This window comes from Leucopleurus acutus (assembly GCF_964270905.1).
Source record: "Leucopleurus acutus genome assembly, chromosome: 10".
Lineage (NCBI taxonomy): Eukaryota > Metazoa > Chordata > Mammalia > Artiodactyla > Delphinidae > Leucopleurus > Leucopleurus acutus.
The window spans coordinates 50,428,827-50,573,005 of NC_139153.1; positions in this window are offsets into that span (position 1 = coordinate 50,428,827).

Consider the following 144,179-nt stretch of genomic DNA (forward strand, 5'->3'; position numbering starts at 1 on the left):
TAAGTACAGATTTCCTCCACAAATGGATACTCAGTAACGTCTCTTAAAAAATTCAGAAAAAAAAAAAAAAAAACACCACGTCTCTTTCATTTAAAATTTCCTTACGTTTCTGGGTGTACTTCATTAGGAATACCCCCAAAGTTGACTTTCTTTCAATTCAATACATTAGGTCAGGTCACGAAGACCTGGAGTAATATCTATCAGTCCTTTCAAGTTCGCGGGTCTGGGTCTGTCTCACTGCTGTACATTCCTTCACTAACAGTGCAAACCCTCTGATTCCTGCTTAAGCCTGAGGATCTAATCTATAAACAATGAAACAAGTGACATCCCCTCATCCTTTCTTAAAACATCCAAACCAATCTATTTTTACAGCCAGGTCAGAACAATGAGGTAATGTTTTCTAGTGATTTTAGAAAAACTGATTTTAGAGCTCTCTTCTCTTGCTAGATTCATTGGGTAAATCTCTGATTATACAAATGGCCTTCTGTTGGGTATAGCTATTGGTTTTACCTGCAAAGTGTACAAATCATAAGTCTACCACAATTTTATTTGCAATCATTCCTAGTTCTTAAAGTCCCAAATTTTCCCCAGAATGATGCTAAGACTAAATTCTCTACACCATTTCTAGACAAATCTAGAAAAGAGCCTAGTTAACTTTCTTTGTAAAGAAGCATTGAGCCACAATCTTATCCCACGTGAGTTACCCTTAATAGATAATGAAATTCTAAATCATCCATGCCCACGTCTCTTTTCCAGGGTCCCTATTGTCCATCTAAGCTTCTAAAATGTCAAACCCTGCTGTCTGTGCAAAGGAGCATCTTTTGGAAAACATCTGGATTTTAGGGGTTCACAGATGGCCTTTCCTCACTGAACCATTGGCTTGGAGGTGCATATCTGAAAATGTGAGCATCAGGAAATAAATAAATGAATACTGAGCATTGGGATAAGTACTGCATCTTTAATTCTTACAACAAGCCCATTTTAGAGATGAGGAAGCTGAGGTTTGGAAAGCTTGAGAAACTTACTAGCAAGTTGCAGAGGGGAATCTGAACCCAGGTCTGGGAATCCATTATCCTTTTTTCTTAACTATTCTATTCCTGATAAGTTAGTTATGTGATAGAAGAACGATAACCTTCTAATCATTTCACTCATACTGTAGCATTAGTGCTTAGTTTAAAGGCTAAGAAAAAAAAAAGCATGACCAAAATTTATGGACAATGCAACATAAAATTGATTCACAAATATTATACCCCCCAAAATCATTAATAGACATTGAAAACTGGAAGAGATTTTAGAAATCATCTGCTGTAATCCTGTCGTTTTATGGGTAACTTCTAAAAGTAAGTTCTTTCTCAGTGTTTCAGGGCAAGAAATTTTAACATGATGCCAGGTTTTGGGACAATGTATCAAGATATCTCTCTGCTTCCAAATACCTAAATCTTTAACTTTATCTCTGCCAATGGAAAGAACTGCCTCCTTAAAAAAAAAAAAAAATCCTTCGGGTAACTTATAGATAAAATCTTTTACTCCTAAAGTTTCCCTACAGAACCGTATGTAATTCCACCTACCTCTAATCACAGGCATTATTTTTAATCTATTAAGGACATTTATAAAATTCTGAAACTATTTCAGTTTCCTTTTTCAAACGCACAATGTGGAATCTAACAACAAATTCAAAGAATAATTTGCTTTTAGAAAAACTTAACTTTTTAATTCTAAACAGATACATTGGTTTGACCTGATATGAACTTGAACTTTGCAGTTCATAATTACAATTAAATCTGTACCAGTTGCTTGCAGCTCTAGTAATATTGTAAATATATGATTTTATAAATCAACAAAGAAAACAAAATGGCTTATTCCAATTCCATACACATTTGTCATAATCAGCTGATCTTCTTTCTCTTGTTAGAGAACTTCCCAACTGATGGTTTTAGTTTGTGCTCTATTACCATCAACAGAACTTTTCCCCAGTAGCGGGGCTACTTCTTCCCTGTTTGTTTTCTGGAAACAGTAATGGTCTCCGCTCTCGAGGTACACTCCTTGTCAACTTTCTTAACGAGATTTACTGGTAGAAAAAGATTTTTCTCATTTGTCCAAATTAATTCATACTGCTTTATCATCCAAGATCTCACCCATCTATCATTTTGGAGTTTCCTTACACTCTCAACCATTCAATTCATTGTTCAAAATGTTCTAGTGCATTTCTCTCTCCCAAATGCCTACAAAATCCTATATAGCAAATTTCCCAAATACTTAGCATGAGACCTGACACATAGGAAACCCTCAATAAATATCTGAAAAACAAGAATGAAAAAATAAATGAATGAGTGGGACATCTGATGCAACAGACAAGTCTTGCTGACTCCCACACAAGAACCCAATCTCAGTTCAGCTCCCATGGAAGTTCCCCTACTTTGATACAGTGTGGTTCAGAAGATATTTTTCTGGCTTCCTGATGAAAATACCAGCTGTGTCAGAATCTCCTGCTATCCACATCTTCCTAAAGCCTGCCGTAGCCTCAAAGAAGAAAGAGAATATTCTCCTCATCTCTCTAAATTAAGGTACCAGGTTTTGTTTTGCTTTGGGAAGTCAGAAGGGTGAGTAGATGTTCATACAATCAGAACCACACTCAGCATATCTTAAAATGTAGAAGTTAAATTAAGAAAGCAAACTCACTCTACTCTTAATCGACTGGATCCCATCCTTTAGGACTAGATTGTTTTGAAAGATAGGAGCAAGACATTAATTCAGTTCCGGTGGTCCCAAGTGGATTAAACGGCTTGCCATTTAACTCTGGTTAATCCTATCATTGTTCCCACATAGCAGGGAGAGTAGGGCGACTCTCCATAAGGTAGGAAGAGGAGTTAGGAAACCCCAACTTGCCAGTATTCTCTTCTCCTCACTCCCTCACCCCTGCCTTTTAATCCATCACCGCCTACTTGCCCAGTTCTTGAGAGGAATGAATTTCTTCCCCACATCCTGGATCACCTTCACCAATGTTAATCTCTCCGAAGGCACATCTCCAGTAAACAGCAGTTGTCTCTAGCTCTGCGTGCCAGTGATTTGGAAACTGTTTGTGAACTTGCCTCATCTTCTCTCCCGAGACCATAACTGACTGTTAACTGTAATTTTCCTTCCATGTAGATGTAAAAGTGATCTAGGTACTCGGTTTAAACGCCTGAAGTTTTAGGGACTTTGCTATCCCCATAGAAGCCCGAGTCACTGCCTGAGATGTGAAGGAAATGCTTCTTTGTAACAGCCCAAATCATCTCTAGTGAAGTTATATCTCTACATATAAGGGCATCTCTTTGTTCTCTTTGTCAGAAAGACGAATGTCAGATCCACTTTGGCTGAAACTTTTGGGAAAAAGATCACAATTAAAACTTTAGAGCTGATTTTAAATCTTGAATATTAGATGCCATCAACAATATAAAGGTCAATTTTTAATTCAACAAGCTGATTAAATATCTGGCAGTGCAAGCAAGAACAGCTAAAGACAGCGAAAAAAATGCACAGGGAAATACACACAGGCCTTGCTTTCTGGCGCTTCACTGTATTGTGCTCTGCAGATATTGCTTTTTTTTTTTTTTTTTACAAATTGAAGGTTTGTGACACCACTGCATCAAGCAAGTCTATTGGTGCCATTTTTCCCAAGAGCATTTGTTCACTTCATGTCTCTGTGTCATATTTTGGTCATTCTCCTAGTATTTCAAGCCTTTTCTTTGTCATTATATTTGTTATAGTGAGATCTGAGATCAGTGATCTTTGATGTTACTATCGCAAAAAGATGACAGCTCGCTGAAGGCTCAGATGATGGCTAGCATTTTTTAGCAATAAAGTATTTTTAAATTAAGGTATGTACATTGGTTTCTTAAAGACATAATGCTATTGCACACTTAATAGTGTAAACATAACTTTTATATGCACTGGGAAAACAAAAAATTCATGTGATGTGCTTTATTGCAATAGTAACTTTATTGAGGTGGTCTGGAACTGAACCCGCAACATCTCTGAGGTTTGCCTGTATCCTTTTGAGATAAATTAGTTTTTTGCTTAATGTTAGTTAAATAGCTATTCTTTAAGCATATATTGTATGCTGACTCTAGATACACACACACGCTCTATAGATATACATATGTATATATCTATATAGCGTATACAGTATATGTAATCTGTCTGCCCTTTCCTTGTTTTTTTGTTTTACAGCTCATATTACAATACCAAAGGATTATAAATTTATTCTCAGGTACATTCTGAGAAATTTCACTGGATGACTTTCTGATGGTACTACCCCTCAGAAGAATGGCTGATATTTAATTATAATAAAAAATAAAATGTGGTTATTTGATGAATTTACTGCTTTGCATGGCTCACCCTCTGCACTGAACACGACTCATGGTTCTACATTTTCTGACGGGGGACTAACTGATTAAACCCCAATTACGAGAGAAGTCTTCCCCTCCCTCCTTTGACTATTTTCACACACGTGCCGAAATGATTCATTTCCGCAACATTAAGTGAAGATACTTGAAAATCAGAGGCCGTATCAGTTGCCCAAACAGCTCAGTCATGCTTGGAGACAGGAAACCAAAGCTGTCTGTAGGGGTCGCCAGAGAGCCCAGAAGCAAGCCCACAGCTCTGCTTCCCTTCACGTCTGGGAGGTCGTTGAAAAATGTTTCCACCTCTCATGCCAACCCAGAGCTGCCGCTCCTGCTCTCACCCATTAGCATAGGATGTAAAGATATTCTTTTTTTTTTTTTTTTTGGTACGTGGGCCTCTCACTGTTGTGGCCTCTCCCGTTGTGGAGCACAGGGTTCGGACGCGCAGGCTCAGCAGCCATGGCTCATGGGCCCAGCCGCTCCGCGGCATGTGGGATCCTCCCGGAACGGGGCACGAACCCGCAGGAGGACTCTCAACCACTGCACCACCAGGGAAGCCCTGTAAGGCTATTCTTTCATGGATTCATTTCAACCCCTTTCTATTCAATGATTACCACCCCTTTGGGATGGTAGAAATTACACAATTAAGATGTTTTAGAGAAATAATTCTTATCTGTTCATTTTCCAGACAACTCTGAATGGAGCCATCCCCTCTCCTACAGACTACAGAAGATAATGACCCTACTAAGCATCTTTATCCACATACAAGGCACACCTCCTAGATTAGTTACTACCTTTGCTTGGCCTTCAACATTTCATAGGCCCAGAGAGAGTAAAGCTAGTCTCCAACTCTAACCAGTAAAAATGTTTACAGGGTGGGAACAGAAGAGAACTGTACTCTATATTATTTTTAAAAATTCTTAAAAGGACGTTTTTCTCATTCATGTAATCAGGTTAAATCTCCCTCTAAACTTTTTTATATGAAAAGATGATGATTTCCTTTTGGTGAAAAACACCTATGTGGCAGGTACTTTGTTTCTGTTTCAGTCCTGCAAAGTCGGCCTTATCTGTCCTACCTTCTACATGAGAAAATAGAAGCAATGAGGAATTAACGAAATCACTGAAGTCACATAACTAGTCATTTGTTGCTACTGGACTGGTGTTACTGTGCTTTTTTACCTGCAGAAACTATGAAGCAGAGAGGGGTTGAGAGTCTTGGCCATAGACACACTTCTAGTTATTTACTCAGATCCAGAGGCCAAACTCCAGGATGGGTTGTTCAGGTGGTAAATTGCATATTTACGGATCTAAGTTTTGGAGAAGTGAGATCTGGGTGCACCACCACATTTTGACTTTGTTTTCCAGACCTTTTATTTTAATCCAGATTTTGTATGTTTCTCTGATCTGCAGAATTCCACGGAGGCCCGCATACCTCAGAAGTAAAGCCCTTCGTCACGGCACACAGCAGTCACCTGCTCCCTCTCTGATGAGCTCCAGTATTCTAGAGCATACATCCCTCGCTCACTTTTAACTGACATTGGATCGGAAGCACCACTGAGTTCAAAATATCTCTCTACTAGAGCTTTCCACATCACACTTGACAAATAACGTAGACATTGCAATCATCTGTGTAGTAAAATGATATCCCTTTTGGAGGGATGTTTACATTCTTGTCTTAAAATACGTATACTTTTTTTTCATATGTAAACTCTCACATTTAACTATATATACTCTCCCATCTCTTGATGCTGAAAGAAAACCCCACTAAAAACAAAGTCATGTGTAGTTCCGGATGAAGACAATAATTATAATAATAATTAAAGATAAAGGAGTCTAGTTGTTAAGGGTGCTTTATGGTGCTTAAGCAGATAGCAACAGCATGGACACGCATTATGATGGCGTGCTATATCATTTCATCTTTCCAAAACTCTGGTAGTGATTATGTGGAAATTTCAGGATTAGAGAACTACTTTAATCTTCACAAAGGAAGTATGTGCTGTGACCAAAGTTAAATAAGCACCAGAGTGAAAAAAAAAAATGACGAATCATTAATACCAGCTAGTTGGGATTTTGGAATCCATCTTTAGTGCTATGCCATTTGTTTGATAATTTCCTAAAGTTCTTACAATGCCAGCATATCTCAGTAAATTTAAAATAAAAAAATATAAAACTATGTAATTTAAAAGTGTTAGCTTGATCATTCCCATAAGCCAGATAAAAGAAACAGGATGACAGACATGACTGCAAAGTCCTGACAATTAATGAATCTGGCAGAGTTCAATAGCAATTTCAACACAATTTCAAAGCAACTGTGTGCTTCCTTGGCTCAAAGAGTGATCATCTGACTATAAACCTCAATCCCCTTTCTCTAAAAACAGAAAATAAATTGCCATATTTCCAACCAAAAGGTTTTCTGACACTAACATTTTTTTTTTAAAAAGTCATGTTTTAAAGAAACGGGTATTTGAAGCTTGTAAACAATGCTGAAATACTCATGTGACAGAATCTACTTATTTTCTAACAGCTCTTTGATGATTAAGTCAGATGACAGCAACACTGGGATTTCCATCGAAGTGGTATACATATGAACAAGCAAAATGCTAAGAAAGATCTGTCAATCCAGAGTATAGATATTTTCTTATTAATAAATATTTGAACTTCATGGGGGGATTTTAGCTGGTGGCTTTAGAAATGTATAAAAAAACTGCAAAAACAATTTGATAGCTTTTTATCTTCCTACTGAGTTTATGAGCAAAGAAAAGTTAAACAATTATACGTAGTCCCTGAAATTCAGTGAGCCATGCCCCTCCTTCATTCTCTTCTGACCCATGGCTGGATTCTTCTAGATCTATGCGAGAGTGATGAAATCACCTGAAAGCAACTCAAATGACGGAACAATCGGATGACAGCTGGGCCTTCTGATTTACATGTCAAGGCATATTATATTTGTACTTGAAGGATCGTGAAACTTTTAGAAATTGACGTTCCATTTTAATTCTCTGAAGATGTAGAAATAATTTACCTCAATTATGGGTGCTGATTTTCAATTTCAACCAGATCACAATATGTCAACATGCATTTTTTTTTCCTTTAAGGTGTGATTCTATGGATTAGATTGTTCTAACAGTGAGTACTGGATCTTGGCAACTGGAAGAAAATCTGCAAAATATAGGAGGATCATTCCTCTGGTTTCCATTTCCCTAGAGATGGTCTTCATTCTTATCTCAAGCATTTAGTGTATAATGAAGAAGCAAGCAATGATAATGCAAATGTAAAAGAATGCATATCCACTATTAAAAATTCCAGCACTACATCTTAGGTTGAGAAGTCACAGAGTTCTTTTGGAAGTCCCTATCACAAACACTGCTTTCCTATCTTGTGTGGGTATCAGGAAGTTTATCTGGGTTTATCTAGGTAGATTAGCTTTGTGAATATGTCGCAGTGAAAAAACCTGCAGAAAAAAGACTGTGTATTACATTATGTGATTCTGCGTGGAATCACATACTGCGTAACCACAGGATACCAAAGAAATCTCTACAAAATTTGCTGAAATATTTGAAATAAAACGTGACGTAACTGTTTTCCTATTAAAAAGCTTAAGTCCTCCTCTCAGTTGAAACCATGTTTTAGTTTTACTTATATTAAAACCAGTTTTTATTTACAGAAGTGGTTTTGTCAATAAAATCTTAATATTTTGTGTGTTACCCACAACACATTTCTAATGTAAGAACTGTTGTATAATTTTAAGGTACTGATAAATGTGACAAAGTGGTAAGAGGCCTGTTTTTTAAAGGGTAACGATTAGTGGAACCCTCTCCCCTTTACCTGGAGAAAATGAAATATTTTCTGTTGCTAGATAAAAGAAGCAATTGTAAATTATACTACTTTAAAAACGTTGTATGAACTTATGACTGAGGGATAATTATGAACTTGTGCCTTGAGTGAGATAATTTTGGATTAATTCCTTGGCATTTAAATAAGTCACAGATGCAAGTTTATCCTCATAGATATCACTTGGTTACAGAACTTAAAAAATCTTATATAACCTTTGGCATTGACATGTATATTAAGCGGGGGTTATAAAAAACTACCAGAAGAAATTTTCTTCAGAAAAGTATGTAGAGAAATTTAAAATGTTGATCTACTGTGGCCATAGACCGTGATTACCAGTCTTTCCACCTGGTGATACCAAAGTCTATGCTGGCAGCAAGAAAAGAACATAACATGATGCTAAGGACTCAGTTTGAAAGTAGAGTCAGTTTGGTAAACAGAAGTCAGTCCTTTTATTTTTCTGATATCCCCTCAACTGTCTCAATGTAATTATTTCAATTCGCTTTTTGGCTAACCTGCATAGCTATTTCCCAGGGCACAGATATGTCCCAGTAATTTTAGAGAAGGGTACCTTCAAAACGTTAGATGGGCATTTTATAACTTAGGAAAATATCACCAGACTACAGAGAATTCTGAAACCACAAGATAACACTGCTGCCAAACATTAAAAACTGCTGTATAAACTTGATACTCTGTCCCAAGCACTTTATTTTTTTATCAAGCATATGATATTAATGTATGCAATTTAAATACTTTGTATCAGCTCCCATCTCATCCTCAGAGAAATGAAACCGTTGTGATGTAAATAGAATAAATACTTTGAACATCCAGGGCCAAGTTTAATCCAAGACGAGTAAAATTAATTTAAATTATAAGACTCTGAGGCACTGAAAAAAATCACTTTATTAGCACTTGGCATAAATACACCTTAAAGGAAACTGACCCTCAGAAGCAAAGACCACCTGAGAAAAACAAATCCAGTCACAGACACATCTTGCTAATGTTCTGCTTATACCTTCAACAGCCCTTTAGCATTGACTTCTATCACTGCTTGAAATCATTTATCATGTTTAACTTTAAATGTTAGAATGAAAAATAAAAGAAAGCAAAGTCAGCAGAAATGTAAAGCCTCTAGAACCATCAATTTCCTAAAAAATAAAGATCCTTTGTCCAAAGAGAGGAAGCATGTATTTTATAAGTTAATCATCACTGACTTAAAATATGTTCAGAACTTTGCAGGTGACATAAGGCATTTTTAAGGAAACCAATTCCTATTCTGGTTAGAGATTCACAAATTTCTCAACAGGCTACCACTGTGTGGTACCAGTTAGGACGATGCCAGTACTTACCATTTGAAGAGATGGCTCGCGGTGTCGACCTCACCTTTAAGCCCCAGATTCTTTCCTAACCTTGTCACAAAGCAGATCTGAATTAAACTAACGTGTATACAAATGGTTCATTTGCAATTTCCAAACTTATGGACTTAAAACTGTCTCCCCATACTAATGAGAATTTTCAATCCTTTCCACTTCTGGCTACATGGTATACTGTGTCTTCAGTGGCTGACTCATTCTACACTCTACTCATGCAGCTTATCATTATCTTGTCCACAGACAAAATACACATTGAATTCAGATGAGAATGCCCACCGCCTTGAGAATCTTGAGAAAGGTAGCAGCACGGTGGTCCAAATAGCCTGACCACTAAGGGAAATATTACAGTCAAGACAGATTACTTTCTCCCTCTAAAAGTACAAACTGGAAAACAGAAGCAACAACAGCAAATTACAGTAACTCTTTGCAATGTATTTCCCTTTGGTATTTTTTTTTTTGATTATTTCTTGTAAAAATTGACAAGATCCAGGACAACTCTGTACATTGTTCTAACAGCTTCATTTAACAATAATTATATGACTCATTTCCCCACTTAATACAAACTTCTCACTTTCTCTTACGTTTATTACTTTTGAAACTGCTTAGGCATTTTTCTAGTTAGCTTTACTCTGTAGAAAGAAGTAACCCGACTGTAGTAGGTTGTTAATACGAAAATGAACAGCAGAGACCTTTCTGATTGAACATTCTCACTTTCTACCTCAAGACAGGTCTTCTGCATATATGCAAACGTTGCAGACAGATGGCTTTGCATGTTCTACACACTATAATATAAAGATATGTTCCCCCCTCATTATAAGATTCCAAAAATTACCAGTGCTGCCTCTGCTATCTACATTTTTAAAATATTTAACCTTCGGTAACATAATCTATTGTGCTTATCTCAAAGTAAGGAGAGAAAACAACTCAAATATTCTAACAAGTTCAACCAAAACTTCCTATTTCACTTCATTTTCACAATACTTGACCTAGACTCCAAGTTTATAAAAGAAAATGAAAAACAAAATCACAAGGCAGAGCTTCAAGTCATCAGCATCTTAGAAGGATGTTAGTTATTTTACACCTGGAACATTTTACAAGCTCCAAACTCTTCCCTAGTACAATATTTTAGGAATCTGAAATTATTTCTGCACTTCTTACCACCCAAGCACCTGACAGCTTGAATTAAAAATAGTATATATGCAGCAACTCCCTGGTTACTATCTCACTGAAGTTTTAAGGCACTCAAATTATGGAGTCTTCTTTCTAAGAATTACTGAAAAGGTTGATGAAAACACATATCAAACTATTCATGTGTAATTCTCCCACTAAAATCAATTGATTTCTGTTAGTGTGATATATTAGGACTAATGAAAATTACCATACCCAGTAGCCAGTCTGTACCTTTCCAAAGATCCCTCTCCAGTATCCATAACCATGCCCAGCTCTGTCTTCCATCCTGCTCCTTGTATCGCTGAGTGAGGTGCTCGCTCCTTCATTAAATAGCATTAAAAATAGACTGCACAGAACTCCCCAGTGGAGCATGCTCTAATGGGCTAATGCCACAGTTCTCAAGGTAACCACACTCAGCTGGTATCTAAGAGGGAAAGTCACTGGGAGATCAGCAATTTGCAAATCTAATAGAGCACACAAACCTGTCTCAGTCTGAGCTGAATATTGTAAAAGAGAAATCAGGGTAGAGTGAAATTAAGTCACTGAGAAGCTAAAGGACCATTTCTGGAGCTGCATAAGTTTCTTTAAATATGCCTCACCCAAACAAGTACTCCGTTGAACATTCATTCATCCACAGCAACTTAGTTACATGATTTATTGGACAACATCAAGCACGTCCAGTGAGGGGAAATTAAGACATCTCTGCATAGCAGTCTAAATGTCTTAAAATTGCATTTAAACCAAGTTACTTTAAACCAAGTAATAGTATTAATAAGCAAGGATAGAAATAGGTTAGCCTTTTGTATCTTTTGTGAGGAGGAAGTGTCTTCCTTAAAGAGTATTCTAAACTCCCTCTCTGGAAAATTGAAAAACGTTCTGTTAGTTGAAGTGATAAAAGGAAGTATAAGAATGTGGTAAGAAAGGAAATATAGGATCGAACACAAATACATACCTTAAAAATCCATATAAACCTGGGAAGAGTACATACTTAATTTCTCCTGTGCGATCCACATTAGGAGGCAGCAGAAGCAATTACAGTAGACCACTCGGCTACATAGCTAGAGCTCTAGGCTTCCAAATGACTGCCCTCTGCGAAAATGACATTAAAATCTTCTGAAGACATGCAAACCCTGTGGTGACACGGATCAAAGCAGTAGGTGCATTTATTTTAAAGTGTCAAAGGTTTCCTAACTTTTACCAAATGAAAAATGATTTCCTCTCATTTCAATTTCTCTGTTTTCTAAAAACAATCATAGCCATTTTGATCACCAAAGTGGATGAGAAAGAGGTGGGGATCATCTGGATTTACTCAGCATTTGAGTGAAATCTTGTCCAGATTCACTCCAACTCTGGGGATCGTCATTCGTGTCTGGGGAGGCTGAAGTGTCATACCAACAAACTTCAAAAAAATCAGAAATTAAAATGGATATCTGCACTCTGAACACATTACCATGAAAGTGATTCCTACCAGCCTTGCATCGTACTTCCTAGCCTCCCATCCCTCTAACTTTCAATTCCTTCTTTGTCTTTCCTTTCAGGCTTGGACTCTGTCCTTATCCTGTATCTTCGGAATACTGAACCCAAGCAGCTGACAGCAACCACATCTACTCCAGCTTGATTTCTATGCATAAAAATCCAGTGAGTCAATTTCTCTTCCTGGGAAACTTTCTAAACACCTGTCTCAGTCAACTCAGTTCTACCACCATATCTACAACCTCAGACGGAAGACGTTAATTTGGAGTCTGCAATGAAACACAGAATTCAACCATGTAAAAATATAACTGAACATCTCTTCCCCCTAAACCCCTTGGGACCTCAAGTCCCCTGAGGACAACAAACAGATGACAACTTTCTGCCCCTTGCACAGCTCTCTTCCAAATGAAATAAAAACACTCCAAACTTTCTACTGAGAAACCTGCATAAATCACTGTAGACTTCTCTGATGAAGAGACCTGCCCTTTTCAATTCTCTCCCAGCTTTCCATCTTTGCCTCATTCTGGGGAGGGGGAATCTACCCCTCCTCTGACAAAACATAAATACACCATACATATAAAACAACAGCTTTCTACAAACAGGAAGGAGAAATACAGACTAGAAAGGAAAGCACAGATATAAGGCAGAAAGAAAGAGAAAAAAGAAATCACAAAAGGCGTGCAACGTTCACGTCTGAAGACCTTAATTATATTACCTTGACCGAACAGTGGATATCCCCCCAGCGTCTCGGTGCCTTGATTGATCTGATTTAGTTTTTGGCTTTTATTAATATTATTGTTTCTCACGGATCGATTTGGCTGTATTTGTTTGGTTTGGCTTGGGTTATTAGTATTATTGTTATTATTGGTGGGTTTATTTAACTGCTAGTAAAAGGAGCCTTCTGCGGCGTCGGCGGGGCTCCTGGCAGGGCTGCGGCGGCCAGGACTGCGGCGACGGCGGTGGCTTCAGCCGGCGACCCCGCGGCCCCTGCTGCTCGTCGCTGCTCCGGATGCGCTCAGGGGGCGCCGCCGCCGCCTTCTCCGCCCTGCTGCCTGCGGAGAGCGAGCGTGCCCCCGCCTCCTGTCTGCCGGTCCGTCCCCGGGCACGTCTGTCTGTCTGGCCGTCTGTCGCTCAGCCTGGCGGCCCACCGCGGGCTTCTCGCCGTCCCGCGCTCAGCTCTCCGAGCTGCCCCTCGTGTCGGTCTGTCCCTCCGCGAATCTTGGTCCCACTAGCGAGGCAGGGTCCCTCTACCCGTCTTCTGTGCCCGCATCTCTGTCGCTCTGTCACTCGATGCCCCAGCCGCTTCCCTCGGACAGAGGAGAGGGCGTCTGGAGTAAGGGAGGACGAGGCTGCTTCTCCCTCTCCCTCCTCTCTCTCTCCTTCCCCTGACTCTCCCTCCCTCTCTCTGCGTGCCGGTCTCCGAGTCTCCAGCTGTCTAACTGCTCCCACCTGTCCGTCGCTCTGTCACTCTCAGTCTCCCCCCCGCCCCCCATCCCCCGAGCCAGCCGGCTCGGGTAGTCCCTGGGTCCCGCGCGCCCCTGCCCTCCCACACGCCCGGCTCCTCCCCGCAGCCCCGGCAGCGTCCGGTCCCCGCCTGGGCTGGCGGCAGCGCGCGGGTGGCATGTGGCGTGGCAGCTGCTCGGCTGGCAGACTCCAGTCCCCGACCCGCCACACCCGGGAGATGGCCGCGGCCGGGCGCCGGCGGGGGCCGGGCCTCGGCCACGGGGCGCGGCCGGAGTTGGCCGAGCTGGAGCTCGGGCACCTGCCCGGTGCGCTCGGAGCGCGTGGTGCCATCCGTCCCCCCAGCCGCTCTCCTCCGCCTGGCCCCGGGCTAGAGACAAAGCGCGTGAGCCACGCACAGGGCGTGAGCATCATTCATCAGAGAGAAAACTGGCACGCTGCCCCCTTCCCCTCCACCCTGCCTTCCCGCTCCCCGCCGGCCGGCCGGCGCGCATCCCTCCCCGCCCCGGGCCGAGACCCCCCGCGTACCTCTCCCGGGCGCCTCCCGACTCCGACTTGGCGGACACTTGGCCAAGCCTTGCCCACTCCCTTCCTCCGGGGCTCACTCTCCAGGCCAACTCTGCAGAGAATATCCCACAACAATAACACTTCACTCCACCCCAATCGAGCCGTAGCCTCAGAGCTCTCAGAGATTCGCGGCTTTGAGCAGGACCCCAAGTCCCGGCGTGCGACGCCAAGTGGACTCCCCGTGGGCGCCTGCCCAGCCCGTTGCCCACTCGGGCGCTGACTGAGAATCGCAGAGGTGCCCCAGAAACCCCGGCAGGCTAGGGCGTGGGGCAGGGCGCCGAGTTGACAACCCAAGAAATAAAAGCGCTGCATTTCCCGTTTGTTCTGGAGATGTGCTATTTTTATTATCTGTAATTCATTTTTTCCCATTGTTTCAAGGCGCACACTACCAAAAGGAAAAAAAAAAAAAAAAAAGGAATAGTGGAGGAATGGGAATACATTTCCGGAATACCGCCCACCCCTCCTGAGTGAATGTGGAGCCTACTTTTCCAACATTATAGGTCACCAGCCAAGATAGATCATTCTGGCGTTCTGCCCCCAGCTGAGAGCAAGGCATTTGATTCTAAGCTTCCTTGCTAGGCTGTTATTAACGGGAAGCAAAATTATACTTGTACATGCCTGCACGGAATTGCCAAAGCTCATTCTGACAGTATCCAGCAATTCAGCTTCTCAAATGTAGGCACTGAATAACTATGGATCTGGTGCAATGAATGCCCCATCCCACAATAAATTGGAGAAGAGAAAATCAACTTTTAACAGCTGCAATTAGTAACCCCATGAAGAGACAACAAATAACTAGTAATACACGTCAATAAATGTCCTTTTAGTTCCATTTATTGACACCCATTCCCGATGACAGACATCATAAACAGATTTATTAAGGGAGGCGCCTTCCACTTTTTATAGAAATGTAATTTCAACAGCAGTAGCCATGTTCATATATGCTAAGAGATTGATTAAAATATCAAACAGATGGTATGTGTGGTTCTAGCAAATGCTATGAAAAGAATTAGGATAAGGTTGTACTGGTCTTTGATGAATACATATTTCCCAAATATTGGAAATTGCCTCCCTTGGGGATCAGCCGTGCTGGAATAAGAGTAAATCTGTTGTATGAGGTTTCAGCAAATGAAGCCTAAAGAATTCAAGACCCTTCTGTTGATCTATTTTTTGAGACTTCGACTTAGTCCTCTCCAAAAACATTTTGACAGGCATTTCTCCCCTCCTTCCAGCCATATGGAATTCAAGGGAAAATTCATCAAAAGTATTTCTAATTCTCTTCCCTTCAACTCAAGTCATGTTCTAAAAAATCTACTTTCCTTGGGGGAAATTGTTGTGACAAGTTGTGCTGTCTTAAACTCACACGATTGGGACTGTGCGGAAGGAGGATCAGTGTACTTGATTTTCTTTTTGGACAGAACTACACCTAAGCAGCTCCTGAATGGGTGAATGGGTAATCTACTAAGAGGAAACCTGAAGAGCTTATTCTTAACACCAAGTCTTCTAGATCGAACTTCACTCTGGAAATACACACACACACACACACACACACACACACACACACACAGGAACTCGACTCTATAAACTGGATTAGAAATTATAACTATTGATCGGGGAAGGGGAATTCAAACAGCACTCTTAGTACATACTTCCGTGATTATGTAAAAGAAAAAGAATGTTTCAATATCTTATCAGTGTATAGACAAGCTTGATGGTGAAACTTAATGCAATTTCTCATAGAGTTTAACCTTTATTTAGAAAGGAAAGTGTGACAAAGAAGAATAATATTCATTTAATTCAGCTAAAGTTTTCTACCTTTTCTCATATGTAGTCAACAAATTAGGGACTAGAGGAGGTTCAAGTTTATTTGAGGCCATGCAGGTAATTAGAATTCAGCTTTCCAATTTTAACTTTTGCATCCCAATGTGGGCCTGAAATATACTTCTGGGAATATGAGGCAGGCAGTGAACAGTACGTGACTCTTCTAGGCATTTGGAAGGTGTTTGTATTTCCTTAAACAATCTGAAACAGTTACCATTCCTTAAGGCCCTTGGTCTGCTGTATATTAACTACCACTAAACTCACTAAATCTGTTGTCTACCTTAATTGGACTTCTGCATGACATCTATGATGCTGATGCCCATGCAGAGGTGTTTCTGCACTGAAATAATCCTGCCTTTAGGGGTGGGAAGTGGTGGTAATGGGGGAAAAAGGAAGTGCAACAGGGAAGAACAAAATCTGACTCCATATTAGATCTGTTTCTTTTACTTTAACCTTTGTATTCTATTTCTTTTGCTTTGAGTTACGAATGTTGCCTATAGCCTGGAATACACATGATAGTCTATTTTCAAGGCTCTGACCTTTAAGAGTATAACACTCTTCCATTCATATAGAGGTAAAAAGTTGCAGAACAGAGAACAACAATTTGTCTTGTTGGAGGTTTACAGGAGCATCCTGGCCTGACCTAGGCGGACAGCTGCAAGAACAGAGGATTCCTGCCCCAAGAAGTTTGTAACAACCAACCACACCTCCTCCCCTTTTTACTATAAAAGAAGCCTGCATTCTGAATGGGGTAAGATGGTTCTCTAGGACATTAGTCCACCCTCTTCTCGGTCTGCTGGTTTTCAGAATAAAGTCACTCACTATTCCTTGCCCCAAGAACTCATCTCCCGATTTACTGGCCTGTCGTGCGGCAAGCAGAAGCTGTGCTGTTAGCCTCTTGGTCTGGATGCTTTTGAATTTACTTGGCATTGTGTTTGAAATGAAAGGGCATACAGGTAACCAGGTAATGCCAGCTTGGGGAGTTGAGCTCACCTACACACTGGCAAACATCTAAGATTGTTGATAAGCTCCTTTACACATATTCCCTTAAGACACTAAATTAGTGCCCTTTAATGAAGCTTTCAAATTGGATTTTCAAAATAAGGCAAATTGCTAAAATAGCCCAGCTACCTTTATAAGCACCTTTTCAGCTGAAGCGAGAAGTAAATTTCCATGCTGTTGAACTTCCATCATTTCTCAACAATTAGGCTGCTAGGAGCTCCCCTTTAGGGCATTCTCCCCCATCACAACAAAGGCTCACAAACCCCCCAGAGAGACTTCTCATTTGCCCTATTTCCAACATAACAGTCTAGGGTCTATTAAATACGAGTCTTGGGTTTAAAGCCATACAGATATGCCTGGTACAGAAAGGCAGGGGAATAAGGGGTGGGGGGGGGGGAAGAGTAACATTTTAATCAGAAAAGTTTAGTTCCCCATTCTTAATTCGTGCTAAGCCAAAATAACTCTAAAACACATTTCAGAACATCAACAAAGAATGTTACATCACGTATGCATCTGAGCATGAAGAAATGTCACGATCAAAAACAAAGAGGACTTGGGAGACTAGAAACCAAATGTTCTGATGGCACAGATCCCTCTGGAGTCTGCTGTGTGCAGTACAAGAAAATGATCTCCATGAACCCTGATGTTCTCACAGGCAGACCAGAAATGAACACTGGCCAGCACACGCACACGGTGATGCTTTGCTGAGAGGGCAAACCCAGAAATTTCCTCAAAAAGGAATATGTGTAGTATTTTCATGGAGATGCATCTAAATCAGCGGAGGGACAACAAGAAGAAAAAGCTGAAGAGAGGTTTAGGAAACCTGTCATCTGAGCATCAAAAGACAAGAAAGGCTGTTGACTAAACTGCATATTTCTTTTTAGCATCTCTTGGGAAAGAAATACCAGCATTTAGACACAACCTTAGTATTTGGGGGTTTGGGCCCCTGGTCCCCCTGAGCACTGTGCATCTTCCTTCTCTGCATCCACTGCCCTGAGGGACCCGTGACATCTGCATAGCCGACGCCTGTGTTCCAGGCAGCAAGGCACTCAGATGCAGGGAATCTGACTGCAGAGCAGGCGTGTGTTCAGGCAAGACGTCTAGGGGCCTCTCTACCTGCCTAGGGTTAGCTCTGCCCTCTAGGACCTCCTTCAGCATGAAGTGTTCTCAACTTCCCACGGAACCCATGAAAGATGTTTTTGATTTTTAAAAACAGAGCCTAGAATTGAAAGCAGAAATGTAGCAGAAGCATCAGGGGCATATTTGGGAAGGATAGAGGAAAATGTTTCTCCCTGCAATGCAAGGAATGATACAGAGCATAATCTAGCATTTGCCAAAGCAAATGTGTAATCCTGTCTCTAGTTTTACATTCCTGGCCCTGAGATACAGCATTTTCTTCCGTAATGGACACCGCTCCCTTTTTCACGCAAAGGGAGACAAAAAAGGTTACCAAGTTATTCAGAACTGGAATAATATATTTGGCTTCTCCACAATGAGATAACATTAAAAGGTCTATGAATTAGCCACTAGAATAAAACAGCTACAATCCATCTCTAATGAAATATAGCACATTTGCATTTTTAACTGTTCTTCATAACTTAAAATGGTGTGTGTGTGTGTGTGTTTAAAAGGTAAAATATATTCACAGTGTTACTATCTCAAAACAGTACTATGATCTTACTGGAAACCCAGTTGTAGGCCAATATCCAGCATCTAAAGAACAATGTGCAGATTTATAATTCTACATGAATGTACAATTTGTTCTCCAAAGCTACTCTCCAAAGAATTTTTTTAATTTTGAAAAATAAATGCACGTTTGCAAAATCTATAGAGATTTATCATAAAAAACAAAATGAGGGTGGAAATCAAAATGAAAAAGGAACAAAATAAAATCTCCCAAAATACCACCACCTCAACAGCCATCACTTTCATGCTTAGCCAATTTCTGTGCATTTATATCCATAAATATACAGGTATATTTTGCATAAATGGATTGCAAAATGCATGTCACTTTATAATATGCTCCTTATTCTCTTCTTTAGAATAAGTCATGGGCATTATCTCCATGACACTGACTATATCAATATATTAATGACAGCAGAGTGGTGTATTAAATACAAAACATGGGTATTATGCAAAAGTGAAGGCTACTGGAGGGTGTGGTTTCCAAACTGGAGGATTATCCCATTAGTGTAAATCTTTAAATCTGAATTGCCCGTCAAACGTGCCTTTATTTTACATTTTGGCATAATACTAGATTTAAAGATGCTACATCAGCTTCAGAATATCTTTTGTTTTGATTACTAATCTTTATTAAAGAGCTGGTTGACCTTTGCCTCCTGGTATAAATTACATAGAATAAAAAAATAAATATACCATTACAAACCTACGAAATGTTGTTATGTGTGTATTTTTAATTGAATTGTCATAAGGCAAAATTTTCATTTTGGAAAGAGAAGTAAATAAAAATTCTGTGAATTTACTAATTATCTCCTTGCTTCAAGCTTTTCCCTTAACACAAACACTAAACACTTTTCTTTCTATTAAAAAATGGTAAATATTTGAGGAAACTGAGTGAACTCTTTCAGGCCAAGAATTTGCAGATGATTTGGTGGACTCTGCCCTCCTTCACTCCAGAAATACAGCAGATCCCTGGGAGCCATGAGCAAGCCTCCAAGCCATTGTTTTCATCCCCTTTTTTTTGCTTATCAATTTAACCATTTTAAGCACACAGGGCCAAAATCACTGATTTACATATATTTAATCACATATATTTACCCTTCAACTCTCAGGATGAGGGTACAGACACAGAGTCAGGAATAGTTAAGAAACCGGAAGCTTCTGTGGGAGAGAAATAATTTCTTATCTTTCAATCAGAGAAGAAATCACTCGTCTGATACAGATGACCAAAAACCACATGAAAAGACGCTCAACATCACTAATTATCAGAAAAATGCAAATCAAAACTACCATGAGGTATTACATCACACTGGTCAGAATGGCCATCTTCAAAATGTCTACAAACAATAAACGCTGGAGAGGGTGTGGAGAAAAGGGAATCTTCCTACACTGTTGGTGGGAATGTAAATTGGTACAACCACTATGGAGAACAGTATGGAAGCTCCTTGAAAACCTAAAAATTGAACTACCATATGATCCAGCAATCCTACTCCTGGGCATATATCTGGAGAAAACCATAATTAGAAAATATACATGCACCCCAATATTCACTGCAGCACTATTTACAATAGCCAAGATATGGAAGCATATCTAAATGTCCATTGACAGATGAATGGATAAAGAAGATGTGGTACATGTATGTAATGGAATATCACTCATTCATAAAAAAGAACAAAATAATGCCATTTGCAGCAACATGGATGGACCTAGAGACGATCATACTGAGTGAAGTAAGTCAGACAGAGAAAGACAAATATAACATGATATTACTCACATGCAGAGTCTAATTTTATAAAGGACACAAATGAACTTATTTACGAAACAGAAATAGACTTACAAATACCAAAAACAAACTTATAGTTACCAAAGGGGAAATGGCGGCGGGGGGGGTGGTGGTGGGATAAATCAGGAGCTTGGGATGAACATACACACACTACTATATATAAGATAGATAACAAACAAGGACCTACCATATAGCACAGGGAACTCTTCTCAACATTCTGTGACAAGCTGTATGAGAAAAGAATGAAAAAGAATGAATATATGTGTATGTATAACTGAATCACTTTGCTGTACGCCTGAAACTAACACAACATTGTAAATCAACTATACTCCAATAATATTAAAAAAAGAAAAAAATCACCAGTCTAACAATTCAGTTACTTCCACTTCATCACATGCAATTGTAACCCAGGGCTCACCACACCCACTTCTTTCCTTTAGAGGACAGCACACGCCCCAGCCTTTTGGCAGTCAGGCTTGGCCATGTGACAAATTCTCACTAACAATAAGTGAACAGAGTTGTACATATCACTTCCGGGCCGAGGCAGTAAGAAGCCTCTGCAAAATCCTCTGGGTTCTCCTTGGCCCCCACACAACCACAGAGGAGGTCAGATGCCCAGATAGTCCAGCTCCATGGTGATAGCCTGCATCAAACTGGGTCCCCGAGTGACTGTGTAGAGTAGACTGCAACAGTGACCCATGTCAGACAAACTAAGCAAGAAAAAAAAATTATGTTTTAGGCCACTGACTTCTGCAGATTTTTTGTTACCACAGTACAACCTAGATTCCCTGCTTTATAAAGCTAGTCGGTCTGTGAGAAAGTAACATGTTCTGAAGTAAACAGAGACCAAGAGTGGCTTGCAGGAGGCCAGGAGTTTGGTCCTGAATCAGCCATGAAATCAACTATGCGATTTCAATAAGTCATTTCCACCTTAAAGCATCATTTTTATTTTTAGATTTCCAAAATGAGGTGATAGCACTAAGTTTTCATCTAACCAGTATCACACTGTTCTAATTACTGATGGGTTATACTAAGGCTTGATGTGTCCTAGGCAAGATCCCATTCTTCTTTTTCTTCCCCCCACCCCAGCTTTTATTGAGGTATAATTGACAAACAAAATTGTAAGACATTCAAAGTGTACATGGTGGTGATTTGATATACATACACATGGTGAAAGGATTCTCATCATCTAGGTAACATACCCAATACCTCACATATTTATCTCTATTTTTTGTTGAGAATTCTTCTTTTTAATGATTATCCTGTCTATATTTTTGAACTTTACTTTCTGTCTTTCAGTTGAATACGGTCTTGGTCATAGCTACTCAATTCGGCCATAGTATGAAAGCAGCCACAGCAACATGTAAACAAATGGGCATAACTGGGTTCTAATAAAACTTTATTTATTCTTCAAAAAACAGGCAGATTTGGCTTGTAGAACATAGTTTGTGACCCCTGATTTGGTGGATGATAAAAATTTTATTGGAAATTACTGGGGAAATCATTGATTAGGTAATAAATTTTGTCTGGACAGGTTTTTTGGAATAAAACCTTAAATATGTATGGTATATGTTACACTAAAATAAAATTCCAGTTTGATTAAGTATTTAAATATAAATTTAAAAAACACAAACTACGATTTAAAAAAAACAGGTGGATACATAATCTTAGAATGTGGAAAGCTCTTTTAAAGTACGGAACTGACATTATTCATATTATGCCAGGCTATGCTTTGATGGAAGGAATAAACCTCCAAAATCCTTCTGGTTTTGTCCTAATAGACGTTTATTTTTTTTGCTTTTGCTACATATCTAATGTGGGTTTGTGCCAGGCTCTTTTCCACTTGGTCAAAAATGGAGGCCCTACAGTCTTGTGCTGCCATCTCCACAGTAGATACTATTGGAGACAGCTGAAGGATGTCATACCAGCTCTGAAATGGCACAGACATGACACACAGTACCCAGTTCTCCTCACAGTCCATTGCCCAGGACTAGTCACATGGACTAAAGGGGGCCTACAAAGGGGACTGGGGAATTGTCAGAGCAGAGACAGTCGGAAAGAAATATATCTAAGGTCTAATTTATTCATTTTACACCTGGGTATGAGGGATGTCTACTCTGGGTCCTGGGTGTTCAAGAGCCCAGGATTTTATAAGAACACACACACACACACACACTTATTAAGGAATACATGTGCCCCAATGACACTGGGATGAAGGACTTTGCATGGTAGAGCATAAGTCATAACTCTTAACTCTACTCCCATGACTAATCCCCTTGCAGGTCTCAGGTGTTGGGGGAAAACCCTTCTCCAGGACTTCGGCCTATGGCCTAGAGACAGAAGACACCTGTGTTTGACTACCTTGAAAATGCCTGGCATTGCTAAGTATGAAGACGGATGCTGCTTTGGAATGCAGGAGGAATCTGAGCAGTGGAAGCACTTAGGTAAGAGAAAAGACAAATTAATTAACATGTCAAATCTATCCTCTGGGGGTGAATTTAATGTTTTTTTTTTTTTAATATATTGAAATATGTTCCCTGTATTGCCAAGTGTCTGTTTTGTTGCTACTTGTGGTTTTCAATTAATTCCTCCTCAGATATTTACTTATGTATCACCATACTATTTGCAACAGTTGTATCTAGTGACTCTGGAACATGTTGCAATATTCAGCAAATTCAATTACTGTTAAATTTATAGTATATTAGGGTTTCCAGATAAAATACAGGACAGTCAGTTTAATTTGAATTTTAGATTAAAAAATGGGTAACTGTTTTAGAATAAGTATGCCTTAATGCAATATCTGGAACATACTTATACGAAAAACTATTGCTGTTTATCTGAGGTTCAAATTTAATGGGGTGTCTTGCATTTTTATTTGATAAAATTGGGCAATATGTCTGAAGGACAATACTGATTGTTTACACTGGCATCTAGATGGACATTAAAGGCTAGAATTGTGAACAGTTTTATATCTAAAGAGTAATGAATTTGATTTAAATAATTAAAAAATATAAATCCAAATTAATTTACTATATTTTGTTCAAATTAGTGATTTGATTTTTTCATTTTATTTTAACAAAAAATAATAAACAATCTAGAAGAAAAATAACATTCCTGAAAATCTATACTCTATATTTTTTATTGTTTATGCTTGTTTCATATTCAAACTGTCTGCACTTTGACTATATCTCTACTGTATATATATATATATTTATATTTATTATTTATTTATTTATTTTGCCTGCGTTGGGTCTTAGTTGCAGCACACGGGATCTTTGTTGCTGCATGTGGGATCTTCCGTTGGTGCATGCAGGCTTCTCCCTAGCTGTGGCGTGTGGGTTTTCTCTCTCTAGTTGTGGCGCGTGGGCTCCAGAATACGTGGCCTCTGTAGTTTGCAGCACACGGGCTCTCTCGTTGAGATGCGCGAGCTCAGTAGCTGTGGCGCGGGCTTAGTTGCCCTGTGGCATGTGGGATCTTAGTTCCCCATCCGGGATCAAACCCCTCTGCATTGGAAGGCGGGTTCTTTACCCCTGGACCATCAGGGAAGTCCCTCTACTTTATATTTTAACCTTTTCTATTACTATTGTCACCTGAACACAAATTAGGGGACAAACTTTATATAAAAACATAATTATTGATTTTACCTGAAGTGAAGGCAAGAAAAGCAAATAAGTGTACATTGATTTATATAGTATGTATGTCTTTATATTATCACTCATCCGAACATTGCTGAGCCATCAAACACCTAGACATGAACACTAATTAAATTCAGCTATCCTTGATATTTTTTGAATTTCAGACATATAAATATATAAATACCGTAATTTTCTATCCTAGTGATCACCATATATCTCTTTGTTCCCTTTCTTCCCACACATTTAGGAAACAAAACCAAAAACAATAACAAAACCCATTTACTTGCTTGTCATGGGAGACAATCCCAAATATCAACTAATCAACACACTTATTTCAAAGTCTAGGGTCTCTTAGTGATGTGTAGTAATTACTATATATCAGGTGCAGAAGAACTTTCGTAGAATATTACAGAAATTTGTGAATTAAAAGGCATTTCCTGGCACCCTATCAACCTACCCTCAAATGCAGAGATTGGACAAGGAGAGGATAACCACAGTAAACACTCCCAGTTGGAAAGTGGAGAAATGGGAAATACATATCAGCCACAGGTTTGTAGCAAATTTGAAATCCTCTGGGTAGACAGTCTTAAGGTCTTCCATTCTCTGTATACAGAGAAGTCTTTAAGTCTTGATTCTGTTCTTGGAAAGAAGCAACCTTGTCTTTGCTCTTCGAGTCTCTAGGCAATGCCTTCTGGCGGGGTGGTTCTTTTTCCATTATCCTCCTTGGCCCACCTAGAGGGTTGTGTGACTTTCTTATTCTGCCTCTTGCCTGCAGCAATTTGAGAGCCAAAGGGTCATTTTAAGTCTCAAGCTCTTGGCTTCTTTGGTAGTAACTATCTTTCACAACTTACTTGGCTTCTTATAGTTTGATACCAGTAAATTCTATGTGCTAACTACACTCATGGCGGTTTATTAAACTTTTCCTGTTCCTCCTCCTTGCTCCCCACACCTCTGGTTCTCTTTCCCTGTCTCTCTCTCTCTCTATGCTGCTTCTAAGAGGTTATCTACAATAACAGGTGTAAAGGCCAAACCCTTTGTTCAATCTTTTCCCTGAGGCACAATAACCCACTGAAAAAATTTTAACAATAAGTACGTAGGCTATACTCTTACTTTGATTTTTGCTTACATCATTTTCATCAATTGATCAGATTTACTGGGCATATTTCCATTCAAAACCTCTATATTTGCCATCTTAACTAGGGTTTAGATGCAGTATGCTTTTCCAACATTAGAACCCTTTGCTTTCCTTCATTTTTATTTGGAAACCAGCCAATTCTATCTGGAGTTAATCTCTTTCTTTTAACACTTTGCCAAGGCATCCAACAATATTCTACACACATTGCTAACATGTTCTGTCTTCATACTTTCCCCCTATGCCCTCATGTATGTAAGGAATGTGATTTGCTTCTTAGGTTACTGTAGGTAACAATTTCGTCAGACATTTTGCTCTTTCCAACTTCTTATATCAGGATTCTCACACCTGCTGCCTGATTGCTAAGCTAATGCCTCCTAGGGTAGGTTTTGGTTATAGTCTGTCTTCTGGTATAAATTTATTATTAGTCTTGGTAACACTGATTCCTGTGTTCAAAAAGTATTGGGTAATGCAATTCAACCCCACTTTTTATCTGATGAAGAAAATGAAACCCAAAGAGTTTATGTCAATCCATAACGATGTTAATTGTCAAGGTTTACAGTGCTGACATGACTATTCATGACTATTTCAATGACTATTTCAATCAGGTGTGATGTTGTATTTTGCACCCCATTCAAGGTGTTATTTTGAATAATGGAATATCAAAGTCTTAAAACTTTCCTATATACCATGAATTAGATGTCCCTAGTTTGTACACTGATCTCTTCATGGAAGCCTTCCTTAGCTGCCCCAAGCAGTTACTGTTTCCTCTTCCAAGTCTCCTTGGCACTTTATACAGAGCTTGTTACCTTTAACAATACACCACACTTCTACTTTTATTTTGAACTCTAAACTCCTTGAGGGAAGACTTTCTATCCTTTTTCTTTTTATTATCACTTAAAATACTGCTTAGGACCTTATAAGTAGCTGTGCATGTAGAAAAAATAAGGGAGAATGAACACTCTAAAAATCTGTATAAATTACCAGATTGGAGACAAAATGTTAGGATTGAGAATGCTGGGTTCCACATTTTAATCATTTTCTTCCCCATCCTTTAGCATTTCCATAGGCCCTGACATTTGTTAAATCAAGCCTTACTAAGGATCTGGCACACAGTTTTTAAATAAATAATTTATCATTTGAAAATTATTCACACATATTATAAAGAATTTAATGTTAAATAATCTTTATAACGTGTGCTCTCCTCGAAAAAAAGTACAGGTAGGTAGATAGAAACAAAACATTTTTCAGGGATTTTATAGTACATGCTACTTTTAATAATAATAATAAATTACTTGGATATAGAATGAGGAGAAATAGAAGCAAAACAAAATGATCTGTTAAATAACAGGTAAACATTTTACACTTTAAGTGATGGAATTGCCTAAAAATCCCCTAAGTATGTAAAGAATACTTTGAAAAACATTAACAGGTTGAGAGTAAAACATTTTGTTAGTCCCATGTTTCAATTCTGCTGGATTCCATGCTAAGAAAGATGAAATACTCAGTTTCGTACTCCTGTCTATGCATCTTCCCAATTTTCTTACTCAGCAAACATGAAGAACTGATTGTCAAATATGAGTCAAGAAAATGGATGGCCTTACTCAACACCAAGCTTTACTGATAATTTCAGTATGCAAGAATTGAGAGACCCAAGCAAAGTGAAGAGAGGTCCCAGAGACCATTAATAGTTCCTCAGATTCTTCCTTCTGAGAAGAGATCTTTGGACTAGAGTAATATAGGAGGCCTCTAATTGAAATTTGCTAGAGTCTTACCCAGTGGAAAACATTTTAGTCATGAGACATTTTCATTTGATATTATAGATTGTCATATAGCTTATATAATATTTCTTGGGAATTATGTTTCATAAATCCATTTGTACTAGTCTTGTTCATCATAGGCAATCCTAACCCATGGGTATTCTGTGAAGACAATTCCATAGATAAGAACCCTCCCTCCTACCAAATATCATTATTTACCAAGGGGTTTAGTTACCAAGATGTTTAAAAGAAGATTAGGTGAGGTCAACAGCTTTTATCCTTCCCCAAAAATATCCTCCCAATAATCACAGATCAGCTATTTTAACTTATTTCCAGCCAGTAACACTCTGTATTTCCATGGTCAGAGTATAAACTGTGTATATTCTGTCCTGTAACTATAATTGCAGAATTGTTTATTTTGATTCATCACTTGGCTGTCTGGATTTTGTCAAATAATTATTTTGAGAAGGTCTCAAGGATACTTTTTATCTTGAGATTTCCCATGTTAAACAGTGTTGGCCAACAGCTTTAGCTTGACAGATAAAGTATTAATCTGAGGCATCTCTCCAAACCTAGTAGGCATTGGTCAACTTTACTTTCTTACATTGACTAATAATGTTTAAAACAGGGAGGGCAAATAGGTTTTAACTGAAGGGCAAACTGTGATCAGTTGGTAGCAACTGACTTGAGCAGTATATTCCAAGGTAGCATCTGGACTCTGCAGGAAGGAAGACCTTGATCAATTAGTCAAGACTGGCAAAGGCCCAGGAGGGAAGAGAGAGGCATCAATACCTTGCGATTGCCAGGCCAGCTGGAAGTATCACCTTTTCTAAGGCTGATGGTATTTCTTTAGAAAATTTTTGAAAATAAAAATCCATTTGGATGGAAAGTAATCCATTTCTAATGATGGAATTTTGAAAATGCAAAGAGATTTTGCAATATCTTCACAAATATATAAAGCTGAAGTAGGAGAATTCATAGGAGAGACTTTGAAACCTTTTCCCTAAAAGAAGGGAAAAATAGTAAAGATATAAGAGTTAAGTGATACAAACAATAACTACGATCAAATAGCTCTCTAGAGCAGCTCATAATTTCCAAAGAAAAAATATGCATTCTTTACAAACCTAGGAAACATTATAAATACAGATTATATGCTAGGCAACAGGGAATTATCTCTAATTAAAAAATACATGCAGACAATCTATTTTCTAACCCTGATGAAACTGAATTATAAATCAATAATATATTAATGGCTAATGCCCTCCAAAACATGTTGAGAAATTAAATTTTATACTTTTAAATAATAAACTAGTTAAAATGCAGTAACAATATAGAAACTATTTAAAATAAATGACCTGTTTTTCAAGCCACTAGGAAGTAGCTAAAGCTGTGCTCAGAGGGGATTTCACAGCCCTACAAATAATGGATAGAGACTGATAGGTAGATAGAGAGATAATTACAAAAACAGTTGATGTGATTATCTAAATATCCAACTGTAAAACACAGAAAGACAATTGTAGTTAAACCAAAAATTAAAATAATATAAAAGTATAATGATTAAATTACTGTAATTTTAATTATAACAAAGATTATTTTTCCCGCACACAGCTCATTCTTTGAAAATCAGAAAATTCTCTAAGAAAATAAGGAACAATATACAAATAAACACTCTCAGGAAGTATAAGGGTAATTTTGCTTCAAATGTGAGGTTCCTTTTGTTTAATTCCAAAATAAGTTACGAACAACCTTCTACAAATAATTTTTAAGAGTTTGAAGAAATAAGATATCTTAAAGAAAAATGTAAGTTAAAAAAGACTCAAAAAGTAATTGAAAATTCTAAAAAAAAAATAAAAATATAAAAGCAAATACTGTATTCACTAATAGAAAAGAATCTCTAGCCCAACAATGTTTTCTATTGCCAAAGACCTCTAGGGTGAGCAGGATCTAGTCCTTTAGGGTTAGATCCTTAAAGGACTAACTTGCTTTTTTGTATTATGAGATCATATTTATATACTATTCATCTAATTTAAAATAAATAAAAATGTAATTTAAAAACAAGTAAGCAGGGACTTCCCTGGTGTTGCAGTGGTTAAGAATCTGCCTGGCAATGCAGGGGACATGGGTTTGATCCTTGGGCCAGGAAGATCCCACATGCCGTGGACCCACTAAGCCCATGTGCCACAATTACTGAGCCTGTACTCTAGAGCCCATGAGCCACAACTACTGAGCCCATGCACCACAACTACTGAAGCCCACGCGCCTAGAGCCCATGCTCCGCAACAAGAGAAGCCACCGCAATGAGAAGCCCGTGCACCGCAACAAAGCGTAGTCCCACTCGCCACAACTAGAAAAAGCCCGTGTGAGCAACGAAGACCCAAAAGCAGCCATCAATCAATCAATCAATCAATCAAACAAACAAAAAAACACAAGTAAGCAAACAGACAAAATTAAGTCAGTCCGTCTCTTGCTTCTGATTGTTCCTCCTTAGTTCCACTCTTATTATTATTATCATTACTTATTATTTAGACTCTTAAGTCAGGCTTCCTAAATCAAGACACAAGCCTGTTCTCTACATTTCCTCTTAGGTTTAAATGTTGTCATTTTATGACTCTTTTTTGTTCTTCTCTGATGTCTTTGATATTCATTTTAAATAGGTTTTTTCCTACATCAGAGCGCATACATGGGGGAAGTTCAGCAAGACACTGTTACTCAAACAATCTCTTTTGTCTCCTGGGGATGAACCTGAATGCAGGATGGCATCTCCTCAGGGTGGGATGGAGATGCTGATTGAAATTCTTCAGCTCCCCTGAATGATCCTGCTCAGTGCTGATGTTACGATGTGTGCTCATCATCTTTTCTTTAATCAACTCAGCTTTAGATTCAGTAATATTTTCTGAAACTCCTTTATGTGCTCAGAGCTGTGCTCCTGCCTAAACAGGCTGACTAGTTCCCCTCAGAGCCTCACAGAAACCTCTTAGGCAACTACCATACCACCTCCCTTTGCAGATTCAAAACTGTCTCCACTTGAATTCCCCAGGAAGCAGATTCTGAACTAGAGTTTAATCTGCAGAATGTTTATTAAAAAGAGTGTCTGGGATCCACTCTTGTGGAAGGGATGGAAAAGACAGGGGATGGGAAGGAGGAATCCAGTTGTCATGCAGGACCTCTGACAGCTTCAGGCAACATTCAGACACACACATACACACACACACAGCCCTGCATGCGAGGAGCCCTAGAGCTATGATGGCCCCTCTGAGTTGTTCCTACTAAGCTGGGATGTCTATGCCTTCACACTTCCATGGCCATTAGTCATCAAGATCAAGTATGGACTATCTCAGGAAGGGCCGTGACCTTATATGAGCACTAACAGTTTTCCCAGTAACTGGGGTAGCCAGTCCTTCCTTCCTGATTCCATGTGCACTACACAAACCATGCATCTAAGTATCAGGGATTTCGACTTAAGTATCTGGCTCCAAGCTTCAAAAGCCTTTCCATCATATCCCAGCTGTCTCCACAGCCTTTTCACCCTAGAATGTTCACCTGTGGGGTGCAGATTGTTCCAGGTGAGTCAGGTGAGAGGCAGCTTGGTGCAGCTGGAATTAAAGACAGAAGGATTTAAAACCTGACTCTTCCAATGGTTGGCTGTGTGACTTGGAGTGTGGCAATCATAAGAGCTAGTATTTATTGAGACTTTATCATGTACCAATCACTATTTTAACTGCTTTACATGCGTTAAACTGAGCCTTTGTCTCCTAGATTATAGGCAATAATACCTGCTGAGCAGGTTTGCCATGTAGATTAAATGAGCTAACATATTATCTAAATCTCTTTGTATACAGTGGGTTTGACACAGAGGTCAATGTACTCCGCCCTCTTCCCCATCATGCATGAACAATCTAGACCCCCCCCATATATGGATTGCTCTACCAGTCTTGACATACAATAACACTTATAATGATAGTTATTATAGTTCCCATTTATTGAGGGTTTACCATTAGTCAGTGTGCTAAGGCTTTTACATATACAGACTCATTGAATCCTCATGATACCCCTGCTGGCAGAGACTCAATCCCCTCGAGTCTGTCCTACCCTGGAAAGAAACCCCAGAGGGCTTCCCTGGTGGCGCAGTGGTTAAGAATCTGCCTGCCGATGCAGGGGACACAGGTTTGATCCCTGGTCCAGGAAGATCCCACATGCTGCAGAGCAACTAAGCCCGTGCGCCACAACTACTTAGCCTGCGCTCTACAGCCCGTGAGCCACAACTACTGAGCCCACGTGCCACAACTACTGAAGCCTGCGCACCTAGAACCCATGCTCCACAAGAGAAGCCACCACGATGAGAAGCCCATGCACTGCTACGAAGAGCAACCCCTGCTCGCTGCAACTAGAGAAAGCCTGTGCGCAGTAACAAAGACCCAATGCAGCCAAAAATAAATAAATAAATAAAATAAATTTATTTTTAAAAAAAAGAAACCCCAGAGAAGAACATACCTCTTTCCAAACCACTGCCATCATTTATCATTTTCTACTTTTGAACACACACACACACACACACACACACACACACACACACACTCTCCCTCTCTCACCCTTCATCTTAATTCTCTTATTTTTTACAACTGCCTTCTTTTTTGTTTTTCTTTGCCTCCATCTCTAGACATATTTAAATTTTTTCTTTTGTTTTATATTCTAAATTATTTCACGCTCAGAAACGACAGTCCCAGAGAGAGAAAAAAATCCTCTACTTTGCAAAGCTCAGCACGAGTGGGAATCCTGCCATTGCACAGTCTGTCCGTGTTCAATTTTAGCATCATATAATTTCCTGCATAATTGTTTAAATGTCCTCATTCTCATCCCTGTCGCTCCCCCCACACTTTGCTATTTTTTAAAGAAAGCATCCAAACTGCATGTCTGGTTCAACGGGGAATTTCACAGAGGAAGAAATGCCAGGCTGCATCATATGCCTTGAGTTTTCACAACACCTAAGAAAAAACATCGTGCACTGAGATGGAAGTCCTCCAGTCGGCTGCTGCCTCCGGTGACCTCCCCTCTCTGCCAGCCGCTTCAAGGCCAGGCATGTGAAAATTCCTCATGTGTTTGTGTCATTCGATTCCCAAATATCACATAACCAAAAATATTAAAATAAAACTGCTCATAACATTTTCCTGAATGCCATCTGGGCCCCACTGGAAGCTGACACTATCTGTCAAACTCAAGATAACCACATTTTCCCCTCCTCTGTATGTGTTAATGTTTGTCATAATGGATTTCACTTTAATGCCCCAATTACATTGATGACATTCTTTCAACCGAGTGGCACTAATGACTTTCATTATTATTTATGCTCCTCCTTAATTATAAGACTCTTACCTCTCTCATTACACACACTCCTTCATAACCCCCTCACTTGCATACATGCTCTCTGGTATGAGGCTAATGTGCCTTGGCTTCGAATTTCAGAAAATACAATGATTAATTACTCCTGTTAAATTGCCCTACCCTAGGGTGATCGGACTGACAAAATGAGATGAAGGGCCAGATTGCTACTCCAGAAGGATTTCCCAGGACACCTGTTACAAAGAAAAAAAAAGAGGAGGTGTCCCCAACCCCCCAATAAATAAATGCATGGCATCAATGCTTGTCTTAGCTCTGGGATGAATCACAAGGAGACGGAGACGCAATTTTAAATTAAAATAACAAAGCTTTGCTACAAATGCCCTCCTTTGTAGATGATGATAGACTCGGTGAAGTGACTAAGAACCAAGCATCCTGTCATGCAGTACAGTGTTCCTTCTGTTAATTAAAACTGTATCTAGAAGGAGCTTACCTGGTAGACGGCAAATATTGCACCAATTCTTTCAGCTCCTCCATCAAGAAACGGAATGTATTTTATGCCCCTTAAATCTGGGCTGGGCTTATGAGTTGATGAACCGAAAGAATGTGGCAGAAGAAACGTTGTGTTTATTCCACACCTGGGTCTCAAGAGGTCTTACAGCTTCCACTCTGCTCTCTTGGTACCTCCGCTATTTCCGTGGGAACAAATCCAGCCTCTCCAGAAAGGCTCCCCTGTCACAGGCAGCCTTGGGTGCCTTACCAGCTAAACGCAGTTAAGAGCAAGCCCAGCCAACATCAGCCAAATCCACAACACAACGTCCAGCTAAATCCAGCTCAAACTGCCAATCGGAAGAACGCTGAGCTCAGGAAATGGTTTTGTTTAAAATGTTTTAGGGTAGTTCATTACCCAGCAGAAGCTAACTGGTATACCTGTCAAAACAAAGATGTCCAGAATGGAATCTATGATAAAGGTTGTGGAGTAAACAATCATTAAGGAGAACTTATTTTGCTCTGGGTACAAAAAAAAAATGAACTTAGAAAATCCGAGAGGGAGCTAGTATTCTTATCTTTCTCACTTTCTAAATGAGAAAACTGAGGCCCAGAGATAGAACAAGATCAGACTGATGAAATAATTTACACAAGATCTCAGAGGAGAAAGCAAGGTTCAAACGTAGCACTATCTGGGTCCAAAGTTGATACATGGCTAAGCGCCACACTTGCTGGCACACAGATTGAGACCACCTCAGCACCAGAAGCAGCATTTCCCACAGCCACTCTGCCTTTCTCTCTGCTCCAGTGGGGACTGGCAAAAAGAGGTAGCCGGGACAGGGAGGGCAGGGAGGATAGCAAAACTTCTTGATTCTGTTCCCACTGGGAGGCAGGGTTGGCCCCTTCACATCTCTTTCACAAGCTGACAGACTTAAGAAGAGTCAGAGGCAGCTGCTTAAGCCACAGTCAAAGGCACATTCAGGCAGAGCCATGAGTTTCGTCAAAAGCTGCATTTCAGTGTATAAAATGAATTTGCTGAGAAGTATGAGTTATGGTTGAAAAGTCTGCATGTCTGCTTAGAGGACCAAGCATTTTTTAGACCAGCTCCTAGATATTCACTGCCATTAGTATGCTGGCCCTTTGCTCTTTCTTTGTAGAAACATTTCCATCTAAAATCACAGTGTCAATAGAGCTGCAACGAACATTGTGGTACATGACTCTTTTTGAATTATGGTTTTCTCAGGGTATATGCCCAGTAGAGAGGTTGCTGGGTCGTATGGTAGTTCTATTTTTAGTTTTTTAAGGCACCTCCATACTGCTCTCCATAGTGGCTGTATCAAATTACATTCCCACCAACAGTGCAAGACGCTTCCCTTTTCTCCACACTCTCTCCAGCATTTATTGTTTAGATTTTTTGATGACAGCCATTCTGACCGGTGTGAGGTGATACCTCATTGTAGTTTTGATTTGCATTTCTCTAATGATTAGTGATGTTGAGCATCCTTTCATGTGTTTGTTGGCAATCTGTATATCTTCTTTGGAGAAATGTCTGCTTAGGTATTCCGCCCAGTGTTGGATTGGGTTGTTTGTTTTTTTGATATTGAGCTGCATGAGCTGCTTGTAAATTTTGGAGATTAATCCTTTGTCAGTTGCTTCATTTGCAAATATTTTCTCCCATTCGGAGGGTTGTCTTTTGGTCTTGTTTATGGTTTCCTTTGCTGTGCAAAAGCTTTTAAGTTTCATTAGGTCCCATTTGTTTATTTTTGTTTGTATATCCATTTCTCTCGAAGGTGGGTTAAAAAGGATCCTGCTGTGATTTATGTCACAGAGTGTTCTGCCTATGTTTTCCTCTAAGAGCTCGATAGTGTATGGCCTTACATTTAGGTCTTTAATCCATTTTGAGTTTATTTTTGTGTATGGTGTTAGGGAGTGTTCTAATTTCATTCTTTTACATGCAGCTGTCCAGTTTTCCCAGCACCACGTACTGAAGAGGCTGTCTTTTCTCCACTGTATATTCTTGCCTGCTTCATTAAAGATAAGGTGACCACATGTGTGTGGGTTTATCTCTGAGCTTTCTATCCTGCTCCACTGATCTATATTTCTCTTTTTGTGCCAGTACCATACTGTCTTGATTACTTAGCTTTGTAGTATAGTCTGTAGTCAAGGAGCCTGATTCCTCCAGCTCCGTTTTTCTTTCTCAAGATTGCTTTGTCTATTTACAATAGCCAGGACATGGAAGCAACCTAAGTGTCCATCAACTGATGAATGGATAAAGAAGATGTGGCACATATATACACTGGAATATTACTCAGCCATTAAAAAGAAACAAAATTATTTGTAGTGAGGTGGATGGACCTAGAGTCTGTCATACAGAGTGAAGTAAGTCAGAAAGAGAAAAACAAATACCGTATGCTAACACATACATATGGAATCTAAAAAACAAACAAAAAAATGGTCATGAAGAACCTAGGGGCAATATGGGAATAAAGACGCAGATCTACTAGAGAATGGACTTGAGGATACAGGGAGGGGGAAGGGTAAGATGGGACAAAGTGAGAGAGTGGCATGGACATATATACACTACCAAATGTAAAATGGATAGCTAGTGGGAAGCAGCCGCATAGCACAGGGAGATCAGCTCGGTGGTTCGTGACCACCTAGAGGGGTGGGATAGGGAAGGTGGGAGGGAGGGAGACGCAAGAGGGAAGAGATATGGGGATATATGTATGTGTATAACTGATTCACTTCGTTATAAAGCAGAAACTAACACACCACTGTAAAGCAATTATACTCCAATAAAGATGTTAAAAATAAATAAATAAATAAATATATAAAATCACAGTGTCTTAAAAATCAAGTTCAATCTCATTGCTTTTTTCCCCCCTTTGCTGAGAAACTAATGAGGGTGAATCCCTTTTCTTAAGCCACTGTGTGCCCACCTTGATTTACAATAAACACAAGTTGGAAAATAATAGTGATGATTTAGAAAGTTCTCAAGTAACCTGTAATCTAATTTGAATTAAATGTCCTCCTTATCCCATTTTGTTTTTATTTATTCTTACCTATTTCAAATTTCATGTATATAAAGTTCTGGAGGAAACTTTATTTTGTATACCATTTAATAAATTATTCAAAATATTTACTCACTTAAAAAAATTTACTCACTTTCCTGGCCTTTGACTCAAGGCCTACCCCCACCATTACCTACGTATGGGCCCCATCAGTCCTAATCTATAAAAAATAGAGATAAACTGCCTGATTTCTGAGATCCCTCTGAATTCTGTAAAACTCATTATTTTTTTTTTTTTTTTTTGGTATGCGGGCCTCTCACTGCTGTGGCCTCTCCCGTTGCGGAGCACAGGCTCCGGACGCGCAGGCTCAGCGGCCATGGCCCACGGGCCCAGCCGCTCCGCGGCATGTGGGATCCTCCCGGACCGGGGCACGAACCCATGTCCCCTGCATCGGCAGGCGGACTCTCAACCACTGCGCCACCAGGGAAGCCCCAAACTCATTATTTTATAAAGAAAGGTATCTCTACCTACTTGGGATGAACCTGAAATTTCTAATTTAAACATAAAAGTAGAATACATGTGTACATTGAGCTTTTCCAAGGGATCTTAATAGTCTTAAATTTGGAGGCCAAAATCTTACCATCGTATGATTATATCTAGAGGGACAATTGAAGGAGACAACTGATGTGCCTTCCACAGTCTTTCCCACTGGACTCTGTGGTCATGCAATAGTGTCAGACCACTCAGTTTTATGCACAAATCTCACAAGACAGATGGGAAGACCCACTGATCACCCGAACTACAGGTGTTAATGAACTCTCTACGTAATTCTTCCCTAGATGAAGTCATCTTGCTCTTGTAGAAAGTGAAATACCATTCACATATCCTTCTGCACATGAAGTTTTAAGTTCCAAAGTTTAATGAGTCACAACTCCCCGAGAACAATAAGCCCAGTGACGAATCTTAACCCCATTGACTGACAGGCTACCTCAGATTCACCTGAATGGTCTTATAAAATATCTGATCTCTCATTCTGACCTAGGACATTTTTTTTTTTTTTTTTGCAGTACGCAGGCCTCTCACTGTTGTGGCCTCTCGCGGCCACAGCTCACGGGCCCAGCCGCTCCGCGGCACGTGGGATCTTGCCGGACCAGGGCACGAACCCGCATTCCCTGCATTGGCAGGCGGACTCTCAACCACTGCGCCACCAGGGAAGCCCCTGGCCTAGGACATTTTATTATTTATTTATTTTAAAAAATTTACTTATTTTATTTATTTATTTTTAAATATTTGGCTGCGTTGGGTCTTCATTGCTATTGGCTTTCTCTAGTTGCGGTGAGCGGGAGCTACTCTTTGTCGCGGTGCGCGGGCTTCTCATTGCAGTGGCTTTTCTTGTTGAGGAGCACAGGCTCTAGGTGTGCGGGCTTCAGTAGTTGTGGCTCGCGGGCTCTAGAGCGTAGGCTCAGTAGTTGTGGCGCACAGGCTTAGTTGCTCCACGGCATGTGGGATCTTCCTGGACTAGGGCTCGAACCCGTGTACCCTGCATTGGCAGGCAGTTTCTTAACCACTGCGCCACCAGGGAAGCTCTGGACATTTTGATTTACTAATTCTGGAATGGGGTCAAGGATTCTGTGTTGTTCATAAGCCCTCGAGGTTTTGAGATCCACTGTACTGCAAACTGTTTCATGTGAGGAGATGAAGGGATTAAATGAGTTTTATTCTAAGTGGCCAAAATGTTACCCTACACTTTGAACCCAACTCCTGATATTTGTTACTAAAGAGACTTGGGAGATTAACCACGTTCAAGTGAAAGGTAACGTGAATTTGGGGTAGCTATGACAACTCCCTGCTGTGTGACCTCGAGTCATCACTTAAATTTTCTGGGTATCAATTTCCTCACCTGTAAGAACAAGGTGTTGGATAAGACAATGATCACTCTCTTTGATCAGGTGACACAGTGTCCTTGGAGCTTCCTCCAGGGTCACTGCAGCTGTGAGTCTGGGCAGTGGTTGAACAGACCAGGCCACATAAAAGGACTCCTTAAGTCAAGCACTCCTCTTTGATTTGTTTACAATGTTAAATAGAATTGTGTCTGGAGAAAGGGCTCCAATGCTAAAATTCTGGACAAGATGTCTCCAAGGGCCATTGTGACTCTGCTGTTCTGTACAAATAGCCATTAAAAGGAGAATTACACCAGAATAGGATCACTTGAGAAGTAAGGCTGATAACACAGTCAGACCCACAGTTACGGAGCAATTAGTAGTGGCTCTGTCTGAAAGACTTACAGCAAAGCAAGGTCTCTCATTGATTTCTGCAGCTATTAGAACTAACTCCCTAAGCTAAGGAAACAAGACTGGCAATCATGATTAGAACTGAATAATTGTGACCCTTTACTTTTCATGTTTATTATACATGGCAGAGCACTAGCAATGGTTTCTACATCATAACACCTCACAGCACATCTTCAGTATTCAGAGAAGGTAGCCTAGACTCTTTGCTACACCCCAACTCATTCTTCAAGATCTTGTTCAAATGCCACCTCATCAAGAAAACCACATCGCCACTCAGGAGAGGATTAATGATTCACAAACCTGAGCTTTCTCAGCATCTAATGTGAATAGTAAATAAAAACTACGATAATGAAAATAATTTCCTCTCTGGGTTAGGCTTTCTTTCTGACCTCAGGAATTAGCTATGTTTTACCCAAATAATAATCTGGTGCATAATCATTTTCACTTTAATCTGTCTTTCTCCACCATCAGACTAAATGCTGTTTGGAGTTTAGCAATCTTTTTGGTTGATGAATAAATAAATAAATGAATAAATGCTTTCTTTATACCTTCTATGTTCTCATTCTTCCAATCCTCATAAACTCTCTTGGCTCCAAATCAAGGCTGCTAGTTCCTACTCAGTTACTCAGGTAGGTTGTGCCCTAATTTAAAAAAAAAAAAGGCATTGGAGGATAACCAAGATGGTGGAGTAGAAAGACCCTGCGCTCACCTCCTCTCACAAGCACACCAAAACCACAACTACCTGGAGAACAATCATCTATGAGGAAGACTGAAACCTACCAGAAAAGATCTTCTACAACTAAAGGCAAAAGGAAGGAACCACAGCAAGATGGGTAGGAGGGGCAAACTCAAGATATAATCCAAACAAAAGACACTGAAGTATGCCAGACCTGTGCACTAACTCATCAGATATTTACCTCCCCCAAGACAGACATGTTAGCTTCCCTAACCTCCAACTGGCACTAGTATAGATGAAATGTTTCAGAGCGTAACTTTCTTGCTTCTTGGATCCGCTGTAAGACCTCATCTCCTCTATAATTCAAAGCACAACTTTCACACTTCTAAATTTTTCAGCTGTTTTGGTTCCCAAGGAGTTTAAGCTTTCGAAGGCTTTCAACTCTCTGAGGACGTGGACTTTGCACCACTGTTCCATAGAGCACCTTGCAGAGTGGGCATCAATCATCTTCACTGGAAAACAAAAGCTTCTTGAAGATTATAAACTGTGAGTGGTGAGAAGGAGACTGGGAAAATACAGAGAAACCCTTTAACTGGAGTGGTGCCCATCCCTGAGGGGCTTGTGTTTTCAAGTTAAAAGTGATTTTAACTTGGAAGTAGTGCTTTAGTCCCTGTTCTGCTAGTACTGTTGATCAGAAAACAAAAAATAATAAACACTCTTATCTATGCATATGGATTATCCATAACTAGATATACATGTTTAAAACAGACAAAACTGAAAGGCTGTACAGTGTTAGCTGTCAGGTGAGTGGTTATCAGTGTGGGAGGTTGCTTCCAGGGTGCTAGTGATGTGCTAGTAGCATCTGTTATTAAACCTTAGTGGTGGCTTATGTGGATACGTTTTTCATCTTCTCATAATCCTGTACAATTATAATTCATGCAACTTATTGTTTGTAAGGTATACTTCCATCAAAGGCTTGAAAGAGTGTTGAGTTTATTCAATAAATGTTTTTGAGTGATTTCTATCAGCAAGATACTATATTGAACATCAGCAGGTATAAATGGTGAATAAGATATGGCTTTTACCTTTACAACATCATAACTTAAGATAGAAACAAGAAATTGTATAACTATTTTTATTATATAGAAATTATATAAGTATTTTACCTATTGAAATACATGTCATAAAAAGGAAAAATATGGGACTTATAGACACAGGAGAAGCAAAGAAATCTTCTATTCAGATAATTTAAGGTTTGATGGGGGAGGATAAACAACAAGGTCCTACTGTTGTTTATCCAACAGTACTATATTGGATATAGTTCCCTGTTTATGCACAGGGAACTATATTCAATATCCTGTAATAAACCATAATGGAAAAGAATATGAAAAGGAATATATATATATACATCTGCATCACTTTGCTGTACAGCAGAAATTAACACAACATTGTAAATCAACTATACTTCAATAAAATAAATGAAAAGAATTTTGATTGGGGGAAAAAACAGTAGAGTTGGGTGTCCAAGGTTGGGTAGGTTGAAAGTTGGAGAGAGTCATAACAAGAACCATTTACTAAACAATTATCATGTACCAGGCACTGACTCATTTAACCTTTACAGCAATCTTTAACAGGGTACTATTCGTTTTGCAGTTAAGGCAGCCAAAGTTCTCATAAATTCCCAGGGCCTTTCCACTTTGCTTTCTTCCTCCTATATTGACTGGGCTCAAATATTTGAGCAAAGCTAACTCTCTCTAACATATGAGGTCTGGTCCATGAGAATTTTCAGTGTGATAAATTTGTTACTTTAATACACTCATCCTTGCTAACTAAAGAAAGACAGAGGTCATGTCATGGACCAACCATTCCCATTTTCCCAGGTAGTCTTCTGACACCACTTAAAAAAAAAATTATCTTACCCAAAGCAATGACTGATGTTTTTAAGTGCCACCTGTAATAACATTAATCCTTTGGTTAAAGTATAATTACGTGATTCCTAATTTCCTAGCTTTCATTTCGGCTATTCAGATAGCACACTAGCATAAACCAATTCTGATTTTTCTATCAGTGTTTCAGAGAGATACACAATCCAATGACAGCTCCCATGTTAAAAGGCAGTAGAGAATTCTGAAGTCTTAACAATTATGAGGTTTTAAGCTAAAGACTGCTCTTGGTGTAAAAGAGAGATGGAGCTCTTCAAGTCTTTCGGCTCTTTGTCACAAACACCTTAAAAGTTTAATACCCTATTAAAAACATATAGTAATAAGCCTTATAATCTCTTTACTTGTTATAAGTCTATTCAGATTTCTATTTCTTACTGATTCACTTTGTAGCTTATGTCTTTCTAGAACTGTACATTTTACTCATGCTATCTAATTTGTTGGCGTACAATTATTCAGTCTTTCCTTATGATGCTTTAAATTTCTGTATGGTCAGTATTAATGTCCCCTCTTTAATTCTTAATTTCAGTAATTTGAGTCCCCTCTTTTTTTCTTGGCCAGTCTAGCTAAAGGTTTGTCAATTTTGCTGACTTTTTCAAAGAATCGAATTTTGGTTGTTCTTTTCTTTATTCTCTGTTTTATTAATTTCCACTCAAATGTTTATCATTTCCTTTTTTCTTCTTCCATTAGATGTACCTTAATCTCTTTATCCAGCATATTAAGGTGGAATGCTAGGTTACTGAATTGTGATATTTCTTTTTTTATTTTTCATATAGGTGTTTAGAGTTATAAGCCTTCCTCTAAGCATTGCTGTATCCCATAAATTTTGTTATAGTGGCTTTTTTATTGTCATTCATCTCGAAGTATTTTCTACTTCCCTTGCGATTCTTCTTTGAGTCATTGGTTATTTAGAAAATATTATTTCACTTTTAATTTCTAACTTGGTTTCTGTTATGAAATTTCTCATTTCCCATTTCTCAATCCCATTGTGGTTGAAGAAGTTACTGCTGATGACTGGAGGATTCTAAAGATGTCTTTTAGGTCAGGTTGATTTCTAGTGTTGTTCAAGTTTTCTATTTTCTGGTTGATCTTCTGTAAAGTTGTTCTAGCTTTTATTAAAAGTGGAGTTACTGAAGTATCCAACTATAACTGTTAAATTGCCTATTTTCACTACAATTCTGTCAGTTTTGGCTTCATGTATTTTGGGGGTTCTGTTATTAGATGCATACATATTTATATTTGTTAAATCTTCCTGATGAATTTGACCTTTTTATCATTATAAAATGCTTTTTATCCCTAGCAACATTTTAATTTTATTGTAAAGTCTATTTTGTCTGATATTACTGTAATCACCCCAGCTTTCTTATGGCTTCTATTTGCATTATGCATCTTCTGTCCATTTACTTTCTCAACCTGTTTGCATCTTTGAATCTAAAGTGTGTGTCCTCAGACTTAGAGAACAAATCTATGGATACCAAAGGGGAAAGGGGGGTGGTGGTGGTGGGAGGAATGGGGAGATTTGGATTGATACATATACACTATTGATACTATATATAAAATAGATAACTAATGAGAACATACTGTATAGCACAGGGAACTCTACTTAGTACACTGTGGTGACCTAAATGGGAAGGAAATCCAAAAAAGAGGGGATATATGTACATGTATAGGTGATTCATTCTGCTGTACAGTAGAAACTAACACAACACTGTAAAGCAACTATACTCCAATAAAAATTAATTTAAAAAAAGCCTAAAAAAAAGTATGTGTCCTATAAACATCAAATAGTTGGACTTTCCATTTTAATCAAGTCTGATAATCTTTGCCTTTTGGTTGGATTGCTTAATCTGGTCACATTTAATATTATTATTGATACAATTGGATTTATCTCTACCAGTTTACTATTTGTTTTCTTTGCATCTCCTACCTTTTTAGTTTCTCTATTCTTCCTTTACTGCTTTCTTTTCCATGAAGTGATTTAATTCTAGTATAGCATGTTAATTCCTTTAATTATTTTCTCACTATTATTTTGAGTTATTTTCTAGGATTTATTCTAGTAAAATTTTTTTCTTTGTTCAAAATACAAAGGTATTTTGTTTTTAATGGGATTTGGGTTTTTGTTTTTTTGTTTGTGTTTCAAAGGAACACTTTAGGGACAAAAACTAAGCTTCTTGTGTTACCTGAGGCAGGACCTAGCTTCTCTCTTCCTTAAAGGTCTTTTGCAAAATACAGATGCCAACATTTGCCAGCCTCAGTGCTCACCACTCCCCTCTCCCAACCTGCCCTCTGGAAGTGCAGGGGCTACAACGCATCCAGGATGTGGTCCATCTTGGTGACCAGCTCCTGTCGCTTTCCTGAGATGAGCTTCTCATTCTCGATGTATTTGTCTTTTTTGAGCTTGCCAGCCACCAGCCGTTCGGTTTCCACAGCTGACTTCAGTATTCTAGTAAATTCTTGAGGAACTTTTCAGTTTTTGTTCTGTGATTCCTTAACTGCATCTCTGCGCTAACTCACCTTATCCTTGCAATGTTGCTGATGTTAAAAGGCAACGGAATATGGATGCTTGTAAGGCAGCAATATTTATGTGTCTATATCCGTATATCCAAATGTTCATAAAAAATATATTAACGTGATAGAACCATGTTGGTGCTGTAATAAGGAGGTAAGTGTTCCAGTCTTTTAACTTATCCCCCTTTCCATGGACATTTGACAGAGACCTCGCCTAAGCCGCCATCATCTCTATTCATGTACAATTAATTCTCCTCTAGCCAGTGGAAATTACCAGCTGCAGGAAGCAGTCTGTGAACAGCAAACTACCAGAGATCATTGTTTTCCCTTGCTCTCCCTGCAAAGCATGGGCAAATTAATGAAAAGCTTTATCTTTATCATAAAACAACAGTCTCCATAGCTCTGAGAATGCAAGCAGAAACGTAACAGAAGCACGCTGCAAAGATTAGTAGTGGAGAAGAACAATGAATAATGTAGCAAGATCTTAAACAAGATTATCACACCAAGGTAGCTTGTCAGAGCACCGGGTAGATTATTTGACAATCCATCTTCCTCAGCAGTTACTGAGTATGTGTTGGTTAGCTCCATCAGAGCACCTCATGCAGCTCCTGTCCAGCATTCTTTTATATTATGTTTACGCCAAAACACAAAGCGGTGATGGGCCAGTGCCTGAAGCCACAAATCACATGGCACACTGTACACACATCTACATAAGCCAAGAGACACTGGCTTGGGGGTCATCAAAAAACACCAACTCTTCCATTATAAATGTTTATTTCACCAGAGAAAGCATCTTAAGTACTCAGAGAAATTTCCACTAAATATTCAAACAGCAGAAAACTGTTTTGCAGTAATTAAGACAGCATCTGTCTAGGCCCATGCTAAATTAGTTGAAACAAATAAACAAAACTATGCAGTTAGAGTAGCCCATTATATTAGCTGGGTCTAAAATTTAGGGTATCACTAACATGGTATGCAAATGCATTCTGAAATATTTATATACTCAGTAATATTTTGTCAGAATAAACACCACCAAGTTATGCCAAAGCCCTCTGCTAGGCATGCTAAGTGCCACACAGGAAGAGGAATGGAGAATAATAAAATTTACATAGAAAAGCATGATTTGAATAGAATTCATTCCAAGGTCAAGAGGCCCAAATTGGATTTGCGTGACTCTACCCAAACCAGAACATCTAAATCTGACCCACAAAGCAAAAACTGATTCTAGTTGAGCATGGCTAGGTCATCCAATTCTATCTGGTTGAGCTCTGTGTGTGGTTCCTGGAGTGGACAGACACAGGTGGCCCGATGACAGAGCCATGGGACAGTGGGTCACCCAGGATGTGGCATAAGCCTCCAGTGAACCATGTCTGGGGGCCAATAGTGCAGGGTTCTTTTGTGTGTTTACTTGTTTTGTTTTATTTAAAACAAACTCTCTAGAGTCTAGAGAAATAAAAGGCACTGTGTGTCTTCCAGGTAGGTTTTGCACTTATTGCCTGGGGTGAATCACAAGGGCAGATTTGGCATGATCAGCTAACAGAGTGTAGAGGTACAAACATCTCTCAGCAATCAGGTGGATGATTTCTCTTCTGTGGGTCTGTGACTGACGTGGGTTTTATAGAATCTAGAACATTCACCATCCTGAATTGCTAACACCATTCATTATAATATTTCTGATGAATTAGTTAAAATTGCAACATTCTCCAGAAGTTATGTGTATAATTGTCAGCCTTTGTTAACAAACTTCTTGTAATGACCATCTCTGAAATGGACTCAAGTGAATTTTATCTCATAAATTTTATCAAATTTAGAGATATCTTAATTTGCTGAATTTCCTTTAGAAACTTCACCTCAACTGTTAAGGACCAGGGTCCTTAATTTAATATCTTTCTTAAGTAGTATAACAATTAGGGCTTGACCAGAAAGAAGAACTAGTAGGATATATATCTATGTCTATATCATCTATCTAATTGCTAAAATAGGAGATCTGTGTTCGGTGCTGGGTCTAAAGTGCTAGACAGGCAATGCTGATTGCTAAACACTCAAGAATTTTGTTAAACCATTGGTAAAAGTGGGTACCAGCACTCCACTCAGAGTGGGTGAGAGCAAGAACAAACCAGAAGCAGCAGGAGTGTGCTGGAAGCCACGTCAGTCTTTCCCTGCCTCCAAGTGTCCAGCTGCAATGACGATGATACAGGTGCCTGCGCTATGTAACTAAACACACACGTGGCAGGCAGCAGGGAATGCAGGGAACAGGGTTCCCCAGAGACTGTAGAACAGGTGCTTTTTTATGGGAGTTGGAGGAAGTAAGACACAGCTTTTGAAATGCTGTCCAGGGAATAAAGGTGAAAGGTGGTGGCTTGATCAGGGGAGTCCTGAGCTTCTGGAGACACAATGGCATTATTGACTGAAAAAGCAGAGGACCACTAATAATCAGGCTTGAATAGTTTACAACGTTGCCTTGGGCAGGCCAATAATATGAACACATGAAGATGGTGGAAGCAAGCAGATGGCAGCCCAACTACTTTCTCTGATCCTACCTGGACTTGTTTTTACAGCTGTGCTTTCAAGACATAAAGTTTTCTAATCTATGTAGTATTCAGAGATGTCACTTATGACGGGGCTAACAGAGTTAATAAAACAATAACAACACTGAAAATGAACTAGAAAAGTTTTCAAAAAGCCATGTCTGGGAATATGAATTATTTTTGACTTAATCAAAGCGATAGAATCAATCATACTATGAAGAGGGATTTTCAGATTCATGGCAACCTATTTTTACGTCCTGAGTCAACCAAGGAATCTACCTAAGGCTTTGGAAAGAAGATTCTAGAGAGCCAGTCCCATCAAAATATTAACTGTACAAGTCAGGAATGTACAGCTGAATGTTAAAAATAAAAATCTCTTTGTTACTGCATGAACATAAAGACACTTAGTCATCTGGAATGATTTATGGAAGAATCACAAAGATCTCTGTAAGAAGAGACAGCTTTCAAGAAATCTAGCCAAAGAAGATTTCAATGGCTTTTCCCCTAATTATATCAGAAGTTAATACATGTTGTTAATAACTTTGAAAATATAGGAATTTTTGAGAAAAAAATAAAAAATACTGTCTACTACTATCAACAATATGTGTCTTTTTTTTCCTGCAAAATAGTAAATTGGACTATAATAGACACTAGGGGCTAAGACATTTATGTTTTTAATTATTCATATTTTCACTTTTTTTCATAAATACACATTCCTTTTTCCATGAAAATGTCTACAACTGGTTGATTATGAGAAGTGGTTCTTCTATAATGTCATTCCATCAACATTAATAGCAAATTATTGGTTTTTAAAAAATTTTTGTTTATTTTAATCTATTTAAATATGAATTATATGTATTTAAGGTTTACAACATGATTATTTGGTATACATATACTCAGGGAAATGATTACTATAGTCACCTAATTAACATTTCATCTCCTCATATAGTTACCATTGTGTGTGTCTGTGTGTAGTGAGAGCAAGTGAAATCTACTCTTTCAGTAGATTTCCAGTATTCACTGCAGTATTATTAAAGTATAGCCATCGTGCTGTACATTAGATCTCTAGACTTATTTAACCTACATAACTGCAAACTCTTGTTTAAAGTAATCCAGACCCTATCACTAGGGCCTCCAACATGCAGCATGATTAATATTACCTTAAATATTTCCGATATTTATGATGTATTTCTTAGTAAGAGTTACATGGCCAACATATTTCGATATATATACAGTCCCTGTACACTGGGAAGTTTGATATGAATGTGATAACCTGATTTTAAGGCTATCTGTTGAGCTCTCCCCAAGGTCACTGAGTTTCACGGGTCTTTGTCAAGTCAAAAAATAAGCAACCTTAGGATCCAGCAAAACAGGAACCTGAGTGCAAATTGCAAGTATGAACAGAGAATTTCAAATATCCAGTTTCCTTCCTTCCAACCAGGGCTCATTCTTGGCATCTAATCTGCCGTCTTCTAATTCCAGAGCCTTTGGCCTCAGATATTCCCTTGCGTCTTAAAGTCTTAATGTCTTCCTGTCCTTCATACCAACTATTGGAACATGTGTTCAATAAAGGAATCATCACTTTCATCAACTGAGTGAAATAAATATTTCAATTGAACCAAACATACTTTGTTTTCAGTTACCCTTCAGGGCAAAGCTCTCCCTCTGCAAGGCTCAGGCAACTCAAAGATAGGGCCTTGCCCTCATCATGCAGACATAAAGTGGGGAGACTGACTCCCATTCAGAAGGGTATTGCAATGTGGTAACAGAAGAAAGAACACAGGGAAGGTCCTTAATTCACAATAATACTGAGTGGAAGAAAAAAATTGTCCCTAAACTTCTCTGATCATCTTTGTTTTAAAGGCGACTGCTGTGACTTCCCTGGTGGCACAGTGGATAAGACTCCACGCTCCCAATGCAGGGGGTCTGGGTTCAATTCCTGGTCTGGGAACTAGATCCCACATGCATGCCGCAATTAAGAGTTCGCATGCCACAACTAAGGAGCTCATGTGCCACAACTAAATACCAAAAAAAAGGAACAGGAAGAGCAGAAAACAGCAAATGAAAGTAGAAGAAAATAAATAAGAATACACATTAAAAAAAAATAAAGATGACTGCTAAGAAGAGTTTTATTTTGTTTTGTTTTCTCTAGGGAACCATGCAAAATAAAATTTTAAAAACCTGCTGGTTAGTATCCTCTAAGACAATTGCTTTTACAAATGTGGTGCATTGAAAAAAAAAAGTTTATATAGTTTTCAGTTTATTGCCCATCTGTGACTTGATTTTGCTGAACTAATGAAAACAAACAAAAACCTATTTGGCAACGTATCAGATCTTTTACCTAGAAACTTCTCTCACATGCCCAACAGGAACGTCAAATAGTAAATGTACTCCTCTTGACCCACTGAATGAAAAGAAGTTTTCGTCTTATTTGTTCTGGTTTTTTGTACCTCACTATTCTGGTCACCTTAGCAGTTGTGGTACAAGACTTCAGAGCTCAGGACTTATCTCTGCCATGTTCAGGGACACTTTATAGGCTCATATGCCCCCTAATAAATAATAAGGCAGAAGAAGTTCCTGGTTACACAATGATACATTGACTTCAGTCCTCACTGAGCTATGTCATTACGCTTTTGTGTGAGCAAATGAAAATCGTACAGAACAACATCTAACTGATATTCCCCAGCAGGCAGCATCTCCACCCAACACATCACATAACTAATGTGAAGCCATACATACAGGTTTCAGGGAGATACTGATGAATGACCTCTGTATCACTACCCCATTTATGTTGCAGCTTTCACAAGGCATTGCTAAAAAATGTCAAAAAAGCGAAGCCATTCAAAATTGCTGCCAACTCCATCAGCTGCCTTGGATTCCCCACACACATTTTAATCTTATGTCCTTCGTCCTCTCAAAACAGCAACATGCTAAGGCAAAGGGGATAGTGAAGGGGAGAGGATTCAAATATTCATGGGCTACAGAGATCAGAGGAAGCAGAGGAAATGTATTAGTATTCTGCTTTCCTGTTTAAAAATCCACCATTAACAGTGTGCAAACATAAATCTCAAGTTACTTCCCCAGGTTAATACAAAATCAGGGGTTGCTGTTGTGTTTATCTGTGCTCACTATGGCACTAAATATATGGAATCCTGCAGTGACTGTAGTGGATAAAGAACAGGATCACTCTGACCCCATATCATCTTGTACTTTATAGCAGAGATTCTGTACTTTTTTGAACTCTGGATTTTCAATAAGTCATTCATCTGAAACTCAAATATAAAAGCTGCTTCTACAGGTTCAATAGCACAGGCATGACTGGGTCTGGATTTCAGTCCCAGGCACCATTATTAGGGTTGAGGAGATGTCATCATAGGGGACATAGCCACGAGCCTGTCCTCATGGCCCCTCAGGTCAATCCCATGGATCACTTTCACTGAACGGGAGGATGTAACTGAAAGAGGTATTGGGAAAGTTTGACGGTGATGAAGACTGACCCAACCATAAATCATCAATTCTTTCTGTCTGCAGAGTACCAGCATTGTTTAGTATTAGTCCAGCGTTTTATAATATTTTATTTAAAAAAAGAAAAACTTTTACCTGTGACTTCAGCCAACCTCACTGCGTCTACATAAAGGAGGTAGGAAAGATATAATCTGTTAAATTATAAGAACAATGTATTCAAGAATCTAATGACTTGCTCAGGTTCTAGAGCAAGACTGGAATCCAGATCTCTCATCTCCTAGGCAAGGCCCCTTCCCCAGAGAGCAGTGATAACATGGGAAAGTAGTTCTCGTAACAAATTAATAAATGGACAGTATAACTGTTAACACACCCTGAGTATAACATGCAGTCCCTTAACCAACATAATCCTGCAAGATTCTACCACTCCTCAAAAATACATATAGAGGAGATTAGCTCAAGATGGCAGAGTAGAAGGACATGCTCTCAATCCCTCTTGTGAGAGCACCGGAATCACAACTAACTGCTGAACAATCATCGACAGGAAGACACTGGAACTCATCAAAAAAGATACCCCACATACAAAGACGAAGGAGAAGACAAAATGGATGGTAGGAGGGGGGCAATCACAATAAAATCAAATCCCATAACTGCTGGGTGGGTGACTCACAAACTGGAGAACACTTATACCACAGAAGCCCACCCACTGGAGTGAAGGTTCTGAGCCCCACGGCAGGCTTCCCAACTTGGGGGTCCGGCAACAGGAGAAGGAATTCCTAGAGAATCAGACTTCGAAGGCTAGTGGGATGTGATTACAGGACTCTGACAGGACTGGGGGAAACAGAGACTCCACTCTTGGAGGGCACACACAAAGTAGTGTGCGCATTGGGACCCAGGGGAAGGAGCAGTGACCCCATAGGAGACTGAACCAGACCTACCTGCTAGTGTTGGAGCGTCTCCTGCAGAGGCAGGGGTTGGCTGTGTCTCACTGTGAGGACAAGGACACTGGCAGCAGTAGTTCTGGGAAGTACTCCTTGGCGTGAGCCCTCCCAGAGTCTGCCATTAGCCCCACCAAACAGCCTGGGTAGGCTCCAGTGTTGGGTTGCCTCAGGCCAAACAACCAACATGGAGGCAACTCAGCCCCACCCATCAGCAGACAAGCAGATTAAAGTTTTACTGAGCTCTGCCCACCACAGCAACACCCAGCTCTACCCACCACCAGGCCCTCCCATCAAGAAACTTGCACAAGCCTCTTAGATAGCCTCATCCACCAGAGGGCAGATAGCAGAAGCAAGAAGAACTACAATCCTGCAGCCTGTGTAACAAAAACCACATTCACAGAAAGATAGACAATATGAAAAGGGCAGAGGGCTATGTACCAGATGAAGGAACAAGATAAAACCCCAGAAAAACAACCAAATGAAGTGGAGATAGGCAACCTTCCAGAAAAACAATTCAGAATAATGATAATGAAGATGATCCAGGACCTCGGAAAAAGAATGGAGGGAAAGATCGAGAAGATGTAAGAAATGTTTAACAAAAACCTAGAAGAATTAAAGAACAAACACCTAGAAAAATTAAAGAACAAACAAACAGAGATGAACAATAACTGAAATGAAAAATACACTAGAAGGAATCAATAGTAGAAAAACTGAAGCAGAAGAACGGATAAGTGACCTGGAAGACAGAATGGTGGAATTCACTGCTGCAGAACAGAATAAAGAAAAAAGAATGAAAAGAAATGAAGACAGCTTAAGAGACCACTGGGACAACATTAAATGTTACAACATTGGCATTACAGGGGTCCCAAAAGGAGAAGAGAGAGAGAAAGGATGCAAGAAAATATTTGAAGAGATTACAGTCGAAAAATTCCCTAATATAGGAAAGGAAATAGCCACCCAAGCCCAGGAAGTGCAGAGAGTCCCAGGCAGGATAAGCCCAAGGAGAAACACGCCAAGACACATAGTAATCAAATTGACAAAATTAAAGACAAAGAAAAATTACTGAAAGCAACAAGGGAAAAATGACAAACAACATACAAGGCAACTCCCATAAGGTTAACAACTGATTTCTCAGCAGAAACTCTACAAGCCAGAAGCGAGTGGCGTGACATATTTAACGTGATGAAAGGGAAGAGCCTACTCCACCTGGCAAGGATCTCATTCAGATTCAGTGGAGAAATCAAAAGCTTTACAGACAAGCAAAAGCTAAGAGAATTCAGCACCACCAAACCAGCTCTACTACAAATGCTAAAGGAACTTCCCTAAGTGGGAAACACAAGAGACGAAAAGGACCTACAAAAACAAACCCATAACAATTAAGAAAATGGTAACAGGAACATACATATCGATAATTACCTTAAACATGAATGGATTAAATGCTTCAACCAAAAGACACAGGCTCGCTGAATGGATACAAAAACAAGACCCGTATATATGCTGTCTGCAAGAGACCCACTTCAGACCTAGGGACACATACAGACCAGAAGTGAGGGGATGGAAAAAGATATTCCATGCAAAAAGAAATCAAAAGAAAGCTGCAGTAGCAATACTCATATCAGATAAAATAGACTTTAAAATAACGAATGTTACAAGAGACAAGAAAAGACACTACATAATGATCAAGGGATCAATCCAAGAAGATATAACAATTATAAATATATATGCACCCAACACAGGAGCACCTTAATATGTAAGGCAACTGCTGAGAGCTATAAAAGAGGAAATCGACAGTAATACAATAATAGTGGGGGATTTTAACACCTCACTTACACCAATGGACAGATCATCCAAATAGAAAATTAATAAGGAAACACAAACTTTAAATGACACAACAGACCAGATAGATTTAATTGATATTTATAGGACATTCCATCCAAAAACAGCAGATTACACTTTCTTGTCAAGTGTGCATGGAATATTCTCCAGGATAGATCATATCTTGGGTCACAAATCCAGCCTCAGTAAATTTAAGAAAATTGAATTCATATCAAGCATCTTTTCTGACGACAACACTATGAGATTAAAAATCAATTACAGGAAAGAAATACAAAAAACACAGACACATGTAGGCTAAATACATTACTAAATAACCAAGAGGTCACTGAAGAAATCAAAGAGGAAATAAAAAAATACCTAGAGACAAATGACAAGGAAAACACGACGATCCTAAACCTGTGGGATGCAGCAAAAGCAGTGCTAAGAAAGAAGTTTATAGCAATACAAGCCTACTTCAAGAAACAAGAAAAATCTCAAATAAACAATCTAACCTTACACCTAAAGGAACTAGAGAAAGCAGAACAAACAAAACCCAAAGTTAGCAGAAGGAAAGAAACCATAAAGATAAGAGCAGAAATCAATGAAATAGAAACAAAGAAAACAAAAGCAAAGATCAATAAAACTAAAAGCAGGTTCTTTGAGAAGATAAACAAAATTGATAAACCATTAGCCAGACTCATCAAGAAAACGAGGGAGAAGACTCAAATCATTTAAATTAGAAATGAAAAAGGAGAAGCTACAACAGACACCACAGAAATACAAACCATCCTAAGAGACTACTACAAGCAATTCTATGCCAATAAAATGGACAACCTGGAAGAAATGCATAAATTCTTAGAAAGGTACAACCTTCCAAGACTGAACCAGGAAGAAATAGAAAATATGAACAGACCAATCACAAGTAATGAAACTGAAACTGTGATTAACAATCTTCCAACAAACAAAAGTCCAGGACCAGATGACTTCATACCAAACAGATGAATTCTACCAAACATTTAGAGAAGAGCTAACACCCATCCTTCTCAAACTCTTCCAAAAAATTGCAGAAGGAACACTCCTAAACTCATTCTATGAGGCTGCTGTTACCCTGATACCAAAATCAGACAAAGATACTACAAAAAAAAGAAAATTACAGACCAATATCACTGATGAATATAGATGCAAAAATCCTCAACAAAATACTAGCAAACAGAATCCAACAACACATTAAAAGGATCATACACCATGATCAAGTGGGATTTATCCCAGGGATGCAAGGATTCTTCAATATACGCAAATCAATCACCATATTAACAAACTGAAGAATAAAAACCATATGATCATCTCAATAGATGCAGAAAAAGTTTTTGACAAAATTCAACACCCATTTATGATAAAAACTCTCCAGAAAGTGGGCATAGAGGGAACCTACCTCAATATAATAAAGGCCATATACGACAAACCCACAGGAAACATCATTCTCAATGGTGAAAAACTGAAAGCATTTTCTCTAAGATCAGGAACAACACAAGGATGTCCACTCTCGCCACTATTATTCAACATAGTTTTGGAAGTCCTAGCCACGGCAATCAGAAATGAAAAAGAAATACAAATTGGAAAAGAAGTAAAACTGTCACTGTTTGCAGATGACATGATACTATACATAGAGAATTCTAAAGATGCCACCAGGAAACTACTAGAGCTAATCAATGAATTTGGTAAAGTTGCAGGATACAAAATGAATGCACAGATATCTCTTGCATTCCTATACACACATGATGAAAATTCTGAAGGAGAAATTAAGGAACCACTCCCATTTATCACTGCAACAAAAAGAATAAAATACCTAGGAATAAACCTACTTAGGGAGACAAAAGACCTGTATGCAGAAAACTATAAGACACTGCTGAAAAAAATTAAAGATGATGCAAACAGATGGAGAGATATACCATGTTCTTGGATTAGAAGAATCAATATTGTGAAAATGACTATACTACCCAAAGCAATCTACAGATTCAATGCAATCCCTATCAAATTACCAATGGCATTTTTTACAGAACTAGAGCAAAAAATCTTAAAATTTGTATGGAGACACAAAACACCCCAAATAGCCACAGCAGTTTTGAGGGAAAAAAAACGGAGCTGGAGGAATCAGACTCCCTGACTTCAGGGTATACTACAAAGCTACAGTAATCCAGACAATATGGTACTGGTACAAAAACAGAAATATAGATCAATGGAACAGGATAGAAAGCCCAGAGATAAACCCATACACCTATGGTCAACTAATTTATGACAAAGGAGGCAAGGATATACAATGGAGAAAGGACAGTCTCTTCCATAAGTGGTGCTGGGAAAATTGGACAGCTACGTGTAAAAGAATGAAATTAGAACACTCCGTAACACCATACACAAAAATAAACTCAAAATGGATTAAAGACCTAAATGTAAGACTGGACACTATAAAACTCTTAGAGGAAAACATAGGAAGAACATTCTTTGACATAAATCACAGCAAGATATTTTTTGATCCACCTCTTAGAGCAATGGAAATTACTCTAACAAAAATAAACAATTGGGACCTAATGATACTTAAAAGCTTTTGCACAGCAAAGGAAACCATAAACAAGATGAAAAGACAACCCTCAGAATGAGAGAAAATATTTGCAAACAAATCAATGGACAAAGGATTAATCTCCAAAATATATAAAGAGCTCATGCAGCTCAATAGTAAAAAAACAAACAACCCAATCCAAAAATGGGCAGAAGACCTAAATAGACATTTCTCCAAAGAAGACATACAGATGGCTAAGAAGCACATGAGAAGCTGCTCAACAGCACTAATTATTAGAGAAATGCAAATCAAAACTACAGTGAGGTATCACCTCACACCAGTTAGAATGGGCATCTACCAACAACAAATGCTGGAGAGGGTGTGGAGAAAAGGGAACCCTTTTGCACTGTTGGTGGTAATGTAAATTGATACAGCCACTATGGAGAACAGCATGGAGTTTCCTTAAAAAATGAAAAATAGGGCTTCCCTGGTGGCGCAGTGGTTGAGAGTCCACCTGCTGATGCAGGGGACACGGGTTCGTGCCCCGGTCCAGGAAGATCCCACATGCCGCGGAGCGGCTGGGCCCATGAGCCATGGCCGCTGAGCCTGCGCATCCGGAGCCTGTGCTCCGCAACAGGAGAGGCCACAACAGTGAGAGGCCCGTCTACCGCAAAAAACAAACAAAACAAAACGAAAAATAGAACTACCATATGATCCAGCAATCCTACTAATGGGCATATACTGAGAGAAAACCGTAATTCAAAAAGATACATGTACTGCAATGTTCACTGCAGCACTGTATACAATATCCAGGTCATGGAAGCAAACAAAATGCCATCGACAGACGAGTGGATAAAGAAGATATGGCACATATATACAATGGAATATTACTCAGCCGTAAGAAGGAACAAAAGTGGGTCATTTGTAGAGACGTGCGTGGATGTAGAGACTGTCATGTAGAGTGAAGTCAGAAAGAGAAAAACAAATATTGTATATTAACGCATATATGTGGAATCTAGAAAAATGGCACAGATGAACCTGTTTGCAGGGCAGAAACAGAGACACAGATGTAGAGAACAAATGTATGGATACCAATGGGGGAAAGTGGCGGTGGGGAGAGGTGTTGGTGGGATGAACTGGGAACTTGGGATTGACATATATACAGTAACATGTATTAAATGGATAACTAATAAGAACCTGCTGTTTAAAAAATAAATAAAATTCAAAAAAAAAAATAAGTTCCACCATCAAATAAAGAGAAAGAAAATTTTAGATTCTGGTAAGAAACGAACAAACAAACAGAAAAAAACATATAGAAATATGTTTTTTTATTAACGTTGTGATGTGTGCTATGCAGTTTTCAAGGTTCTTTGTGAATAATTTCCTTGGGCAATTCTAGGTCTCATTGTTGATGTCTTTATAATGAAGAGTTTAAATTAGAAGTCTCTTGAAGACCATTCCAGCTTTAAGATGATATGATTCAGTGACTTGAGAATCCAACTTGAAATATTAAGATGAAGCTAAAAACTCACCTCCTTTCTGAAAGCATGCATCTAAATCAACCGTATCTTTCCCACTTTGCACACACATACCTTTGAGTGTGCTAATGACACTGTCACGCATCCCAGTCAAAGGACAGTTTGTCCCTAACTAGACAAAACTGGCTCTCATATATTTGAATTAAATACCACTACAGAAAAGCAATTTCATGCCTGGACCAGTGATACTGTGTGCTCCTTCTCTTCTTGAAACCATCTGGATCAAACTAATGCCTAGTATCTTCAATTACTTAATGGTACCCCCTACCACACAAGCTTTAAGAGGGTAGAAATTCTGCCTGTTTTGTTTACTGTTGAATTGCCAGCACCTACAACTGTGCCTGGAAATAGAGTGAGCCCAATAATTATTTGTTCAATGAATGACTAATTGGTTTATTATTCAAGACCAGAGATGGTAATGCCAACCAAGGTTCTGGTTTATTTATCAGTTTCTATTTTTGACTTACGACCTGAGTTAATATGGGTTAAAGACTTCAACAAAGAACCCTACGTTGTAACATGACGCTGACCATTTACAAACCGTTTAGAAGAGATACACCTGAAATCTCAAAATGTTCAAATTTAGGTGTAGCACAGATTTCTATGGTGGTGGTAGGTACAGTGATTATAATCTTTCAGCTTGCAGCCTTCACATGCATTAGGTAGGTCTTAAACCCCACAATGCCAGTCCACAATATGGCAATGACAGAGCTGAAAATAATACCTGTTTTTTCTATGATGTACAGTTTCCTTACTGTACAAAATCCCATTTAATGATTAGTCCTGTCTAATTTATAAGGTGCTTTATTAGTGAGGATCCATTTAGAAAACTGATAGAATGTCTTTTGAAAAGTAATCTGTGAGGCATTTAATCCTTTACATTTCCATAAGTATGTAGTGCCTTTTACTCAAATCAAAGTATGATTTTAAACGTTTCCTACTCAGGGGGCAGGACATGGAAATGTTTTCTAGAGTTAGACAATAACCCTTCTCACTACTACTTCCCAAATGTCCATTCTGATCACCATGTGCTTTCTCCATTGCCCATGATGCACAGTCTGAAATTTACATCAGGGATCACTCTTAGGGTGTAGAAGCTATCACTGGAGAAACACAATTCTCTTCTATAGTCAGCGTCATCACTGCTATTACAACAGTGATACTTATGGCCAGCTAGTGCCTAATGAGGAACTGGGGAAAAACATAATTTAAGAAAGGAAAGATTTCTTGAAGGAGGGAAAAGAAGATGTGCCCAGAAAGTCCAAGATTGAAAGGATTCCCTGTGATGGGTTGCAGATAGGGGTGGAGAGTCAGTTCTGAGCAGCTCTAACAGGATGACAAGACCTCAGGGATCTGAGTGGATAAAAGCAGAAAAGGCTCCAGGCTTACTTTTATTAAACTCTAACTTGGGCAAGTCACATGCTCCTCTGGATTAAATTTCTAGCATGGTCTATGTACTCTTAGGCACGTGGAAAGTCTGAAGATGTTTTTCACTCTTTCTCATTGAGATAGCAGCTTATAAATTCTATTATCCAAAGAGAGAAATGAGGCACAAAATATATGGTAGATTTGTTGAAGGCCCCTCATTAACTGAACTGATCTTAGACCCTCAGACACTAAATACCATCTTATGCTTATGCAACTACTTGCTTGATTTCATTCAGAACACTGAAGCCTGCCTTGGCCAAGACCGAGCGCAAAGCCTACTGTTTAATAATCTGTGCGAGGGCTCTGCCACCTTCCAGACCCCACCTGTTTAATTTCTGTTTCCCGCTCTCTCCTCCTCATTTCAGCCAGTACATGAGAGAAAAATGAACTTGTAATGAAGCCCATGAACCCCAGCGAGCACCAGCTGTCTCTAGAGAGTACTTGAGAGAAAACTATGCAAGCTTTAAATTGTTCCTCAGAATTTAATTATTGAAAAGCACTTGAAAATCTTGGTTTTGGGGACGCTATCTACTCATTAATGCATTTTTATGACTTCCCACGAAAGCTATTCTCAGGAACTGAGTAAAGATGTTAAGATGAGTCTACACAGTGGATTTCTGTGGTGTTCTATTTAACAAGCATTTATTGAGTATTCAGTAGGTTCAGGAACTGGGAATGGACATACATAGATCAATTTTTTTCATCAAATTGTTTCAAACAGCAACAAACAAAATAATTATGACACAATGAGGTATGTGCTCCATTGGTTATTAAACAGAGCATGCTATTAAGAAAAAAGGAACGAAAAGAGAAGAAAACCCTGGTGTTAGCATTTCCTATCCCCACCTCTACCTACAAGAAAGAAATCAATGTTGAGGGTTCTAAAGGCCAATTGCAGGAGATTATGCTGAATTTGGATTGACCAGGGTAGAGGGATGAAATGGAGCAATATTTTTGAGTAGGAAAAGTAGAAATGGCCAGACATGAAATTTGAGCTTCTTACAAGCATTGGACACTGAGGAAGGAAGTGCAGACAGGTGTGCTTCTGGCATCTAATGCCTTAGATGACAGGATGACAGAAGGATAGCTGTGATGTGGCATCTGTGTCAGCGTTGTGGACCAATGAGAGGTGCCCAAGGGACAGATGGTGGAGACCACACGAGACCAGGAGCACAGCTCTTCCTGCCAACACGTAAGTTCCAGTTTCTTGTATGTTTCACAGATGGAGGGGGAAGGTTCCATGATAACTCAGATTAAATAATCTGTCCTTCAGATGGAAAGGGGGCTCTGAACAGGTTAAGTATGATTTGAAGAGATAAAAGAGAGACACTTCTTACACTTGGGGTTTGGATAAATAAAACCTCTTCCTGTCACTCCTCCTTGTTCATCTTTAAAATCCTTGCAGTGTCAGGTGTGTTTATATTCCCCTTCTAACTAGTCTCATCTAGCTTTTGGTGGAATTTGTCCACTGAACCAGTGAGGGCTCCTTGACTGCCACCAACAGATTCAACGCTAATGCATTTAAGCAAAATAAACCCACCCAGAAGGATATCAGAGGTTCACTGAATTGATGAAAGGCTAGAGAAGCAAGGCATTTGCAGAAATGTGGTCCCAGTTGTTCAGCACACATACATGCGGACAAAGTGGATACTGGACATTTCAGTCTTTTTGTTCCTCTAAGTTTCAAATCCCAGAGAAGAAACCCCCAATTGGCCTAACTTGGGTCAAATGATCATCCTTTTGCTAGGACAAGGCCCCTAACACTCCTGACTTCCAGACTGATTCTAATGCATAAGATGTGTTTCTTCAAATTGAAGTCAGGGTGTTGTTTGGAAAGAGAAATTGATGGTGGCTGAGTTAAAGAGAAGAACTATGCAGCGCATCCTCATGGCTTTGCTTCACTGCCAGCTACCAGTCTTCCTTCATTGTCTACCCACGCCCAGGCCCGCTGTCCACCATCACCTGCCCAGTTCACTGCTCTTCCTATTCTTCAGACGTGGCATAATCTCAGAGGTACAAACTCTTCTCATCATGCTCGACCATCTATATCATACAATGCAGGCAAAAGACATAACATAGCGTAGCCTGAACGCTAAAATAATGTACTAAATATTAATGCTATCTCAAGTCAATTAACTTGACTGTCATCTTTTCTTGGAACCATCTAGGTTCTGAATTGTGCGAGAAAGCGCTGTGCAGGTTCTGGTTGAGGCAGTCCACTGGACCAGGGAAATCTTCATTCTCTAAGGGCCCCGTGCTTTTCTCCAACTTTCAGATCCCATCTCACTAGATACCTGCCATGTGGGTCCCTCCTAGGGCAAGAGCACTTGTGTCTGCATCAAGTAAAAAGGTATACTGTCCCTGGGGTCTGTGAGGCTTGTCAAAGCCAGAATATTCAGGATCCAGAGTTTAGAAAAAAGTTGAATGCCTAGGTCAGGCAGTGGAAAGACTGGTAAATAGTTCGAGCCGATGACCACACATTTAGCTACTTTCACAGTCAATCTCCCTTCAGGGTTAGCACAAGGTACTGCTTTCGGTTCTTCCCCTTCAGCTACACTGCCCTGTGTAGAACAAGAGATGTCCCTTCTCCAATAATCCACCCCTACCACGTTCCTAACCTGAATGAGGTACTTCTACTAGGATGCCCTCGTATCCTCCTTAGTCTCTGCTTCAAACGGAGGGGACTCGGAGCTCCAGACAGAGGTCTGTAAACCCATGATGGACTAACGTCTCCACCGCTTCCAACTAAATTGACATTACGTGAAAGTTAGGAATGGTGGGTCCAGAGCCCACCACTACTAACTAATTTTAGTCAGACTGTGTTAGTATTAGGATGTGATAAACAAGCAATGAGCAGGAAACACCTGAAAACACTGGAGACATTTTTAATAAATTCAACTTGATCAAACTCCCCTCTGTATTTCTGCTTTTCTTAAAAACAATTTTTTTGCAAAACAATTTACTGCGTGTAGCTTCCTTTCAGTCAGACCTCTAATTCATTTTTGAAAAATTTCAATTGCATTTTTTGCTCCCAAGGCACCAACAAGGCTGCTTTTGTAAGATCATCAATAACTTCCATGTTCAAAATCCAATAGATTCTTCTCCATTCTCTTCCTAGCAGCAATTCACAGAGATGAATCCTCCACTTTTTCAAAGTGGTCAACCTATCACTTCAGCCCCTCTTTTTCTCTCACCTTAATTGGTTCCCTCTTCTTTTGCACTCTGTATTCTGGCCCCCTGGGTTTAATGCTAGGTCCTTGTAGCTTTAGTGATTTCATCCATTTCTGGTGCTTTAAAAAGGTCACTCATGTGTGGACCACAACAAAAAGGCTATTTCTGCCTCAAACCTGTCCTCTGCATGCCAGAGTTATTTGTCAAACAGATAGGTGACTTCTCCATTTGAAGTCAGAGCTGTATCTCATATAACCTGGTACAAAATGGAAATCTGAATTTTCCTCCTTCCTTCTCCATGCTTATTTTCTAGTCTTTCCCACCCAATTAAATGGCATCAATCAACTCAGTTGCTTAAGTCAGAAACAGCATCATTCTTGATTCTTCCTTTTTCCAAACCCCCAATCTACTGCATCAGTAAATCCTATCAATTTTACTTGCAAAACTATCTCAAACATATCAGTTTCTCTTCACTTCTACTTCCATTATCTTAGTCCAAGACATACTCATCTCTTGCTTGGTCATTAAGTGTGAAGAGGACTATTTTTTTTTCTTACTTGCAAGTCACTTTCCTACTAGCTAGTTTTAGGCAAAAATTGGAAGTTGTTTCCAGCCCTACTTTCTTCCCATTAAAACCCTGAACCCACTCAGATTCCTGGAAGCCTTTGGCTTCCTCATTGCTCCCCAATGACGATAATTTCTCACTGTGGTGACCCCCAAAGCTGGGCCATGCTCCCTACCCTGACTTCCTCTTGCCTCCTTCCTCCATCCATACTTGGACGCTCGCAACGTTGAGTCAAATCCTAAGTTGAGAAGGACTACCTCATTCTTCAAAAAAAAACAAAAACACAAACAACCCTTCATTTTTATATATAGGCAGCCCAAGACTCACAAAGACAAAAGCATTACCATAAAAATATATGGCTTGGAGAAAAAGCTACTTTTTACTTTTATCAGCCTTTGGAGAATTCTGCCAAGGGAATAAAGGGGATGGAAAATAAGCTTAACCATCTCTGTATGTAAGATAATGCATGGGAACTGTGTCACGGATGCATTTATAGAGGATTAGAGATTCAAAATTTGCTACGTAGAATGGAAATCCATCTTTGGGATCATCTGGTTCAAAGGTCATGATTTATAAATGAAACAATTTAACCTTAGGGACTACAGGACTCAGTCCCACAGTGAATAAATGGTACAGCAGGAATGGACTCCTGGGGTTACTGTTCCTTCCAAAATGTCTTGCTGTCTCCATTGCAATTAATGTTACGAGATCACTTTGCAGGACAATAGGTAAAGGAAATAAATTTTTTTCAATCTTTTTTAACATCTTTATTGGAATATAATTGCTTTACAATGTTGTGTTAGTTTCTGCTTTATAACAAAGTGAATCAGCTATACATATACGTATATCCCCATAGGTCCTCCCTCTTGTGTCTCCCTCCCACCCTCCCTATCCCACCCCTCTAGGTGGACACAAAGCACCGAGCTGATCTCCCTGTGCTGTGCAGCTGCTTCCCACTAGCTATCTGTTTTACATTTGGTAGTGTATATATGTCCATGCCACTCTCTCACTTCATCCCAGCTTACCCTTCCCCCTCCCCGCATCCTCAAGTCCATTCTCTCCATCTGCGTCTTTATTCTTGTCCTGCCCCTAGGTTCTTCAGAGCCATTTTTTTTTTAGATTGCATATATACGTGTTAGCATACGGTATTTGTTTTTCTCTTTCTGACTTCACTCTGTATGACAGTCTCTAGGTCCACCCACCTCGCTAAAAATAACTCAATTTTGTTTCTTTTTATGGCTGAGTAATATTCCATTGTATATATGCGCCACATCTTCTTTAACCATTCATCTCTCGATGGACACTTAGGTTGCTTCCATGCCCTGGCTATTGTAAATAGAGCTGCAATGAACATTTTGGTACATGACTCTTTTTGAATTATGGTTTTCTCAGGGTATATGCCCAGTAGTGCAATTGCTGGGTCATATGGTAGTTCTATTTTCAATTTTTTAAGGCACCTCCATACTGCTCTCCATAGTGGCTGTATCAATTTACATTCCCACCAACAGTGCAAGAGCGTTCCCTTTTCTCCACACCCTCTCCAGCATTTACTGTTTAGATTTTTTGATGATAGCCATTCCGACCGGTATGAGGTGATACCTCATTGTAGTTTTGATTTGCATTTCTCTAATGATTATTGATGTTGAGCATCCTTTCATGTGTTTGTTGGCAATCTGTATATTTTCTTTGGAGAAATGTCTATTTAGTTCTTCTGCCCATTTTTGGATTGGGTTGTTTTTTGTTTTTTTCTGACATTGAGCTGCATGAGCTGCTTGTATATTTTGCAGATTAATCCTTTGTCAGTTGCTTCATTTGCAAATACTTTCTCCCATCCAAGAGTTGTCTTTTCATCTTGTTTATGGTTTCCTTTGCTGTGAAAAAGCTTTTAAGTTTCATTAGATTCCATTTGTTTATTTTTGTTTTTATTTCCATTTCTCTAGGACGTGGGTCAAAAAGGATCTTGCTGTGATTTATGTCATAGAGTGTTCTGACTACGTTTTCCTCTAAGGGTTTTATAGTGTCTGGCTTTACATTTAGATCTTTAATCCATTTTGAGTTTATTTTTGTGTATGGTGTAAGGGAGTGTTCTAATTTCATTCTTTTACATGTAGCTGTCCAGTTTTCCCAGCACCACTTATTGAAGAGGCTGTCTTTTCTCCATTGTATATTCTTGCCTCCTTTATCAAAGATAAGGTGACCATATGTGCGTGGGTTAGGAAATAAATATTTAATAAAAATAATAGTGATTGCTTCCTTCAACATTCAAGGCATGGTTCTAGGCACTTTATGTATGTTAGCTTATTAATTCTTGCAAAAATAGAGATATCTAAGTTAACATTACTCTCCAGATTTTAGAGATAAGGAAACGGAGGCCTTAGAGAGTTCTGTATCCTGCCCAGTGGCAACATCTGGTGTTGACGCTGTTGGCTAAACTAGGATTGAGTGGGTTGCTTGTTTTTGTTTTCTTTTTGTTATTGAGCTGCATGAGCTGTTTGTATATTTTGGAAATTAACACTACCTCACACCATACATAAAAATAAACTCAAAATGGTTTAAAGACTTAAATAAAGGGTCTTTATTTAGCAAAGTGTGTGAACCAGTTTTTCCCTGCATTATTTCAACCCGTCCATGCAACCCGGATGTCATCTGGAGACACACTGCCACTGGTGACAAATTCATTGCACCTGTGATAGGAAACTCATAAATTTTCTGAAGTTTCTTCTGGAATCTTACATGTTGGTTACTATTTAATCCCCCAGAAGAGACATCTTTCCAGCATTCATTCACCAGAGTCCCAAGAGTAGAAGCTTTTCTCTGGAGCAGTCCTTTACTGAGATTCGTGGATAATGGGAATTAGGGTGTCACATGGCAATAGAAGCAGCAAATAGATTACAAACTGGTTATTATTAGGCCACTTTTTAAAGAAGGCCCTGAGTTACTCTCCCTGGCTGAGAGCCCTCAGGGGCCCCACCCTACTCCTCCTAGTGGGCTTCTCTCCAGTCCTGGAAACTTGGAAATTCTTACTTATTTTGCAGGGCAATTTAATCCTCTTTATTTCACAAACTTTCTTTCTTACCATGCCTTGAGGAAGATACTGCCACAGCCAAATGTCCCATCATTTTATTTTGCTAAACAAAAGGTTACCTGCTCCAGAGAGAAATGATACGCCCTTATGTGGTAGAAGCTGCTGATATCAGTTGTAATTTTAAATAACATTCTCTCTCTCTCTCTCTCTCTCTCTCTCTCCCTCTTCTCCTCTCTCTTCCTTCTGCTATTCTTATCATAAACTTACAAGGTAGAAATGATTAGCCACATTTTAGCAGAGAGGAGATGGAAGTTTAGAGAGATTAAGTGACCTGTCCTGCATCAATCCCTCAGAAAACAGAGGAGCGTGGGTTCCATGTCAGGACTGAATGATTTATTTTTATTTTTGCAACAAAATGTTCCAAATCCTGTGCTTTGAAAACTAGCTTTCCTCTCTGCTTATTCTCCATCAGCAGTTCTAGATCAAAATTTCTGCATGAACTGTCAGAAATCTGTACCCGTTCTCACACCTTCTCAACATCCTACTCATCTTTCATGTAAATGTATATCTAATTTCTCCAAAATTAATATTGTGGTAAAATAATTTGACAGTAAATTTGTAGACGTAAAATTATGAGATTTAGTTCACGCTTCTAGAATCACCGATTCTCTAAAATATCTATCTTTTTGAAGGTAGCAGTTAAAAATCTTCATAATTTTTATTTTAGCAATATCCCAACTGCTTGATTCGGCTGTATCATTCTTATATGATAGGCAATCAACAAATGAATACATTATTGTTGCAAAAATAAAAATAAATCATTCAAAAGTAGTTCATCCCCACCCACAGCCAAACCCACTCTGTTTCCAGAATTATTTCTCTTCTCTGTTTGCTGTGCTGCCTTCTACGATTCTCTTGAGAGCTTTCTAAATAAGCATTTACACACAGCCACACATACACAGCTTATATTGTGTGGTTTAAAAGTACTGATTTTGCTATTTTTACATAACTAAGGTCGCACATTAGGAATGTTTTGCTTTTTTTTTAACCAACAATATGTCTCGGAGACCTTTCGATGTAATTTTAAACAGAACTTTCTTTCTGCCATCATCTTTCTCCAAACTTGAGGCAAGAGGCCCCCTAAATATTACTCCTCCTCACTGCTAACATGATCTTTAGGCACATAAATTTGATGGTCACTTCCTTGATCAAAATCCTCCAATGGTTTCCCAATGCAATTAAAATAAAATCCAAACTTCTTTCCACGGCTTCTGAGCCCCTCCAGGATCTGTAATTTTCTTCCCCTGAATTTATCTCCTGATATCCTTTCACTCTAGCCTTGCTTTTGTTCAAAAATTCCATTTACCATGCTCTTTGTTCTGACTGGGATCTTCTTCCCCATACTTACTTTGCTCTCTGCTCAAAGGTTCATGCCTCCAAAAGCCCTTCTGTGGACGACATCTTTCTCCATCTCTTGTTCTCAAAGTATTCCCATTAACTACAGATGTGCTGCTTACTATTTTGCTTGTCTGTTATTGTCTGTCTCCCTCATTCAAATGTCACCTCTAAAAGGACATGAGTATTATTTATTTTGTTCACTCTCATATCCCCAGAAGCTAGGACTGTGTCTGTGCATTCACAAATAAACAATTTAATGAATGATTCAGCCCCAATCTTTATAACTGCTGCATAGTATTCCACTGAATGTCTTTACCTTACTTTATGAATTATTTCCCCTTTTAGCATGTTTGTTTGTTTTTTATGCTGTTACAAGCAAGGCTGCAGTGAACATCAAGAGAAAGGTTACATTTGGAGGGAGGAAAGGACCTTCTGTATTAGCCTGCAAAGGTTCTGTTGTTTGATCTCAGTGCTGTTTGGTAGAAGATTGTTGGCTTTATAATAACTCAGCCAGCTAGTTGTTTGTTTTGTCTGGTTTTCTGTATCTGCATTTTATTTTATAATCAAAAGGAAGGAGAGACATGGACAGCGAGCTAGTTTCTGAGTCACATGGTTTGCTCCAGCCAAAACCTCTGATCCATGGGGCAGGGAGGAGGAGGAAGCCTAGGGTACACTGGTGCTCACTTTCTCTCTCCACTGGAGTGAGGTTGCTGCCATCATCTGTTTATATCTCTTTAAAGGGGTCATTTACCCAGCGAGCATCCATTTAGGATTCTCTCTGCTTGATGAATGAACCTAAAAATTCTAGGTCTGGTTGCTCATTATAGCTGAAAAAGAGCAGTAAATGAGATAAAGAAGGTTTGAGTCAGAGAGAATCAGTGCACCTGAATATCGTATCTCTATAAAAAGCCCTGCAGCTGCTGCAGCATATTTCCTGTTGTATCTGCCCTGATCTCATCTCCAATAATTTAGACAAAGTTTTCATCAGTCACTGATGTAATTTTACCTATGTTTGTTTATTATTCCAACCCATTCCACTTAATCTGCTGATGAATCCTCCCTTTCTTCTTAGTTCCTATGATCCATGGGTCTCGGGATTTCTACTACTTTCAAACCCTCCATCAAAACTCTCAGTTTAACAATCCAGGTATTAAGCGAAAGAACAATTTCTTTAAAAAAGAAGGAAACATATATTGTTGAACTCTGAGCACACCTCCATTTGAACACTTTCCATTTGAATATTTAGGTATATTATTTTATACCTAAAACTGAACAGTATGATGGGACCTGTTCCATGAGGGTAAATCTCATTACCTTTTTAATCAAACCAATCAGGAGAAAGGACCCAATTATTCTAAACTGAGGAAATAAAATACCTCTGGCTTGGAGGAAATTGCTTAACTACAGAAAGAAAAAAAAGTTATTGGTATTGTTACCATATTCAGTTAAATTCTTAGCAGAGTTTTTGGTACTTAGGTCAGAATCATAATACAATAATACCAAAAAATTAGCCACATTGCTTTAGGTAAGCGACTTTTTCCTCACTAGAAATGAGTCAGTTGACCTCCAGGAGTCCAACTCTGTCTAAAATTTTTGCACAAATATCCACTTTTTGGAGCTATTTAAGACATAGCTTTAAAGGTGTACATGTTTCTAATTTGAGAAAGTTTGAGGAAAGAATCCCTTGACATAGACTTATTTTTCAATTTATTTTTGTTAGACTATTTCTAACTCAGTGAAAGGACACTAACCCAGACCCAGACTCATGCCCTAGTTCCGAAGTAAAGATTTAGTCTGTTATTACTTTAAAGGAAGAAAGCTGTTGGAACCAAGGACTTCTTCTCAGTGTTTTTAAGTGGATAGAAAATGTAATTGCACCTCTTGATGTTACTGTTATTTATTGATTCATATCCCATGATTCACAAGATTAAAAAAAACTGCAGAATTTCAAGCAACTCTTTTCCTCTCCTAAGACTTGCTTATTATTTTTCCAGAAGTAGCTGGTTCCAAAGGTTAAGTATGTATAGCTCTGTGTTCTTTTTGATGTGAGAATCAATCCACTATCATCCACTGAACTGGGCTTAGGGCATACACTCCAGAGTGAAGTACTTCCTCAAGTTGTCATTTATGTGATGGGTATTCTGCTGAGGATTTAAATTAAGACAGGACTTCACTGCTAGTGCAAGTGACTGTTGTAATAGAAAATAATTTTCCTCTTGAAGCAAATCCACTATGGATGTCATTATAGACCTGTTATCTTTTCTTAGACTGTGGGCTCCTCAAGGGCAAGGTCTATGATTTATTCATATGTGTCCTCAAAGAGTTTCGTGCCTGACATACAGTATGGGCATCATAAGTGATTATGAACTGATGGCTCATAAATTCTTTCCTGACATGGCACCATGTTGATGTGCAAAAAGCAAATGGCCTGGTGAAGCTACACATTTAATTCTTTCATTCACTCATTCAACACATATTTACATTTTTGATATGTATTGGATACTACACAAAATTACACACACACACACACACACACACACACACACACACAGAAATAAGATATAATCTAGTATTAAGGACAAAGATGTAACTAGATCATTACAATAAGGTAACGTAAGATGGAAAATACATGAAAGAGGAGCCAACATGTGATAAAAATTTTGATGGGATATTACCAGAAGGAATATTTTTAACAGCTGTAGTGATTTTCTGTCAAAAATGTGTGTCAAATGTTATCAAATGTCCTCTTAAAAAAACTAATGAGAAGATTCCTTTAAAAAAATTAATACAATGAGTTATATTAGGTTTTCTCATGTCAAACAACTTTTTTTTTTTTTTTTTTGCGGTACGTGGGCCTCTCACTGTTGTGGCCTTTCCCGTTGCAGAGCACAGGCTCTGGACGCGCAGGCCCAGCGGCCACGGCTCAAGGGCCCAGCCGCTCCACGGTATGTGGGATCTTCCCGGACCGGGGCATGAACCTGTGTCCCCTGCATCGGCAGGCGGACTCTCAACCACTGCGCCACCAGGGAAGCCCATGTCAATCAACTTTTGACTTCTTTCAAAATACTACTTATTAACACTACGTAGTTAAACCTTATTTATATCAATATTCTAGTTGAGATTGATCTTCACATTTCCTGTTAGGCTATTTTTCTAATCTAATTTAACTTTAGGGTTATGCTAGCTGTATAATATTAATGGGAAAGCAGGCATTTTTCTATGTTCTAGAACTTAATGTTGCCTTTGGAATTCTCATTCTCTGAAGGTGTTACAGACTTCATCCATAAAACTATCTGGGCTGAGGACTTTATTTGCAACTAATCATCACTGCAAATTTACCTTTGCAAATAAAGTATGTGTATTTTAATGAAATAACATTTTAGAGACACGCACAGCATGAATCCAACATCTCCTGTTGTTTCCAGTAGATTCTATTTGTGTATCCCAGCTGTGTGTACTTCTTGAGTAAATAAATAGAATCAATTGGAACTCTTATCACTAAGGACCAGCAAAGAAAGATGATTTTTAAATTTCTTAAGATTCATAATTTCAGCAATAATCTTTATTTTCTAAAAATTCAAATGTGTTTCCTGTAATGCATTACCTATTTCAGAAGGGACATTTTAAAGCAATGTGTTTTTTTTTTCCCACTCATTTATAAAAAATTATCCAGGAAACAGATGTCCATATGAAATTTATCTTTGTAAATAAAGTATGTGTATTTTAATGAAATAACATTATAGAGACATGCACAGCATGAATCTGACATCTCAGATATATAATCTCCTAAAAACAAGGCATTTCATCTTGATTTTCAAATGTATTAGCATGGCATGGTGTATATAGTGTGTTCTTACATTTCGTCTTTCGTATGTCTATGACTATATCCTCAATAGTATTTCAAAATTTTTGTAACTGTAGACTATTTTTATACTTGGTGGATTCTTTTCTTTCAACACTTTCAATATCTCACTCCACTCTCTTGTTGCTTCTGTGTGTTCTGAGGAGAAGGGTAGGTATTTTTTACTAAGATGAAAAATAAAATAAAACACGGTACATTCATATAACCTGTTGCAGTTAAAAAAAAGAGAAAGAAATGTAGATCTGTATATACTGGCATATAAATATTAAAATTTAAATTAAAGATATTTAGAGTTAAACAAAGGAAGACATTTCCAAAAGACTATACTTATATATGTTGCTACATGATTAGACTTTAAATATATTAATATGAATATATATTATACATATATGTTCATATATATGTATATGCATACACATACATGTATTTTTAATATCTTAAGGTATATCAGTCAACTTGTTAACAGTGGTCAATTCTAAATAATTGTTTACAGAAGATGATGAGTTGGAAAGATACATTTTCACTTCATACTTCATGCCCTACTTATTGCATTTTATTTGTTTGTTTAAAGACCATGCCTTATTTTGATGATGATCACGTAAAGCAGTGTCCATTTTGAAAACATAAATAGAGTCCTAAAGTTGGAATTCCTAAACTGATAACTCATTTCCAAACCAATGTCTGCCATAGAAGAACAGAACTCAAAAATCACCTCAGGAGGATAACTCTTGGGGTAATAGCAAGTAGATCACAGAGAGCTGGATTCTAGAGTAAAACACAGAACTCTCAGAAAAATAAAAACCTACAGTTGATCTTGCTAGGCACAGAGAACAAGGTGACCACGGGCAGAGGGCTATATCCCAGAAAGCCACCTCAGTAGAATGGTCTCCTCAGAAGAGAGCGCTATGAGCTGACCACAGAGTAGAAGGCAGTGATGCAGATTCCATGATAGGACCCATGGAAGCATATGCAAAAATATGCTTCCTAAAGGCTGAAAGTGACATCGTGCATGATCTTCAGGGGATACAGATAAACTATAGGATTCTGTGGGATTACATGTATCTAGAACTTAACCATTATTAACTAACAGTATTCTCTAATTTTAAAAAAAATTAATCAAAATTTTTAAAGACACCAAATAACATTAAAAGAAAAAAAAATCATAGTATATCTGTTTAGATTTTTTCCTCCCCTTCTCCATTCCCCCCAACCTCACCCCACCCAGGATTATGGTGAAGAGATGCCCAAAATAACTGGAATTTTTGGCGCCACAGCTGTCCCCCATACAAGGAATAAATAGATACAGACACTGTTAGATTTCTTTTCTACCCTAACGTCTTTCTTGACTTGTGTGTAGTTTCTTACCCCAATATATTTTCCAGTTGAGTGAATTCTTCAAATAATTTTTGTATTGTAGAAGTGGACAGGTGTGTTGTTTATTTGTGCTGCAAATAAGTATTTTCTTTCAACTAGGAAAAGGAGTGGGAACCCATTTACTTGTTGAAAAGCAATTCAATTTCATTGTAGACTGTCAAATAAGCCAGGGATGAAATTGATCAATTTCAGAAAAGTAATGAAAAGAACTGTCTAGGGATTCTAAAGGGTCTATTTTGGGAGAAAAATCAGTATGTAGATACACTTCAAGCTAATAAAATTATGGCCAAACTGAGTAACTACAATTTTTTATATTGACATCATTATCAGAAAAATATTTATTGGGTTTCATACTATGTACAGTATAGATCTGAGACAACATTCTTTATGGCCCCTCGTATGCCAAGGTCCTCATGTAATGCTTTGGGCTTTGCGTTATTTCAGCTGACCCCTGTAGCACTGGTGAGATTTCTGTTGGGTAAAAGTAAACTGTGAATCTATGTGTGTGGATGTTTGTATTGTGAGGTAGGAAAGAGCTACTGGAAAGAGGTACAGGAGCAGTTGACAACAACTGGGTAGAGAAAACAGGTGAAGGATTTACTTGGGTAGAAATTATGATGCCATCTTCAGACATACGACAAAACCAAACTAGCCGGTGAATATGTTACCTACTGGATCACAGTAGGAGATACATTTTCCCAAGTGATAGTCTGACATCATAAAAAAGTTTAAAATGGAGTTGGAGGGATTAATTTTATCTTTGAAATATTTATGTTGTTGATTGTTTTTAAAGCTAGAGATTAAGATTATGATAATTGTATATTAGAGAGATTTATCTAGTGCTAAGAACAGGATTGATTGGAGCAGCAGTCAGTGAAAGACAAAAAAAAACAATTACCAGGAGCTTGACATAATGTTTGTGTGAGAAGAAAAGACTATACTCAAGGGCTGGAGAGGATAAAACTAAAGAAGGGAAAGTTTGAAGGAATTGTGAATGCGATTTGCTACAGTATGGACGAAGTAAAGATAATGTGACTCTTAGAATTAGATTTCCTTTGATATCTGAACACTGTGTTCCTAGGACTCAGAATATCTGGTTTCTCTCTCCAGCAGTGAGATCCATTAGCTGTGTGTTAGAAAGCCAGTTATTTAAACTCTTAGAACTTGAGAGCCTTGAACTGATAAAAAGAAGGCCAATGGACTATAACCAGAGTCTGTCATTCCTAGTACAGTCGACCTCACACTGTAGTCCCGTGACTGAACCGGACATCGTTAATCAATCATGGAGCTTTCCAACTGGGTACAAATGAGGCCTTATTATCCTTATCAACTAGGTTCTCAACAACCAGTAGCAACCGAAGGAATTTTGCAGTCAAAACAAAACCAGTTTCCAATGTAGAATGCAAGTGTTTTCCAATGTCTCTTCCTGTTCTAGAGTGTTTAATCCTCCAATTCTACTGTTTGCAATGTATGCAAACAAAGGAACGGAAGATCCTTTGATGGAAATAGGAAAGTTGGAAAAGGGAGTGGGGCAGGGGAGGCTGGAGAAGGGGTGTGTGGAGCAGGCTTGTACCAGTGGGTGTTTGTGTTAGAAGTTCAAACTTGACTGTCCTTGGTTACCACAGCTACAGTCTTTCAATCAGGAATAAGAATGCTCAACAGAATGAGTGGTACTGGATAAAGAGCAGAGAAACTCAGGTCAGTGCACTGAGAAACCAACAGGAAATTGATGTTGAGATAAGCAGGTACCAAAATGAAGGTCCTTTCCTCTTGTCGGGGAGAGGAGGTGAATAATATCTTTCCTGCTTAAAAGAGCAGTTGAGAAATCAGGCAGCTGGTTATGAAGGGCAAGGGTTACATGAGACCAAGTGGCAAAAGTAAGAGCAGCTAGATCCAGAATCCTGGACACTCTCAACAACAATTCACAGAGATAAACGATGTCGCTTCACCACTGAACGTCTGGTTGTGACACTTCCGGTCTAAGTTAGTTTCTTATGCGTATTTGAGTACCTGGGCACAGAAACCACAGTTGGCACCCCTCCCAGGTGTATTCACTCCCTACCTGTTGCAAGGTCTTTGGCTGATGAACACACACACGTACAATTCCATTTTAATTGCTTGTTTTTTTCCAAGGAAGAAAATCCAAGTCAATAAGATTCTAATTTTGTAGCCTGCAGACTAATGTCTATGATTCAGTATATAATTACTGCAATAAGCTTTTTCCTATAGAGGGCTTTACTACCTGTCCTGAGTGTGAATGAAGGTCATGTACAAGTGGAATGAACTGAAGGTTTCTGATCTTAGGGAAACATTGGATCTGTATAAGCAAATCCCATCTCATTTGTCTTCATTAATAAATTCCTTCCCGGGAGAGGGGGAAGTTGGCGGAAGAGTAGGACGCAGAGATCACTTTCCTCCCCACAGATACACCAGAAATACATCTACACGTGAAACAACTCCTACAGAACACCCACTGAACGCTGGCAGAAGACCTCAGACCTCCCAAAAGGGAAGAAACTCCCCTCGTACCTGGGTAGGGCAAAAGAAAAAAGAATAAACAGAGACAAAAGAATAGGGACGGGACCGTACCGGTGGGAGGGAGCTGTGGAGGAGGAAAGGTTTCCACACACTAGGAAGCCCCTTCACGGGCAGAGACTGTGGGTGGCGGAGGGGGGAAACTTCGATGCCGTGGAGGAGAGCACAGCAACAGGGGTGTGGAGGGCAAAGTGGGGAGATTCCCGCACAGAGGATCGGTGCCGACTGACTCTCACCAGCCCAAGAGGCTTGTCTGCTCACCCGCCGGGGTGGGCGGGGCAGGGGGCTGAGGCTCGGGCTTCTGTTGGAGCACAGGGAGAGGACTGGGGTTGGCGGCGTGAACACAGCCTGCAGGGGGTTAGTGCACCACGGCTAGCCGGGAGAGAGTCCGGGAAAAAGTCTGGACCTGCCAAAGAGGCCAGAGACTTTTTCTTCCCTCTTTGTTTCCTGGTGCGCAAGGAGAGGGGATTAAGAGCACTGCTTAAAGGAGCTCCAGAGACGGGCGCGAGCCGCGGCTACCAGTGCGGACCCCAGGACGGGCATGACACGCTAAGGCTGCTGTTGCTGCCACCAAGAAGCCTGTGTGCGAGTACAAGTCACTATCCACACATCCCCTCCTGGGAGCCTGTGCAGCCCGCCACTGCCAGGGTCCCGTGATCCAGGGACAACTTCCCCGGGAGAATGCGCGGAGCGCCTCTGGCTGGTGCAACGCCGGCCGCTGCCGCCGCAGGCTCACCCTGCATCTGTGCTCCTCCCTCCCCCCAGCCTGAGTGAGCCAGAGCCACCGAATCAGCTGCTCCTTTAACCCCATCCTGTCTGAGCAAAGAACAGATGCCCTCCAGCGACCTAAATGCAGAGGCGGGGCCAAATCCAAAGCTGAACCCTGGAAGCAGTGTAATCAAAGAAGAGAAAGGGAAATCTCTCCCAGCAGCCTCAGGAGCAGTGGATTAAATCGCTACAGTCAACTTGATGTACCCTGCATCTGTGGAATACCTGAATAGACAACCAATCATCCCAAATTGAGGAGGTGGACTTTGAGAGCAAGATATACTATTTTTTCCCCTTTTCCTCTTTTTGTGAGTGTGTATGTGTATGCTTCTGTGTGAGATTTTGTCTGTATAACTTTGCTTTCACCATTTGTCCTAGGGTTCTGTCCATCCGTTTTTGTTTTACATAAAAAATTTTTTTTTCTTAATAATTATTATTTATTTATTTGCGGAATGCGGGCCTCTCACTGTTGTGGCCTCTCCCGTTACGGAGCACAGGCTCCAGACACGCAGACCCAGGGGCCACAGCCCACGGGCCCAGCTGCTCCGCGGCATGTGGGATCTTCCCGGACCGGGATACAAACTCGTGTCCCCTGCATCGGCAGGTGGACTCTCAACCACTGTGCCACCAGGGAAGCCCTATTTTTTATTTTATTAACTTTATTTTATTTTATCTTACTTTATTTTATTTTATTTTATCCTCTTTCTTCCTCCCTCCCTCCCTCCCTCTCTCTCTCTCCCTTTCTTTCTTTCTCCCTTTCTCTCTCTTTCTTCCTTCCTTCCTTCCTTCCTCCCTCCCTCTCCATCTCCCTCTCTCGCTCTCTCTCTCTCTTTCTTTCTTTCTTTCTACTTTTTCTCCCTTTTATTCTGAGCCTTGTGGATGAAAGCCTCTTGGTGCTGCAGCCAGGAGTCAGTGCTGTGCCTCTGAGGTGGGAGAGCCAACTTCAGGACACTGGTCCACAAGAGACCTCCCAGATCCATGCATTATCAAACGGTGAAAATCTCCCAGAGATCTCCATCTCAACACCAACACCCAGCTTCACTCGACGACCAGCAAGCTACAGGGCTGGACACCCTACGCCAAACAACTAGCAAGATAGGAACACAACCCCACCCATTAGCAGAAAGGCGGCCTAAAATCATAATACGGCCACAGACACCCCAAAACACACCACCAGACATGGACCTGCCCACCAGAAAGACAAGATCCAGCCTCATCCACCACAACACAGGCACTAGTCCCCTCCACAAGAAAGCCTACACAACCCACTGAACCAACCTTGGCCACTGGGGGCAGAAACCAAAAACAACGGGAACTAAGAACCTGCAGCCAGCAAAAGGGAGACCCCAAACACAGTAAGATAAACAAAATGAGAAGACAGAAAAACACACAGCAGATGAAGGAGCAAGATAAAAATCCACCAAACCTAACAAATGAAGAGGAAATAGGCAGTCTACCTGAAAAAGAATTCAGAATAATGACAGTAAAGATAATCCAAAATCTTGGAAACAGAATAGAGAAAATGCAGGAAACATTTAACAAGGACCTAGAAGGACTAAAGAGGAAAAAAGCAATGATGAACAACACAATAAATGAAATTAAAAATACTCTAGAACGGATCAATAGAAGAAAAACTGAGGCAGAAGATGGATAAGTGACCTGGAAGATAAAATAGTGGAAATAACGACTGCAGAACAGAATAAAGAAAAAAGATTGAAAAGAACTGAGGAAAGTCTCAGAGACCTCTGGGACAACATTAAATGCACCAACATTCGAATTATAGGTGTCCCAGAAGAAGAAGAGAAAAAGAAAGGGATTGAGAAAATATATGAAGAGATTATAGTTGAAAACTTCCCTAATATGGGAAAGGAAATAGTTAATAAAGTCCAGGAAGCACAGAGAGTCCAGTACAGGCTAAATCCAAGGAGAAACACTCCAAGACACATATTAATCCAGCTATCAAAAATTAAATGAAAAGAAAACATATTAAAAGCAGCAAGGGAATAACAACAAATAACACACAAGGGAATCCCCATAAGGTTAACAGTTGATCTTTCAGCAGAATCTCTGCAAGCCAGAAGGGAGAGGCAGGACATATTTAAAGTGATGAAGGAGAAAAACCTACAACCAAGATTACTCTACCTGGCAAGGATCTCATTCAGATTTGATGGAGAAATTAAAACTTTTACAGACAAGCAAAAGCGGAGAGAGTTCAGCACCACCAAACCAGCTTTATAACAAATGCTAAAGGAACTTCTCTAGGCAAGAAACACAAGAGAAGGATAAGCCCTACAATATCAAACACAAAACAGTTACGAAAATGGGAATAGGAACATACGTATCGATAACTACCTTAAATGTAAATGGATTAAATGCTCCCACTAAAAGACACAGACTGGCTGAATGGATACCAAAATGATACCCATATAAATGCTGCCTACAAGAGACACACTTCAGACCTAGGGACACATACAGACTGAAAGTGAGGGGATGGAAAAAGATATTCCATGCAAATGGAAATCAAAAGAAAGCTGGAGTAGCAATTCTCATATCAGACAAAACAGACTTTAAAATAAAGACTATTACAAAAGACACAGAAGGACACTACATAATGATCAAGGGATCGATCCAAGAAGAAGATATAACAATTGTAAATATTTATGCACCCAACATAGGAGCACCTCAATACATAAGGCAAATACTAACAGCCATAAAGGGGAAATCGACAGTAACACATTCATAGTAGGGGACTTTAACACCCCACTATCACCAATGGACAGATCATCCAAAATGAAAATAAATAAGGAAACACAAGCTTTAAATGATACATTAAACAAGATGGACTTAATTGATATTTATAGGACATTCCATCCAAAAACAACAGAATACACATTTTTCTCAAGTGCTCATGGAACATTCTCCAGGATAGATCATATCTTGGGTCACAAAGTAAGCCTTGTTGAATTTCAGAAAATTGAAATCATATCAAGTATCTTTTCTGACCACAACGCTATGAGACTAGATATCAATTACAGGAAAAGATCTGTAAAAAATACAAACACATGGAGGCTAAACAATACACTACTTAATAACGAAGTGATCACTGAAGAAATCAAAGAGGAAATCAAAAAATACCTAGAAACAAATGACAGTGGGGACAGAACGACCCAAAACCTATGGGATGCAGCAAAAGCAGTTCTAAGAGGGAAGTTTATAGCAATACAATCCTACCTTAAGAAACAGGAAACATCTCGAATAAACAAGCTAAACTTGCGTCTAAAGCAATTAGAGAAAGAAGAACAAAAAACCCCAAAGTTAGCAGAAGGAAAGAAATCATGAAGATCAGATCAGAAATAAATGAAAAAGACAGGAAGAAAATGATAGCAAAGCTCAATAAAATGAAAGCTGGTTCTTTGAGAAGATGAAATTGATAAACCATTAGCGAGACTCATCAAGAAAAAAAGGGAGAAGACTGAAATCAACAGAATTAGAAATGAAAAAGGAAAAGTAACAACTGACACTGCAGAAATACAAAAGATCATGAGAGATTACTACAAGCAACTCTATGCCAATAAAATGGACAACCTGGAAGAAATGGACAAATTCTTAGAAATGACAACCTGCCAAGACTGAATCAGGAAGAAATAGAAAATATGAACAGACCAATCACAAGCACTGAAATTGAGACTGTGATTAAAAATCTTCCAACAAACAAAAGCCCAGGACCAGATGGCTTCACAGGCAAATTCAATGAAACATTTAAAGAAGAGCTAACACCTTTCCTTCTCAAACTCTTCCAAAATATAGCAGAGGGAGGAACACTCCAAAACTCATTCTACAAGGCCACCATCACGCTGATACCAAAACCAGACAAGGATGTCACAAAGAAAGAAAACTACAGGCCAATATCACTGACGAACATATATGCAAAAATCCTCAACAAAATACTAGCAAACAGAATTCAACAGCACATTAAAAGGATCATACACCATGATCAAGTGGGGTTTATTCCGGGAATGCAAGGATTCTTCAATATACGCAAATCAATCAACGTGATACACCGTATTAACAAATTGAAGGAGAGAAACCATATGATCATTTCAATAGATGCAGAGAAAGCTTTCGACAAAATTCAACACCCATTTATGATAAAAACCCTGAAGAAAGTAGGCATAGAGGGAACTTTCCTCAACATAATAAAGGCCATGTATGACAAACCCACAGCCAATATCGTCCTCAGTGGTGAAAAACTGAAACCATTTCCACTAAGTTCAGTAACAAGACAAGGTTGCCCACTCTCACCACTCTTATTCAACATAGTTTTGGAAGTTTTACCCACAGCAATCAGAGAAGATAATGAAATAAAAGGAATCCAAATCGAAAAAGAAGAAGTAAAGCTGTCACTGTTTGCAGATGACATGATACTATACATAGAGAATCCTAAAGATGCTACCAGAAAACTACTAGAGCTAATCAATGAATTTGGTAAAGTAGCAGGATACAAAATTAATGCACAGAAATCTCTGGCATTCCTATACACTAATGATGAAAAATTTGAAAGTGAAATTAAGAAAACACTCCCATTTACCACTGCAACAAAAAGAATAAAATATCTAGGAGTAAACCTACCTAAGGAGACAAAAGATCTGTATGTAGAAAATTATAAGACACTGATGAAGGAAATTAAAGATGATACAAATAGATGGAGAGATATACCATGTTCTTGGATTGGGAGAACCAACATTGTGAAAATCACTCTACTACCCATAGCAATCTAGAGATACAATGCAATCCCTATCAAACTACCACTGGCATTTTTCACAGAACTAGAAAAAAATTTTCACAATTTGTATGGAAACACAAAAGACCCCGAATAGCCAAAGCAATCTTGAGAACGAAAAATGGAGCAGGAGGAATCAGGCTCCCTGACTTTAGACTATACTACAAAGCTACAGTAATCAAGATAGTATGGTACTGGCACAAAAACAGAAAGATAGAATAATGGAACAGGATAGAAAGCCCAGAGATAAACCCACGCACATATGGTCACCTTATCTTTGATAAAGGAGGCAGGAATGTACAGTGGAGAAAGGACAGCCTTTTCAATAAGTGGTGCTGGGAAAACCGGACAGGTATATGTAAAAGTATGAGATTAGAACACTCCCTAACACCATACACAAATATAAACTCAAAATGGATTAAAGACCTAAATGTAAGGCCAGAAACTATCAAACTCTTAGAGGAAAACATAGACAGAACACTCTATGACATAAATCACAGCAAGATCCTTTTTGACACACCTCCTAGAGAAATTGAAATGAAAACAAAAATAAACAAATGGACCTAATGAAACATAAAAGCTTTTGCACAGCAAAGGAAACCATAAACAAAACCAAAAGACAACCCTCAGAATGGGAGAAAATATTTGCAAATGAAGTAACTGACAAAGGATTAATCTCCAAAATTTACAAGCAGCTCATGCAGCTCAATAACAAAAAAACAAACAACCCAATCCACAAATGGGCAGAAGAACTAAACAGACATTTCTCCAAAGAAGATATACAGATTGCCAACAAACACATGAAAGAATGCTCAACATCATTAATTATTAGAGAATTGCAAATTAAAACTACAATGAGATATCATCTCACACCAGTCAGAATGGCCATCATCAAAAAATCTAGAAACAATAAATGCTGGAGAGGGTGTGGAGAAAAGGGAACACTCTTGCACTGCTGGTGGGAATGTGAATTGGTACAGCCACTATGGAGAATAGTATGGAGGTTCCTTAAAAAAGTACAAATAGAAGTACCATACGACCCAGCAATCCCACTACTGGGCATATACCCTGAGAAAACCTAAATTCAAAAAGAGTCATGTACCAAAATGTTCATTGCAGCTCTATTTACAATAGCCCGGAGATGGAAACAACCTAAGTGCCCATCATTGGATGAATGGATAAAGAAGATGTGGCACATATATACAATGGAATATTACTCAGCCATAAAAAGAAACGAAATTGAGCTATTTGTAATGAGGTGGATAGACCTAGAGTCTCTCATACAGAGTGAAGTAAGTCAGAAAGAAAAAGACAAATACCGTATGCTAACACATATATATGGAATTTAAGAAAAAAAAAAGTCATGAAGAACCTAGGGATAAGGCAGGAATAAAGACACAGACCTCCTAGAGAACGGACTTGAGGTTATGGGGAGGGGGAAGGGTGAGCTGTGACAGGGCGAGAGAGAGTCATGGACATATACACACTACCAAAGGTAAAACAGATAGCTAGTTGGAAGCAGCCGCATAGCACAGGGAGTTCAGCTCGGTGCTTTGTGACCACCTAGAGGGCTGGGTAGGAAGGGTGGGAGGGAGGGAGATGCAAGAGGGAAGAGATATGGGAACATATGTATATGTATAACTGATTCATTTTGTTATAAAGCAGAAACTAACACACCACTGTAAAGCAATTATACTCCAAGAAAGATGTTAAAAATAATAATAATAAATAAATAAATAAATAAATTCCTTCCCTATTTTTATTTTTTCATGAAGGTAAAACTTTAATAAAGAAGTTTACTTAAATTCTATATTACATGTTAATTGAACAGCCTAATAATTCAGATGTTACAATTTTATTTAAAATGTAGCAGATTTATTAATTATAAGTAAAGTAACCATCTAGTAATATGACTATTAAGATTATTTTCTGGTTATGATGTCAAATGATCTTAACTTTTAAATTGCCGTATTTCTGTTTATTTCTCTACAAGAATGGAAGACATTTGCCTCTGTTCATATGACTGTGTTCTTTAATTAGATCTTCATTATTTTGTCAATGTTTAAGTCTTCATTGTATTCTTTGCTTCTTGCTCTTCTTTCACTTGGTCCTAAGAATATCTATTTAATCACCCTCCTCTGAGACATTCTCTTCAATTTTATTCTCAGAGATCCCACGTTGAAAAAAAATGTGAGAAAATTAGAAAGACAACAGAAACACTGAAGCGAAAGGCACTTGAAGTCCTAGGACAGACACAGAAAGAGATTAAAAATATGGTAAGTGTGGTGACAGAGGTGTTCATAGGGCATTCTAAGGTAATTGAAAGGAACTTCTTAGTGGCCTATGAGATTGCAAAAGAAAACGAGTGATGATAATGGGGAAACTGACAATTTCAAACCTAATCGTGAGGAGTATAAATCAATTCAAGCATCCTGAAGGGTAATTTGGCAATCTGTATCTACATCCTTAAAGTGACTCTTACCCTTTAAAAGTCTTCTAGGGAAAAATAATGTCCCAAGATTGGAATGTGATGGTTGCTGAAAGATACTTGGATAAAGGTGATCATAGCAGTGTAAACCACTTACTTCTTTTTTTTTTTTTTAAATACATCTTTACTGGAGTATAATTGCTTCACAATGCTGTGTTAGTTTCTGTTGTACGACAAAGCGAATCAGCCTAATGCATACACATGTCCCCATATCCCCTCCCTCTTGAGCCTCCCTCCCATCCTCCCTATCCCACCCCTCTAGGTCATCACAAAGCACAGAGCTGATCTCTCTGTGCTATGCTGCTGCTTCCCACCAGCCAACTATTTTACATTCGGTAGTTAAACCACTTACTTCTACTTCTAAAGCCACCATACTAGGCTGGATCCTTACATTTCTTTTTCATGCCTGGACTGATATTTCCTAGTTTCCCATTTACCCTGTTCACAATGGCCAAACTGATATTCCTGAGACATTAGCTTTTACATTTTATTTTCCTGTTCAAGAACCTGTAGTTGTAGCCTATGCTGGCTGTTTGCCACAATCTACCTGATTCCCTGTATCCAGGTAAGATTATCTGTATCCAGGCAAAAGTCTCATTACTTTTTGGAATGAACTCTCTAACTTCTGTTCACCTATTCTGTTCCTTGGACCAGCTATCTCGTTTGCCTTTCCATAATGACCTTCCACGTTTCCATCCTGTTCTTTGCCATGGGAGGCTGACCTACCTGGGCTAAGCAACAGGGCTCCTATGCCCCTTGGCTTTCAGTATTTTGACCACTGGGGATTTTGGTTTTCTCTGCAATTCAGAAGTTGTTCAAGACAGAGTTTTAAAATATTTGCAAGTAGATGAATTTTTGAAATTTTCTAATTACGATATTATTTACCAATGTCATTATATTGTGGTCTATAATATCTTTACTTAGAAAATAACAAAACACATGTGTATCTTTACCCAGACCAGCTGTTTGTTCAAATATATTTTGGGTGGTCTTCCTTGACTGATTTCACACCTTGTCTAGGCCCTATGTGTGCCATTATCTTCGAGCCGTATTTCAATGCTACTTTTCTATCTCCTTTTTTGTTGTCAAGAGCAGCAGAGCAGACTTAAAAGAAAGGGCAAGATAGGCAATGTTTTAGGGTTTTAAATATGGAATGCTTACTCATCACTGGAAAAGAGATTTTCAAAAGGCATTTTTCATGTGTTTTTATTAATGATCAGGGAGAATTTTCTTTGTGCTCATTCCTGTATTTCTCCTGGCCATGGCAAAACAATGGCAAACTAAAGATTTTTTTCCTTCTTCTTTGCATCGTAATTATCCACAGTGACAGGTATGCTTTTTGTTTGTTTTTTTCTAAAGGGGTTTTCAGCTTCTTTACATCTGACCCACAGTGGATTTCCTCCATTCACATCCTTCCTTATGGGGCTATCATTGAGGTGTTTTTGCTTCATTTTGTTTTTAAAGATGTGATCTTCTGCCCTGATTCATTAGTTAAATTTGAATCATACGGGGTTTTATAATATTGGTACATTTTAAACTTATATTGATATATTTTGTTAGTTTTTGGAGGAAGGTGGTATAAATCTGCTTTTGTGTCATTATTTCCTCCCAAACTGAATTCTCCTTCTTTCGTCATCTTTTTCTTGGTCATTAAGTGATGACAAAGACTAATCAGGCAAGCTATAATTTTCATCATGGAAATTAAAGACCCTGTGTTCCCTGAGCCCATCTAAAAAACACCTGTATATCACAAGAAGACCTCTATCGCAGTGCAGATAGTACAGCACTCTCCTTTGAAATTATTTGTCTCCTCTATCATGAGAGTAAGAGCAGTTGGAGACAACATTATGGTAAACATGATACATTAATTCAATAATAAAGATTCATTGAATCCCTACTATTGGATGTAACTTAGGAAATGATGAGCAAAAGAAACATGGGCCTGATGCAGCTTACAACCCAGTGAAATATGATCGTTTAACATAGTCACATAAACTAGAGAAAATTACAATTATATTAATTGCTAGTGAAAAGAGGTGTATGTTGCTTTGAAATGCGATAAAGTTGATATTAAATCTCATCCGGAAAGTCGGGTAAAGCTATTTTAAGCAAGCAGACATTGAGGCGAGGTCTAAAGGAATAGAGTTAACTAAAGAGAGAGATGGGGAGGGAGAGAGAGAGAGAGCGAGAGAGAGAGAGAGAGAGAGGGAGAGAGAGATTGGTTGGGAATTAAGGGAGAGTGTTTTTAGTCATTCAGGTAAAGGGAAGAATATGTGCAAAGGCACTGAAGAGTTTTTATTTTTTCATGAAGGCAAAACTTTCATAAAGAAGTTTATTAAATATATATATGTATATATATATATATTCTTTTTCAGATTCTTTTCCATTATAGTTTATCACAAGATATTGAGTATAGTTCCCTGTGTAATGTTTGTCATTCTTAAAAAATTTCTGTTTCATTATGGATACTTGCCTTACATCTATATTCCATTTCACCAATGATTTTATAGTTGTAAGTTGCATAAGTCAAATGTAATTGTTTTATATGTATGTGTACAGACATATATACTTAATTATAGAATTTTATGTTGTTCTTTTCTCCCACTTCCTGATAGTATTTATTTCTTACAGTCTTTATTTTTAGTTTTTTAGTTTTAACTAAATCATATCATATTTTAACAAACTGCTTAATAAACAAAACTGCATAAGTAATATTAGAGTATAGGTTTATCTGGCTTCTCGTTCATTTATCTCATAATTAATTGTAATTTGGAACTTGAATCCATGTTTAGAAGGCTGTGTTCAGACAATCTTGGAGATGTGGATTAAAGGCGTGTGGCTACCTCTGCCAAGTGTTCCATGGGGAAGGCCATGTTTATGTTAGTGCCTCTTTAAGAGTTTCCAGATCACACAGACTATTTACATTGGAATCCCAAATCCAGGCAAGGTGGCCACTACATCTGTTAATTCAAAGATTCTGTTTTTGTTTTTGTCTGCAAAGAGCCCACTCAGATTCTAACAATCTTCTTTGTCATCTTTTTGGGCCAGGTGAAAGATTTTTCTAGGCTTCAGTTTGCTGCACATGGACCATTCTGCTGTACCCTGCTTCAAGAGAAGGTCTCAATACCAGGACCACACCTAGAAAGGGCATAGTAAACCATCTCTTCTACCTGACTGTGGACTGTGGTATCCTCTTATCCCCTGACTGCAGGGAAGCTGCAGAAGTAGATTATGAAATTACTTTTTTGGCTTTCAGTTTTCTTTATTCCTTCCCTGTCCTTGGCAATTTTCTTTGGAGATTAATTGAGGTCATTGGCGAATGTAAAAGGCTGTTTGTTGTATTTCATCTAACATTTACAGTTATTTATATAGAGTGCTTTTGAAAGTATACAGTTTTCCAGAAAACCTTTTCAAGGTGCAGGTGCTAGTTTAGTCTTAAGGAGGTAAGAATTATTAGAGATTTGCATAGGATCTAACACAACCCTTTTTTCATAACAATCTCTTTTATAAAGTACAATATTTTTCCATTCATAAGATGCTAGACTCTCAATCAACTTACTGTGAATAATCAGTTACCAGCAGAGACAGACAATAAACCTACACTGATAAAAAGATGTCCAAGTACATACTATGATTCCATTTCTATGCAGTTTAAAAACATACAAAACCAATCAATGGTTACAGAAGTCAGAATGGTGGTTACCTCTGGGGTTAATGACTGGGAAGGGGTTCAAAGGAAACTTCTGGGATGCTTCAGTCAAAGTGATCAAGGTGGTGTTTACATAGATCTTTACCTATGTAAAAATTCATCAAGCTGTATACTTCAGATTACTATTCTTTATGCTACACACATTACAGCTCAATTTAAAGGAGATGTCCAAGGTCTTTGATAAGCCATCCTCAGAAATTTTAGAGTCATTAGATTAATCCTAACCTAGCTATTTTCACTTTATTTTAGCTTAAAAAAGTTCATTGTTCACAGAACTAGAAGAAACAATCCTAAAATTCATATGGAACCATAAAAGACCCAGAATTGCCAAAGCAATTCTGAAGAAAAAGAACAAAGCAGGAGGCATAAGCCTCCCAGACTTCAGACAACACTACAAAGCTACAGTAATCAAAACAGTATGGGAGGGAGGGGTTCCCTGGTGGTGCAGTGGTTGACAATCCACCTGCCAATGCAGGGGACACAGGTTCGAGCTCTGATCTGGGAAGATCCCAATGCCGTGGAGCAACTAAGCCCGTGTGCCATAACTACTGAGCCTGCACTCTGGATCCCGTGAGCCACAACTACTGAAGCCCGTGTGCCTAGAGCCTGTGCTCCACAACAAGAGAAGCCACCACAATGAGAAGCCCGTGCACTGCAATGAAGAGTAGCCCCTGCTCACTGCAACTAGAGAAAACCTGCACGCAGCAATGAAGACCCAACACAGCCAAAAATAAATAAGTTAATTAATTAAAAAAAACACAGTATGGTATTATTCTAAATTCAGAAAGCAGAGGTAAACACTTTTGTTTATAAATCAGTGGTATTACTAGCTAATATGTTTTAGTTAGAACACTATACCTGCACTTCAGAAGTACAGACTGGATTCCATTAAAAAAAAAGACATTCAAATTAATAAAAACAGTCTTCTAACAGCAAAAACAAAAACAAACAACCAAAAAAACAGTGTGGTATTGGCACAAAACAGGTATACGATCAACGAGACAGAATAGAGAGCTCAGAAATAAATCCACACACCTACAGTCAATTAATCTTTGACAAAGGAGGCAAGAATATACAATGGGAAAAAGACAGTCTCTTCAGCAAGTGGTGTTGGGAAAGCTGGACAGCCACATATAAATCAATGAAGTTAGAACACACCCTCTCATCATACACAAAAATAAACTCAAAATGGCTTAGAGACTTAAACATAAGACATGACACCATAAAACTCCTAGAAGAGATCATAGGCAAAACACTCTCTGACATAAATCAAACCAATGTTTTCTTAGGTCAGTCTCCCAAGGCAACAAACATAAAATCAAAAATAAACAAATGGGACCTAATCAAACTTATAAGCTTTTGTACAGCAAAGGAAACCACAAACAAAACAAAAAGACAACCTACAGAGTGGGAAAAAATATTGCAAATGATGCGACTGACAAGGTCTTAATTTCTAAAATATATGAACAGCTCATACAACTCAACAACAACAGAAACCAAACAACCCAATCAAAAAATGGGCAGAAGACATAAATAAACATTTCTCCAAAGAAGAAATACAGATGACCAATAGGCACATGAAAAGATGTTCAAGTTCACTCATTATTAGAGAAATGCAAATCAAAACTACAATGAGGTATCACCTCACACTGGTCAAAATGGCCATCATCAAAATGTCTACAAATAACAAATGGTGAAGAGGGTGTGGAGAAAAGGGAACCTGCCTACACTGTTGGTGGGAACGTAAGTTGGTGCAGCCACTATGGAGAACAGTACGGAGGTTCCTCAGAAAACTAAAAATAGAATTACCATATGATCCAGCAATCCCACTCCTGGGCATATATCCAGACAAAACTCTAATTCAAAAAGATACATGCCCTCTATGTTCATAGAAGCACTTTTCACAATAGCCAAGACGGAAAAAACCTAAATGTCCATCGAAAGATGAATGGTTAAAGAAGATGTAGTACAGGTACTTCCCTGGTGGTGCAGCGGTTAAGAATTCACCTGCCAATGCAGGGGACATGGGGTCGAGCCCTGGTCCGGGAAGATCCCACATGCCGCGGAGCGACTAAGCCTGTGTGCCACAACTACTGAGCCTGCGCTCTAGAGCCTGCAAGCCACAACTACTGGGCCTATGTGCCACAATTACTGAAGCCCGCGCGCCTAGAGCCCGTGCTCTGCAACAAGAGAAGCCACCGCAATGAGAAGCCCGCGCACCGCACCGAAGAGTAGCCTCTGCTCACCACAACTAGAGAAAGCTGCGCACAGCAACGAAGAACCAAGGCAGCTAAAAATAAATAAAATAAATAAATTTATATATAAAAAAACAATGAAATAATGCCATTTGCAGCAACATGGATGAACCTAGAGATTATCACACAAAGTGACGTAAGTCATAAAGAGAAAGACAGATACCATGTGATATCACTTAGATGTGGAATCTAAAATATGACACAAATGAACCTATCTATGAAACAGAAACAGAATCATGGACATAGAGAACAGGCTGGTGGGAGGGGGGAGGGGTGGGGGAGGGTTGAGTGGGAGTTTGGGGTTAACAGAAGTAAACTTCTATATACAGAATGGATAGTCCTACTCTATAGCACACAGAACTATATTCAACATCCTGTGATAAACCATAATGTAAACGAACATAAAAAAGGATGTGTGTGTGTGTGTGTGTGTGTGTGTGTGTGTGTATAAAACTGAGTCACTTTGCTATACAGCAGAAATTAACACAACATTGTAAATCAGCTATACTTCAATTAAAAATACTGAAACTGAAAAAAAAGTTAATTGTTTTGTTATAATATAAATCCCAACATTATAAGAATTAATGACTTCTAGAAGTGGAGGTTAGAATCAGGATTCTTCGTAAACTGACACTCTTCCTATTCAGGCCACCACAAACATTATTAATCCATCTCACTCACTTTTCTCCTGTTTCTACGCAAAGCCCTATAATCCTTCTGAACATGGCTAATCACGCAGCCATTACCAATCAATTATGGTTGGAAAGTGAAAATAGCTCCACTTGGGATGCCTGAACCGGATGATGTCTAAGGGCATACCAGTCTCACATTTTGTCTATGACTGACTTATACTTTTCATCTATCAGTAGACTAAACAGACAGCCTTCAAGAGAAAGTGAATATTCACTGATGACGTTTTGTTTTTGAAAGCAAGACCTACTATTCATATATCTATGTCGGTTTGTTAATTGTTTATCCGCATACGAATTTGTTCTTAAAATCCAGCATCCTACTGGTTTCCCTTCAAATTCAGTCATTTCCAGGATATTGATTATATTGACTTAAGTTCCAGTAAACTACAGAAGGTTAAAGAAAAAAAAATCTAACAAACAAAACCACTGCCTCACAATTTATAATCATCCGAGAACACTGCGATCCAATCCAAGGTTTGCACCAATTACAGCAATATGGGCTGCTTCCCTTCTTCTTGCTGTTTTCACAAGAATCTCTGTGCATCTAGATGAAGCATCACAGGTCTTTATTATATACTTAGCAGAGGCAATAGAGGTATGAAGGGGAAGCGGCAGAAAGCTCTCTTTTACTGTGCTTGGTTTTTGCTATCAAATAACTTAGAAGACTTGAACCTTTATTTGACCAATTATGTGCTCAAATTCCTTTTCAAGGAAGATCTCAGAAAAGAGTCAGATTTCAGAATCAACTGATTTTGTCTTTTGTTCCCTTTGCTGAAGTCTTTGCTTTTCCATGACAAATCATGTATCCTTAAAGAAATGGTTCTAACATTTATATACCCTTACATTGCTTTTACCTTCACGCATATCATCTTTGAAAGAAACATGTTCACTTGAAAACTGCATTTATTTAATAATACATATTTTTCCAATTTTTATAAACCACAGAATGTTGTTTTAGTTTGAGTTCCACATAAAGAGAGCCCAAGAAAAGGACCTGAGTACGTACAGGGTGTGCCGTTCATGTTGGTGTTGGTTGTATCAGGTGTAGGTTATTATATTTGATCCCACATCAAACCATGTATAGACCAGGAGACTGAGTTTCACAGAGACAACAAGTGATAAATCAGAATTCAAACTCAGCTGTGTGTGTGCCCAGGGAACTCAGAGTTGCTCTGACAGCCGGATGTTCATCCTGGACCAGCTATGTGGTATGTGACCTTGAGCAAATCACTCAACCTGTGTGAACCTCAGGATCCTCAACTGTCACAACACAATGGCTATTCTGAAGACCCAAGCCATCAATGAACCTGTCTCATGCTTATTTGGGACAGCCAGTGTTTAAAAAAATTGGATTGCAATGTCCTGGATCATCTCAGGGTTGAAAGTTCCTGTTGCCCCATCAGTCACTGATATTTGTCAAGGATGTGTTGTGTGCTTCTGGGTCTCCTGCAACAGGGTACACAGCTTCAAAAACAAGGAGAAAACAAACTTTGTCCCATCATACTTTTTGGGGGGAATTGCACATAGAAATTGATGTCTGCCTGTGTGTGAATAAGGAGGTCAGTTTAACAAAGGGCCGAAGTAGGGGACATTCGGCCACTGATACCTGAAACTCTGGCCCGGCTGCCCTAAAAATACATCTAGTTTCTCAGGGTTTCCAGCATCACTTAGGACCCAGCATCCCTTGCCTGTTTGTACTAGATTTCTTTCTTTAACAACAGGTGCCTGTATTACAGAGAGAGGGTTTTATTGCATCTTGATGTCATGACTGCAGCTGCTGGTATATAAATAAACTGGAAGCCACCCCAGGGGCTTTTCAAAAATCTAAGACCTACAAAGGAGAAATGTCTTAATATGTCTTAGAATCTTAACAGAGGAGACTGAAAACTTCCACTGAAACTGATTTTTAGCATTTCAACTAAGATTCGACCCCAGTAATTGCTTTGTAGATATCACGTGACCACTGTAGGCAGAATAAACTAAGTGTAGATCATGCTAGTGTGAGTTAAACTATAGTAGCCACTTAATTTTTCACAGATGTGTGGATTTCACTCCAAAAGTATCCTTTCTTGATTTCCTTCCTTTTCTGCTCTCTGACTTTAGCACCATGTAACACAAGAGAAATTACGATTATTAAGAGGTTGGTCCATTTGTTGGCAGAGGAAATCCTAAAACACTCCAGTTAAACAAAACACTTCTCATTTGAATTAAACAAGGTGAGGGAAGAAAAGATGAAACCCTTGGAAAACTGTTAGGTGTATGCATTACTGAGGTTTTCTTTTTTCCTCGATATATGTATGTATGTGTATGTGTGTGTGTGTCTGTAGGTGTGCATGGGTGTATATTTTTTCTCTCTCTCTTCTCCATTGCCAAAACTGTGAGATTGAATTTGGTGGTGCAGTCTCTCGTCTGTAACTAATAGGAAAATTAGCTATGGCTCTGGGGAGCTTTTAAAGACTGGCTACAGCAATGGAGTGCTACATTCTGCCACCATCCAGTCTTTGAGAATGGAAGGAACTGAATTTTAAGTAAGTCTTTCAATACCTCCTTTTCAATACTTGTTTAATAGTACATGTCCTTTAACCAAAGAACACAGATGGTACAATGAGGTTTTAATTAGATTTCACGTTCAATACAATTAGCTACATTTGCAAATGTAAAATCTACAATAGAGCCTTAAGAAATAACTTTATCAAGTCACTTCAATTTGTTAGGTCACTGGCCTTCCTGGATTGCAGTGGGCATACAGCTCAAGATAAGTGTTGTGAATTCCTATTTAAAACATACGTCAGTGGTTAAAATTGTGTCTGATTTGCAGGTTCAGAAATGGTCTTTCTTGATTTCTCTACTTATGAAAATATGAATAAAGATGAAAATCTCTCCAACACAGATATAAAACCTAAGTCCAGAATTTGGGGAGAACTTATTCTAACAATCAAGTCAATTGGGCTGGATTAGAAATTAAAACACAGCCACAGAGGTATCTGAAATGCACTTCGTGACGTAAGTAGGCTTTTCTTCATATGACAGGATTTGGGAGGTGCATGGGTAGCAGTGCAAGAGTTAGAAAGACAATTGGTATATCTCTCATGGTTTTGCTTTGAGGAAATAGTCAAAAAAGTAAATAATAAAAAGTAACATGCCTGCTACACCTCTCCCACTCTTTTTCCTAAAGTGTGTTGCTTTTTGAGATGTCTGGGCATGGTTATGCCTCGTGTGCCTCCTACATCTATCCCCTCATCTTCACTTTAAAAAATATTAATTCAAAGCAAGAATCAGGGGGAAAAATAGGCTTAAGAAGTAGGGTAGGAATGGTCAGACTGCTAGGCACTGCATCTTGATAAGCTGTAGCTCCTACACTTAAAGCAGGAGGTGCTGACAAAAGGAGCATGGTAGTAGGGCATTGATGAAGACAGTGACGGTCCATATACTGTATCATCTCAGAGTAACAGAGGAGTAGGAGGTGGGGAAAGACAATAATTTCACAGCAGTTGATCAGAAACACACAGGATGAGAAAGAGGAAACATTTCTGGTGACACATCAACTCTGGCTGACAGTAGGGGTCCTCGGTGGCTCTGTTTAAAAAAGCTGTTTCTCCATTCTTAGAAGGAAGGCCCTGATAAAATACAAGGGTCTGTCATGGGTGAAGGAGGATTGATAGTGAAGTTCCATGTATTTAACAATCACCTAAATATTCACTCATAAAATTTGGTTAAGTAAATCAAGGCATATACATTATGATGGGTAAACTGTATGTGTCAACTTGACTAGACCATGATGTACCCAGAGAGTTGGTCATATATTATTCCGGGGTTTCTGGGAGCATCATTTTGCCTGAGATTGACATTGAAATCAGTGGACTTTGAGTGAAGCAGATTGCTCTTCATAATACAGGGGGGCCTCATCTAATCAACTGAAGGTCGGATTAGAACAAAAAGACCCACTCTCCCTTGAGTCGGAGAGAACTCTCCAGCTGATTGCCTTTGGATTTCATCTGCAGTATTGACTGTTCCTGATTGACGGCCTTTGAACTTGAACATCAGCTGTCCCTGGGTCTCCTGCACCAGTGGCAGCAGATTTTACCAATCTTCATATTCATGTGAGCCAATTTCTTATAATAAATCTCTCTCTACACACACACACACACACACACACACACACACACACGGTTCTTAATATATAATATGTAATGTATATATATATTATTGGTTCTATTTCTCTGGAGAACCCTTCATATACATTCATGGAGAACAATCTTATTCTTAAAATCACATTGTGAAGAATATTTAAGCTCAGAAAACATTATTTGATGTCAAGTATAAAGGATAAAAATCAGGACTTTCCTGGTGGTGCACTGGTTAAGAATCCACCTGCCAGTGCAGGGGACACAGGTTCGACCCCTGGTCCGGGAAGATCCCACATGCTATGGAGCAACTAAGCCCATGAGCCACAACTACTGAGCCTGTGCTCCAGAGCCCGCAAGCCACAACTACTGAGCCCATGTGCCACAACTACTGAAGCCTGCACGCTTGGAGCCTGTGCTCTGCAACAAGAGAAGCCACCACAATGAGAAGCCCATGCACCACAACAAAGAGTAGCCCTGCTCGCCGTAACTAGAAAAGCCCACATGTAGCAACGAATACCCAATGCAGCCAAAAATAAATAAATTAAATAAATAAATTTATCAAACAAAAGGATAAAATCCAACACTCTCCATATAACATTACTGCATTTTATAAGATTTATATGTATATGCAAAGAAGGCTTGAAAGGAACTTAGCAAATATACATCGTGGTCATCTCTGGCTATTAGGATTATTGGATGATTTCATCTTTTCTTTTTAATTGTCCATATTTCTAAATTCTCTATAGTGAATACACATTGCTTCTTAATCAGTAGAAAAAATGCTATTACTTTTAAAAAAATGCAAGTAGCTTAAAAGTCAAGTATCATGGTTAAAATTCTGCTGCTTATATATAAGAATATAAACAAGAATATATATGTATATGTATAACTGCAAGGAAGAATAAAGAGTAATCAGTTCCCACAAGAACAAAAACAAAGCGTATGTCAAAGAACAGAAGTCACAGTTTCTTTCAGCAGGTATCCTATCTGAGTAGATGGTATTTAAGAAGGAAATCACTGCATCTTAATGGAAGGCAGAGATACAATTTTCCCAAAAGCTGACGTTAAAAATAGATGACATTTGGGGGCATCCCCATGCCTTTTCAGCAGTCCACTCTACATATTTGTAGCTGTTCCTTTTACAGAGATTTGTTTTCAGGGGACCAGATATCCCTACTCTCCAGTTCCTGGTACTGTGTAAAACCCAGGACACTACACACCAGTCAGAATGGCCATCATTAAAAAGTCTACAAATAATAAATGCTGGAGAGAGTGTGGAGAAAAGGGAACCCTCCTACACTGCTGGTGGGAAGTAAACTGGTGCAGCCACTATGGAAACCAGTAAACTAAACAAAAAAACTAAAAACAGAGTTGCCATATGACCCAGCAATCCCACTCCTGGGCATATAGCCAGACAAAACTATAATTCAAAAAGATTCATGCACCCCTATGTTCACAGCAGCACTATTTACAATAGCCAAGACATGGAAACAACCTAAATGTCCATCGACAGATGAATGGATAAGGAAGATGTGGTGTACATACACACAGACACACAGGAATATTACTCAGCCATTAAAAGAATGAAATACTTCCATTTGCAGCAACATGGATGGAACTAGAGATTATCATACTAAGTTGAGGTAAGTCAGAAAGAGAAAGACAAGTACAATATAATATCACTTACACGTGGAATCTAAAATACAAATGAATTTATCTATGAAACAGAAAGAGACTCACAGATATACATAGAGAACAGACTTGTGGTTGTCAAGGGGGAGGGGAGGGGGAGGGAGGGAAGGGTTGGGAGTTTGGAATTAGCAGATGCAAACTATAAACAACAAAGTCCTACTGCATAACAGAGGGAACTATATTCAATATCCTGTAATAAACCACAGTGGAAAAGAATATAAACAAGAATATATATGTATATGTATAACTGAGCCACTCTGCTGAACAACAACATTGTAAATCAACTGTACTTCAGTAAAATTTTTAAAAAAAGTAATAATAAGTAAGGTCAGTAAAAATAAAAACATAACACAGGACACTAAAAAATCAGAGAGAAAAGGATTATGTTTCCTACTGCGGGGTTGTGATTTACTGTTTTTATTATAAGATTATTAGAACATAGTTTACTGTACAGCTGAACACAAATCTCTCCCCTGCCTACTCTTCTTTTAACTTTTTTTACTATTAAAATAACATAATTTATCCAAAGCTTAACTTGTGTGTATTTATATGTGAAATACATATGCGTAACTATACGCCTACATTTTCTGTCTTCTTTCACCTTCTCCCCTTTTCATTTATTTTATCTTCTTTCTGCAAATGAAGGGACTGTGTATGCTGGTGTTTGCCTGAAAAAATCCAGCACAGGTTTATGGTGTTACCAAACACAAGTTCATATGCCCACTGCACAGGGAGGCCAAACAAACCAAAATGTTGAAGTTTGGAGCAGAGGAAGGTGTACTGCAGGGCCAAGCGAGGAGAACAGGTGGCTCGTGCTCAACAATGCGGACCTCCCTGATGGTTTTGGGGGAGAAGCTTTTATAGGCAAAATTTGGGGTGAGGGCTGCAGGGTGTGTGGCTTTCTTCTGATTGGTTGGTGGTGAGGTAACAGGGTGGCGTCCAGGAATCTTGTGCTCAGCCTGAAGTTACCACCCTCTCACCTGGGTGGGGGCCTGAGTTCCAGGGAAGAACTCAAAGGTGTTATTATGTATATCCCTTGAGGAGGAACCAGGACCCTGCCCCAGGGCGGCTGCATTATTGTTTCTTGACTGTTCCTCCTTTGTTCCTGCATCCCCTCCCTTCCCTGATTAGCAAGTGTTTGAATCTGCCCTTTGGAACTCAGGGAAGGTCTAGGAGGCTGAATGAAGCCTATTTCCTATAAACATGAAGTGTGGGGGGGGGGGTCGGGGGGGGGGCAGAAAGGATTTGTACCCTGGAGCCCCACAGAGTCCTGCTTGGTTTCACTAACAGAAGTTGAGAGATGCAAGGAAGAAATCCGCCCCCCGCCTCGTTAGAGATTCTGGAGGGAACCTGACCCCGCTAACAGCTTGATTTAGGCCAAGTGAGACTGATTTTGAACTTATGGCCTCCAAAACTGTGATAGGATAAATTTTTGTTGTTTTAAGCCACGGTTTGTGGATATTTATTCCAGAAGCTCTAGGAAAGTAATATAGGGTACAATTAAATTCTGTGGCTGGTGTCAGGTAATTTAGAGAGGACAAGTTCTCCCTCTGAAGTTCTAATCTGTCCAAACCCATCAGATCTCATTTTCAATTTCATGGATCCAACTGGCTGCTGCAATGGACCTTCAGGAAAGCCTGTGAACTTGCACATTGACATTCTCCTAAATGCCTGAAAGTGCAATGATGTATGGATATCTCTCCCTGCCTGTGAGAACACAGCACCTGCATGCTCTGTGTGTTGAACAACTCAGACAGAAAACACACACACACACACACACACACACACACACACACACACACACACACACACACAAAATCCAAAGACTATCCTACACATATCCCCTGGTCTTCTTTGTATCTACTAAGTGTTTTCCAGGCAAGCAATCCTATCCAATTGTTCCTCCCTTCCATACCAATTTTCGCACAATGAATTCATATGAAAAAGTGAGTTTTGATATGTACCAGATTTCACTCTGATCCAACTTGATTCTTTTGACTGTTGTTCAAATTTATGACACCGTTTTTGACCTCCTGAAGACCTAAAATATATGTCGGGTATTTAAATCTATATGTCAGACCTTTCTTTTTGTTTTTTCAGTTTAGAAGAAAAGCATGAGTTAACACTGACCCTGAGGTTTAAGAAATACGTGAAAAGGATTTCTTCTTTACACTGTCTTTCTATTTCAAAGTTCCTGAAGACTAGTGCTAAAGCAAATGGCTATTTTGATAATTAAAGGTGCTGGTGGGGAAGCAATCACAGGTCATTCCCCTTCCCTATATTGTGCTGATGGGCTGTGCCTATATGCCCAGGTGGCTGTGAAATTCCCTTTGTCACATTGACCTCTACTGGATGGAATGTCTCACCAACTCAGCTCACTTTAGAAACTTTCTCCTATCACCTAAGGCTCCAGTCTAAAACCCTGCTAGAAAGCGGAGGGGACAAAAAAAGGCAGAGGGAAATGCAGTGAAGAAGGAAGGAAGACAAGGAAGATAAGTGGAAATAGTGAAGACCAGAATACAGCAAAGCAAAGGAAAAAAGAGGGGAAACACAAGAGGCAAAAAGTTTGAAGTGCTGAGGAAGAAAGCTCACTATCTGGTCAATCTTTAGCAATCTCTGCCTCCTCAAAAGGGGACAGAAGCAATTTTGCTACCAAACCAAACTCGGGTCCGCTTGCCTGCGTGCAATAAAGCCAATCTACTGGACTGTGGTGAAGGAAAGTGCAGCGTTTATTGCAGGGTGCTAAACAAGGAGTCCAAGACAGCTAGTGCTCAAAAAGCCCAAACTCCCCAATGGGTTTCAGGGAGACTTTTTTTTCTTTTTTGGTTTTTGTCCTGTTTGAATGTATTATTATTTAAAAAAATTTTTTATTGAAGTATAGTTGATTTTGTGTATCAGGTGTACAGCACAGTGATTCAGTTTTTTATATATATATAATATATATATATATATATTATATATATATATATATAAATATAATATATAATATAATATAATATATATAATATATATATAATATATATATATAATATATATATAATATATATATATAATATAATATATATATATATAATATATATATATATATATATTCTTTTTCAGATTCTTTTCCCATATAGGTTGTTACAAAATATTGACTTTAGTTTTTAGTTCCCTGTGTTATACAGTAGGTCCTTGTTGGTTATCTATTTTATACATAGTAGTGTGTATATATTAATCCCAGCCTCAGGGAGACATTTTTAAAGGTAAGGTGAGGGACTGGGGTCGTAGAGTATGTGATCAGCCTGTGCACAATTCTCTGATTGGTTGATGGTGACGTAACAGGGCAGCGTCACAGGGGTTAACAGTATCAATCCTTAGCCTCCCCGCAGGTCTGGGGGCTATGTGCTCCTGGTCATCAAGTAAAATAGTTAACTTCTTCCATTTGGTGGGGGTTTTAGCATGTGTAAAGCAACTCAGGAAATGTGCATCACACGCTGGTATCTAGGTGCTTCAGAGAAGAGCTACAGCAGAGAATCTGAGGGAGGGGTTGGTCTTGGGAAGGCCTCATAGGGTTCTGCTCCGTTACAATTTGGCAGCTGTCTCGTTAGTTTGATCATTTAATTAATTGGAGACACCCCTGACTATCTAGATTGTTCATTTGTTTTTTTGTTAAGGTTACTTGAATTACTCAGGTTGAATGTCTCCATGCACCAGGCATATGGGCACTTATTAAGTCTCCACTTATTAAGTGTCCGTTTCACTCTGGGCTCTACAAACCCTGCCTAGAAGGAGCCAGCAATGCAAAGTCAAAGAGTTCGACAAAGTGAGGTGTGCGCCATGCCCACTGCCGTAAGGACCTAAATCAGGTATTTCATGATGAATCTGAGAACTGGGCTTTGGAAAACCCAACTGTATCTTCCAAAAGTGTGTGCTCCTTGCCCACAGCCTTTCAGGACAGAAAAACAACAGGGACCGTGAGGTGGCCCCTTCCTCAACAGGAGGTTGCTATGTCACTGGCCAAAGTTTCCTCTCTCAACTTTTTAGCTTCATGCCACTCCCACATCTAGGTTCCTGGTATCCTGCAGGGACGCTTCTCCCTGTGCAGCCCTGGGAAAGAGGACAACATCAATGCTGCTGGCAACCTCAGTCTCCCTGTCCCATCTGGACATAAGGTGCAAGGCCCTCCAGCCCCACCCTCTTTACCATCAAAAGAATCTGTCCAATGGGGCACCTTCTCAGGCTTGTATAAAAAATCAGAAAAACAAAAACGTGCCCATCTATCACTTCATTTTGTCTTTCTCTCTTTCTACTCTTCTCAACTTTTTTTTTTCTCACCTCAGCTCAGCATTCTACCGTTGAGAAAGGTATGCTTCATAATGCAGCTTGACTTAAATTATGACCCTGCTGCACTACTTCTTTGAGCTGCTATTTTCCCTGCCTGTTCCAGCTGCTGAGCACAATTGCTACAGCTCAATTATTAAAGAGATGCTAAAAATAGCCAAGTGCAAGGCTGTTGACAAAGAACAATCATTCAAACACAGCAAGAGACACAACCTGGGCAGTGAGCTCTCACTGTTATTAGATCCTTAATTCTCCCTCCCCTCCCCTCCCTTTATGCTTCTCTTTTCTTTCTTTCAGCAATAATAAACTAATAGGCAACTTAAAATGTCCCTTTTCTGTACCCAGAGGAATCTGCATAAGCTGATGACTGCTTTGCTGCCGCAAAGACTCCTTAATAAAAAAAGAACAGCCTTACTTCAGGAGCCCCTTGAACAGCTGCACACAGAGGTACTTACAAATGATTCCTTCCCTGGTAGGTGGTGTCTGAGTCCCATCCACTGAAGTCTGACAGTCTCCAATATGCCCCTCCTCAGATGTATCCCTCTGAACTGTTAAAATCAAGAGTTTTCCACCTGCAGCTTGCTTTAGAAAAAGTATTTTAAAATGGTAGGCATGGGCTTCCCTGGCGGCGCAGTGGTTGAGAGTCCGCCTGCCGATGCAGGGGACACGGGTTCGTGCCCCAGTCTGGGAGGATCCCACATGCCGCGGAGCGGCTGGGCCCGTGAGCCATGGCTGCTGAGCCTGCGCGTCTGGAGCCTGTGCTCTGCAACGGGAGAGGCCACAACAGTGAGAGGCTCGCGTACCACCAAAAAATAAATAAATAAATAAAAATAAAATGGTAGGCATTAGAAAAATGAGAAATATTAGAAAAGACAGCCACAAGTTTAGAGAGTTACAGTATTTGTATTTTCTCCCCCTTCCCCCAATATACTATGTGACACTGTTCAACAAAAATTACCTGTCTGAGCTTTACTTTTCATATATATATATATATATATGTGAGCTTTACTTTTCACATATATATGTATACATATATATATGAAAAGTATATATATACACACACATATATGTGTATACATATATATATATACATATACGTGCTAACTGAATATATTCCTTTTTTCATAAAGAAGATAGGAGAGTTGTAGTCTGATCAGTTTGAGAGAGTTGTAAAATTCTCTGTGCCCAAGTTTCTAAGTACCATTTTTCCCTTCAGGGAACTTGCCCAGTTAATCTATGGAAAGAGGCTGAGAATTTGAGGAGAGGGTTGCTGCTAAGAGTCACAGAATCGGAAGACTTTACAGCAACCCCATATGACTGGGAAGCAAAAATTGCATTTCTGGTCAAGGCATCCAAGATGCAAGAGCCCAACATCCCAGAAAGAAGGGAAGTGAGAAGTGAGTGCAATATTTTTGGACTCTTTTTCTCTAAACAGTTGCTGATACTTAAGTTTCCCAGGGCAAGAGGCCCTAGAAGCTATTCAGACAATGGTTGAAAAACAGAGCACAATTTCAGCAGTCTCACAGTGCTGGGGATTGAAAAAAATAGGGTACAGATCCCGGCAAGAAGGGACCCAATATATCCACCCAGTTCTCATTTGGAATCCCTGGTGGCTTAACAATAGAGTTAAATCAATGTAGAAAGTACTGCAGTACTTATCAGTACTGCAACTCTTACACAATACTAAATGAGAACACAGTTGGAAGAGCGGCATTACCTGATGTTAAGACTTACTATAGGGGAGACCTTCAAGATGGTGGAGGAGAAAGACGTGAAGATCACTTTCCTCCCCACAAATACATCAGAAATACATCTACATGTGGAACAACTCCTACAGAACACCTACTGAATGCTGGCAGGAGACCTCTGACTTCCCAAAAGGCAAGAAACTCCCCATGTACCCGGGCAGGGCAAAAGAAAAAAGAAAAAAGAGAGACAAAAGAATAGGGAAGGGACCTGCCCCTATGGGAGGGAGCTGTGAAGGAGGAAAAGTTTCTACACACTAGGAAGCCCCTTCACTAGTGGAGACGGGGGGTGGCAGAGGGGGGAAGCTTCGGAGCCACGGAGGAGAGCGCAGCAACAGGGGTGTAGAGGGCAAAGCAGAGAGATTCCCACACAGAGGATCGCTGCCGACCAGCACTCACCAGCCTGAGAGGCTTGTCTGCTCACCCGCTGGGACGGGTCGGGGCTGGCAGCTGAGGCTCGGGCTTTGGTCAGATCCCAGGGAGAAGACTGGGGTTGGCTGCATGGACACAGCCTGAAGGGGGCTAGTGCGCCACAGCTAGCCAGGAGGGAGTCTGGGAAAACGTCTGGACCCGCCTAGGAGGCAAGAGACCATTGTTTTGGGGTGCGCGAGGAGAGGGGATTCAGAGCACCACCTAAATGAGCTCCAGAGACGGGCACGAGTCACAGCTACCTTCGAGGACCCCACAGATGGGGAATGAAATGCTAAGGCTGCTGCTGCAGCCACCAAGAAGCCTGTGTGAAAACACAGGTCACTATCCACACCTCCCCTCCCGGCAGCCTGTGCAGCCCACCACTGCCAGGGTCCCGTGATCCAGGGACAACTTCCCTGGGAGCACGCACAGCGTGCCTGAGGCTGTTGCAACGTCACACTCGTCTCTGCCATCACAGGTTCACCCCACATTCCGTACCCCTCCCTCCCCCTGGCCTGAGTGAGCCAGAGCCCCCTAATCAGCTGCTACTTTAACCCCATCCTGTCTGAGTGAAGAATAGATGCCCTCAGGCGACCTACACGCAGAGGCGGGGCCAAATCCAAAGCTGAACCTCAGGAGCTGTGCAAACAAAGAAGAGAAAGGGAAATCTCTCCCAGCAGCCTCAGGAGCAGCGGATTAAAGCTCCACAATCAACTTGATGTACCCTGCATCAGTGGAGTACCTGAATAGACAACGAATCATCCCAAAATTGAGGCAGTGGACTTTGGGAACAACTGTAGATTTGGGGTTTTCTTTCTGCATCTAATTTATTTCTGGCTTTATGTTTATCTTAGTTTAGAATTTAGAGTTTATTATCATTGGTAGATTTGTTTATTCATTTGGTTGCTCTCTTCCTTTTTCATTTTATATATATATATATATATATATATATTTTCCCATTTTCTCCTTTTGTGAGTGTGTATGCTTCTTTGTGTGATTTGTCTGTATAACTTTACTTTTACCATTTGTCCTAGGGTTCCGTCTGTCTGGATTTTTTTTGTATAGTTTTTAGCACTGTTATTATAGGTGGATTTGTTTTTTGGTTTGGTTGCTCTCTTCCTTCTTTTTTTTGTTATTACTTTTAAATTATTTTTAATAATTTTTTTTATTTTTTATTTTAATAACTTTATTTTATTTTTTTCTTCTTTCTTTCTCTCTGTTTTTCTCCCTTTTCTTCTGAGCCGTGTGGATGACAGGGTCTTGGTGCTCTGGCTGGGTGTCAGGCCTGTGCCTCTGAGGTGGGAGAGCCGAGTTCAGGACATTGGTCCACCAGACACTTCCCAGCTCCACATAGTATCAAACAGCAAAAGCTCTCCCAGAGATCTCCATCTCAATGCTAAGACTCAGCTCCACTCAACAAACAGCAAGCTACAGTGCTGGACACCCTATGCTAAAAAACTAGCAAGACAGGAAGTTCTACTTGGAGTTGTACTCCACCCATTAGCAGAAAGGCTGCCTAAAATCATAATAAGTTCACAGACACCTCAAAATACACCACCAGACACGGTCCTGCCCACCAGAAAGACAAGATTCAGACTCATCCACCACAACACTGGCACCAGTCCCCTCCACCAGGAAGCCTACACAACCCACTGAACTAACCTTACCCACTGGGGGCAGACACTAAAAACAACGGGAACTACGATACTTCAGCCTGCGAAAAGGAGACCCCCAAACACAGTAAGTTAAGCAAAATGAGAAGACAGAGAAACACACAGCAAATGAAGGAGCAAGGCAAAAACTCACCAGACCAAACAAATGGAGAGGAAATAGGCAGTCTATCTGAAAAAGAATTGAGAGTAATGATTGTAAAGATAATCCAAAATCTTGGAAATAGAACGGAGAAAATACAAGAAATGTTTAACAAGGACCTAGGAAAACTAAAGAGCAAACAAACAATGATGAACAACACAATAAATGCAATTTAAAAATCTCTAGAAGGAATCAATAGAGGAATAACTGAGGCAGAAGAACCTATAAGTGACCTGGAAGATAAAAGAGTGGAAATAACCACCATAGAGCAGAATAAAGAAAGAAGAATGTAAAGAACTGAGGACTCAAAGCTTTTGCACAGCAAAGGAAACCATAAACAAGACCAAAAGACAACCCTCAGAATGGGAAAAAATATTTGCAAATGAAGCAACTGGCAAAGGATTAATCTCCAAAATTTACAAGCAGCTCATGCAGCTCAATAACAAAAAAACAAACAACCCAATCCAAAAATGGGCAGAAGACCTAAATAGACATTTCTCCAAAGAAGATATATAGACTGCCAACAAACACATTAAAGAATGCTCAACATCATTAATCATTAGAGAAATGCAAATCAAAACTACAATGAGATATCATCTCACACCAGTCAGAATGCCCATCATCAAAAAATCTAGAAACAATAAATGCTGGAGAGGGTGTGGAGAAAAGGGAACCCTCTTGCACTGTTGGTGGGAATGTGAATTGGTACAGCCACTATGGAGAACAGTATGGAGGTTCCTTAAAAACCTACCAGTAGAACTACCATATGACTCAGCATTCCCACTACTGGGCATATACCCTGAGAAAACCATAATTCAAAAAGAGTCATGTACCAAAATGTTCACTGCAGCTCTATTTACAATAGCCTGGAGATGGAAACAACCTAAGTGTCCATCATCAGATGAATGGATAAAGAAAATGTGGCACATATATACAATGGAATATTACTCAGCCATGAAAAGAAACGAAATTGAGCTATTTGTAATGAGGTGGATAGACCTAGACAGAGTGAAGTAAGTCAGAAAGAGAAAGACAAATACAGTATGCTAACACATATATATGGAATTTAAGAAAAAAAAATGTCATGAAGAACCTAGGGGTAAGACAGGAATAAAGACACAGACCTACTAGAGAATGGACTTGAGGATATGGGGCGGGGGAAGAGTAAGCTGTGACGAAGTGAGACAGAGGCATGGACATATATACACTACCAAACGTAAGGTAGATAGCTAGTGGGAAGCAGCCGCATAGCACAGGGAGATCAGCTGTGTGCTTTGTGACCACCTAGAGGGGAGGGGTAGGGAGGGTGGGAGGGAGACGCAAGAGGGAGGTGATATGAGGATGTGTATAGCTGATTCACTTTGATATAAAGCAGAAACTAACAGACCATTGTAAAGCAATTATACTCCAAAAAAGACGTTAAAGAAAAAAAAAGACTTACTATAATGCTACAGTAATGATGACAGTATGGTATTAATAAAGGAATAGACAAACTGATGAATGGAACAGAAGAGAGAGCCCTGAAATAGATTCACGTAAATAAAGTCAACTGTTGGGAGACTGGGACTGACATATACACACTACTATATGTAAAACAGATAACTAATAATAACCTACTGTATAGCATAGGGAACTCTACTCAATACTCTGTAATGGCCTATATGGGAACAGAATCTAAAAAAGAGTGGATATATGTATATGTATAACTGATTCATTTTGCTGTACAGCAGAAACTAAATCAACATTGTAAATCAACTATAATGCAATAAAAATGAATTAAAAATATAACTGATAAGAACATGCTGTATAAAAAATAAATAAAATAAGTACATAAAAAAATATATATATATATAGTCAACTGATCATTGAACAAGGAGCAAAGGCAACACAATGGAGCATTACAATGTAATGGAGTTGTGTCTTTTCAAAAAATAGTACTGGAACAACTAGAAATCCACATGCAAAAAAAAAAAAAGAATCTCGACAATCCTTACACTCTTAACAGAAGTTTACTTAAAAATTCATTGAGATTACATGAGGAACTTGACAAAATTATTCTATAGCTCATTTTCAAGAAAAAAATAAAAGACTGAAATTGAAACTTTGGGAGTAAGAAAGAAGAATGAGGGCAGAATTTGGTGCAGAAAAAGACAAAACAGAGCAGTGAAAATGACTATGCAGTTGAGAAATAGATCCAAGAACTTATTATAACAACTTATTACATAATACAATTGGAATTTCAAGCAATGGGGAAAATAATTCAGTAAACTGTGTTTGGACAAGCTGAGGAGGTATGTTAGAATTCTATCTAACATCAAATTAAGTATAGATGTATTAATATCCAATTGCAATAAAATATATTTATAAATAAAGAAAGCAGAGATGTAATTTTGGATTGCTGAAGGTATTTCATATAAGAGTAGACTGTGAAACCATAATATAAAATACTGATAGATTTTATCACATAAAAACTAACATTTCTCTTAATACAAAATGCTGTGAGCAAAATTTAAAAGCAAGTGACAAAATGAAAGATACATTTAACAAAGAAGGGTCAATGTCAGAGAGAGATTCCATGATATATTTGTGTATATATGTATGTATGTGTATATATAGATGTACATACACATATATACAATCTCACACATTTATTTTTTAAAAAACAGGACTCTAGTAGAAAAAATGGTGAAAGGATTTGCAGGACTAATTAACTAAAAATAACTGTAAATCACTGTTAAATTTATAATGATATTTTCTTACTTACAATAATTCAAAAAGTAAAGCTTCAAAGAACAAAGCCGCCCCATGTTCAGTTTCTGACTTTTGGATAAGATATAATTCTTATTTTTTATTTTTTATTTTTATTTTTTTTGTGGTACGTGGGCCTCTCACTGTTGTGGCCTCTTCCGTTGCGGAGCACCGGCTCTGGACGTGCAGGCTCAGCGGCCATGGCTCACGGGCCCAGCCGCTCCGCGGCATGTGGGATCTTCCCGGTTCGGGGCATGAACCCATGTCCCCTGCATCGGCAGGCGGACTCTCAACCACTGCACCACCAGAGAAGCCCAGATATAATTATTGATTAACCACTAGTACCAGAAATGAAGCAAGGTCGTACACAGCCTCACATAAACTGAATTACAAACCAGTTCAAATTTTGTAGAAGGCAATTTGCTGAAATGTAATAGAAGTATTAACATATTCCCTTTAACCTAAAGTTCTACTTCTAAGTTTACTTCTTTAAATGATGAAGCAAAATATTCTTTGAAAGACTGTATAAAATAACAAACAAGGGGGAAATCCCTAAAGTAAAAGTAAACACTGGATAAGAAAAATACATTAAAAATATGATGAACTGCTGTACTACGAGCCTTAAAAGTAAAGATGTCAAAAAAAAATAAGTAAAATAAAATAAAATAAAATGATGCTTACAAAAAAAGAAGATATACTGTTGTAAAAGGAAGTAGGCTGGTATAGAAAGAAATTCGTTATTTGCTCTATATTTTTATGAAAAAAGGAAAATTAAAAATAATCTGTAATGTATATTCATATAAAGTATAAAAGAATGTACATAACAAATTAATGTGCTTATGCATGGTAGTGGGATTGGCTGGACATATCTTTTTTCCTGTTGTTTTTGCTTATATATTTTAAAATATTTTTTCCTCCAAACTTAATTATAAAATACAATGCATAGAAACAAGGTTTAGCAAAGATTGAGAACTATCATCTGAAGAAACCCTATATGTTATGAACTGAGTTATCTGATCTCATGCTTATACTATTCAGTGAAAGCCCCGTACACTGGTCACCATGTCACAGTGACTTCCTAAGACCTGATTGAACTTGCTGAGATGGAAGACAGAAGAGAGGCACAATTGATTCATCCATGTTTCAAACATCCAGGGTAGCCAATAATTAGTAACCCAAGAATTCTGTGGTATACCTGACTGCCACAGAAGCAAGCCTGAGAACTAAAATAACTCCAAGGATAAAGTCATTATGATAGCCAGTATCCACATTCACACAGGAAGATACGCTTTCACTGATTCTGAAAACAGTGTCCATACATTTCATGCTAGTATCTGGTGTGAGGATTTTTAAGACTTTCCCTTCACCAGCTTATAGCTATGCTCTTCAGTGGGAATGCTGAGTCCCATCCTACCTTTATAATATATTGTGAAATCAATACAAATCAAGCAGAACATCATTCTCAGGAAGCAGAAACATCAATCATAGCTCCAAATTTGAAGTTTTCTGACATTTCTGTCTCTATAGTTTCCCACTGAAAAGTCCCTCTAGTATAGCTTTTCTTTATTCTTTGAGTCTGTGATTTAATCCTACTGGCCACCCAGGACAGAATGAATGCAAGAGTGGAGAATGGCAGGTAATTGGAAGAGAAAGAAAAAAAGAAACTGAAGGCACATCACCTTGTTATTTATAATTCAGCCTCCTGGTTACGGGATGTAGCTGAAATGCTTCCCAGTGAAGGACAAAGGGGACCAGATCCCCAGAAAGTCACCAGATCACAACACAAGCTTCTATAACTGGCTGGGATTCTTCATGAGACTCACAAACCATCCAGGCAGCAAAATCCCAGAGGAAATGTGTCTTCAGAACAGAGGGCATATAAGATTTGATATGAAAGCTTTGGGCAACTAACCACCCTGTAGGTTTCAGACCATTCCAGCTCACACTCCTGCATTCCCCACAGTCTTTCCCAGCATGTAGCTAAATACCTCAATTGCATATTTATAATGAGCAAAATGGTATGAGCATAAGACCTATGCACAGACGTTGACATTTATAAAAACCAGAAGGAGAACAAAGACATACAGATGGCCAAAAAGCACATGAAAAGATTTTCAACATCACTAATTATTAGAGAGATGCAAATCAAAACTACAATGAGGTATCACCTCACACTGGTCAGAATGACCATCATCAAAAAATCTACAAACAATAAATGCTGGAGAGAGTGTGGAGAAAAGGGACCCCTCCTACATTGTTGGTGGGAATGTAAACTGGTACAGCCACTATGGAGAACAGTGTGGAGGTTCCCTAAAAAGATAAAAATAGAGCTACCATATGATCCAACAATACCACTCCTGGGCATATATGTGGAGAAAACCATAACTCGAAAAGATACATGTACCCCAATGTTCACTGCAGCACTGTTTACAGTAGCCAGGACATGGAAACAACCTAAATGTCCAACGACAGAAGAATGTATAAAGGTGTGGCACCTAGATACAATGGAATATGACTCATCCATAAAAAAGAATGAAATAATGCCATTTGTAGCAACATGGATGGACTTAGAGATTGTCATAGTGGGTGAAATAAGTCAGAGAAAGACAAATATCATATGATTATCACTTTTTTGTGGAATCTAAAACAAGGATACAAATGAACTTACCTAAAAAACAGAAATAGAGTTATAGATGTAGAAAACAGATTTATGGTTACCAGGGGGTAAGGAGGGGGAGGGATAAATTGCAAGATTGGGATTGACATATACACACTTCTACATATAAAATAGATAATGAATAAGGACCTGAACTCTACTCAATACTTTGTAATGATCTATGTGGGGAAAGAACCTAAAAAAAAGAGTTGATATATGTATATGTATAACTGATTTACTTTGCTGTACAGCAGAAACTAATACAATATTATAAATCAACTATACTCCAATAAAATTTTTTAATAAAAGAATAGTAAAAGAGTAACTACTAAGATAATGGAGAGAAAAAAATCAGAAGGAGAAAAAGATAATGAACAAAATAAAAGGGTAAGCATACATCAGGTGAATAATAATTACTCCAGGAGACAAATGAGTCTTCCATAGTGCCAGGAAAAAGTAATGAAAACACATTTTTCCTGAAAAGGGAGATAAAATAAGAGATGTTGATAAATTAAAATAAGATGATGAGACAACCAAAAGTGATCAAAATGAGCTCCACAAGATCTGGAAAGAAATGGAAAAGAAAAATAAATCCACTACAAAGATGAAAGTGACATCAGAAAAAAAGTAAATGGGGAAAGAAGTCTTTCACCATAGTCAGGTACGTGCTGGAAAGGGAGAGAGAGAAAGAATGAATAGATAAGAAAGATAAGGAAGAAAGACAAAGGAGAAGAAAAATAAGGATACATGACATTATTCCTGGGAATGAAAATTAAATAAATAGAAACGAGAACAGAAACTTCAAAATTATAAGACAACACTTATGTGAGAGAGATTTACATCCACACATCAAAGAGGAACATGGTTTCCTAATAGTAACTGGCAACAAAACCAAAGTGTGACATAAGAATTTTGTATCTAATGGAGTAATGCTTCAATTGTAGAAACTATGATCTGACAAGGTCAAACATGAAGGGTTTAGGGAGTATGCTATCGATGAGCCTTTCTTGAATCATAATAATTTTAAAATACACTATAAAATGAAGTCAACAGAATCAAAAGATGAATAAAAATAAGAAACTCAAAAATGTCCAAGTCATGGTAAAAGAACTAGTGTGTAGTAACCCATTTAAATATTAAACTGAAACTAACATACTCTGTGAATGTGGGTAGAAAACCAAATGTAAATTCTATAAATCACAATGCTGTTAAAATAATAATATCGGGCTTCCCTGATGGTGCAGTGGTTGAGAGTCCGCCTGCCGATGCAGGGGACACGGGTTCGTGCCCCGGTCCGGGAAGATCCCACATGCCGTGGAGCGACTGGGCCCGTGAGCCATGGCCGCTGAGCCTGCGCGTCCGGAGCCTGCACGTCCGGAGTCTGTGCTCCGCAACGCGAGAGGCCACAACAGTGGGAGGTCAGCGTACCGCAAAAAAAAAATAATAATAATAATAATATCACTAAACAAAAACTAGTGGAGGAAAGAAGGCTAGCAGGGGGCAGTTCAAGAGTTATTATTATTATATTATAATTATTAAGGGATCAATAAATCTTCTGGCATTGAAGCAGAAAAGAAGATACAATGACCCTAAATTCCAGACTTTACTTTGAGCTATGTATTTTAAATTAAAAAGTAAAATTTGGAAAAATAAACATTACATCCGTATCCATCTGTCTGTGTCCATCTACCTACCTACCTACCTATCTATCATCTATCTACCTGAAGCAAGAGGAAAAAGCAATATGGATTCTATACTTTTTCTATCATGAAGTCTGGAGGGCGGTAGAATGGGGCGGAATTCTATTCAAACAGCTGGGTAAAGGTTTTAAACTTGCACTCTGGTGAAGCCCTTTCTTGGAGAGTAGGAGAAGGGTCTGGGTCTGGTTCGCGATGGTTATTCTTCTCCACCTCTGCCATGGCCATAAGGGGATTTCTCTTTCTTCGCCTGGAGGACCTGGTGGAATTCCTGATGGAGGAACCCACACATGTATAGACGCTCTCCTAACACTGCTTCCTCCAGAATTTACCCACTTTCACTCTCTTGCACACTCGGCCTCCAGCAATTCATCAGAATGACCATTTAAGTTTTTATCAGTTAGTGGCTTCAACAGCTTTCTCCAACAGCTTCTCCTCCAGCTAAGCAGATCTCGGTGCTGTATCTCTCTGGATGCACCTGTCTTCCCAGCTTTGGGGGTAACAATTAGCTTTGGATCTTAGTTCCCTGATGGACCCAAGAAATCTAAGGACAAGACTGCCAACTCCCAGGCATTGCAGAAGCCTGTTACATACCAAAAGGAATACAAAAAACTGCTGTTTCTTTCCTTTATCTACTTTTTGAAGGTCATTGTTGAAAATTTTCTATATTTTTAGAGTTTGCAATTCACTCTAATCTCTAATGGAGTCATAATCCAAAAATCAATGGGAAATAAACCGAAAAGACTATGCTTTGTCATGTCTGGTTGATATAATTTGGTCTGTTCTTTTGGTCTTTTGATCCAAGTAGATTGGTGGGAAAAAAAACAAACAAAAAAACCTTCAGAAAGAAATTCTTAAGAACAGTGAGGATTTTAAAGGAAGATAGGTACTTATCCTTGCATATGCGAAACGAACCAGACTGGCTCCCACTATACCCACAGAGCCAGTTCATGGTACGATAAATAACTCTTGGATCCATGAGTTTGTGACACATGGAAATGCTGATTGAACACTACACATGGGATCAACTCCAGGTTCATGCAGAAAGACAGCAAAACATCTGGTACTTCAATTATAGTTGCAATGACCGTATAAATGATATTGGGGAGACTATTCATCTTAAAACTATTGAGATAGACTCTATGAACCCAATATATCTTTCCATCTATTGTTTTCTCTTAATAGTGTTATTTCTAAATGGAATTGTGGTATCCACCTTATGTATCTCTAGATTAAATTTAGATTGGCATGCAGTTTTCCTTTCTTGTAATATATTTACTACATTTTTGGATCAAGGTTATATCGGCCCCATGAAACAAACTGGTCAGTATTTCCTTTTCTTTTCTTTCCTAGAAGAGTCTGTGGAGACTGTTGACTTAACTGTTTGATAAAATCCACCAGTGAAGTTCTGGGGCCCAAAACTGGTATTTTACTTTTTACGTCTGGATGGCTCAGGAAACATTTCTTTAACCTTGAAATTCAGTAGACCTCTGTGTCATGTTTCATTTTCACAGATTCATTTTTGCCTCACGTAGGTGGATAATCACTGTGATACAGCGAGTCAAGGAAACATTCCAAAAGTCATGTTTATCACCCAATAGATAAAGTGTAAACAAAGTCTGATGCCACTGTCTCCCAGTTAGGTACTCTTGCCATGTACTTTGAAACTTCAGGAATGAAGCGCCTTAAAGAATACTTACACTCGTACACATAACCCCCCCACCCCCCCACCCCCACATAGAGTGTATCATAAGGTTCAGTACAAGCAGTGGCTTAAAAAGAGAGAGAAAAAGGTATGTACAGAAAGCAGGAAAAGCATCTGTTTTATTTCCTCTCTGATTCAAGGTTATTTTGGGGTAAAGGAAATGTCAGCAGGAGAAATTCCCTCTTTCTTTTATTCCAATTTTATATGAGTCCTCTTTACTCTGGTGGAGATACTAAGAAAAAAAGTCCCCCACACATACCAAAAGGCAGGGAATGCCAAGAAAGCATCTATTTCGGATGTTCACATATTACTCCCTTCCTCATTCTTCTCACCAGCCTAACCTTCTATACAAACCCACTCTCTTTTCTTTCAAACTCATTTTTTTTTTTTTTTTACAGCAAAGAAGCACACATAGAAAGAGGGTAAGAGGTCTTGATACAGTGGCAATTTGCAATACTGGCATGAGTCCCAGTCGGAGTCAGTGATGGATTGTGTTAGCTGATCACAATTCCAGAGTGGAGAGAGAAGAAGTTTTTTTTTGTTTTTTAATTGCAGGTGGCAATTTCAAAGTTCGCACTATTTGAAGTGTCTGGTTGCTCTTCCCATTTTTTTTTAATTCAAAAGATTTTGCAAAAAGAAAATCTAAATTAGTTCTTCAAGTATTATGAGGTACTAAAATGTCAGCATTTTAATTCCTATGTATGTTTGCTGTGGGTACTGAAAAGAAAAATAACAAGCAAATTCTCTCCCTTTCTTTTCTCTCTTGAAATAATTGGAGACGGTCTTAAATCAATTACCATGTCTAAAATCCAGACCCAGATTGTACTGGGACATTTAATACTATGACATGAACTGTCAGAGTTAGATAATGATTGATGATAGAAAGTCTTAAAAGAGTCCTCCAGGTGTTGATTTCTATAAACGTGTATGCCTCATGTCCTGAGGCATTTCCTTGCACGCAGGATGTAACCAGAGATGTACGAAGCTGTCTGTCTTCATGACATGGAACCTCTATATGTGGGCCAGGCCATCAATCAGTTGATTAACAGGTAGTTGCTTAGTGCCTACTATGGACTAAAAAGACTATTCATTCCTATGTAGGTTACTGTTTCACAAGTCTCACACTTACTCTTTGAAATAGTGTATACTGTGTTTTCACAGAAGAAATTTTGGTTTGTTTTGGAAAGTTATCTTACAGCTTAACCCCAGTATGGCTAATAAAAATATAATCCGAGATCTGTACAATAAAGTCATCTAAAACGAGTAAAATATAAAAATAAACAAATTCTATTAACCCTTTTAGATATTACTAAAATATAACCAGATACTCATCTCAAATCAGACTATAGAGTAGATACAGCAAAGCTCTCTTCCCCTTCCACTGACTTCAAAGAGAAAAAATTAAAAATAAGTTTATGAAAGATTTTTTGAGGGGTAGGGATTACATTTGTTTGCAGATTTTATCTCAATAGCCAGTGTGTACATCTTCATATGCTTTCTAATATAGATCAATGAGAGCATCCTCTTCTGAGGAAGGATTATAACATTATTTTAAACTACACATTTTCCACTATTTAGAGGTAGTTACATATTGCTGTGTAACAACCTCTCCTGCTCCGCAAATGCATTATAATCTCTCACGGTTCTGTGCATTGCAGGGGTCATCTGGGGGTTGACTGCTTGGGAGCTCTTATACAGTCGTCATCCAATGGTCCCTGGGGCTGGCATCATGCAAAAGTTCTGTGGGCCTGGATGGTCCAAAGGCTGGGTGGGAGCTGGAGCTCAACTAGCCTGTCTCCTGGAGCGTCCATATAGGTATCCTAGGTTTCTCACAGTAAAATGGCTGAGATCCCAGAGGCAGCAAACCAAAAGAAGATAGGAGTGGAAGATTTTAATCCTGGACCAGGGAATTATCACAAAGTTGCATCTGTATTCTACAAGTGAAAGCAGCCACAGAGCCTTCTATCTTCATGGGGAGGGGAAGGAAATCCCAAGTCTTGATGGAAAGGCTGCCGCATAATTTGTGGTCATCTTTAATTCAACAGGCAGCTCATCTGAGCACCAGTTTGAATCTGGCACTTTCTAAACGACTACATTTGCAGATTGCAGCATGAAAATACCCCTAATAAGAAGGTTAACTCTACATCAGGACCTGAGACAGAGAGGGGCCAGCAGTTGTAATGATCACTGATCTTTCTCATGAGTTAGCTACTTTCTAACCCATGCTCCTGTGTCCTCTTACAAGTCAATTTAAACCAATTTTCTGGGTCATATTTCATGACACACTGTAACAGGCATTTTACTGATGTCAAAGTGCAGAGCTTCTACTATGTTCCCTGTTCTTTACATGGTAAGAAATGCTTTTAAGGGAACGACAGTAATTTGTGTTTGATTTAGACAATTAAATACAGTCAATCTAAGTCTTCCCATTATTGCTTCTGCACACAAGGTATTATTTTTTATCCTTTACTAACTGTCCACAACTTTTCGTGTCTAATTTTGTTTTCACAATGGAACTTTCATTACACTAACCCTCATGAAAAAATAGGGTGGAGGTTTTAAGTCAGTTTGGCAGATTTAGAAACAAAGAAACAAACAAAAAACTCCATTTATCAACTGTACTGATTAGATCCATTTTTTAACAGCATTTACCGTGAGTTATCAGTAGCCTAAGGAATTTCATCCCCAATTACAACCCAAAGCAAGCATCATGAGTTAAGTGAAAATTTATTATGTTTGTAGAAAACACTGCTTTTAATTTTTGAGATTTTCTTTCAAATACTGTAGGCCTGTCCTCCATGGAAGGACATGGGATCACGGAGCTGTGCAAAATACCTGGCTGCGCATTTTACCTCTGGTTCAGAATAAATAATGAGAAGAGCCATGGTTGTCTCGTTATGAGCATGTGCTTTGTAAGGGGGTATTGCTAGCTATTATTAGCATATCTATAAGGGAAATAATAAAGTAGTAGAGGGCCCCAAAGGCCAATTACAAAGTGTACAGTGGGTCATTTAAAAGTGAGAATGTCTAACACAGGACAAAGAAGTTTTACATTAGAAGTAATTACTATCTTTGTATGTTCTGAAGTGTCGTGTGAACTTTCTGTGTGATTTCATAAGACTGAATGAATAAATATTTCAGGGGATAAAATTCTGACTCAAATTTAAATATATGTACATCGATATCTATATCTTTATGTATAAAACTACTAATCCAGTTCTAGAACAGCACAGAATGAAATCTTTTGAGAGTTACAAAGTTCTCTATTTTATGGAGTTTTCCATAAGAAAACTTGGGAGGGAAATTATGAAACAATGGATGCAAAATGCATCAGCTGGATCAGGGGCCCTTGTAATGCCTCTTTCCAGCATGAGAGGGTAAAGTGCTGATGGGTTCCAATTAATATTATCAGTGCTGATTTCTCCCCAGAGCTGCAGAAACACATAGTGGATTACCTACTTAAACTTCCACTTGGATACAGGAAAAATAAAACACTCATATATTAAATTTTAAAGTAGAACTCTTGTCTTTTAAACCCCTAGTCTACAATCTGCTCTTTCTTCAGTGTTCTCCATTTTAGTAAACTGAACAGTTATGCAGACTAAAAACTTGTCTTCTCAGGTTCTTTCAGATCATACATCACATTTATCAGTAAATACATCTGGAGTAGTACCACATATGGCAATTCTACCATTATCATTCTCCTCCAGGACACCATTAACTCTAGCCTGGATTCAAACAAGAATCTCCTGCATAATACTCTTTATCTGTACAGTTTATTCTTTGCCCAGCAGCCTGGATGATCCCCTGCTAGACACCATCTGAAGATTTCAATCCCAGAGCCTTCTCTTGCCCTGAAGCCTCCATTAGTGCTTGACTTTCTCTTCTGACTCCCACCTTCTTCCACTCTCCCAGCTGTTCACAGGCTTCAATACTGGCCTCTTTGCTGTCCCTACGACACTACAAAGCGTGCTTCTACCTCGGGACTTTTGCACTCGCTGTCCACTCTGCTTAAATGCACTTGCTTATCTACCCCAACTGCTTGTCCCACTGTACTGGGTCTCTTTATTTCTTTATTTTTCCCTACCCCATCACTATAGCCTGGTCTATGATTTATCTCCATTATAGTTTAACACTATCTGACCAAATATCTGTGTGCTGATTTATTTTCTTTCTCCCCCACTAGGCTCCAAGCTCCATAAATGTGAGAACTTTTTAATTCACTGCAACGCCTGCTATGTCTAGAGCAGTGCCAAGCCCATAGAGTTTGCTGATTATACATACACGTTGAATTATTTTAATAAAACAATGATGGTCGAGAGATATTAAGTGACTGCCTAAGATGCATGGCTTCTCAGTGGCCTCTGGGACCTGGCACTTTCTGCAATAATGCCTATTAATACACCTATTCTGCAAGATATTATGTTCTACAGAATTACTTTAAAGCAAGTTTGGGATGTATTGTTAACCAGAACTGAAGGCCCTCATGAATTCACCTCTTCCAAAATCTTGGTGAACCCCTTGCTTTTCTTCTCTTTTTTGGAGACTGGGACACTTTTAAGCATGAGTAATGACACTATTAATACCCACAGAAGGACAATAGGTATAAACAGTGATTGTTCCAGGCAAACCAGGACATGTGGACACTTACTGTGTTGTATTATGAAGACTGAGAATTGATCATGGGATTTACCAACGTGGAGGTCGGTGATGAACTTGAGAAAAGATGATTCACAGGAGCGGTGGGGGCAAAGTCCGATTTGAGAGAATATAAGAGAAAAGATAGGAGAGATATAGTGGGTATAAAGGACTTGAGGCATTTTGTCTTAAAAGATGGCAGGGAAATGAGGCAGTAGTTATAAGTAGGATCAAGAGTTTTATACATACATACATACATATATATATATATATTTTTTTTTTTTTTTTCTTTTTAAATACAGAAAATTCCCAGCATGTCTGTATGCTTACTGGAATGAAGCAATCGGAAGGGGAAGATTGATGATGCAAAGGGAGAGTGAAAGACTGCTAGAGTGATGTTCTGGAGGAAATGCTGGAAGGAAATGCATCCTGTGCACAAGTAAAAGGGTGGCCTAAACAAGGAACACAACCAAGGCATCCACAGTAATAGGAGGGGAGGCAGATTTTCGGTGTGTGGGTTGGTATGAAGGTATGGGTATATGCCTTGCAAAAAGTCTCTTCTACTTGGTTGCATTTTGTCAGTGAAGGAACAAGGTCATCATCTGAAAGTGAGGCTGAGGCTGGGAAGAAGATGGGAGAAAGCCAAGATTAGAGGGAGAAATTGTGCCTACAGGGCAGCATTACAGGTCCACTTCAGATTATTGCCTAAGACCAGTCAGCATACACCTGTATTTTTTCCTACCATACATAGCTATGCGAGTGGATGCATAGAATAAGTGGAAACTGCATTTTACTGGGGTTATTGGCTTTTCAAATAACCATAATAAAGTAAGAAAAATAAAGAAAAAAGTTAATTGAAGATGTAACACTGACTGTGAAATCTTTGTTATATAAGGAAGCACTTGAAAGCGTGAGAATGTACGGTCATAAAAATAGGTGGTATGATCAGTAATGAATGTTTCATGTGTCCTGGTGGGGCTGAAGGATGATGCTGGTGCGTACTGAATTAAGTGAACTGGAGAGACAGTAGGTTAAGTGTGAGATTGTAGATCGGTTTTTATCACTGGCAATGAAAAGTTTCGGGTATGACCATGGCTCAGTTAGTGTGGAGGACAAGTTCATCTGAGGAGAGGTCAAGGAAGTGAAAGATGATTGTACTGGAAAATGACGTGAATGCTGGCATCACCAAGGGTCGTGGCAGGCAGAGTATAAAGGAGAGTGACTGAGGTGCTGGAGCTAAAATCTTCAAGAAAGGGAGTGAAGGTCCCGAGTCTTGGTAGTTTACTCAACAGCTTAAGGTAATGGATGGTATATGAAGATCTTAAACTTAAAGCTGGCTTTTAGTGGCAGGGGAAAGAGAATGCTCAAACAAAGTTATGTGGGCCAAGAAGCTCTGATCTCAGCCATTTTACATCATTGCATGATTTTTCTAAGAAGTTATAGTTGCTGCTGACATTTCTTAGAGGAAGAATGTGGAACATTCTAGCACTATTAAAAAACCATAGGCTTCTGTGTTGAATCTCATATTAATGTGGAGAAAAAAAAGCAATGCCCCCTTCCTTAGTTACCTTCCCACCTCCCATTTCTACCCCAACAAATAGAGAAGATTCACCCCCTGCAAAGAGCCAACTATTCCTACAGGCAGGCTCATTAGCTCTCACGCTTTCTCCATATCCTGGTTCTTGTCCTGTCATCAGCATGTGCAGCTCAGATGTTATGAAAACGTTCTGAGTCACAATTTAATGGTTAGCTTTCCACATTCTGAACTCCTTTGGTGGTGAAGCTCATTATAAATAATATCCTTTTATCAGTAGAACTGAAATTCCCATTACTTGTTACAGGTGCTTAAATAGCTACAGTTTAATTAACTAATGATGTCTTTCTGAGGACAGTCAAATGGCATCTTCTAAATTGCGTTTTCACAGGTAGTCACTGGGGCAGCTCTGGGAACAACAGCATGAGGCTTGTGGCAGACTCAGCTTCTCTCTGGCTCAGCAGGGAGGGATGCTCTGTGTACCCGAGTGAGCTTTCTGAAGTTATGTGCTACCTGAAAACTTTGAATTTTATTCCCATTTCATTAAATTGTCATTTTGCATTATTTGTGCATTTCATTTTGACTTAAGGTTTTATGTTTTCTTCTCTGATTGGGGTATTATTAGTTTGTGCTGGAATTCTTCAGAGGATGCTCTTAGGACAGGTTTTTCCTAAATTGAGATGTTAGGAGTCATCAACTCATCCAAAAACATGTTCAGTATTATTTGAAAGGTGCTGAATTTCACCAGAAGATGCCAAAGTACGCCAGAAAGACCTCCAAAGATAAACGTTAAATGCTGTTTTTTTCACACCTCTGGATAAGAGCACTCATTGTGATAATAAAGAAAGGGGGTGGGCGTGAATTTTAAGGGAGTGAGAAAAGCCTAATGCAATGTTTGCATCTATATGAAATAGCTCTCTCTGAGCTAGTCTTGAGAAACTTAAGCCAAGCCTACACCGCCAGCTAAATAATCCTCCCTACTTAACCTGCTAGGCGGAATGGTCTTACCTTGATTCTAATACCCTGGAAACGCCATGATAACCAGGGGGAGAGAGGTTAATGTGTATAAATGGACATACATATTGACATCCTTGCACATAAGTGCCTCAGTTAATCATTACTTACATGTGCACAATTTTTGCACACGTCATTCACAAGTGATTTACTTAAATGGCTCTACTTCCTTGGCAGAAACAAGAATCACTGCTGTGTATTAGTTTCTGTGTTTATTTACACCGCTTTTATATGGTTACTACTGGATAAAATTAGGAACTCTTAGACCAGAGACCCATTGTTCTAGGACAGGGACCCATTTTCTATTCAACAATATTTTTGCCTCAAAATTTTAGGCTGCTGGATATTTTTGAACTGTACCTCTTTTGTATATTTTCCTTTTGCTCTTGAGATGTGGGTTCCCAATCTCAAGACTGCACTTTCTTGTTGGCTACTTGCTTCTAGGGGCAAGTCTCAGGTCTCTCTGGGCTTTAAAGTATCCAGACTGTCGGCTGACATTTACACACTGCTATATTTAAAACAGATAACCAACAAGGCCCTACCGGATAGCACAGGGAACTCTGCTCAATATTCTGTAATAACCTAAATGGGAAAAGAATTTGAAAAAGAATAGATACATGTAAATGTATAACTGAATCACTTTGCAGTACACCTGAAACTAACATGACATTGTTAATTAACTATACTCCAATATAAAATAAAAATTAAAAAAAAACAAGATCAAGGGAAAAAAAAAACTAAATAAATAACTTAAAAAAGAAAGAAAAAAGTATCCAGACTGTCAAAAATCCAGAAATAGTAAAAATTAAAACCAGATCAGTAAAATAGCATTTAGTAAGAGTGTATTGTGCACAAAAGAAGAGTTTGCAAACTATGAGTCTTCAAATCCCAAACTAATATGAAGCCCAGAAGCATAACATCACAGAATGGCTCATAAATGAGGATGAGGAAGTTGTTAAACCTTTACAATGACTGTTTATTACAGTGGGGGTTTCCAGACAGCAGGGGATGGGTTAAGAGATTATCTTAACACCAGTTTAGAAAAATGACAAGTTTCTTCTGTGATTATGAGAGGCATTTACAAGAAATAACCTAAGCTGAGTTTTGCTTATGTTCATGAAATAAGCAAGATTTAGTTTTGCTCGCGTGGCTTATATGATTTTGTCCGTTTGGGGGATTTTCAAGCCTATTCTCCATTTTATCTTAACAACATCTAGCTGCATTGGCAAAAGCATCAGTGCTGCCACTGATTATATTTCTAGTCTTTTAAGTTCCACCTCTATCAGCTGTCCCTGATCTCAGAAACCCCTTGAGCTACATAGATTGTTCTTGACATTGACCATTCATCTGTGTGGACTCATGGCCAGGGTTGGCGTGCAAAAACCACTTTATCTTTCAGGGATTCTACTGTTTCCTGTTTCCTTCTATACATGGTAAAGTTTTCCATGCATGTCTGCTTCCTCAATTTGGCCCTTGGAAGAGATGTTCCCTCTTGGAACATCCTGGGATTTAGCAGGAGTGTCATTTCTTTTTTTTTCTTTCTTTTTTTTTTTTTTGCGGTACGCGGGCCTCTCACTGTTGTGGCCTCTCCCGCTGCGGAGCACAGACTCTGGACGCGCCGGCTCAGCGGCCACGGCTCACGGGCCCAGCCGCTCCGCGGCATGTGGGATCTTCCCGGACCAGGGCACGAACCCGTGTCCCCTGAATCGGCAGGCGGACTCTCAACCACTGTGCCACCAGGGAAGCCCAGGAGTGTCATTTCTAAGACTTTTCCCCCAGGAGAAACCCGGATCCATCTGTCACTGCAAGTGACCCTTTTTCCTCTCACACTTTTACCTGTTTGTTAAAATCCACACGTTAGTCTTGGAACCAGATTCACTTCAAATTGACAGAAAGTGAACACACATGCAGACAAACAAAACTTCTAACTAAACAAGAGAGAGTCTCGCGTCATCATGAGAGATGGTTTACAACATTATCAATATTAGAATCCTGCCCAGAAATATTTTTACCGAGGATCCCTTTACTACAGAAAGAGACAGAGAAGATTGTTTAGAACTACTATTTAATGTTGGTTAAATACTACAGGAGAGTAATTCAAGCCAAATAAACCCCCCCCAAATATCTAGATTTGTTGATTTTTAACCTTCCCTACTTGTTATATTTTAAAAGCACAGCTATTTTTATGTGAAATTAAATTTCTCACTTTTTTTTAACCTCACATGATCTTTTTTTTTTAATGAATCATAGAACTTTATGCTGTAAATGAATTCCAGTACCAGAAGCCCTTCAGAAAAATGGATTCAAATTCAAGAAATATATCATTTGTACATTTGGAGTGAAAAGTAGGCTCAGTTGAGAACTGCCCTGTGAATATTAAAAATTATGCTGAAAATAATTTTGAGACAACACAGGTAACACAGGAGCAACATGGGTGATGGGTGCCTCTGTTTCCTTTTTCTACTACCAATACTATTAAACCTGGTTGTACCTACTGAGGTTTGCTTACAGCAGAAAACTGAAATGAAGGGAATTTCAGAATTCTATATTAGCAGCACTATTTCCTCCACTGTTGCAAATACTTTAGATATATCAACATTTTAAACTCTAAAGGGTAAGAAGAATTACAATCTAGGAAGATGAGATCTAATCTAATGATCTATACTTGGATCATTAATCCAGTCCCTAGTCTAGAGACTGGATTAATGATCCCAGTATGTATATTCTACACAATACACTTCAAACAAAAGAACTGGGCATCTAGTTTTAAAATAGTGGCATAAAATCAGCATTCGCCTTTTTGAGAAATCCTCTCAAAATATCAAGGGGGATCAGAAATAAAAATGTAAATGTGGACTCAGCGAAACATGGAGAAAGCTAAAAATATGAACCGCAAGATAGGAGGAATGACTACCCCAGGTAGTTGAAACTGGAGGAGGAACTTTGGAATGTACATCTATGGTGGCAGAGTTCAAAGAGAGCCAGCAAATTACATTTCTACAGGTGAGGAGCATACCTGAGTGCCCAAGAGAGATCTCTCTTCTTTAACAGTGGAAATGAGATGCCTAGTGTCCTGGGAAGACCCTTCCTAGACCTATTTTAATTCTTTAAATCAGAGGAGGGAGGGTGAATAAGTTTTCCACACATGAGCTAAATTTGAAGGAAGCAGTCTCTCTAAGTCAGGAGAAAGAAAGAGGCTTTGCCTAGAAAACTACCTTGCCGCCACCATCTCCCTTGACTGGGAAAAATGAAAGACTGAAAGAACTCACATGCATAAATATGTGTAAAAAATAAAATGTCTCCCAGGTTTGAATATTGCCTCACTGCAATTTCCTATATTCCTCTCTGCAAAAAAAAAAAAAAAAGTTTTAAGAAAGTATTACTTCCTAAAAATAAGAGAGGTAAAAAGATGCATCCCCTCAAAATTACTACCATTAAAAAAAAAAAAAAGACAAAACAACAATAAAAAAGACAGAACAAGAGAGAAAAGCTGGGACTTATTTTAGTAACTATAGACTTATTTTAGTAACTGTATCTGGGCTGCCTTAGCTTTTCCTCTGCCATAAGACCACAGAATAACCAATGACTCAAGAATTTTCTTATTCAGGATTTTCTCTTTAAAATGCTTTTGGCACAGTCCTTCAATTCAGCAAATAATCTCATTTGGCAATTTTTGGAGCATTTAAAAATTCTGTACATCTTTACCATATTTTCCAAAATTCTGCACATTTTGGTGTGCATCCCGGGAAGCAAGAGGTCACCTAGTGAAGTTGTGGGTGATTTATTTTTTAGTAACACAAATATCATGAGGTTCAGTGAAGTTCCTGGCCTATCATTGTAGAATAAAGTTTATGTCAGCATTTATAATTTATATATATCTATGTGTAGACATAGAGATATATATATGTATATATCTAAAGATGTAAATATAGATATAGATAATGGATATATATCTGAAGCCTGGGTACCTCTACAGATATGCAGGATACGACTGAGGGGAAACCCAAGTCCCCGTAAGTATCTTTTCTAGTGATGCTTGGGTGTAGGATCTTTTGGTTGCTTAGGTTAAGAGGATATAACTTCTGCCACTCCCATAAGTAGCAAAGATTCCCCATAGTATATCAGAGAGCATGTGCCACATTAAGACTCAAACATGTGAAAGTTCTAGTTTAGTTCCAGGGTTTCCACTAAACTTCCTTCCAGTGGCAAAAACACCCAAAGCCTCCTGGCTAGTTGCCTTAACTTCCGCACAAAAGCATCACTGTATGTTGCTGTAACACTCTCCCTGGCCACCCTTCTTCCCTTACTCAATAAGGACAACCATGTAATTTTTACTTCCGTTAAGAATAAACTATTCACACCCTGCATAGACCTTGAGATACTTTCCTGGATAACCCTGGTTTAATTTTGCAGGTTGATAGTTCATATTTAAAGAGAAAAAATAAAGATGTCAAGTAGACTATGTTATTTCATATCTAAATTCACATTTGAAATAATAAGCCTTTCCCCCAAATTAAACAGTTTCAGAAAGCAGTTAACTGGTTTTTTTTGCCTGAGCCTACTAACTAGAAAATTTTAAAGGGCAAACATTTCTGCTAATCGTGGCTATAATTTTCAGTTTGTTCACAATTGTGTAACATTTAGGGAAAAAGAGGTTTCTTGACCTCTACAGGAATCCCTCTAAAATAAGACATCAAGTTGAAGAATATTTAGATGCTTTGCTACTGGAGTAGTTACTGATTACCGGGAGCAGCCTGACTGTTTGGTTCTGGCTCCAAGTCTTTCCTGAGCTACAGTGAAGCTGTCAGCTGGGAATGTAGTCATATGAAGACTTCCAGGTTCATGTGGTTTTGGCAGGTTCCAGTTGCTCTCCGGCTATAGGCTGGAGACCTCATTTCCTTGCCACATGGTCCTCTCCATAGGCTGCCTGGATATCCTGAAGACATGGCAGCTGGTTTCCCTAGAGTGAGATATCCAAGAGACGGAGAGAAAGAAACCCAAGATGGAACCTGCAGTCTTTGATAATCTAGTATCAGAAGGTGTTACCGAGTCCAAGTTCATACTGCTTGCTGCAAAACAGGTCAATAAATCGAGAGATGAGTTGTTGAGGCAAGGAATAGCGGCTTTATTTGGAAAGCCAGCAGACCAAGAAGATGGTGGACTAGTGTTCCAAAGAACCACCTTACTCAAGTTAGAACTCAGGCTTGTTTTATACCAAAAGGGGAGGGGGGTTGGTTGTTGCAAACTTCCTCATGTCAGAAGCCTTTGTTCCTGCATCTGTCCATGTAGAACAGGTCATGATGCTCCTGTAACCCTCCAAGAAGACAAATGTTATTCTCTGTTCTGCAACTTTCTATCTCTATATGATTGGGAAAGTGTTATACCTTTAAAGTTCAGAACCTTGATAATGGGCTATCCTGTATATTTCAGGCTATAGGCAAGATTCTTAACTTGTAGCCAAAGCAATAGAATACCAAGGTTAAAGTAAAAGAAACAGATCCGAGGACTTTCCTGGTGGTGCAGTGGATAAAGACTCCATGCTCCCAATGCAGGGGGCCCGGGTTCAATCTCTGGCCAGGGAACTAGATCCCACATTCATGCTGCAACTGAGTTTGCATGCCACTACTAAGGAGCCCACGTGCCGTAACTAAGGAGCCAGCAAGCCACAACTAAGAAGGCTGCCTGCCACAACTAAGGAGCCCAACTGCTGCAACTAAGGAGCTGGTGAGCCACAACTAAGGAACCCACCTGCCACAACTAAGGAGCCCAAGTGCTGCAACTAAGGAGCCAGTGAGCCACAACTAAGAAGCCCATCTGCCACAACTAAGGAGACTACATGCTGCAACTAAGGAGCTGGTGAGCCGCAAATAAGGAGCCTGCCTGCTGCAACCAAGACCTGGTGCAACCAAATAAATAAATAAATAAATATTTTTAAAAAAAGAAACAGATCCAACATGGAGTCATATTTGTTCTTCCCTATTACAAAACAAAGGGACATGCCATCACTTCTGCCATATATGTAGTAAGTGACCATTTTATATATATAGTATGTCCACCATACAGTTACAATATGCTTTAAAGTATAGAAAATAGTAAAATGTAGTAAAAATATTTAGGAAGTGATAAATTTTGAGTATTCATCACCTTTGTACTATAATTTAATTAGCTAATTTATATAATTTAATATTTAACAATGGCTATATTTATATAGCTTAATATTTAACAATGTGTTTAACACCAGCTGTTGAAATTTCTAACAATTTAACAGTCAACTCTCACAAGGCAATGTGAATCATCCCTACACACCCCGGATTCTTCTCCAAAGTGAGCACTTTCAGTTCCAGGTCAGTTTTGAAAGATTCCTATTATCTTCTGTTTGCGTTTTTAAATGTGATTTCTTGCAATATATTGGGAGTCAATGTGAGATTTCTGAACGAGGTCAGGCTTTAGTGTCAGGAAACGTATGTAGGGTCTGATGTGTTACGAGTGTCAATGAGTGTCAAAACAGCCAGAAGGGAAATCTCTGTTTTGCAACCTTCCAGCTCTGCAATGTTAGACAGTTTACTTAATGTTTACTGAACCTGAACTCTCATCTGGAATTGAGAGTTAAACACACACACTTACACACACAAACACACGCACACCCAAAAAACTGGTCTACCCTCCCACTGGTATTGTAAGAATGAACTGAGATAATGCAGGTGGTTCCCTTTCTAAGTAATGAGGCTCTTTCACATTCACTATATATGTAATCCTGACAACAACTCTGTTTAGCAGGCATTAATAACTGCTTAATAGCAAAAGTCACAGGGGTTAAGTGACTTGCCCAAGGTCACAGGACTAATAAAGCTGTTGTATAAATACAAAGTCGCGATGACAGTGTTGGCTCACAAACAATAACATTCCCTGAGAACTGAAATTCAATGGACGGACTTTAATTATATCAGGAAAAAGTTATTGTGGGACTTAAACACCGACAAAGCTTTTTCAGCATCCTCCCTTTATCAATGAGGTACCTTGGGCAGATAGAAACTCAGATTTAATTAAATGAAAAATCCTACACCAGCAAATACTATACATGCTGCTCCTCATTTAGCCACTGCAATGAACAATGAGATTTCTTCTGTGTTCACTGCACAGGTGACGGAAGGTTACAGGCCAAAGACTTAGGTCTCCCAAAGCCATAGCCTCCTCAATTACATGACAAATATGTTTCCACTGATGCTCCATCAGGGACAGGATCTGTTGTTATTTCAAGCTTGCTGAATTTCAAATGGAAAAGAGTAGGCTAAGCGCAGAAAAGGGTGTTATCTAGCAAAAAAAATTAAAAAATAAAAAAATGAAAAAAAAAATGGACCTTTCGTGGTGTGCTCCATGTGACAGCCAACTGAGCAAACAGGAGAGGCCTCTCAGGTGTCCACTAGATGGGTTCCTAGTTGTGAGAGATTAGCCTCACATTAGTGTCGAATCTGGGAGTGTGCGAACATGAGGAGGGTACCTCTTAAATGCAATTGTTATGTATCTATAAATAAGCTCCCCAAAAGATGTTTTTTTCAGCTGCAGCCTAGAAATGATTCTAGAATCCATGGAAATGGAATACAAGGCATACAGCCAAATGAAACAGGGCTGGAGTATCAGAATAGCTAGAGAGAGAAACAGCCTACATAAAGACATCCGAGACAGCTTTTCTTGAACCTTCCATAGACAATAGGGCAAATGACATTTGACATCAAAATATTCCTCATAACAATGTGTATTCAGATGAACTGTAAGTCTTGAGTCTTTCTTTTCTTCTGAGTCATATAGTCGCTTAGCAATCTAGACAGTGTAGTATGTGAAAAAACAGACAAACAGATCAGTGGAACAGAATAGAAAGCTCAGAAACAGACTCACATAAATAGAGTCAATGAACTTTTGACAGAAAAGCAAAGGTAATAGCATGAAGCCAAGACAGACTTTTCAACAAATGGTGCTGAAACAACTGGACATCCACAGGCCAAAAAAAAAAAAAAAAAAAAAGTACCTAGATACATACTTTACATCTTTCACAAATAGGTCAAACCTAAATGTAAAACACAAAACCTTAAAACTCCCAGAGGATAACATAGGAGAAGACCTAGATGCTCTTGGGTATGGTGATAACTTTTTAGATACAATATCAAAGCATGATTTATGAGAGAAATAACTGAAATAACTGATAAGCTAGACTTCATTAAAATTTAAAATGTCTGCTCTGTGGAAAGCAACGTCAATATAATGAAAAGGGAAGCCACAGACTTGGAGAAAATATTTGCAAAAGACACATCTGATAAAGGACTGTTATCTAAAATATACAAAGAACACTTAAAATTCAGTAGTAAGAAAGCAAGCAATCTGATTTTAAAATGAGTCAAAGATCTTAAGAGACACCTCACCAAAGAAGATATACAGATGCAAATAAGCATATGAAGAGATGTGCCACATCATATATCACTTGGGAAATGCAAATTAAATCAATAATGAGATATCACCAGACACTTATTAGAATGGTCAAAAATCCAAAAAACGGATAACATCAAATTCTGGCAAGGATGTGGAGCAAAGGACCCCTCATTCCTTGCTGGTGGGAATGCAAACTGGCACAGCCACTTTGGAAGACAGCTTGGCAGTTTCTCAGGAACCAAACTTACTTTCACCGTACAATCTAGCAATTGTGCTCCTTGGTATTTACCCAAAGTAGTTGACAACTTACATCCACCCAAAAACCTGTACATGGATACAGCTTTATTTATAATTGCCCAAACTTGGAAGCAACCAAGATGTCTTTCAGCAGATGAACAGATAAATAAACTGTGGTACATCCAGACAATAGAATACTATTCAGAGCTAAAAAGAAATAAGCTATCAAACCATGAAAAGACGTGAAGGAAACCTAAATGCATTTTACTAAGTGAAAGATGCTAATGTGAAAAGACTACCTACTGTATGATTTCAACTATATGATATTCTAAAAAAGGCAAAAGTATGGAAATAGTAAAAATGCCAGTGATTGCCACTGGTTGGGGGAGAAAGGGAAGGATGTAACAGATAGAGCACAGAGGATCTTTGGGGCAGTTAAACTACCCTGTATGATCCTGTGGACGTTGGATGATTATGATGTGTCAATGTAAATTCCCCATTGTAACAAATATACCATCTGGTGGGTGTTTTTGATAGTAGTGAAGACTCTGCATTTGTGGGGCAGTAGGTATATGGGAAGTACCTGCCCCTCAATTTTCTGTGAACCTAGAACTGCTCTAAAAAATAGTCATAATTAAAAAAAATTAGAAAACAGATAAATAATGAAAATCAACTAAACACAGCCAACCAGATAAGCACTCTACCCTGTAAAATGAAAGCTGTCCAGAAGAGGAATTTGCTATTTGTTACATGAGGATTTAGTGAGCTCATGGCACTGGAGACTGCCACGTACATATCGATCAGAGTGTGTCTGCTTCTTGAAAAGGGCACTTATCCATCTGGGAGAAATCTGGACCAAGTGACATTCAAATAGGTTCCAATGCTCAGACTCCAGGAACCAAAAATGTCCATTTTGTAGGGAAATGTGGCAGAAGCATTATAACGTAGAAAGGACATTGCAACATGTTTAAAGTGTGATCACATATTATGTAAGTCCCCACAATCTACCGCTAACATATTTAAATGAATAAAGCAGTCATAAATAAATAAACAAAGTGGGCAAAATATGAAATTGGATATGGCAACTAAATACAGGTTGTAAGTAAGGTAGAAATAACATTGACTTTGAGGTTGGAGTTGGGTTGCTTTGAAAAATAGCAGTGTCCTAAAAAATAATAATGCACTTATTATTATATATATGTGTATGTCCAATTGTTCCACTTGCTGGCAATGATGCCTCTTTATTTTTGTTCGATTCCCTCCCACAGAACCCAGTGAAGTTATCAATAAGGGTTTGTTGAACAAATGAGAATACATATTACCAAAATATCTAAAGTCAACATTAAACAAGCCATGGCTATTTTGCCAAGAATTAAGAAGTCTTTTTCTCAAGTTGGCCTTTGTGTTTGATCTTTGGTTGATTTGTTCCTGGAATCTCTACTGCAGTGAAGCCACTGCTTCTCTGGGTCTTGTCTGACAGGGGCAGAGTTACAGGGAAGGCACACAGCCAGTTGGGCTGATCTGTCTGCCAGATTAGGTTGCAGCAAACACATATTCTTCCACTGAAGCCCTCTCACCACTTGAAGAAACCAGGCAGATTTTTCAGGAAATTAGAAAGTTGTCAGCATTTGAATTTGATACTAGTATTAATGTATTGCTCTCTATTATCTGTACCACACACATCAGGGTTTGGACGTGCATTACGATATTCATGAGTGTTTGACATTCATTTAACATTTTGGGGGGCCAACAACGCATCAAATATGGGTGTTATGAGTCTGTTCTACCGGGAGATGAGTGAACTATGTTCACTCTTAAGTTAAAACCAAGACAAAAAAGCCCTTAGAGAGAATCAGATCAGATGAAATGAATTCAGAGGATGAAAAGATTGCTTCTGGTTGAAGAGGGCCAGGTTAACAGTATAGAGTAAGTGATGTTTCATTAAGCTTTAAAAATAGGTAGACCCTAGACGGGCAGATATTGCAGTGAGGGCAGAGTGGAAGGAAGGGCATTTGGGGAGGAAGGCAATGCCTGCACAGGGGTGAGGGCGTGCATGTTCTGTCTGTCTGTCTCTCTCACACACACTCACACACACACACACACACACACAGGCAGCACTGAATCTTTGAGGATTCACACAGTGCTCTTTGTCCGGTCTACCTGAAGAGTTACAACAGATGTTTGTAACTCAGACGACTCTCAACCTGATCCACTTTAGCAACAATGCCAGAGAACAATTGCAAGCTATTTTAGTGGCATGTTACTAGTTTCACTGAATCCAATGTAGAGCCTGTGTAAAAATTTTGCTTTTAAAATTTTGAAAGGTTCTCTTTCCCTGAGTATCACTAGCATACATTCAGCCCCCTGCACACACACAGCATAAACAACACTGAGAATTCAACGGTCATTGCAGAGAAGGAAGACATGGGTCAGGTACCCTCCATACAAGTATCTTGGCCAAACTGGCATCAGAGGAACTTGAAACATACTGTTCCACTCTTGAGGCTCTTTGCTGTAATCTGTTACTGACAAACAATCAGTACTTAGGACTTCACCACCCTTCTCAATTGTTGGTGCTGACAAAAGAAAAAATATTGTCCTTCAAAAGGTCTATGGACAGATTTTACATCAGCCAGGTGGATAAGAACCACAGTTTATAAAGCTGGACATGGGAAAGACATCTCCAGGTTTCTCCTGAGATTACCAACTAGGTACCAAATGGGATCTAATAGCAAAAGCTGCTTGGAGCACCCAAATGTATGAAATGTATAAATCAAAGCACTCCACTAAGAGAGCTCTGCCTAGTGGTCCACCAGTGTGTGACGATTAAGACCACCAAGAAATGCCAGGGATGGCTGGGGACACCTGACCTCCTGTTTACTTGAATATGATCCCAGGTGGTAGTTATCTCAAGAGGAAAGGGGGGAGATGTAAAGTAATAATAATGATGATGATAATCAGACCGTTGTCTGCTACATTCCAGACAGGCAGTATTTCAGTGGAGATAGTGTATCAACAGCTAGAAGTAATTTAAATTTAAATAAGTCTGTAGTATTGTTTTTCTCTCCACGGGCAAATACAGCTAGTATTAAAGGGACAGGATGGGCTACTAAAAAGATGTTCTTTCTTTGTTTATAGTCTCTCTTGCTCATGTTATCTTTGGTGAGTTTGAAACCTGGAAGAAGATGGCTATTTATTACTGTTATTTTGACTTTATGGATCTCTCTCCACGCACTTTGGGGATTAACATCCCTGCTTTGGCCTAACAGCATGAACTCACATTTCTCTTCATGCTCATGTTGTGGACTGCCCCGCCCTCTTGCCCCCACCAGCCCTGTGGATCAGAGAAGGGCTCTGGGATTGATATGGCATGTTTGTTTACTCTCATCAGTTGCAAAGCCAGCAGGAAAATGCACCAGGGATGGTAGGTATTACAGATGCCTTTACAGGAACCAAGGAAAGGTAACAACGTATGTAGAAAGATTTGAATTGATTTCAGTTTCATGCAGTCCTACCACGTTGTAATTATTATTAGATATATCCAACAATAATCTTAAAAATCTAGGAAACAGCATTATTCATATAATACATTTTGATTGGACAAGAATGCTATACTATTTAATTGTTCACCGTGAAATATAATCCTTATGTGGTCCTTTGCTAAATAGATCATCATGTCTTAGCACCTTTATCATTTATTACATCTTGATATGTCACGAACATCTACATAGTATGTTAAATACCATAACACGCAGAATTTTCGCCCCATTTTCCTTAACCAAACTCCAGATAGCTCTAGGAGATGGATAAACCATAATCAAAAGAGACTTGTAAGACTCTGATAGTAGCTACAAATTTGTGAGCGATCGAATCAGTCCATCCTATTTCATGTAGATTGTGTTTTCTCTTCTACAACAGCCTAACAGTCTCATAAGGGAGATGTTAGTATCTATTTTTACAGACAGGGAATCCAAAGCTCAGAGAAGTTTTAAGTAAGCAAGGTCGGACAGGCTGGGATGAGAACTTGAATCCCGATCAACCAGACACCACAGACCCCTTCTTTATGCTACACCATGCCACTTATTATGCATTTTGCCCAGGCACAGATTACATATCTCCATCCACCAATTCAGTTCAACAGCAAATGTTGAACCAGCACACCTTTGAGAATGCGGACGTGGAAATGTCATGATCTCTGCCCTTATGGACAGTGTAACTTGGCAGAACTAATTACACCCAAGGCAGTTCTAAGCGTCTGGAGAGGAGGCTAGACTAAGTGTTACATGGGCTTCAGGAGGACATCTGTCTGTTCTGGTTTCAGAAGCCAGAAGTGCTTTCGAAAGAAGGCTGCCACTGCAATAATATTCTGGCCTATTATCCTGGATATTGGTCAAGGTAAAGTGAATTTTGACTAGTATCCAGTAGTTTTATTTTTTAAATAAAGACAAAGATGAGGACTTTATTTCTTAATGTCGAGATTTCTCTGTGTTATTGTCAGATCATCGTTCCAAGCTAGTCTGAGTATAATGTTGAAAGTGAGCTGTGGAGTCAGAGCCCATTAACTCCTTCTTGTCTCAATTTAAATGCGTGTGCATATTCTTCACAGAGTCTACCTTATGGTAAACAGGTGCCTGTGTTTTCCCCTCTCAGAGTGTGCTGACCTTTTCCTTTGGAACATCACAACTTGTAACAGTATAATGAGTCGTGATTTTATGCTCATGTTTTGTGCATCTCGTTTAGTGGACATTTTACGAAGAAAGAAACTCTGCTTGCCTTGTTCATCACTGTGTCTCCCTTGCCTGGCTCAGTGCCTGGCACACAGTAGGTTTTCATGACCTAACTGTTGAATGAATGAAGAATTGGATTAGAGTCCTACCTCTTAAGAGCTGACGTGGACTTGGGTCATTTCATTAACTTGATGAGTCTCAGTGTTCTTATCTGTAAAAAGAAAGAAACCATTCATGACACATAGGGCTGTAAGGATCTACCGGAAAACGTAATGATGAAAGCACTTTGTCCATGTTCAAGTGCTAAGCCAATATTTATTACTGAGTATTTTCACTGTGGTTATAATTTGGGATGAACATAGAGCCAGGAGCATATGCTAAAACCAAAGTTAATGCAGAGTGTAAAACATGCCACCCAATTTCTGAAATGACACTGCAGATCCTTCTGAGAAGATCTGTGCTAGAAAGCATTAAGCTGCAGAGAGCTCAGTGGAAACCTTTAATAACCCTGTATTTACGTGCCATCATGGCTTCCCCCAAAATTATATTCTGCGACCATGACAAGCCCTTAGTCTAAGGGTCTGGTAATTGCTTTTGCCCAATCTGAGCAAAATCTGTTCCGCTACTTTTGACTTATGCAAGGGTAAAATAAATATAGAACAAGCTTGCAAGCGACGTTAAAGAAATTCAAGACGTGTTTTGCACACCGATAAAACTTAAAAACACCTGAACTTTCAAAGTCAATCCAGACAAAACTATAATTCGAAAAGATGCATGCACCCCTATGTTCATAGCAGCATTATTTATAATAGCCAAGACATGGAAATAACCTAAATGTCCATCAACAGATGAATGGATAAAAAAGATGTGATACACATACACACATACACACACACACACACACACACATACACACACACACCCCCCGGAATATTACTCACCCATAAAAAAAAATGGAATAATGCCATTTGCAGCAACATGGTTGGACCCAGAGATTATCATACTAAGCAAAGTAAGTCAGAAAGGGAAAGACAAATACCATATGATACTACTTATATATGGAATCTAAAATAGGATGCAAGTGAACATATCTATGAAACAGAAACAGACTCACAGATACAGAGAACAAACGTGTGGTCACCAAAGGAGAGGGGGGATGTGTAAGGGAAGGATTGGGGGTGTGGGATTAGCGGGCACAAACTATTATATATAGCATGGATAAACAGCAAGGTCCTATTGTATAGCACAGGGAACTATATTCAATGTCCTGTGATAAACCATAATGGAAAAGAATATGAAAAGAAATATATATCTCTGAATCACTTTGATGTACAGCAGCAATTAACACAACATTGTAAATCAAATATATTTCAATTAAAAAAAAACTTTTACAAGGAAGAGTTTCAGCAGTTAAATTTGGAAAGCCTAGTGGAAACATCATGGAGTGCTCTGAATGCAACGTGTGACATTATTATGTCCTCCAAGATGATTTCACAAGATGAAGCTTGCCTCCCACTCCCACATCACAAAATACAGAAATAAGATGAGTCTTAAGTAGTTCTCCCCCCAAAGAAGAGCTGCTCCTCCAAAGGAATATCTACTGTACTTTTATTTTTTGCCTATCAAGGACAATGTAATAACTAAACTAATCACATTTCTCTTCTTGCTCAAAGCAAAATGAAGAGTCCAGTTTTAATAATTTGCAGAAAGTTTTACTCATCTACCTAGAAGTGTCCTAAGTTTTTATATCATTCATATTATCCATATCGTCCAGCATATGTTATATATTTAGTTATATCATTTATGTTTCAATTTGATTCCATTCTGACCTTTTTTATGCATTTCGTGGTATACAGAGTATTTTAAGAAAATGTAAAAAATCATTTCAATCACAGAATGTTAAGCAAATCAAACCCAAGTAAAACCTGAATTAAAGTAGTAAGCTGGTTACAATGATCTCCTCTCAGGAAGAATCATAAAACAATGACTGAGAAGGTGTGACAAAGTCTGTGTTGGTTAAAGTGCCCAGGACAAAATCTCAGGAAGGTGAAATGTATCAACGTATCTGAAGGTGTAACTAAGAAGGCTATTATTTAGGCAGTTAAAATAAATGAATAAAAATGGACACCATCATGATCAATTCTAATAATTGGGCCTGAGGAGTCCCTTATGAGTGACAGTAATAATATTAATATATCAAAAAGCATTAACAATAGGAACAACAATAACTCTATCCAGCTTAAAATACATAGGTCTACCATCACCAAACAGATACGGAAATTACAGAGTGCATGATTAAATTTCTGAGACACTTAGCACATAGGTATCTGTGATTAGATTCTGGAACTAAACTAATCTCAGTCACTTTTACTAAATGGCACTGTGCATAGATGTGTTTCACAAGTAAACTCTGTGTCTCAGAATAGACCAAATATTGGACAGTGAGTGATTTGAGTGAAAATCTTCCTTCTCAGCAACATGTAGCATGTTGTATATATTTGCTGTTATTAACCTGAATCCCCAATATCTAGCCTTACATGGAGCACAGCTGTGATACATTTTTCTCACATTTTGTTTTTCCTTGTTGATTGTAGTTTGTTGACTATTCACGTCTAGCACCTCTCCTTGATGAGCCTGGTGTTATTTCATTATTCTCTGTATTTCTGATTGTTCTTTTTTCTCTTCTAGGATTGTCTGAACTTCACTGTGGTTAGTTTCCTTTGAGAGTCATGGTCTACATTAGTTCTCTTAACTTTGTTGGAAAAATCTTCTGGAGTTTCTCAGACTTCTTACACACTTTTGTAACTCATAAAATTTAAAAACACTTAATGTTCACCCAACAATTCATATGATATTTCAAATTTTAATCTCTATTAATTTCAAAACAGTTGATATACTGAACAAATTAATAACATTCAAATGCATGCAATTCTTAGAGTCGCTTCTGACCTGTCACCTGTCAGTATCAGCATGTGATCACAGGAAGCTAGCCTGTTAATTGGGTTGAATGACCATATGAAAACAATGCACAGCTGAGTCTAGGGACAAACTAGCAGAACAGGAGAGAAGGAGGGTGGGAAGGAGGGAGAGAGAGAGAGAGAGAGAGAAAGAAAGAATGGCCTAAACAGAGAAAACAGCTTTTATGTCTAATTGGGAGTCCACTATGTGAGAAGCATAGAACTAAGTACATTACTTCTTTTATCCTCACAATATACCTGAAGACTAGGTATTGCTTTTCACATATAATGAAGCAGGCTAAGAAAGTAATCAATTTGTTTAACTTGTTCAAAGTCACGCAACTCATAAGTAAACGCTGACCTATCTGACTCCCAAACTTATCATACAGTGCATTTTATATGTTCATGTGCTTTTGACTACAAATAAAGAAGGCAATTTGAATTGTGCTCAAAGAAAGATGAGCAAAGAAAAAGTAGTCAGTGACTGAAAGACTGTCCAAGGGAGATCCACTGAACAAGGCAATGAACATCTGCATCCTGGAAAAATACTCTGACGTGGGGTAAAAACATTTCAGCTGGCTTTGAATGGGTGAGTTATGCCCCAAACCTTCCTTCCTACTGCCCGTGCCCTGATATCATGCTTACCAGATGCCTTCTGCTCTAATATGGCTTCTGCTTACACTAGAGAGGTGTATAATTTTTTTTTTTTTTTGGCGGTACGCGGGCCTCTCACTGTTGTGGCCTCTCCCATTGCGGAGCACAGGCTCCAGACGCGCAGGCTCAGCGGCCATGGCTCACGGGCCTAGTCGTGCCGCGGCATGTGGGATCTTCCTGGACCGGGGCACGAACCCATGTCCCCTGCATCGGCAGGCGGACTCTCAACCACTGCGCCACCAGGGAAGCTGGAGAGGTGTATAATTTGATGGACATGAAAAATTGGGTCAATTCAAAGCCATGAAAATTAAATTAGCTTCCTGGTTTGTTTATAATCCTTTTGGGAATTCAGTTAAGATAGTCACTTCCTCTGAGTCAGCTCTAGCACTAGGACAACATCAGATTTCCCAACCAGTAAAGCTGAGTTCCAGATCCAGGACTGCAGTGACCCAAATAAGGAACTGCTTTGGAAATTACCTTAGCACTTAAAGTGTGACCCTAGACAACATCTCTTTCACTCCTGTTCTCTTCTGTTCTTTCTAAATACAAACTAAAGTCTAAACATGAGGACAAGGCATGAGGAAAGGACTTTGAATCATAATTTCTTTGGTTTGAGGCTTTGTGCCTCTCTTTTTATAAACATCCTTATCACCCTGGAAGCTCCTAATAATGGTCTGTGGAGAAGACTGACGTTTTAGAGGGCCATCTCTCTGAACGTTTTAACCTGCCAGTTTCGGTTATACTCTTTCATACAATGAAATATATCTCCTGAGCTAATCCCAAGCACTCAACAATGTTCTAACTATAAACCCACAACTCTTATTTTTGTTTTCCCTTTAGTGTATTTTTCTCTGAATTTTAAAGTTGATAATTCCTTGTAAAGACTCCTTTAATCTTCATGACGAAACGATGAAACCAAAGGATAGGATAATTTGTCCAGGTTTGCACAGCTGATTTAGCCAGGATGCAAACCCAAGATTTTGAACTCCAAATTTCATCTATACAAAAATATTTCTGTTATCTTCTTGTGCACAAAATTATTAAAAAGAATAGATGTTCTGTGTTGGGGTAGGGTGTGGGGAGGCAATGTTCACTGGTATAATAGTATACACATTTCATACCAACAGATGCAGTGCACCAGCAAGTCCTGTCGGCTCTCCATTTAAAATGTTTCAAGAGGTTGATGTGTTCTTGTCATCTTGCCTGTTACAATCTTGAAACAAGCCAATTATCACCTTTCATCTGTCTCACTGTTTCCTAATTGGTCCATCAGAGCTGTCGGTTGCTCAACCAATGTCTCCTCCTGTTATATTCTCAAAATAACAGCCAGAGAAGTTTGGATAATATGTAACTCAAAACATGATCTCATCTGGAGTAAAAGCCGCAGTCCCTGAGGGATCTTAAAGGCTCTACAAGATATGCTACTTCCTCTTGCCTACTTCTCTCTACACTCCTTGCAGATTGTTGAAAATACGAAGTGCATTTCCACCAAAGAGACTTTGTATTCACTCTTCCCTCTGCCTGGAATGCTCTTCTCCCAGATCTCCTCGCATCTCCTTCTTCCCTAAGTGTTCCATTACCTTGTTCTCTGAAACAACCACTCCTGATACCAGTAGGGACTTAGTATTTATTACACACGTCCAGAGGGCATCAACACATGGAATGCAATGCATGTCAACCCTGAGGTCTAAAAAGACACTCTCTATACACTGTTTTATTTTTTCACAAAACTCATAAAACCTAATGTTTTGCATAGTATTTGTCCATTCCCCTAAAAAGTAAATTCCACAAAAGAAGAATCTGTCTCTTTTGTTCTCTTCTATCCCCATGCCTAGACCAGTGCTCAGCATGCAGTAAGTAGGTAAGAAAAACTGAATGAATTTATAAATGAATGTAAAAATCAAGGAACTAGGGCTTCCCTGGTGGCACAGTGGTTGAGAATCTGCCTGCTAATGCAGGGGACACGGGTTCGAGTCCTGGTCTGGGAGGATCCCACATGCCGCAGAGCAACTAGGCCCGTCAGCCACAACTACTGAGCCTTTGTGTCTGGAGCTTGTGCTCCACAACAAGAGAGGCCACGATAGTGAGAGGCCCGCGCACCACGAAGAAGAGTGGCCCCCACTTGCCACAACTACAGAAAGCACTCGCATAGAAACGAAGACCCGAAAAAAGCACGAGGGGGCTTCCAGAAAGATGGCGGAAGAGTAAGATGCGGAGATCACCTTCCTCCCCACAGATACACCAGAAATACATCTACACGTGGAACAACTCCTACAGAACACCCACTGAATGCTGGCAGAAGACCTCAGACCTCCCAAAAGGCAAGAAAGTCCCCACGTACCTGGGTAGGGCAAAAGAAAAAAGAATAAACAGAGGCAAAAGGATAGGGATGGGACCTGCACCAGCGGCAGGGAGCTGTGAAGGAGGAAAGGTTTCCACACACTAGGAAGCCCCTTCGCGGGCGCTGACTGCGGGTGGCGGAGGGGGAAGCTTCGGAGCCACGGAGGAGAGCACAGCAACAGGGGTGCGGGGGGCAAAGCGGGGAGATTCCCGCACAGAGGATCGGTGCCGGCTGGCACTCACCAGCCCGAGAGGCTTGTCTGCTCACCCGCCGGGGCGGGCGGGGCTGGGAGCTGAGGCTCAGGCTTCGGTCCGAGCGCAGGGAGAGGACTGGGGTTGGCGGCGTGAACACAGCCTGCAGGGGGTTAGTGCGCCACGGCTGGGCGGGAGGGAGTCCGGGGAAAAGTCTGGACCTCCCAAAGAGGCAAGAGACTTTTTCTTCCCTCTTTGTTTCCTGGTGTGCGAGGAGAGGGGATTAAGAGCGCTGCTAAAAGGAGCTCCAGAGACGGGCGTGAGCCGCTGCTAATAGCGCGGACCCCAGAGACGTGCATGAGACGCTAAGACTGCTGCTGCCGCCTGTGTGCAAGCACAGGTCACTATCCACACCCCCTTTCCAGAGAGCCTGTGCAGCCCGCCACTGCCAGGGTCCCGGGAACCAGGGGCAGCTCCCCCAGAAGAACGCACGGCTCGCCTCAGGCTGGTGCAGCGTCACGCCGGCCTCTGCCGCCGCAGGCCCGCCCCGCACTCTGTGCCCCTCCCTCCCCACCGGCCTGAGCGAGCCGGAGCCCCCGAATCAGCTGCTCCTTTAACCCCATCCTGTCTGAGTGAAGAACGCCCTCCGGTGACCTACACGCAGAGGCGGGGCCAAATCCAAAGCTGAGCCCCGGTGAGCTGTGAGAACAAAGAAGAGAAAGGGAAATCTCTCCCAGCAGCCTCAGGAGCAGCGGATTAAAGCTCCACAATCAAGTTGATGTACCCTGCATCTGTGGAATACATGAATAGACAACGAATCATCCCAAATTAAGGAGGTGGACATTGAGAGCAAGATTTATTATTTTTTCCCCTTCTCCTTTTTTTCCGTGTGGATGAAAGGCTCTTGGTGCTGCAGCCAGGAGTCAGTGCTGTGCCTCTGAGGTGGGCGAGCCAACTTCAGCACATTGGTCCACAAAAGACCTCCCAGCTCCACATAATATCAAATGGCGAAAATCTCCCAGAGATCTCCATCTCAACACCAGCACCCAGCTTCACTCAACGACCAGCAAGCTACAGTGCTGGACACCCTATGCCAAACAACTAGCAAGACAGGAACACAACCCCACCCATTAGCACAGAGTCTGCCTATAATCATAATAAGCCCACAGACACACCACCAGACGTGGGCCTGCCCACCAGAAAGACAAGATCCAGCCTCAACCACCAGAACACAGTCCCCTCCACCAGGAAGCCTACACAACACACTGAACCAACCTTAGCCACTGGGGACAGACACCAAAAACAACGGGAACTACGAAACTGCAGCCTGCAAAAAGGAGACCCCAAACACAGTAAGATAAACAAAATAAGAAGACAGAAAAACACACAGCAGATGAAGGAGCAAGATAAAAACCCACCAGACCTAACAAATGAACAGGAAATAGGCAGTCTACCTGAAAAAGAATTCAGAATAATGATAGTAAAGATGATCCAAAATCTTGGAAATAGAATAAACAAATTGCAAGAAACATTTAACAAGCACCTAGAACTAAAGATGAAACAAACAATGATGAACAACACAATAAATGAAATGAAAAATACTCTAGAAGGGATCAACAGCAGAATAACTGAGGCAGAAGAACGGATAAGTGACCTGGAAGATAAAATAGTGGAAATAACTACTGCAGAGCAGAATAAAGAAAAAAGAATGAAAAGAACTGAGGACAGTCTCAGAGAACTCTGGGACAACATTAAACGCACCAACATTCGAATTCTAGGGGTTCCAGAAGAAGAAGAGAAAAAGAAAGGGACTGAGAAAATATTTGAAGAGATTATAGTTGAAAACTTCCCTAATATGGGAAAGGAAATAGTTAATCAAGTCCAGGAAGGACAGAGAGTCCCATACAGGATAAATCCAAGGAGAAATACGCCAAGACACATATTAATCAAACTGTCAAAAATTAAATACAAAGAAAACATATTAAAAGCAGCAAGGGAAAAACAACAAATAACACACAAAGAAATCCCCATAAGGTTAACGGCTGATCTTTCAGCAGAAACTCTGCAAGCCAGAAGGGACTGGCAGGACATATTTAAAGTGATAAAGGAGAAAAACCTGCAACCAATATTACTCTACCCAGCAAGGATCTCATTCAGATTTGATGGAGAAATTAAAACCTTTACAGACAAGCAAAAGCTGAGAGAGTTCAGCACCACCAAACCAGCTCTACAACAACTGCTAAAGGAACTTCTCTAGGCAAGAAACACAAGAGAAGGAAAAGAACTACAATAACGAACCCCAAAAAATTAAGAAAATGGGATTAGGAACATACATATCGATAATTACCTCAAATGTAAATGGACTAAATGCTCCCACCAAAAGACACAGATTGGCTGAATGGATACAAAAACAAGACCCATATTATTTGCTGTCTACAAGAGACCCACTTCAGACCTAGAGACACATAGACTGAAAGTAAGGGGATGGAAAAAGATATTTCATGCAAATGGAAACCAAAAGAAAGCTGGAGTAGCAATTCACATATCAGACAAAATAGACTTTAAAATAAAGACTATTAGGAATGAGAGGAAGATGGCGGAAGAGTAAGACGCGGAGATCACCTTCCTCCCCACAGATACACCAGAAATACATCTACACGTGGAACAACTCCTACAGAACACCTACTGAACGCTGGCAGAAGACCTCAGACGCCCAAAAGGCAAGAAACTCCCCACGTACCTGGGTAGGGCAAAAGAAAAAAACTGAACAAACAGAGACAAAACAATAGGGACGGCAGCTGCACCAGTGGGAGGGAGCTGTGAAGGAGGAAAAGTTTCCACACACTAGGAAGCCCCTTCGCAGGCGGAGACTGCGGGAGGCGGAGTGGGGAGCTTCGAAGCCGCGGAGGAGAGCACAGCAACGGGTGCGGAGGGCAAAGTGGGGAGATACCCGCACAAAGAATCAGTGCCGACCGGCACTCACCAGCCCGAGAGGCTTGTCTGCTCACCCGCCGGGGCGGGCGGGGCTGCGAGCTGAGGCTCTGAGGCTCGGGTTTTGGTTTCGGACGGAGCGCTGGGAGAGGACTGGGGTTGGCGGCTTGAACATAGCCCGAAGGGGTTAGTGCACCACGGCTAGCCGGGAGGGAGTCCGGGGAAAAGTCTACACCTGCCGAAGAGGCAAGAGACTTTTTTCTTCCCTCTTTGTTTCCTGGGGCGTGAGGAGAGGGGTTTAAGAACGCTGCTTAAAGGAACTCCAGAGACGGGCGCGAGCCGCGGCTAAAAGCGCGGACCCCAGAGACGGGCGGGAGACGCTAAGGCTGCTGCTGCCGCCACCAAGGGGCCTGTGTGCGAGCACAGGTCACTCTCCGCACCCCTCTTCCGCGGAGCCTGTGCAGCCCGCCACTGCCAGGTTCCCGGGACCCAGGGACAACTTACCTGGGAGAACGCATGGCGGGTCTCAAGCTGGTGCAAAGTCATGCTGGCCTTTGCCGCCGCAGGCCCGCTCCGCACTCCGTGCCCCTCCCTCCCCGCCGGCCTGAGTGCGCCAGAGCCCCCGAATCAGCGGCTCCTTTAACCCCGTCCTGTCTGAGCAAAAAACAGACGTCCTCCAGCGACCTACACGCAGTGGCAGGGCCAAATCCAAAGCTGAGCCCCTGGGAGCTGTGAGAACAAAGAAGAGAAAGGGAAATCTCTCCCAGCAGCCTCAGGAGCAGCGGATTAAAGCTCCACAATCAACTTGATGTACCCTGCATCTGTGGAATACCTGAATAGACAACCAATCATCCCAAATTAAGGAAGTGGACTTTAGGAGCAAGATCTATGATTTTTTCCCCTTTTCCTCTTTTTGTGAATGTGTATGTGTACGCTTCTGTGTGAGATTTTGTCTGTATAGCTTTGCTTCCAACATTTGTCCTAGGGTTCTATCCGTCCATGGTTTTTAAAAAAATTTTTTCTTAATAATTAATTTTAATTTTAATAACGTTATTATACTTTATCTTCATTCTTTCTTTCTTTCTTTCTTTCCTTCCTTCCTTCCTTCCCTCCTTTAGACAACGAATCATCCCAAATTGAGGAGGTGGTCTCTGAGAGCAAGATTTAGGATTTTTCCCCCTTTACCTCTTTTAGTGAGGGTGTGTGTGTATGCTTCTGTGTAAGATTTTGTCTGTATAGCTTTGCTTCCAACATTTGTCCTAAGGTTCTATCCGTCCCTTTTTTTTTTCCTAAATAAGAATTTTTTAATTCAATAACTTTATTATACTTTATTTTATTTTTACTGTATCTTCTTTCTTTCTGTCTTTTTTCCTTCTTTCCCTCCTTCCGTCCTTCCTCCCTCCCTCCCTCCTTTCCTTCTTGCCTTCTTTCCTTCTTTGCTTCTTTCTTTCTTTCTTCCTTCCCTCCTTTCCTTCTTTCTTTCCTCATATTTCTACTAATTCTCTCTACTTTTTCTCCCTTTTATTCTGAGCCGTGTGGATGAAAGGCTCTTGGTGCTCTAGCCAGGAGTCAGGGCTCTGCCTCTGAGGTAAGAGAGCCAACTTCAGGACACTGGTCAACAAGAGACCTCCCAGCTCCACATAATATCAAATGGCGAAAATCTCCCAGAGACCTCCATCTTAACACCAGCACCCAGCTTCACTCAACGACCAGCAAGCCACAGTGCTGGACAACCTATGCCAAACAACTAGCAAAACAGGAACACAACCCCACCCATTAGCAGAGAGGCTGCCTAAAATCATAATAAGGCCACAGGCACCCCAAAACACACCACCAGACGTCAACCTGCCCACTAGAGAGACAAGATCCAGCCTCATCCACCACAACACAGGCACTAGTCCCCTCCACCAGGAAGCCTACACAACCCACTGAACCAACCTTAGCCACTGGAGACAGACATCAAAAACAGCGGGAACTACGAACCTGCAGTCTGCAAAAAGGAGACCCCAAACACGGTAAGATAAGCAAAATAAGAAGATAGAAAAACACACAGCAGATAAAGGAGCAAGATAAAAACCCACCAGACCTAACAAATGAAGACGAAATAGGCAGTCTACCTGAAAAAGAATTCAGAATAATGATAGTAAGGATGATCCGAAATCTTGGAAATAGCATGGACAAAATGCAAGAAACAGTTAACAAGGACCTAGAAGAAATAAAGATGAAACAAGCAATGATGAACAACACAATAAATGAAATTAAAAGTACTCTAGATGGGATCAATAGCTGAATAACTGAGGCAGAACGGATAAGTGACCTGGAAGATAAAATAGTGGAAATAACTACTGCAGAGCAGAATAAAGAAAAAAGAATGAAAAGAACTGAGGACAGTCTCAGAGACCTCTGGAACAACATTAAACGCATCAACATTCGAATTCTAGGGGTTCCAGAAGAAGAAGAGAAAAAGAAAGGGACTGAGAAAATATTTGAAGAGATTATAGTTGAAAACTTCCCTAATATGGGAAAGGAAATAGTTAATCAAGTCCAGGAAGGACAGAGAGTCCCATACAGGACAAATACAAGGAGAAATACGCCAAGACACATATTAATCAAATTGTCAAAAATTAAATACAAAGAAAGCATATTAAAAGCAGCAAGGAAAAGACAACAAATAACACACAAGGGAATCCCCATAAGGTTAACAGCTGATCTCTCAGCAGAAACCCTACAAGCCAGAAGGGAGTGGCAGGACACACTGAGAGTGATGAAGGAGAAAAACCTGCAGCCAAGACTACTCTACCCAGCAAGGATCTCATTCAGATTTGATGGAGAAATTAAAACCTTTACAGACAAACAAAAGCTGAGACAGTTCAGCACCACCAAACCAGCTTTACAACAAATGCTAAAGGAACTTCTCTAGACAAGAAACACAAGAGAAGGAAAAGACCTACAATAACGAGCCCAAAACAATTTAGAAAATGGAAATAGGAACATACATATCGATAATTACCTTAAATGTAAATGGACTACATGCTCCCACCAAAAGACACAGATTGGCTGAATGGATACAAAAACAAGACCCTTATATATGCTGTCTACAAGAGACCCACTTCAGACCTAGAGACACATACAGACTGAAAGTAAGGGGATGGAAAAAGATATTCCATGCAAATGGAAACCAAAAGAAAGCTGGAGTAGCAATTCTCATATCAGACAAACTAGACTTTAAAATAAGGACTATTAAAAGAGACAAAGAAGGACACTACATAATGATCAAGGGATCGATCCAAGAAGAAGATATAACAATTGTAAATATTTATGCACCCAACATAGGAGCACCTCAATACATAAGGCAAATACTAACAGCCAGAAAAGGGGAAATCGACAGTAACACATTCATAGTAGGGGACT